General features: G+C 49.9%; 3 protein-coding genes and 1 non-coding gene across 9 annotated transcripts; 1 reads left to right on the forward strand and 3 right to left on the reverse strand.

The window, feature by feature from the left end:
* Positions 1-14,536: 14,536 nt before the first annotated feature.
* Positions 14,537-34,942, reverse strand: NDUFV3 (NADH:ubiquinone oxidoreductase subunit V3). 3 transcript variants are annotated; one of them, XM_053565665.1, is made up of 4 exons: positions 34,807-34,942; positions 32,617-32,737; positions 19,027-20,085; positions 14,537-16,400 (listed from the first exon to the last, which is right to left on the reverse strand). In XM_053565665.1, exons 1-4 carry the CDS (start codon positions 34,903-34,905, stop codon positions 16,243-16,245), a joined length of 1,437 nt encoding a protein of 478 aa, XP_053421640.1. In that variant the 5' UTR covers positions 34,906-34,942; the 3' UTR covers positions 14,537-16,242. The 3 variants fall into 3 exon arrangements, with proteins under 3 accessions (XP_053421640.1, XP_053421639.1, XP_053421641.1); XM_053565664.1 differs by having other exon boundaries at positions 34,798-34,942; XM_053565666.1 differs by lacking the exon at positions 19,027-20,085 and having other exon boundaries at positions 34,807-34,941.
* Positions 34,943-39,630: 4,688 nt separating this feature from the next.
* Positions 39,631-66,766, forward strand: WDR4 (WD repeat domain 4). Of its 4 annotated transcripts, none has more exons than XM_053565674.1 (10): positions 39,631-39,768; positions 43,037-43,102; positions 44,855-44,998; positions 56,269-56,425; positions 57,288-57,400; positions 61,670-61,730; positions 63,436-63,534; positions 64,374-64,622; positions 65,330-65,399; positions 65,912-66,766. In XM_053565674.1, exons 1-10 carry the CDS (start codon positions 39,680-39,682, stop codon positions 66,097-66,099), a joined length of 1,236 nt encoding a protein of 411 aa, XP_053421649.1. In that variant the 5' UTR covers positions 39,631-39,679; the 3' UTR covers positions 66,100-66,766. The 4 variants fall into 4 exon arrangements, with proteins under 4 accessions (XP_053421649.1, XP_053421650.1, XP_053421651.1 ...); XM_053565675.1 differs by having other exon boundaries at positions 39,641-39,768; positions 64,464-64,622; XM_053565676.1 differs by lacking the exon at positions 44,855-44,998 and having other exon boundaries at positions 39,670-39,768.
* Positions 42,332-42,438, reverse strand: LOC128568213 (U6 spliceosomal RNA). The gene has a single exon (XR_008375035.1). It is a non-coding gene; the product is annotated as a U6 spliceosomal RNA (small nuclear RNA).
* A 7,249-nt stretch (positions 66,767-74,015) lies between the features above and the next one.
* On the reverse strand, positions 74,016-97,911 carry LOC128568012 (integrin beta-2-like). Its single transcript, XM_053565678.1, has 16 exons — positions 97,818-97,911; positions 96,915-96,975; positions 96,572-96,660; positions 94,347-94,527; positions 92,848-93,018; positions 91,745-91,902; positions 90,019-90,174; positions 88,632-88,727; positions 85,715-85,804; positions 84,301-84,441; positions 80,575-80,762; positions 78,698-78,942; positions 78,048-78,267; positions 77,617-77,819; positions 75,227-75,385; positions 74,016-74,940 (listed from the first exon to the last, which is right to left on the reverse strand). Coding segments are annotated over exons 1-16 (2,223 nt in total). The 5' UTR covers positions 97,881-97,911; the 3' UTR covers positions 74,016-74,938.
* Positions 97,912-140,834: the final 42,923 nt, after the last annotated feature.

The following is a 140,834-nucleotide window of genomic DNA, read 5'->3' on the forward strand; positions in this document are numbered from 1 at the left end:
AATCATCAGCCACTCTCCCCTCACTTGCTGGATAATTATCTCTGTTCCCTCTGTTTGCTGCTTTACCCTGGAGTCACACCTAGTCGTCCACATAGAATGTCACCTGTTTGGAGCCTGGGGAGACTTTGAGATGCCTTACAGGTCCTGCATTTGAGTGACAGACCCACCCAGACAGAGAAACTGGCTCCTCTGGCCTGGGACCCCCACCCAGGGTCCTGCACTGTGGTACCTGACCCGCTGTGCAGCCGCCCCCGCCCTGAGACCAGCCATTCTGCAGACCCTGGTTATCTTACCTTCGGCCTGCCAGACTGTCCTTAGAAACCCTGTCTCCCCAGTTCTCAGGGAGGCCGATTTGAGAAATTGCTCCCATGTCCCCACTGGGGCTCTTCGGAATAAACTTTCTCTGTGGTGAACTTCCTATATCTGGACACTGGTGTCCTCTGGGCAGCAGGCTGATGAATCTGGCTGGGCAGCAACACTAGGACGGAGCCTCTATATCAGTGTTTTTCAATCTTTTTTTTTTTTTTTTGAGGCAGAGCCTCAAGCTGTGGCCCTGGGTAGAGTGCCATGGTATCACAGCTCATAGCAACCTACAACTCCTGGGCTCAAGTGATTCTCATGTCTCTGCCTCCCAAGTAGCTGGGACTATAGGCACCTCCCACAATGCCTGGCTATTTTTTGGTTGCAGCCGTCACTGATGTTTGGTGGGCTCTGGCTGGATTCAAACCTGCCAGCTCAGGTGTATGTGGCTGGCGCCTTAGCTGCTTGAGCCACAGACGCTGAGCCTCAATCTTCTTTTTTTTTTTGGCCGGGGCTGGGTTTGAACCCACCACCTCCGGCATATGGGACCGGCGCCCTACTCCTTGAGCCACAGGCGCCGCCCAATCTTCTTTTTTTTTTTTTTAGACAGAGTCTCACTTTGTCACCCTTGGTAGAGTGTCATGGCGTCAGCACTCACAGCAACCTCAAACTCTTGGGCTCAAGTGATTCTCTTGCCTCAGCCTTCCAAGCAGCTGGGACTATAGGGACCTGCCACAATGCCCAGCTATTTTTGGGGGTACATTTGTCATTGTTGTTTAGCAGGCCCAGACCAGGCTCTGGCTCAGGCTGGTCTTGAACTCGTGAGCTCAGGCAATCCACCTGCCTTGGGCTCCTAGAGTATTAGGATTACGAGTGCGAGCCTGGCTCCACATGTGTTTTAGGTGACAGTTCAGTGTGCACATGGAAATGTCTAGGGTGAATTTAAAATATGTAAGGAGGCAGCTTTAGGCTTCTTTTAACAAAGAAAATAAAGAAAAATATAGATAAACCAATAAATGAAACACCCTCGGCATCTTCTGAGGCAAACAGCCCCCCGATGGTTTCCTCGTGAAGAGGCCCCTGGAGAGGGTTCCTGCCATGTTGAGGGGCAAGGGGCAGGGCAAGCTTGGCCCCCACTGGAAACCAACGTGGGGGACCTCAGTGTCTTCCGTGTCCCCCTGCTCAGGAGCCACCTGCATGGGCTGTTCTCTGGACTCCTCCCCTTCTGGTGCCCACTTGGGATGGGCCAATGGGAGGCACCTGCCAGAAGTCAGAGGCCTGGAGGAGAGTGAGGGCAGGGACTTGTGCTGGGCTCACACAGGCACAGCGGCCCTCTGCCCATGCCATGCACCACCCTAGCAACCTGGGTTCTGGGTGTTCCGTGGGCCAGGAGTTATTGCCAGACCCAGGGACACTGCAACACCCCGTAGCCACAGCTTGGGCCCAGTGCATGACTGAAGTGTCCTCAGATGGCCAGGGTTGTGTGTGCATTCAGAATCCTACTGGACCCCAGGGGACCCATGGGAATGAGGGGAGGTAATGGTCTGGAGCAGGGGTCCTCAAACTACGGCCCGCAGGCCACATGAGGCGATGTGATTATATTTGTTCCCGTGTTATTTTTTTACTTCAAAATAAGATATGTGCAGTGTGCATAGGAATTTGTTCATAGTTTTTTTTGTTTGTTTGTTTGTTTTTTAACTATAGTCTGGCCCTCCAACGGTCTGAGGGACAGTGAATTGGCCCCCTGTTTAAAAAGTTTGAGGACGCCTGATCTGGATTGCCAGCTGCGGTCACCTGCCCAGCACTGACGGTTGTCATAGAGATGCCCCATGAAAAGGGCCACGCCAGTGAAGGTTGCCTAGGCAGAGGCCACAGAGCCACCAAGCGGGCCACCCATGCTGGGGACATCAATCATGAGGAATGAGTAGGCCTGAGTCTACAAAGTCTACAAATCTCCTGGTGAACAGGAGTAACAGCAGCGCTGGAGAGAAGCTAGGTGTCTCCCCGTGTCCTGGCCTCACTCAGGCCCCACCTCACCACTGAGGTTATCACATGACAAGCCAGCATTGACCCAAGATGCCGATGGTGCTCCCAGGTACCAGGGTAGTGCCGGCATCACTCCGCTGCACTGAGCAGAGTTTCTTGCCACAGCAGGTCTGCCTGTCCTGAGCTGCCAAAAGAGCACGTTCTCAGCACTGCCCACGAGGAGCGTCACCCAGCCTGGGCTCCCGGAAACAGTTGCCTGAAGAAATTCCACATGTATTTTAGGTGACAGTTCAATGTGCACATGGAAATCTTTAGGCTGAATTTAAAACATGTAAGGAGGCAGTTTTAGACCTATTTTAACAAACAAAATAAAGAAAAATATAAACAAATCAATAAATGAAAATACCCTCAGTGTCTTCTGAGGCAAACAGCCCCCACGGGGGCTTAGGCAAGTCTCACCTGTCAGGGGGCTGTGAAGACCCCCGCCCTCATTCACGCTTTCTCTGGGTTCTACTAGCAAGGGGCCCCCAGAGTCTGAAAGCATTTTGACTTGGCCGGCAAGAAGGAGTAAACCAAGCAGTGGAGGCGGAGCCTGCTGGAGAAGAGGAAGTCAGGCAGCAGCGGGGTTTAACAGAGAAGTTCAGTTCTTTAAAGCAGACAGAATGCGCCCAAGAGGAAGGTGTGGTCTCCTCCTCGCCAATGAGGAAGGGCGCCTTACAAATGTTTCCCTGGTTATTGCTCCATATTTTGTTGCAGCAATTGTCTGATTTCTTTTCTGAATGTATTTATCTTCATTCGTTTTTTACGAGGTTTTTGTTTCTAGTCCTTGTCTTGAACATTGTTATTGTTATTAAATTTAAAGCCTTTTTAATTTTGTGAAGGCAAAAAGTGGAAACCAAATAAACACATGTAGATGTATAGAGAAAATAAAAAACAAAAAATACTTTCCCTTGTGTTTATTCTCCAATTCCTACCTTCTTCTCCTCTACTTCTAATGTTTATGCATTTCTTTTTCTTTCTTGTTTTTTAATTTTTAAAAAGTTTTGTAGAGACACAGTCTCACTTTATTGCCCTGGGTAGAGTGTTGTAGCATCACAGCTCACAGCAACCTCCAACTCTTGGGCTTAGGTGATTCTCTTGCCTTAGCCTCCCAAGTAGCTGGGACTATAGGCACCTGACACAATGCCAGGCTTTTTTTTTCAGTTTTGGCGAGGGTCGGGCTTGAACCCGCCACCCCTCGTATATGGGGCTGGCACCCTTACTCCTTGAGCCACAGGCGCCGCCTTTGCCCAGCTATTTTTTGTTGCAGTTTGGCCGGGGCTGGGTTCCAACCCACCACCCTCGTTATATGGGGCCGGCACCCTACTGACTGAGCCACAGGCACCACTCTTTTTTTATTTCTATTTCTTTTTTTTTTGTAGAGACAGAGTCTCACTTTATGGCCCTCGGTAGAGTGCCGTGGCCTCACACAGCTCACAGCAACCTCCAACTCCTGGGCTTAAGCGATTCTCTTGCCTCAGCCTCCTGAGTAGCTGAGACTACAGGCGCCCGGCTATTTTTTTGTTGCAGTTTGGCCGGGGCCGGGTTTGAACCCACCACCCTCGGTATGTGGGGCCGGTGCCTTACCGACTGAGCCACAGGCGCCGCCCTTATTTCTATTTTTTATTGAGACAGAGTTTCATCATGTCACTCTTGGTAGAGTGCTGTCACGTCACAGCTCACAGCAACCTCCAACTCTTGGGCTTAAGCGATTCTCTTGTCTCAGCCTCCCAAGTAGCTCAGACTACTGGGGCCCGCCACAACGCCCGGCTATTTTTTATTGCAGTTTGGCCGGGGCTGGATTCGAACCCGCCCTCTGTATATGGGACCAGCGCTCTACCCACTGAGCCACAGGCACCGCCCCCTTTCTCTGCCTGTCCCTGACATCACCATGCGCTCCTTCTCACAGCTCTGGGAGACTCCTGGAAGGTGTCTGTGTTTACGGGTGACAGGGCCACAGCCGGGCCTTCCCCCTTTGTCTTGTGAACAGTCAGGGAGACCATTGAGACATAAATGTGCTCAGCTGAGACCTCCTTGGACTGCAGACACCCCGCACCAGAATCACCCTCTGGAGCCTCATCTGGTCTGCCCTATCTGAGGCCATCACCCGGTCAACACTTGGATTTTCTATTTTGAGGCTTCTCCCAGAATCTTGCAGTGGCCTGAATACAGCCTAGTCTCCTTACTCCTTTGGTTTTGTCTTTGAGAGCCCCGCCCTAGGCCTTCTAAGTCAGGAGCCTCATTTCAGCTGGGCAGTTCCTATGTTCAGCCCAGTTTGAGCTGCACTGCCCTGGGGGCTAGGATTATCAAGGGACATCACAAGGCCACACAGGGAGCCTCAGACACACATGTTCTGTGTGAGCAGGTGGGGGCACCATGGCACGCTGGCTGGCTATCAGCTCTTAGAATTGCAGTTCTGTTCTCACAGGCCACTCTGATGTGCCATAGGAGAAATAGACCTTGTAAATAGAAAGATTTAAATAAACCGATAATAGGAATTTTGAGGCTGATACATTTTAACGTGCTCGGACCCAGCCTTCCCATCCCACCTTTGCTGGGTTGCCAGCATCGCCCTGCTGACAGTGATCTCCTCACTGGGAAATCACAACAACTCTACCAACGGCCAGAATTCTTTGGCACAAAATTCTCTGAGTCAGAGCCTAATGCTGTTAGCAAGGGAGGAGCAGCTGCATAGGCCACACATCTGTGGGTCATTTGAAAATTTTATGATGAATAAAAATTCCCCATGACACAGACTTGTACATCACACATCAACTAATACCCCCACAGCTGCACCGCCAACAGTTCTTTTTGTTATATTTTCTTCTAATGACACTCTAACAATAAATTCAAAATCCAAAACTTTGAATATCCAGTAACACATCATAACATTTTCTATTCTTGTCACATCCTTAATAATAAAAACAATAAATATAAAATACACTGAAAGGAGAAAAGAGAAGTGGAAACCCCCAGAATGTTACAAGTTGGGAAGAGAATTATGTGTTTCAGATTAAATCATCCAAAGATGTACGGAGAACACCCAGAGATGCTGAAAAATAAACCTTAAAGTACTCTAAGCGCCATGGCTTCTCTTAGGACGCGTCCTGCGTGTGGGTCATGTGAGCTCGTAACTAGGTATCTGGCCACACAAGCAGGATCTTTTAAGGACCCAGTGGCACGAGAAAAGGGGAAGAAGGGCGGGAACCAAAAGTCTGAGGAAAGACGAGGGCTGGTTTAGGTTTGCGCTGGCGACAGTGCCCGGGGGGAGGAGCTTTCAGATCCCAGGGCTATGGATGCCTTCTCTCCTTTCTTTCTTTTCTTTTCTTTTTTTTTTTTTTTTTGTGTGTGTGTGTAGAGACAGAGTCTCACTGCACTGCCCTCGGGTAGAGTGCCGTGGCGTCACACGGCTCACAGCAACTTCTAACTCCTGGGCTTACGCGATTCTCTTGCCTCAGCCTCCCGAGCAGCTGGGACTACAGGCGCCCGCCACAACGCCCGGCCATTTTTTGGTTGCAGTTTGGCCGGGGCTGGGTTTGAACCCGCCACCCTCGGCATATGGGGCCGGCACCTTACTCACTGAGCCACAGGCGCCGCCCCTTTCTTTTCTTTTCTTCACAAACCTCAAGGTTTAAAAGTTGTCTTCTGGGCAGCGCCTGTGGCTCAGTCGGTAAGGCGCCGGCCCCATATACCGAGGGTGGCGGGTTCAAACCCGGCCCCATATACCGAGGGTGGCGGGTTCAAACCCGGCCCCAGCTGAACTGCAACCAAAAAATAGCCGGGCGTTGTGGCGGGCACCTGTAGTCCCAGCTACTCGGGAGGCTGAGGCAGGAGAATTGCTTAAGCCCAGGAGTTGGAGGTTGCTGTGAGCTGTGTGAGGCCACGGCACTCTACCGAGGGCTATAAAGTGAGACTCTGTCTCTACAAAAAAAAAAATAAATAAATAAAAGTTGTCTTCTGAGGCCGGGCGCGGTGGCTCACACTTGTAATCCCAGCATTCTGGAAGGCCAAGTTGGAAGGATCACCTGAGATCAGGTGTCTGAGACCAGCCTGAGCAGGAGTGAGACCCTGTCTCTCCAAAAAACAGGAAGACTAGTCAGGCACTGTGGCCAGCACTGCCCCAGCCACTCAGGAGGCTGAGGCAGGAGGACCCCTTGAGCCCAGGGGTTGGAGATTGCTGTGAGCTATGATGCCATGAATGAAACTCTAGCCTGCGCAACAGAGAGAGATTCTGTCTCAAAAAAAAAAAAAAAAGTCTTCAGGAAAGTAGTTTTTGGTGGCACAAAGCTTTGCCTATAGCTTTAGAACATCTTTTCTAGAATTTCTCCCTCATTGTCACAGCAGTGCTTTCCACGTGTTTTGGAGAAGACAATGTTTTATTTGGCCTGTGTCTGGTTGGCGCAGGGCTGAGGATAATATATTTTAAGCTCTATATTTACAAATAAAACCCCAGGCAAGGGTTCTGATGAACTAAAAACATCAAAACACGCTTGTGTCTGAGCCTGAGCAAGACCCCCATCTCTACTAAAAATAGAAAAACTGGCTGAACGTGGTGGTGGGCACCACTCAGGAGGCTGAGGCAAGAGGATCACTCAAGCCCAAGAATTTGAGGTTGCTGTGAGGGTGACAGGGTGACAGAGTGAGACTGTTTAAAAAAAAAAAAAAAGACATGGTTGTGTATCTGCGCTCTCATCTGTTTGGATTTCATAAGGTTTCTTTTTTTTTTTTAAGAGACAGAATCTCACTTTATCACCCTCGGTAGAGTGCCATGGCATCACACAGCTCACAGCAACCTCCAACTCCTGGGCTTAAGCGATTCTCTTGCCTCAGCCTCCCGAGTAGCTGGGACTACAGGTGCCCGCCACAACGCCCAGCTATTTTTTGGTTGCAGTTCAGCCGGGGCCGGGTTTGAACCCACCACCCTCGGTATATGGGGCCAGCGCCTTACCTACTGAGCCACAGGAGCCGCCCGGATTTCATAAGGTTTCAAAGCCAGTGTTTAAAAGAGGGGAAAAAAATAAGACTACTGGGTGCCCATGCAGGGCGGGACCTCGGCCTTGTAGCCTTGGTCTCCCTTTATAGACTGGGCTGGCCCCACAGGGCAGAAAGTGGCCAGCTTCCTGGGCTCTGGGGATCCAGCTGGCCAGGCCTTGGCTAACTAGGAAAATGCAAAGAAGCTGCCCTTTTGTAAGCCACTTTCTTTCCTGAGTTTGTGAGACGCTGGTTGCCTATTTGAGTTCTCAGACTAGGAACAGCTGTCCCTGGCTATGCTCCGTCCCCAGATCTGGTCTGCTTGCTATACTCCCTGTGAGGTCCAGGACTCAGTAGGCAGAGACAGCAGGAGACATTTTCAGCCTCTTCCAGTAGGAAGACTTGCTTGGCAAACAGCCAAGGGCCCCGTTTTCATGGCTGCCTCCTGGTCCAGCGCAGTAGCTGAGGGGATGTTTGGTTTCCCATTTCACCCCCAACACTGTTTAGGTTAATACCTACTTTGTAAGTGGGAAAATCCTGTCTAAATGAAAATTTTTTGCTTTTTTTTTTTTTTTTGAGACAGGGTCTTGCTCTGTTGCCCTGGGTAGAGTGCAGTGGTGTCATCATAACTCAGTATAACCTCCAACTCCTGGGCTCAAGAAATCCTCCTGCCTCAGCCTCCCAAGTGGCTGAGACTACAGATGCCACCATTCCTGGCTAGTTTTTCTAGTTTCTGTAGAGAGGGAGGTATCACTTTGCTCAGGCCAGTCTCGAACTCTTGACTTCAAGTGATCCTCCCACTTGGTTGTTCAGAGTGCTGGGATTACAGATATGAGCCTGCCTAAAAGGTATTTATTTATTTATTTTTTGCAGTTTTTGGCCGGGGCTGGGTTTGAAACCGCCACCTCTAGCATAAGGGGCCGGTGCCTTACTCCATTGAGCCACAGGCGCTGCCCCCCTCCCTTTTTTTTTTTGGTAGAGACAGAGTCTTACTTTATCACCCTCGGTAGAGTGCTGTGGCATCACAGCTCACAGCAACCTCCAACTCCTGGGCTTGGGCAATTCTCTTGCCTTAGCCTCCCAAGTAGCTGGGACTACAGGTGTCCACCACAACACCCGGCTATTTTTTTGTTGCAGTTTTGCCAGGCCCGGGTTTGAACCTGCCACCCTCGGTATATGGGGCCAGCGCCCTATCCACTGAGCCACAGGCACCACCACCTAAAAGGTATTTTAATAGCTGCAGAGCAACAGTCTCCAAAGGGACACAAAGGCCTTGGGGGCCCAGCCCAGGTCCTTTGGAGGGCTGTCTTTGCAGATCTTCAACCTCCCTGCCCGAGTGTGCTCTTTCCAGCTTGTGTTTCCAAGAAGCCCTGGGTCTCTGGCAGAAGCAAGCCGGGTAGAGGTGGATGTGGTTGCAGTGGTTCTCAACCTGTGAGTCCCAATCCACAGGAACTGTATTAAAGGGCTGAGGCATTAGGAAGGGTCATTTGGACTGGCTGGGGCCAGGCTGACTGGGGCTATTGTAGGCCTGGGGCTAATTGCTAATGGAGACCTTGCAGGTGAGTTGTTCTGGTTGTTTGGAGGATTGATTAATGTCCCTGGGACTTTTGATGTACACACATAGATACAAGTTATGGGAACATATTGTGGAAACAGTAGAGTAAAGGGAACCCTTTGTGGGAATGTAAATTAGTGCAGCCATTGAGGAAAACACGAAGAATTCAAAACATTAAAATTAGAACTAGCGAGGCGGCGCCTGTGGCTCAGTGAGTAGGGTGCTGGCCCCATATACCAAGGGTGGCAGGTTCAAACCTGGCCCCTGCCAACTGCAACAAAAAAATAGCCGTGCGTTGTGGTGGACGCCCGTAGTCCCAGCTACTGGAGAGGCTGAGGCTACAGAATCGCTTAAGCCCAAGAGCTGGAGGTTGCTGTGAACTGTGACGCCACAGCATTCTACCCAGGGTGATAAAGTGAGACTCTATCTCTAAAAAAGAGAAAAAAAAAATTAGAATTAGCGTATGAACCAGGAATCCCTGATCGGGTATATATCCAAAGGAATTGAAATTGGTATGTCAGAGGGATACCTGTGTCCCGTTTCATTGCAGCACCACCCCCCACAGCCAAGACGTGGAATCAGCCCGTGTGTCCACCAGTGGTGAATGCACAAAGACAATGGCATCTAGGGTCGCGATGGGACAGCAGGAAGCCTTAAAAAAGAAGGAAATCTTGGGCAGCGCCTGTGGCTCAAAGGAGTAGGGCACTGGCCCCATATGCTGGAGGTGGTGGGTTCAAACCCAGCCCCAGCCAAAAACTGCAAAAAATAAAAAAAACAAAAACTTTAAAAAAAAAAAAAAAGAAGGAAATCTTGTCATTTGTATCAACATGCGTGAGCCTGAAGGATGTTATGGTAAGTGAAATACCCGGGCAGACCCTGCGTGATCTTGCTTGCATATGGAGCCTAAAGAGTTAAACTCACAGGGGTGGGGGTGGGGATCCCAGAGCCCGGGGACGGGGCAGGGGGTGATGTTGGGCAAAGGGTACACAATTTCAGTGAGACAGAGAACTATTGGACAACATGGTGACTATATTAATAACAATGAGCTGTATTCTTGAAAATTGCTGAGGGAAGGCCGGGAGCGGGGACTCACGCCTGTAATCCTAGCCCTCTGGGAGGCCAAGGCAAGTGGATTGCCTGAGCTCAGGAATCGGAGATCAGCTTGAGCAAGAGCAAGAGCAGGATCCTGTCTCTAAAACTAGCCGGGTGCTGTGGCAGGCATCTGTGGTCCCAGCTACTCGGGAGGCTGAAGCAAGAGAATCGCTTAAGCCCAACAGTTTGAGGTTGCTGTGAACTGTGATGCCAACGCACCCTACTGAGGGTGACAAAGTGAGACTCTGTCTTAAAAAAAAAAAAAAAAAGAAAGAAAAAAGAAAATTGCTAAGAGAGTAGATTTTAAGTGTTATCATCCCCCCAAAAATAAGTACATGAGGTAATATTGTTTAATTAGCTCAATTAGCGATCCCACAATGTATATGTATTTTAAAACCACCTGATAAATATAATTGCTATTTGTCAATTTACAATTAACTTTAAAATTTAATGGAGAAGAAGAAATTGAGAAAAATGAAGAAATCGCTCAACTTCAGATAAGTGTTTTTTTTTTTTTTTTTCAGGAGAAACTTGTTCCAAACAAATCCTGCTAAGATTAGGAGATAGACTGTAGGAACCATCAGCACTCAGTCTCCCTTCACGCCGCGTTTCCACTGGACAGTACTGACTGATTCGCTCTGGCAGATGAGCTCGCAGCGTCCTTTCCCTCCTCCAGACTCTTGGTCTGTATTGTTCCTACTTTGTTAGGGTTTATAATGTTTCTTCCTGTCTTAATTCTGCCTTAATTCTTGGCTCCCATCCTTTCACAGCAGGCCTCAATTCTTGAGTTTTTAATGAGTTCACATGTTGATTGGCTGGATTGATTGTCCAGTTTTTCTCTTATGAAGGCCTTGCACAGGCAATGTAGTCTCTGAATAAAGGCGGTTAGGTCGGGTGCAGTGGCTCACACCCGTGACCCCAACACTCTGGGAGGCCAAGGCAAGTGGATCGCTTGAGCTTACAGGTTCAAGATTAGCTTGAGCAAGAGTGAGATCCCATCTCTACTAAAAATAGAAAGACTGAGGCAGGGTGGCGCCTGTGGCTCAGTGAGTAGGGCGCCGGCCCCATATACCGAGGGTGGCGGGTTCAAACCCAGCCCCGGCTGAACTGCAACCAAATTAAAAAAAAAAAAAATAGCCGGGTGTTGTGGTGGGCACCTGTTGTCCCAGCTGCTCTGGAGGCTGAGGCAGGAGAATCGCAGAAGCCCAAGAGCTGGAGGTTGCTGTGAGTCCTGTGACATCATGGCACTCTACCAAGGGCGGTAAAGTGAGACCCTGTCTCTACAAAAAAAAAAAAAAAGAAGAAGAAAGAAAAACTGAGGCAAGAGGATGGCTTGAGCCCAAAGAGTTGGAGATTGCTGTGAGCTATGACGCTGTAGAACTCTACCCAGGTGACAGCTTGAGACTCTGTCCCCCCCCCAAAAAAAAATGAAGAGCGGCGCCTGTGGCTCAGCGGGTAAGGCGCCGGCCCCATATACCAAGAGTAGCGGGTTTGAACCCAGCCCCGGCCAAACTGCAACTAAAAAAATAGCTGGGTGTTGTGGTGGGCGCCTGTGGTCCCAGCGACTCGGGAGGCAGAGACAGGAGAATTGCCTCAGCCCAGGACTTGGAGGTTACTGTGAGCTGTGATGCCAAAGCACTCAACCGAGGGCGACAAAGTGAGCCTCTGTCTCTAAAAAAAAAAAGTGAATAAAGGCTTGTAGAAGGTGTATATAGAGGATAGAAAAGTGATGACAACAAAGGCTAAATGACCACTGAGTAGGAAGGAAATAAAGAAGTGTGTAGACACACTACAGGAACATTTTCTTTTTTTTTTTTGAGACAGAGCCTCAAGCTGTCATTCTGGGTAGAGTGCAGTGGCATCACAGCTCACAGCAACCTCCAACTCCTGGGCTGAAGGGATTCTCCTGCCCTCACCTCCCAGGTAGCTGGGACTACAGGTGTCCACCATAATGCCCAGCTATTTTTTGGTTGCAGCCGTCATTGTTTGGCGGGCCAGGGCTGGATTCGAACCCGCCAGCTCAGGTGTATGTGGCAGGCGCCGAGCCAGAACATTTTCTTAAAATGAAAGATTGTATCAAAGAATTGAAAGAGCAAATGAAATAATATTTAGGGACACACAGCTTTATTAGCAAAGCAACTTGCTTTTTATGCCTCCGAGGCTGGAGAAAACGTACTCATCACACCAATAGTAGGGTAAGTTATCAGATTAACCAACATGAAACTGGATGCAACCTAAGGCGGCAGAGGTGGGAGGGGCGCCGTGTTCATGGACTCTTGGAATGGTGTAAACTGTGCCGTCTTTCACGGGGTGGTTTGGCTGTGATCTCAGAAGCTCTGAGTTACCTGGGCGCCAGCTGAGGTGCCAACCCTGAGCTCAGCAGCCTGACACCCCTTGCTTGGGGGAATTGCTGTGTCCTCTGCCTCAAGCTTTTTCTTTCCCTATTCCATTCTCCGCATCATTAGCCTGATTATTATTTCTTTTCATTATAGATGTTTCCAAACAAAGAGTATTATGAACCCCCATGTGCACATTACCAATGTCAACAATTATCAATATTTTGCATTCTCTCTCCCACTCTGCAGCTGCATCCTCACACTTGTGTGTACATGCGTGTCCATAGTTTTTCAAATTATGGTTTAGTTTTCATTTTATGTTTATTTATTTATTTTATTTATTTTTTTGAGACAGAGTCTCAAGCTGTCTCCCTGGGTAGAGTGATGTGGCGTCGTAGCTCACAGCAACCTGAAACTCTTGGGCTTAAGCGATTCTCTTGCCTCAGCCTCCTCAGGCTTTACAGAAAGCCTGCCCTCCAGCTTTAACAGAACAAAACAATCTGTTGTGGGGACGACAGGTGCCCGCCGCAACCCCTGGTTATTTTGTTGTTGTGGCAGTTGTCAATGTTGTTCAGCAGGCTTGGGCTGGGTTTAACCCGCCAGCCTCGGTGTATGTGGCCGGCACCCTACTCACTGAGCTATGGGTGTGGAGCCACTTTTTCTGGTTTTAGTAGAGATGAGGGCTCACTGTCTCCAGCTGGTCTCAAACTCCTCAATTGAGGCAATCCGCCCACCTCGGCCTCCCAGAGTGCTGGGATTACAGGCGTGAGCCACCGCTCCTGGCCAGAAAACCTTTTCTGATAAATATCCACCTTCATTTCTTCCCCAGCAGCTCTTGGCTCCCACTTTGCTCACCCGGCCACATCACTCGTGAATTCCTTCCCTGTGCCTCCTGCCTTCCTCATCTTTGAAGCTATGACCTACGGCATTTAAGATAACCTTTAACACAGGTTTAGTCGAGTGAGAATTACTGCAGAAGGAACCCTGCTTTAGCTTTTGTTCATTTTCTGTACCCCAGTGTTTCAGATCCCTTCTAGAATAAAGGCAAAGGGGGAGGGGAGGAGAATCAGGGAGAGAAGTCGGGACTGAGGGAGCAAGCTCCTAACATAGCCGCTGGCTTCAGCCTTATTTATCTCTGGCTAGCCCTTTTATTGTTAAAATTCCCCATTGTGGCCTAAGGTGGAAGTTGATAAACTATGGCCCACAGACAAACCATGCTCGATGTCCCCTTTTATGTTACATTTTGAAAGTATTGTTTAAAAAAGACTGTGTCGCAGAGATTTTATGCAGTCTGCAAAGCCACATACTTACTGTCTAGCCCTTTACAGAAAGCCTGCCGGCCAGCTTTGACAGAACAAACCCATCTTGTGTAACTCCGAGCTCAGGCATCTTCCCTGCAGGGTGTAGTAAAGTCTGCGTTGAGTTCATTTTACAAAATTTTGATTGTTTACTATGACGAGGTTTGGGACCACAGTCAGATACCCTTGGGTGGTGAGCTGTTAGCCAATGAGCACATCCCAGGGTTTTGAATGCAAGTTGATACTGGCAGGAAAATATAAGCTCTTAAAACACAAACCAGGCACTGGGAAGCAGAATTAGAGGCGCCCCCATCATCTGCTGCATGTCAGTTACCAGCCAGCTGCCGGGACGTTTGGGCAAGAGTCTGTGATTAGCAAGGGCTGGATCTGACTTACAGCCAGCTCCTCCAGTGCAAGGGCAATTGTACCAGGTGCAAGAGAGCTAGTGTCCAGAAAGGCACCAAGGTTCAGGCGACAGGAAAAATATATAAGGAGGTAAAATAATTATTTAACTCAGATTAAACTGGTTTAAAACTCTAGGAGAAATAAAAGCAGGAGCAGTGTTCACATTCTGTGATTCAGCCAGTCCATGTGTGGAAATGCATCTAACAGTCACATACCATTGGGGGTCAGGGACAGTCCGAGGTGGGCGTCTGTAAGGAAACAGCACAAAACACACAGTGAGTCACGTCCACACTGCTGTAACAGAGGCCCCAAGAATCGACTCTGTGGTAAGCCCATGCTGCCACCAGATGGAGCATCAGGAAGTCATCAGCCTTGGTCAGAAAACAGACGCCCTGGGGCTGGGGCTGGGGCTGAGGTTGGGTCCGGCCACACCCTCCCAGTGAGTGAAGGCGAGTCAAGCCCCCAGGCTGAAAGACCAGCCCAACAGGACCAGCTCTAATGGAGAACTTTGAGTCTCGTGCTTCATCTTACAAACATACACAGATTAAAATATATTCATTCTCATCATACTCATTTTAATACCAGAAGACTTTCAGCTTGACAGCATCAATAACCCAGGATACTCAGCTTCACATCCCCCAGCCAATCACCACACAAAACTGGGTTCCAGACCCCACTGTGGGAAGGAATTTAAAGATAAAACAAAAAATGTGAATAGCAGGATGAAAACTACACATACATCAACCCCCACGCTGGGGAGACGTGAGGAACAGTTAACAGTAGCTGAGTTAGCATATATTACCATGTTACCACTATTTTCTACTTTTTATTTTTGATAATGTGATTTTATTACTTTTATAATAAAAAAAGTGTGTTTAGGATAATCTTGCTGAGTTGCTAAGTCTCTTAGGTGGTAACAAAATCTGAGGCAGATGATTATGTTTTTAATTTTGGTTTTCCTTTTTGGACTAATTTTAAGAAATGTAGGATTATAAAAATATGAATCATAAGTTACAAGTACACTGTGTTGAGTTTGTTGTAAGTTGACTGGAGGCCAAGGACCAGAATTTAAATGAAATAAAACCCGCAAGTTTGGGCCCATGAACAAGTCCGTGAAAGGGAGTGTGAGGACAATACTGCAAAACAGGAAGCAGTGCCACGCGTGTGCAGAGTGGCCTTTCCACGTCAGGCCCTGACATGTCGCCTCTGCTGAACTGAGCATCTGCTCCGCACTCAAGACGGCAGCATCCTCACCCTCATCTCAGTCCCAGGAAGACAGGGGCCTTCCGCTGTGTGCTTCTCACCCCCACCTGCAGGTGAGTAAAGCTACCAAAGTCATCACTGTCAGGGAAGATTGCTCGGCCATCCCAGAAAACCTAAATAGCTAAATTAGTTCAGTCTCCGGAAGCCATGGGGGGGGAGGGGGGCAAAGCCGGGGCTGGACTGTACAAATCTTCCACCTCTTCCTAATCTCACTTCTGAAAAATTCCCCAGGTACATCAAATATCTAATAGAGGCAAACAAAATAATTCTGTTCTTTTCTGACAATAAAACACTGTAATTTAGTACCATTTCTTTGTGATCCAGTAATTAATAAAACTGCTGTTTCTTATCTATCAAAAAGTAGGCCTACAGGCTCAGCGCCCACAGCTCAGTGGTTAGGGCGCCGGCCACGTGTACCGGGACTGGCAGGTTGGAACCCGGCACGGGCCAGCTAAATAGCAATAACAACAACAAAAAATAGCCAGGCGTTGTGGAGGGTGCTTATAGTCCCAGGTGCTTGGGAGGCTGAGGCAAGAGAATTGCTTAAGCCCAAGAGTTTGAGGTTGCTGTGAGCTGTGATGTCACAGCATTCTATGCAGGGTGACATAGTGAGACCATGTCTCAAAAAAACAAAACAAAACAAAAAACTAGGCCTATAAAGTTAGAAGTCCCTACTACACGTATTGATACTTAGCTATTAATTAGTTCAATGCTAAATTGGGCTCTGCACAGAATTACACTGGTCAAAAGCATTTGAATTTCTTGGTTTTATAGATTTGCCTAGTTAGTCATAACCTTATAAAGCAAAATTCCTTATACATAGTAGCTCTTGCTAAATACATGAAAACCAGCAATGGGATTCCTGATTCACCATTCACTACAAAAAGTGTAAAGGGAAACCAATTACAGAAACTGGGCTTTGTGACTCTTGAGTGGATTTTATTTTTGTAGGCAAGAGTGCAAAAATGACGTAAATTCATCTTTAAACTGAGGGTTCTCAGTGCCGGGGTGATGTTCGTCCTGATGAGGGCTGAGGCATCCTGAATTTGGAGAGGTCCAGGTTGAGGTCCAAGAAAGTGTACGTGGTATAGTCATGATGCTGTAGGTTCTTGTAGGTGGTGGAGTCCGATGGCTCAGGAGGCTCCCAGGCAGGCTCTGCAGAGGAAACAGGAACACGTGAGCAGGCCTGGGAGGACGATTCTGCCTGAATGACTGGGCTCCCACACCCATCTACCATTCATCCATCCGAGTGTGCCGGAACAAACTGTCTAACTAGGAAAGAAAAGCTCACGAAAGCCACAGTGTAGTTATCTTAAATAGCAAAATAAAGGTATTAGTTGAAAATTTATCCTAAAACATACAGCCTTAATAACAATTGTTACAATGAGTTGTGCAAGAAACGGAACAGTTGTAATTATGTGTCTTCATGTCTGACTTGGTACACTTCTAGGAGTCAGATTTCTCAGAAGTTTTAAAATGCCAAGAACAGGGTGGCGCCTGTGGCTCAGTGAGCAGGGCGCCAGCCCCATATACTGAGGGTGGCAGGTTCAAACTCGGCCCGGGCCAAACTGCAACAAAAAAATAGCCGGGCGTTGTGGCAGGCGCCTGTAGTCCCAGCTACTCGGGAGGCTGAGGCAGGAGAATCGCCTAGGCCCAGGAGTTGGAGGTTGCTGTGAGCTGTGTGAGGCCACGGCACTCTACTGAGGGCGATAAAGTGAGACTCTGTCTCTACAAAAAAAAAAATGCCAAGAACAATTATGGAGGGGCTTTCGGGTCACTTAAAGATGCATGAAAAAACGTAACTTTTACGAGAAATCTGTCTATAATAGAAACAAACTGTGTATGAAAACGTCTGAAATGCAGAAACAAGGAGAGCACCCAATTCTCTGAATACAATTAGATAATTTCTCTTATAACAACAGAGTTAAGGGAGCTGGAAATGAAATGTATCGGTTTTGTTGTCTTAGCTTTTTTTGACAAAACTGTTGGAATATTTTAGATTCATAGACTAAAAATACTCACTTAGCTTTGTATCTTTAAATGGAAAAATTGAAAAGAATCCACCTGAACCTTTGCTTAACACCGTCAGTGTGGAGCTGAAGAAAAGCAGCACTCTGGGGTCCTGCAGACGATAGGCTGACATGTGGGTTAAGATTCTTACCAACGAGACTTCTGGAAATCATGGCATTAGGACTTACATTGCACACAAAATATATTTTTTTCACTATTTCAATTATTACCCAAAGCCCGGGGTTTTTTTAGTTGTATTAAACAAAAATGATGTTTTAATTAAAGAGCTGGGGGCGGCACCTGTGGCTGAGGGAGTAGGGCTCAGGGAGTAGGGCACCGGTCCCATATGCCAGAGGTGGCGGGTTCAAACCCAGCCCTGACCAAAAAAACCACACACACACACAAAAAAAATTAAAGAGCTGGCATCTTTTCGGTCTCACCTTCCATGTTATGACAGTGAGCACAGAGAAGGGAGGCGTGGGTCATGACACTCTCCTCCCAAACCATCCACCTGGAATGTGATGGGGCGTGGGGCATGGAGACTCAGTGAGTCCAGTCTGCCCTGCACAGACATGGCCCTGCAAAGTGGGCTTTGCTCTTGGGTGTCTCTGAAGGGCAAAGGGAATACATGAAAAATGACTCGGCTCTGAAACACCAGAAACAAGTTTCTTTTCAAAAAGCTTAGCCAGCTTAAAATCCCCCGTGTTCAGGGTCTGGGTCCTGCCAGTTTGGGCATTCCCACTCTCCACTGCAGAGCTGGAGACCACAAAGGGCAGCCCCAGAGAGTGCAGGCCCGAGGCGCAGCGGGACTCTGCACAGAGATGGCAGAGGGAGGAAAACAGACACGTCCTGTTGACATAATGCAGCCAACAGTCCTGGACCAGGTGATGCAAATGAGGCAACAGGTGGCATTAAACAGAACGAACAGCAGTCGCAGGAAGGAGCAGGATTTGTTAGCAATAGTGCGTTTTCAAGAAGTCTTGAAGAGGCAGATTCTAAAATGGAAGTCCTGCTTTTCATGTTTCCCTTGACCCACCTAAAGCAAATTTTATCAAGTTTAGGGCCTAAGAAAATAACATAATAGGAATAACACTCTTTTCCTTTAATAGCCCTTCATAAAATTCATTATAGAAGAATAAAGCAGCCCACATGTGTTTTTCAGGTAAATCATACAGTGCATCCATGGCTGCCCTGGTAAGATACTCACTGCTTTAATGCACTAGAATGCAATCACCAGCTCAGCTTACCTGAAGACTACCATATGGGGCGTAACCACTCTCACTGCGCAAGTTACATAGGAGACTCCCTTTTCTTCAAGTTCATGAAATGAACGCTCACACACCCTCAAAAGTTGAGGGTGAGGACGTTAAACTGCTAGTTTTCAAGATTACATTAGTTAATAGTCAAGAGTGCCACGGGCATACTCTTTCATTTTCATTTTTTGTTTTGAGATGGGGTCTTGCTATGTTGCCCTGGCTGGGCTCAATCAATCCTTCTGCCTCAGCCTCCCAAGTAGCTGGGACTATAGGCACAAGCTACCATGCCCAGTTCATTTTCAAATAAGTTTAAAATATCTTGGGAATTCTGTATATGATTTGTGTTATCCATAATTAAGACACACTTCTCTGCTTAGCTGAGCCAGTATTATAAGCCATATTTTTTTTATGAAATCTCATTAACACTTTCTAATTACAGAGAAAGGTAGCTAGTTCTTTAGAGTCTAACCACCCCTCAGGAACAGGAGAGCTCATAAGCACAAGTCAAAGTATACCCTGGGTGCCGTCCTGGTCTTCCACTGGCGGGGCGGAGTCTTCTACCGCCTCACTCTGAGGCTTTAACACTGCAGCTTGTTCACTGAAAACATCTGTATTCTCAGCAGGAACTGTCTTCAAATCCGTTATTGGTGCCTGATCCTCCAAGATGTCTTCTGCAGCCTCGGCGGGTCCTCCTATTCCCTGATTCCTCGGGTGCTCGTTTCTGAGCAGGGAGGAGGTTGCCTTTCCATTAAGCTCTGGCACTGGTTTTTCCAGATGACTCTGTCTAGCCCCAGGAGTGGCTTGGAGCTGCCCCTCCACTCTGGCTTCCTCTGTCAACAGGGTGGGCGCTGGGCCGCTGTCCAGCTGTGAAGACAATGCTGATTCTGTGTGGTCAGTGAGGACTCCTGTAACTCCACGTGGCTTCTGGCTTTCTTCCTCTGTTTCATTTGATCTAAATACTTTGTGCAGTTGCTTCTCCTCTGTATCTTGCTTCAAAAGCTCTTCATTCACTTGTGGCCTGGGAATCAGAGTTTCTGGTTTAGCATCCTTTCTGTCCTCCGAGAGCTGCGGGGTAGCCCCCTTTTTCTTTGGCTGACGGGGCTCTGGATAGGTGGCGTCTGTGTGAGGCTTCTGCGACCGGGGTTTCTCTTTTGCTGATATGTTTTCAAGGGCATGAGAGGCCTCTGTTTTCCGAAACCCTCTTTTGCTTTTGCTTGCCACTCGAGGACCAACTTCTGAGCTGTCACCCTCCTTATCAGACTCTGAATCAGAAGAGCTGGATGAAGACGAATCATCTGTCACTTTCTGGACCTTCTGACGAGCTTTTGAAGCAGAACCCTGTTTTCTGAACGGAGACGGAACTTTCTGAGGAAACTCTACCAAAGTCTTTCTTGACAACACTTCCGGAAGCCCTTCCTGTGTGAGCAGCATGCTGTCATCGGGGTTAGGGCTAGCGCCCATCCCACCTTTATTCACGACTGATGGGTAAGAATTGGATGAAGGTAAGTTTTTAGATAATTCAGCTGCTGCTTGGGTGGCCAGCAGCCTGCCCCTCTCCTTTGGTGCCACTACATCTAGGAAATGGCATAGAGAAGAATATTTTTAATATTCAATAAAACAACTTAAAATCATTAGTCTAAACCACAGACACTTCGTTACGTATCAACTTGTCATTTACGATGTCTTCACTGTACTCGTCCTGGGACGGGTGCCACAGACACTCCTGCTCAAGTGAACTGAGCCCCAGGAGTAAGGCAGCAGAAGGGAACAGAGATGCTTTCCTTGGTAGATGAAAACTTTAAAAACAAGTATTTTTACTAATCAGAGTAACAAACTTGTTCTCATTTTTCATACTGACAGCCTTTATGAAAATTATTTTTAAAACTATTTTCCCAAAATGTGAGATAAACTATGTATCTGTTTTTTTTTTTCTCTTTGAGACAGAGTATCACTTTGTCGCCCTTGGTAGAGTGCTGTGGTGTCACAGATCACAGCAACCTCAAACTCTTGGGCTCAGGCGATTCTCTTGCCTCAGCCTCCCAAGCAGCTGGGACTATAGTGCCTGCCACAACAGCTGGCTTTTTTTTTTTGTAGTTGTCATTGTTGTTTTAGCAGTCTCTGAATGGATTTGAACCTGCCAGCCTCAGCATATGTGGCTGGTACCCTACCCACTGAGCTACGGGCACCGCTCTTGAATAGCTTCTAAATCCAGAGCCTTTATATCTAGTAGTCTATTATATACTAAAAATATCTCATTCCTATTTGTCCCCTTAATTATTGTATCTTAACATATCCAGATGGTTTTTTTTTTTTTTTTTTAAACAGAGTCACCCTCAGTAGAGTGCTGTATGTCACAGCTCATAGCAACCTCTGGCTCTTGCGTTTAGGTGATTCTCTTGCCTTAGCCTCCTGAGTAGCTGGGACTACAGGTGCTCACCACAACGCCTGGCTATTTTTTTGTTGTTGTTGCAGTTTGGGTGGGGCCAGGTTCGAACCCGCCACCTTTGGGTTCACTCACTGAGCACAGGTGCCACCCCAGATGGTTCTTTTCTCTTTGTCTCACTATGTCACCCTCAGTAGAGTGCCATGGCCTCACAGCTCACAGCAACCTCCAACTCTTGGGCTTAAGCGATTCTCTTGCCTCAGCCTCCCAAGTAGCTGGAACTACAGGCGCCCGCTACAACATCCTGCTATTTTTTTGTTGCAGTTGTCTAGCCTGCCTGGGCCAGGTTTGCACCCATCAGCCTCAGTGTATGTGGCTGGTGCTGCAACCAATGTGCTACAGGCGCGGAGCCTTCAGATGGGTTTTCAATTGTTTTCTGAGTTCAGAAACTTACATTTAACAGAATGATCAAAAATGCTATTCAATTCCATGATCCCAGCACTCTGAGAAAGGAAGGTCACTTGAGGTAGGAGTTCTAGACCAGTCTGAGCACCTTGCCAAGACCCCATCTCAACAAAAAAATATTAGCTGGGCATGGTAGCTGGCACACGCCTGTAGTCCCAGCTACTTGGGAGGCTGAGCCAGGAGGATTGCTTAAGCCTAGAAGTGCAAGATCACAATGAACTATGATCACACCATGGCACTATAGCCTGGGCAACACAGTGAGACCCTGTCTTTAATTAAAAAAGAAAAAAAAAGAGGGTGGCGCCTGTGGCTCAGTCGGTAAGGCGCCGGCCCCATATACCGAGGGTGACGGGTTCAAACCCGGCCCCGGCCAAACTGCAACCAAAAAAATAGCCGGGTGTTGTGGCAGGCGCCTGTAGTCCCAGCTACTCGGGAGGCTGAGGCAAGAGAATCGCTTAAGCCCAGGAGTTGGAGGTTGCTGTGAGCTGTGTGAGGCCACGGCACTCTACTGAGGGCCATAAAGTGAGACTCTGTCTACAAAAAAAAAAAAAGAAAGAAAAAAGAGAGAGAAAAAGAAAATGATCAGAGCGGCTCCTGCGGCTCAGTGGGTAGGGCGCCAGCCCCATATACCAAGGGTGGTGGGTTTGAACACAGGCCCAGCCAAACTGCAACCAAAAACAGCTGGGCCTTGTGACTGGCACCTGAAGTCCCAGCTACCCAGGAGGCTGAGGCAAGAGAATCGCCTAAGCCCAGGAGCTGGAGGTCATTGTCAGCTATGACGTCACAGCACTCTACTGAGGGTGACAAAGTACAACTCTGACTCTAAAAAAGAAAAGAAAGAAAGAAAGGAAGAAAATGATCAAAGGAAACTGAGTCTGTGGCTCTGTGCTGTCCTGGACCCTGCCTGCCCTGGGGCTCTGTGGAGATGGCACTGATTCAGGTCACTCTAAGAGCTCACATGGTGCTTCTGGCCATGTTACACATAAAGTAGAGTAAGGGGCAAGGTGCTGACATGATCTTTCTGCATTGCTCAGAAAGGCCCAAGGCTAGCCCTCAGCCCTGACAGCCTGCTCACATGTCACTAATCTGTTGAGCATGAATTATTTTGCGAACGCATTTTCCAAGTATGAAAAATTAACTTAAGGGCGGCGCCTGTGGCTCAAGGAGTAGGGCGTCAGTCCCATATGCCAGAGGTGGCGGGTTCAAACCTAGCCCTGGCCAAAAACCAAAAAAAAAAAAAAAGAAAAAAGAAAATTAACTTAAAATGAGGCTTATCTTAGATCCACTGAATAGAAAGATAGTAACAACTGAGTCTTCCAAAATTTATTGTAGGCTCAGCACCCCTAGCTCAAGCGGCTTAGGCACCAGCCATATACACCAGAGCTGGCAAGTTTGAATTCAGCCAGGTCCTGCCAAACAACTATAACCAAAAAAAAAAAAAAAGTCAGGTGTGGTGGGCACCTGCAGTCCCAGCTACTTGGGAGACTGGGGCAAGAGAATCGCTTAAGCCCAGGAGTTGGAGGTTGCTGTGAGCTGTGATGCCACAGCACTCTACCCAGGGTGACAGCTTGAAGCTCTGTCTCAAAAAAAAAAGAGAGTATTGTAGACATTTTTTTAAATTGTAAAGAATATCAAAATTGCATTACACGATGGTTTATTACCTACTGAAAACAAAAAATTAGAAATGAGATTAACATTGAAATGACTCAGAAATTTTGTTTGAAAAGGAAATGTTTCGGGCGGCGCCTGTGGCTCAAGGAGTAGGGCGCCGGTCCCATATGCCAGAGGTGGTGGGTTCAAACCTAGCCCTGGCCAAAAAAAAAAAAAAAAAAAAAAAAAAAGAAAAGGAAATGTTTCTACTCGGGAGGCTGAGGCAAGAGAATCGCTTAAGCCCAGGAGTTGGAGGTTGCTGTGAGCTGTGTGAGGCCACGGCACTCTACCGAGGGCCATAAAGTGAGACTGTCTCTACAAAAAAAAAAAAAGAAAAAAAGAAAAGGAAATGTTTGTCTATCACATGAAATAAGGATTTCCTCTGTTCAAGCCAGTCACTTGGAGAATTTTCAGGAAAGGCTGAAAAGTGTTGTACAGACAACAGTACCTCACTTTGCTTTTTGTCAAAAGCCAGTAGCCAACACACTCTGACAGTGGCTTTCCTCTAAAGACAAGCACAATTATCCCTCCACATTTGTGGATTCTGCATCTGAGGATTCAACCACCTGCTGACTGAGAATATTCAGAAAAAAACCTGCTTCGGTACTGAACACATACAGACTTTCTTGGGTCATTCTTCCCTAAATAACAACTATTTACATTGTATTGGGAATTACAGGAAATCTAGAGATGATTTAAAGTACACAGAAGGATGTCATAGGTTCTACGCAAATGCTATTGTCATTTTACATTAGGAACTCGCACAACTTTGGTATCTGTGGGAAGTCTTGGAACCCAGGGATAACTGCACAGGACCAGCTGTGCAGACCTATCTCACAGCATAGGAAGGGGACCTCAAGGGACTGTTTCTAACCTCCCAGAGACCACAGCAGCCTCTGTAAGGTACAGGGGCGCAAATGCTTTGGTTTTTTTTTCTGTAGTTTTTGGCCAGGGCTGGCTTTGAAACCGCCACCTCCGGCAGGCATATGGAGCTGGTGCCCTACTCCTTTGAGCCACAGGCGCCGCCCGCAGATGCTTTTTTTTTTTTTTTTTGATGCTTTGTTGATGAACAGCACAGCAAGCATCCCCTGACTGTGCCCCTATCCTTTCAAGACAGAACTTAAATTTTCTGAATCTCTTTTCTGTTTAGCTAAAAAGTGAGAGCACGACCTTCAAGTTTTTAGTGTTTAGTGGTACCTCTACCAAAAGCAAAAATGACTATGGTGTTACAAATGGATTTGTAACCTTAAAATACTTGCTGCATCGTTAACAGGTCACAAAACTAATTTGAGAAACAGCACATTCAAAAACAAAGATGCATTTATTTAAACTAACTCCAAAGGATAAAATTACTCAAATTTATTTGGTAATTAAGACTTTCTTTTATTAACAAGTATTTGACTGTAAAAGTGTTTTATTGTTTTTCTTCTTTTTTTATTTTTATTTTTTATTTTATTTTATTAAATCATAGCTGTGTACATTAGTATGATCATGGGGCACCATACGCTTGGTTCATAGGTCGTTTGACACATTTTCATCACACTAGTTAACATAGCTTTGGTGGAATTTTCTTAGTTATTTTGCTAAGACCTTTACATTCCACATTTACTAGGATTCACACATACCCTTGTAAGATGCACCGCAGGTGTAATCCCATTAATCCCCCTCCCTCCCCTCCCTTTACCCCTTCTCCCTATTCTTAGGTTGTAACTGGGTTATAGCTTTCATGTGGAGGTAGTTGGCATGGATGTGGAGAAAAGGGAACACTTTTGCACTACTGGTGGGAATGCAAATTAATACGTTCCTTTTGGAAAGAGATATGGAGAACACTTAGAGATCTAAAAACAGATCTGCCATTCAATCCTGTAATCCCTCTACTGGGCATATACCCAAAAGACCAAAAATCACATCATAACAAAGATATTTGTATCAGAATATTTATTGAAGCCCTATTCATAATTGCTAAGTCATGGAAAAAGCCCAAGTGCCCATCAATCCACGAATGGATTAATAAATTGTGGTATATATACACCATGGAATATTATGCAGCCGTAAAAAAGATGGAGACTTTACCTCTTTCATGTTTACATGGATGGAGCTGGAACATATTCTTCTTAGTAAAGTGTCTCAAGAATGGAAGAAAAAGTACCCAATGTACTCACCCTTATTATGAAATTAATGTAGGACCTCCACATGAAAGCTATAACCCAGTTCTTTTTTTTTTCTGAGACACAGTTTCACTTTGTCACCCTCAGTAGAGTGCGACAGCATTGTAGCTCATAGCAACCTCCAGCTTTGGGGCTTAGGTGATTCTCTTGCCTCAGCCTCCCAAGTAGCTGGGACTATAGGCGCCTGCCACAACACCTGGCAATTTTTTGTTGCAGTTTGGCTGGGGTTGAGTTCGAACCTGCTACCCTCGGTATATAGGGCCAGTGCCCTACCCACTGAGCCACAGGCGCTGCTCTATTGTTTTGTTTTTTTAAAGTGAACACATGAGGACTGAGAATTTGAAGAGGCAATTACAGCATGAACTGCTGAGCCTGAATGCCTGCGTTCACCGCTGGGCTCCACTGCTCATACTAGTGTGACTATGGGCTGCTCAGGGTGTCTCTGAACCTCAACTTCATCGTCCCTAACACGGGAACAGCAGGAGCCATCTACTCACAGAACTGAGGCCTGGATAATATGCGGAATGTGCTTAGGACAGGGCTCAGCACTTTTACAACTAAATAGCAAGTGTGAACTCCTCGCTTTGAAAACTAAAATAAGGACTGGAAAGGGATAATTAACTTTGGCTTTTTGACATACTCTCTAAATAGCCACAAAGAAATTACTCAATTATTACTGACTGCTGAAGCGTTCTGTCTAGTGACTGCATTCAAGGAAACCACAAAGCTGGAGAGCCAGGTGGTTCCCCAGAGGGTGCCTTTCCGACAACACTCGGCCCCTGACATCTGCGCTAGCAGTGGTCCTGGAGGAGGCATACGCTGCAGCAGCAGGGAACCTCTGATGGAATAAGGCAGGGCACGTCCTGCAGCCCCGGGCCCACCCGGATAGCAGACCCTTTGGCCAAGTGTGACCCCAGCTGTGAGCGCCCTGGGCCCCCCACTCGCGTGCAGGACACTTCTGTCAGAGCTTCCAAAGCCAGTTCTGGCCCAGAGGGCTCTGACCTGCCAGAGCCATGTGTCGTCGCCTGGGAAGACAGAGGTGGCCTGTGTCCATAAAGCATTATTTTTTTCCTTTGTACAGGGAATTTTTTTTTTTATTTTTTTTTAATTTTTTTTTAATTTTTTTATTAAATCATAACTGTATACAATGATATGATTATGGGGCATCATACACTCACTTCATAAACCATTTGACACATTTTTATCACAGTGGTTAACATAGCCTTTCCGGCGTTATCTCAGTTACTGTGCCAAAACATTTACATTCTACATTTATTTTTTTTTAATTATGAGATACCAGTGTATGTGCATTGAAGACAGGTTAGTGCTGGAAACTGTCTTTGCACCTGAAAGCACTCTGTGATTTATGCAGCACACTGCCGTGCTGCATCACAAAGGAACCAAGGGTCAGAGGCCTGAGAGCCGACCACAACCAGATGCAGAGACTCCATGAAAGCCCCAGGCCAACCCCCAGCTCAGCGTTCCCCTCCCATAACCTCACCCCAAATTGTCACAAGATAGAACACCCCATTTCTTTTTTTTTTTTTTTTTTGTAGAGACAGAGTCTCACTGTACCGCCCTCGGTAGAGTGCTGTGGCGTCACACGGCTCACAGCAACCTCTAACTCTTGGGCTTACGCGATTCTCTTGCCTCAGCCTCCCGAGCAGCTGGGACTACAGGCGCCCGCCACAACGCCCGGCTATTTTTTGGTTGCAGTTTGGCCAGGGCTGGGCCTGAACCCGCCACCCTCGGCATATGGGGCCGGCGCCCTACTCACAGAGCCACAGGCGCTGCCCAGAACACCCCATTTCTATTCCATACAGATACATTTCTAAAACTCCCAGGCTCTGCCAAGATACTTGAAGATCCATCTAATGAAAATTCATTAATCTATGAAGTAGGATTGCAGATATAAGACTAAAATTCAGAGGATACGTTAGTAATGAAATGCAACTAATTGTTCATCAATAAACATTTAAACAATGTCAAAAACATGCCAGGTATAAGTTGGTGCAGTGGTATGTGCCTACAGTCCCAGCTCCTCAGGAGGCTGAGGCAGGAGGATCCCTCAAGGCCAAGCCTGGGCAACATAGCAAGACCCCATGTCAAAACAAAATGAAAAATATGCCAGGTATAATACGAAAATTAACTAACATTTCTTGTTGCAAACATTTTAAGGAGTGATAATGGTACTGTGATTATGTTTAAAAATAAAAAGAAGAATCCTTAAATTTAAACTGCATATTAAAACATCAGTGCATTAAAAAAGAGCAATGGGTTTACAGGGCGGCGCCTGTGGCTCAGCGGGTAGGGCGCCGGTCCCATATGCCGGAGGTGGTGGGTTCAAACCCAGCCCCGGCCAAATTAAAAAAAAAAAAAAAAAAAAAAAGAGCAATGGGTTTACAGGACAGAACTAAATAATGTTTCTGTGGAATTCAGGCCTCACATCAACAGGGTATGCAGATGCCACCGAGATGGTAAGTTTCCACAGCCCAGGTTAACACACTGTGAGAGGTAGCCTGGGGCTGGCACTTTCTACAAAGCGTGTGTATTTAAAAACCTACCAACGTTCTCTGCACAGACCAAAGAGGAAAAAGTCAAAGATTCTAAATACTTCCAACCATTCAAACTGAGGTATTTTGATGAAAGAAAGACCAAATGCAACTATCATCCTACAACCCCATATGAAGACTGAGGATTTGTGAAGAGACAGGACCGTATGTTCTTTCAAGAATAAACTAGGGGGGGGCGGCGCCTGTGGCTCAGTTGGTAGGGCACTGGCCCCATATACCAAGGGTGGCGGGTTCAAACTCGGCCCCGGCCTAACTGCAACCAAAAAATAGCCGGGTGTTGTGGCGGGCGCCTGTAGTCCCAGCTACTCGGGAGGCTGAGGCAAGAGAATCAAGCCCAGAAGTTGGAGGTTGCTGTGAGCTGTGTGAGGCCACGGCACTCTACTGAGGGCCATAAAGTGAGACCCTGTCTCTACAAAAAAAAAAGAATAAACTAGGGGGTGGTGCCAGTGGCTCAGTAGGTGGAGTGCTGGCCACACACACTGAGGCTGGTGGGTTTGAGCCCGGCCCCAGCCAGCTGAAATCAACAGTGACAACTGCAACAACAACAACAAAAAATAGCCAGGGGTTGTGGTGGGTGCCTGTGGTCCTAGCTACTTGGGAGGCTGAGGCAAAAGGAGCACTTAAGCCCAGGAATTGGAGGTTGCTGTGAGCTGTGATGCCATGCGGGCACTCTACAGAGGGTGAGACTTTGCAGAGTAAAAAAGAGTAAACTAGGGTTTCGTCAATTAAGGCTACATGCAATGCACCTGCATAATAGATTCCCATAATTATTGTCAATAATCATAATCAATTACCAATAATGAGTCGGAGCAGAAAATAAAATTATTCCCAAAAAAGAAGCATTTAAAATATACTGTTGCATTTCTTATTTTCCTTCAATGAGGATATGCTACATTCCTACATTAAGGGAAGAAAAAAGTTCTAAGGGTGGCGCCTGTGGCTCAGTGAGTAGGGCACCAGCCCCACATGCCAAGGGTGGCGGATTCAAACCCAGCCCCGGCCAAACTGCAACCAAAAAATAGCCGGGGGCGGTGCCTGTGGCTCAAGGAGTGGGGCACTGGTCCCATATGCTGGAGGTGGCGGGTTCAAACCTAGCCCTGGCTAAAAAAACAAAAAACAAAAAACAAAACAAACAAACAAAAAAAAAATAGCTGGGCGTTGTGGTGGGCACCTGTAGTCCCAGCTGCTCGGGAGGCTGAGGCAAGAGAATCGCGTAAGCCCAAGAGTTAGAGATTGCTGTGAGCCGTGTGACGTCATGGCACTCTACCCGAGGGCGGTACAGTGAGACACTGTCTCTACAAAAAAAAAAAAAAAAAAATTAAAAAAAGGGCGGCGCCTGTGGCTCAAAGGAGTAGGGCACTGGCCCCATATATACCCGAGGTGGTGGGTTCAAACCTGGCCCCAGTCAAAAAACCGCAAAAAAGAAAAAAGTTCTAAAAAATGTAAAAAATAAAAATAAAAAATTGGTGCTAGGCAGTGCCTGTGGCTCAAAGGAGTAGGATGCCGGCCCCATATGACAGAGGTGGTGGGTTCAAGCCCAGCCCCAGCCAAAAAAACAAACAAACAAAAAAAAAAACTGGTGATAAAAGTCAAAATGACTTTCAGAAGCTGGCAACAGACCAGACATTATGCAGAGCGAGTCCCAGTGGGAAGCGGCCTGCTCTCCACTCCCTCTCCAGCCATCAAATGACGGCTACAGCCCTGCACTGTGATTCAGCAAAGCTGGGGGACTCAGACACGTGTCAAAGGGACAGAAAACATCAGATGGGGAACCTGTGGCCCTAAGGCCAAATGTGGCCTTGCAGGTTCTTAAGTGTGACCTTTTGACTGAATCCAAATCCAAATTTTACAGAACAAATCCTTTTATTTTACTAATACATTCTTTTTTTTTTGAGACAGACTTTGTCACCCTCTGTAGAGTGCCATGACGTCACAGCTCACAGCAACCTCCAGCTCTTGGGCTTAGGTGATTCTCTTGCCTCAGCCTCAGCTATTTTTAGAGATGAGGTCTTGCTCTGGCTCAGGCTAGTCTCAAACCCGTGAGCTCCGGGAATCCACCTACCTCAGCCTCCCAAGTGCTCAGATTATAGGCATGAGCCATGGCACCCGGTCTCTCTCTCTCTTTTTTTTTTTTGAGACAGAGTCTTTCTTTCTCTGTCGCCCTCAGTAGAGTGCCGTGATGTCACAGCTCATAGCAACCTCAAACTCTTGGGCTTAAGCAATTCTCTTGCCTCAGCCTCCTGAATAGGTGTGACTACAGGCGTCTGCCACACCACCCTGCTATTTTTTGGTTGGAGTTGTTGTTGTTTATCAGGCCTGGGCTGGGCTGGAAACCACCAGCCTTAGTGAATGTGGCTAGAGCCATATTCACTGAGCTATAGGCACTGAGCCTCCTTTTTAGCTTTTGATAAGATTTTAGCTCTGCAAGAACAGATAAATTTTATGAAGAACAGAATCAGCAATGTGAATTATTGAAAGATGATTTCTTTCTTTTTTTTTTTTGTAGAGACAGAGTCTCACTGTACCACCCTCGGTAGAGTGCCATGACGTCACACAGCTCACAGCAACCTCCAGCTCTTGGGCTTACACGATTCTCTTGCCTCAGCCTCCCGAGCAGCTGGGATTACAGGTGCCCGCCATAACGCCCGGCTATTTTTTTGTTGCAGTTTGGCTGGTGCTGGGCTTGAACCCACCACCCTCGGCATATGGGGCCGGCGCCCTACTCACTGAGCCATAGGCGCCACCCTGAAAGATGATTTCTTAGAAATGAAAGTAAAAGGAGTTATTAAAAGATTTCTATAGAAATGCAACATTTCTGTGAGATATCATGTCAAATCAAAATGAATATTTCTTTATAAGGTAAAACCAAGTCTATATATGAAATGTGGCAAAAAAAATCCAAGCATTAAAAAAAAAAATCCAAGCATTTCAGAAAAAGCCTTTTTTTTTTTTTTTTTTGAGACAAAGTCTCACTTTATTGCCCTGGGCACAGTACTGCAGTGTCATAGCTCACAGCAACCTCAAACTCTTACACTCAAGTGATTCTCTTGCCTCAGCTTTCCCAGTAGCTGGGACTACAGGTGTCCGCCACAATGCCCAGCTATTTTTTGAGATGAGGTCTTGCTCTGGCCCAGGCTGGTCTCGAACCTGTGAGCTCAGGCAATCCACTCGCTTGAGCCTCCCAGAGTGCTAGGATTACAGGTGTGAGCCATGGCGCCCGGCCAGAAAAAGCCATTTTTAAAAAATTACTTCTTCAGGGTGGCGCCTGTGGCTCAGTCGGTAAGGTGCCGGCCCCATATACCGAGGGTGGCGGGTTCAAACCCGGCCCCGGCCAAACTGCAACCAAAAAATAGCTGGGCCTTGTGGCGGGTGCCTGTAGTCCCAGCTACTCGGGAGGCTGAGGCAAGAGAATCGCTTAAGCCCAGGAGTTGGAGGTTGCTGTGAGCTGTGTGAGGCCACGGCACTCTACCGAGGGCCATAAAGTGAGACTCTGTCTCTACAAAAAACAAAAAAAAAAAAAAATTACTTCTTCAAAAGGAAATTTCAGACATTTTCCCCACTTAGCAAAGGTCAATGATGACCAGGATGATATATGTAAATCATCTTAAGAACACACAGCTGTTACCGGCCTATTAATAGAGAATACAATGAACGGTTCACTTTGAGAATCATGAAGTCACACTCAAATTAGCATTTTGGCCTCACTTAGATGATGTCATCAAGGCACCTAAAGAACTACAGAAGGAACTAACTGAGCTCTCAGTAGATCACAATGTAAAGTCATTGTTTGATGCTGAGAAAGATCCAATTGAAATGCAGAAAAATGAAGATCACCTATGTTTTCAGGCAACTTGTCTGCAAAATGTTTTCTTACTTTTAAACCACTTACTCCTGTGAAATCTGCATTCTCCTACTTAACCTGAATCAAGTCTCTCTCAAGGTCACAGGTGACTGATACCATCTAGAGCAGCGGTTCTCAACCCCTTTGTTCAATTTGTAACAACATGGCAAGTAGGAAGGTTGAGAACCACTGATTTAGAGGATCAACTGAAACTGGGGACCTCCATGTTGTAATCAGATATTCAAATACTTTCTAACAAAAAGCAGACACAATGAAGTCATTAAAAGGTTAGCTAACTTAAAAATTAACAAATGGTTTTCATTTTTTGAAGTTATTAAGTACACAGTAGTTGATTTTTACAAGCTAACGCACATTTTCAAGTATATCGAATTGAAGTTTCTTGAATGTGGCCTCATTTGTACAGCTAAATTAATGTGGCTTCCAACATGAAAAGGTTCCGCAATCCTGGCCTTTACCCTTGGCACTACTAACCCCATGTGGAAGTGTGGCAATTAGAAAATGCAAAAAGAGGGGCGGCGCCTGTGGCTCAGTCGGTAGGGCGCCAGCCCCATATACCGAGGGTGGCGGGTTCAAACCCGGCCCCGGCTGAACTGCAACCAAAAAAAAAAAAAAAGCTGGGCGTTGTGGCAGGCACCTGTAGTCCCAGCTACTCGGGAGGCTGAGGCAAGAGAATCGCTTAAGCCCAGGAGTTGGAGGTTGCTGTGAGCTGTGTGATGCCACGGCACTCTACCGAGGGCCATAAAGTGAGACTCTGTCTCTACAAAAAAAAAAAGAAAATGTAAAAAGAATCAGTTCAGGTCTCAACACGGAGTCAAACACGATTACGTTTCAGATGTGTTTGGTCTACAGTCTGTTATAGATCTTATGTCCAACCATAATCTGGACATTGACAAAAATGAAGAACCACAAGTTACGCAGCTAGTAAAACTATTCTCATGCTAGAAGGCTGAATGATCAATTGACTTTGTATTCTCTTGCCCTTATGACTACCAATAAAATCTTACTTTTTGGTGGACTTTGCTTCTTAGAATTTGGTGGCAGTCCCTTTTCACTCTTGCCTGATTCCACAGAGAGAGGAACTGTAGAAGCAAATCCTCGAAACACTCTTGCTTCCAGGAGCATAGTCTGACAAAAGAAATAACAAATTTGAATGTGCAGAATAATGCTATTTATAACAGGAATCACTATGTTAACACTACTATATACAAATGCAAAGCATTCATACAGTATGCTTCTAATGGCTATTTAAATTTTTATAATGTATGTGTATTATGGAAATTTTGGAAAATACAAAAAAGTGGCAAGAAGAAAACACCCAGATTTTAGGGCAATCACTATTAAACTCGGGTTAATGAAAGGTCAGCCAGATACTTTCCCGTGCATACTTTTTTGTAGTCTCCAATTATCTGTTAACCTACAAACTACTGTTTCTTTTCAATTTTTTTATTATTTTTTTTTAAGGAGTCTCACCCTGTTACCGGGGCTGCAGTGCAGTGGTGGGATCATAGCTTGCTGTAACTTCCAACAGGGGGGCTCAAGTGATCCTCCTTCCTGTCTCATCAGCCTCTGGACCAGCTGGGACTATAGGTGCAGGCCAGCATGCCCAGCTAATTTTTAAATTTTTTTTTCTTTTTTTGAGACAGTCTCACTTTATTGACCTAGGTAGAATACCTGGCGTCACAGCTCTGAGCAACCTTAAAACTCTTGGACTCAAGCAACTCTCTTGCCTCAGCCTCCCCAGTAGCTGGGACTACAGGCGCATTCCACAATGCCTGGCTATTTTTTAGAGACAGGGTCTTGCTGAGGCTCGTCTCAAACTCCTGAGTTCAAGCAATACACCCACCTTGGTCTCCCAAGTGCTGGAATTACAGGCGTGAGCCACCAAGTACGGCCTTAAATTTTTGTAGGGATGTGATCTCCCTATGTTGCCCATAGTGCAGATCTTCTTACCTCAAGCCACCCCACCTTAGCCTCCTACTGAGATTATAGGCATGAAACACTGGGCCCAGAACAAAATACCAAGATAAAGTTTTTTTCTTTTTTTTTTTGTAGAGACAGAGTCTCACTGTACGGCCCTGGGTAGAGTGCCGTGGCGTCACACGGCTCACAGCAACCTCCAACTCCTGGGCTTAAGCGATTCTCTTGCCTCAGCCTCCCGAGTAGCTGGGACTACAGGCGCCCGCCACAACGCCCGGCTATTTTTTTTTTTTTTTTGTTGCAGTTTGGCTGGGGCTGGGTTTGAACCCGCCACCCTCAGCATATGGGGCCGGCGCCCTACTCACTGAGCCACAGGCGCCGCCCGATAAAGTTTTTTTCATATTTAGAAAGTAAGTATCTTTACTGGAGTAGGGGAAACAAAAAAAAAAAAAAGAGAAATACAATATGGCTATAAAAAGTGATGTAGATGAATAATAACTGCTCGAAAGTGTTTACAATATACATATCATTTTAATTCACTCAGCAGATACCAAGACCTAATAAGTGCTAGACAGCACAATGTTCTTAGAAACTAGACCCAGGACGGAGGTGCCTACTTGTGGACATACGAACTTATATAAACATGTACATATAAAAGCTGAAAACATTTCTTAGAAACTAGGTACTTGAAAGAGTATTCTCCCTTTTTGTACTTTAAATTATCTTGCAGTGAATGGCTACTGATTTTGTAATAACCATTTTTAAATGGTGAAGTGGCCTTAGCTTTTTATATGTAGAGAAAGCAAACACTTCTTTCCCTTTTCACGGGTCCAGTAATGTAAACCGGCTTCTAACGGCTGCCGGGTAAGTAACTGGGTCACCTCGGTCCCTAAAAGTTTCTTCAAGTCCTCTGTCTGCTAGAGAAGCCAGGCGGTTCCGGCAGAAGTCACCGCGGCGCAACAGCATCGCTGGGGAATGTGCGTCGCCGTCTGCTGCCCAGTGAGAAGATCCCCAAGAGAGCCGAGTCCCCCGGGGGACACCCCTACGCAGGGGGCCGGTCTGCTCCGCGCGCCCAGCCTCAGCCCTGCGTCGCGGCAGGGGCTGCGGGACGCCCACGGTGCGACCTTCCAGTCCTGGGCCCAGGCAGTGGGTCAGCAGGCCAGCCAAGACGGCCGGAGGTCCCCCGCAGGCCGCGGCCTAGCCGGCGCTGCCCCCCACCCCCCAGCCCGGTCATAGCTCAAGGTGACGCAGCCGGCTCGGGCACGGACCTCCTTTACCTTCACCGCCCCAACTCGTCCTTGCCGCAGCAAAAGCAGGGAAGCCATAATGGCAACAGCTGGGCGCACCGAGCGCTGAAGCGGCCGCTGCGCGCGCATCCGCACCTCAAACCCCGCCCCTTGTGCCGAATTCACCAATCACAGGATAGCTGAGGGCGGCCCAGAAGTCGTGGGCCCTAGCGCTCATCCCCAGCCGGCGTTCCTGTGCAGCTCGAGGCCACGCCCCTTGGATCGGGGCCACCAATTACAGGCAGGAGGAAGAAGAATCAGCGCTCAGGCAGGTGCGCCCCTGGCTGGGCTGGAGCGGCGGTCCCCGCGCTGTGCGAGGCGCCTGAGCGCGCTAACTGGAGTGCAGTGGAGATTGCAGGCAGTAATCACCAATTGTCCGCTTCCTCCCATTGTCGGTGGAGGGCGGGCCTGACCCGGGCGCACAGTCTTATAAACCAGGCCTTGAGCATTTCTGGTGCTACCTGATAGTCCCCTGTGTTTTGTGTGCGTATTGTTTTTTTTTTTTTTTTTGTAGAGACAGAGTCTCACTTCATCGTCCTCAGTAGAGTGCCATGGGGTCACACAGCTCACCGCAACCTCCAACTCCTGGGCTTAGGCAGTTCTCCTGCCTCAGTCTCCTGAGTAGCTGGGACTACAGGCGCCCGCCATAACGCCCGGCTATTTTTTTGTTGCAGTTTGGCCGGGGCCGGGTTTGAACCCGCCACCCTCAGTATCTGGGGCCTGCGCCCTCCCCACTCAGCCACAGGCACTGCCTTGTTTTGTGGGTTTCTCAGCACATTACCTCTGGGTCCACGCCACGCATCCAGCCTCCTTCCGTGGTTACAGCTGCGGCGTCGAATGAGATCTCAAGTGGTCACCACCATTCACTGCCCTTCCTCCTTGGCACCAGCTTGTTTTTTGGCCTATGCCAACTCTAATACTAGAGTTAGGCAGATTGGAAATGGAAACTTTATTTTACCTGAATATAACTTTCAGAGCAAAGATTTTGCCCCCAAAGTTAGGCATTAATTGTGGAGCAGCTGTAATTAGTTTTCAGCTTCTCTTCCTATTGATGCAAGTTCCCCTGCCCCTACCCCGTGCTCCATATTTCATCCATGATGAACACATAGGGAAACAGGCCCTTTCATAATTTAAATTGACTGACTCAAAGTGGAAGATTCATTGAACTAGCAAGATAAACTGGCAGAAACACATACCTCCCCCTTATCAAAGGGGAATTTGGAATCAAGTAAGTGCAAGAGCATCTGCTGCCATTTACCCTGAAAAGCAAAGAGAACAACTTTAGGTCTTAGGGTACTAATGAGAGAATCCTTTGTCCCCAAAAGAAGAAAAAAAAAAAAGGAAAGAAAAAAGAGAAAGCTCAGAACATAATAACAGAATTTTCCCTTTTTTTGTGTGTGCATTTTTTTGTTTGGCAGGATTGGGCCAGGTTTGAACCCACTAACCCTGGTGCATGTGGCCTGCGCCCTAACTGCTGAGCCATGGGCACCGACCCTAACAGAATTGTCCTTTCCTTAACTCCAGACTCTGTCGTCTCCAAGGGAAAGGTTGCACTAGTCTTTGTGAGGTGTGTTTACTTTACAGGTTAACAACATTGAAGTGATACACCACAGAGCTGTCACTTGGGGAACCTGTTCTGGAATTGGGAAATCCGTATTACTCTTTCATGGGACCTGGAGTCCCTGCCCCACATCACCACCAATGAGGCACATTCAGCCAAAGTTTGGTTTCCTACTGGACTTGCAAAGACTCGGGAACAAAAAGGAAAAGAACATCTCTGGTGAGATGGAGAGTGATTACCAGCCAGGTGGTCTTGTGGTGGGCATATGTTTAGGAGGATGGCCAGGGAGAGACTGGGTGAGCAGTGAGGAGCCGTCTGGATGGTTTTTTGAACTGATTAGGACCTTGAAAATAAAGTATGGCTCTGTGCCCATAGCTCAGTGGCTAGGATGCCAGCCACATACATTGGGGCTGGCAGGTTCCAACCTGGCCCAGGCTTGCTACATTGACAACAACAACAAAAAAATAGCAGGGTGTTGTGGCGGGCACCTGTAGTCCCAGCTACTTGGGAGGCTGAGGCAAAAGGATCGCTTAAGCCCAAGAGTTGGAGGTTGGTGTGAGCTGTGACTCCACAGCACTCTACCAAGGGCAACATAGTGACACTCTGTCTCAAAAAAAATAAAAAAAGAAAAACTATGGTAACGGCATAGATCAATGCCTAAGGCTGCAGGAAGCAGCACCTACTAGGAAATTCATGAAGTATGGTGAGGAGGTTAGTGCGTACATAAACCCAATTTGGCCAAAGAGTATAAAAAAGGACAGGGCCAAGTGCAAGAGGCAAATGTAAGGCACCACAGAAAATTTTAAGAAGCAGTGGCTAGAGAAAGGACAGGTTGATTCAGTTATATTCATGGAGAGGGGACTGTATCACACTTTCCAATCAGCTGGAAAATGGAAGATTTTGTTGATCGCAGAATTTGTTCTTCCAATTGGTTTTTATTTATTTATTTATTTTTTTGAACAGTCTCACTATGTCACCCTAAGTAGAGTGCTGTAGTATCACAGCTCACAGCAACCTCAAACTTTTGGGCTCAAGCGATTCTCTTGCCTCGGCCTCCCAAATAGTTGGGACTACAGGTGCCTGCCACAACGCTCGGCTATTTTTTTTAATTGTAGTTGTCATTGTTGTTTGACAGGCCTGAGCAGGGTTCGAACCTGCCAGCCTCAGTGTATGTGACCAGCGCCCTACCACCGAGCTATAGGTGCTGAGCCAGTGTGCTTGCAATTGTTAATTCTCTGCCCAGAACTTTTCTGCAGGCACTAGTGCCTCTGCTTGGAGCTAGAGCATGTAATGACCTAGCAATTTTAGATGAAACCTCCTGTTTGTACATGTTCTTTCCTTTATGACTTACATTTAATTCTATCTGAACTACTAGAAATCCCCCGTTATGTCTCCTAAGGGAAAATTAAGCTTTCCCCCCGCCTTATTTTTTGAGACAGAGTCTCACTTTGTTACCCTCAGTAGAGTGCTATGGCTCACAGCTCACAGCAACCTCAAACTATTGGGATCAAGTAATCCCCTTGCCTCAGCCTCCCGAGCAGCTGGGACTACAGGCGTCTGCCACAATGTCTGGCTATTTTTAGAGATGGTGGTGGAACAGGTGGGCACATGCAGTCCACCCACTTTGGCCTCCCAGAGTGCTAGGATTACAGGCGTGAGCCACCGTGCCCGGCCCATTCTGTTTGTTTTACTTGACTATGTTAAGACATTATAGAAAAAACTGACCAGTTTTCAAGCAGAATTTAGAGGACACGTTTGGCTGTGGAGGCAGAGGGAGGGATGCTCACCATCAGGCTGTTGTTGGAAAAAAATCCTCAAAATAAAAACTTGGTACAAACATCAAATTCAGGGCGATGCCAGTAAAATATGGCTTCAAGAACTATGTCCAAGCCAAGGAGATTTTGATGATTTCAATGAGGCCTAGTATATTCTTTCCCCAATAATAAGGCCTTCTTAAAAGTCTTATGGAAGAGGCTTCTCTCAGAAGACCAGTGGGAATGGCTTCTGGGGTTGGGGTTCAGCTGAATCAGATTCATGTGAAGCCCACAAAATACTTAAGGAAGTTGTATTTTATAAAGCACTGCCGGGCGGCGCCTGTGGCTCAGTCGGTAAGGCGCCGGCCCCATATACCAAGGGTGGCGGGTTCAAACCCGGCCCGGCTAAACTGCAACCAAAAAATAGCCGGGCGTTGTGGCGGGCACCTGTAGTCCCAGCTACTCAGGAGGCTGAGGCAAGAGAATCACTTAAGCCCAGGAGTTGGAGGTTGCTGTGAGCCATGTGACGCCACGGCACTCTACCGAGGGCCATAAAGTGAGACTCTGTCTCTACAAAAAAAAAAAAAAAAAAAAAAAAAAAGAGGGAGACAACGAAGAGGGCCAAGGTAAGAAGTCAAGCTGAGATATTGCCTGGGCAGATGCTGAAGGCCAGGCATAGTTGAGGAATGTTTCTTCCTCTTGTAGGACATTGAAAATGTCTTCCAATGGATTTTAGAATTGCTATGGACCAGGGATCACTCCGTGTCTCCTGTTCTCCCCCCCCCACGCCCCACGTATTTATTCTGCTTACCCTTACTTGTTTCACCACCATACTCTGGGTGTGTACGGTACACAAGCCATCTTTTTAGTCTGCAGGTCTAAGCTGGAGAGGACCTGGATGGGAGAAGTCACCTCGGACCCTGAACAGACCAGAACATCCTCGATTTTGGCCTGATGCTGAGATTAGATGAGACTTTGGGGGATCTGAAGAACAACACTAGTAAATAACCGTAGCATGGGTGGAAAGTATCACTTCTAGTGGGAGACTCAAAGTGTGAGGTGTTTTTGGCTTGTGTTAAGAGTAGAAGGAGGCTCACTGCCAGCGTCCCCAGCCTTGACGGCAAGACGCCGCCACCCTGACCCCCTCCGGGACCTGATATTCGCTCAAAATCAGTTATTTCTTGAAGGAACATTTACTGGGCACCAAGTAGGCACTTTGTTCTGTCCAAGGCGCGCCAGCTACAGCGGGAAAAGGATCCGGAGGCGGTGATGCCCAGCCTGAGGGAAGAAAGTAACACTAGGTGACCACTTGGAATCGCGTGGGGGTGAGCTCACTGGGATAAACCCACTGAGTCACCGGCCCCGGGCAACCTACGAACGCCTAACTGCTCCGGAGGAGCTGCCGCTAAGCGCACAGCGCCTTTTGCGCACGCGCGGGGGACAGGGCAGTGCGTCACTTCGCGGCGACTGCGCGTGACGCCACTATCCGACGACGACCGGAAGGGGCGCCGGGTGGGTACACGTGCGAGGTGGCGCTGCTGGTGAGCCTATGGCGAGTTCCGCGGGGCTGGCATTGTGCGGGCAGACATTGGTGGTGCGGGGTGGTAGCCGATTCCTGGCCACTTCCACTGCGAGCAGGTGAGGGGGTCTTGGGGCAGGGACCCCGACTCCCCCGGCCGCCGGGGTTGCAGCACTGCGGGGATTTCGGGGGGAGCCCCGCCGCAGCCCCTTCGGCCAGCTGCATCTCCGGGCGTCAAGTGTCCGCTTTCGCCGGCCTGGTGGTGGTTGTGCCGTGCTCTATGCGGGTGGGTGGCTGGACACTTCTTTCCTCTGGGGATCGGGTGGGTTGGGTCACGTGGGGACGAGGCTGCCCAGAAGCGCTTTGGCTCACGGGGAGAGCCGGCGGCCTAAGTCTCCCTGGTGTGGGGGACTCACCCTTGGCGAACTGTCACGGAGCCCCAAGCGCGTTCTCTGTAGCCTACCTCTTCTTGCGGTGGTGCCAGTTTCCCCCAACACCTCCGTGCCCGTGGGGGCACCTCCCTAGTAGCCTGGGCAGCTCTGCTTTTGCTTTCTATGATTTTGATACCGGAGTTTCGGGTTCTTGGTCTCAGTGATTCGAAAAATGAACCCACAGACCACAGATCAGTGGTAAGACAGGATTTATTGACAGAAACAAAGAGTACAAAAACACCAAAGCTCCTGGCGGAGAGGACCCAGGTCGGGAAACAAACTATCTTGCTCCCTCTCTCTGTCTCTGGGCTCTCTGCCCAGGGTTATATATAGTCTCAGGGGGTTATTGAGCCGGAACCCAATTGTTATATTTACCGGGCGTGGGTCGTCTAAAGTGACTTTCAGCCTTACATTTAGCAGCTTGGGGCGGGAACTCAATTTACTGAACGGCTACAATCCCTTTCATTCAGGCCTAGGAAACTTACATGAAATTGAGAATAGGTGGGGTTCCCCCTTTAGCTGGAAGTGCTTGGGGAAGGAGACACCCAGGCGGGTGTCTTCCCCCGTTCTGCTGGAGCCTCCTAGGCCTCCCCTGCCTACTCTCCAGCCCACTGGCTCTTCTGCTGGCTGCCGCACCAACACCGCCAGGACTAAGGCGGCAGGTCTGGCGCCGCCTGTACTGTATCAATTTCATTCCCTGCCTTAGTGTATCTCCAGTGCTGGATGATGCCCCAGACTTTATTTTTTTTGAGACAGAGTCTCACTTTGTCACCCTTGGTAGAGTGCTGTGACGTCACAGCTCACAGCAAACTCTTGGGCTTAAGCGACTCTCTTGCCTCAGCCTCCCAAGTAGCTGGGAAGACAGGCGCCCACTACTACCCCCGGCTATTTTTCTGTTGCAGTTGTTATTGTTGTTTAGCTGGCCCGGGGAGTTCGAACCCGCCAGCCTTGTTGCTTGTGGCCCGCGCTGTAACCATTGTGCTAGGGTGCAGAGCCTGATGGAATACACTTGACCCAGGAGCCTGGGCGGAATTAGTGATCTTTAGTTGTGGCCCCTTGTTTCTTGTCCTAGGGCAGTGTTGATTCTTTCCTATTGGAAGCTTGGCTGTCAAATGAATAGCATTGTCTTTTTTTTCCTTTAATTAAATCACAGCTGTGTACATAAATGCAATGGTGGGGTATAATGTGCTAGTTTTATATACAATTTGAAATATTTTCATCAAACATAGCCTTCATAGCATTTTCTTTGTTACTGTGTTAAGACATTTATATTCTACATTTAGTAAATTTCACATGTACCCTTGTAAGATACACCTTGGATATGGTCCCACCAATCACCCTCCCTCCACCCATCTTTCCTGAACAGCATATTCTTTGAAACATTTAGTTTCAGAAAGCCAATTTGTTGCCAAGTTTAGATCTCACAAAAAATTAACTCAGAACCTATCACGTTTCTTAGATTATTTTGTTTCAGAGATTCACAGCCTAATACACTCCTCAGTGAGCCATTGGTGTATTAAACTCAGTAAGCTTCAGTCTGTGGCTCTTGAAATATGGTGTCTGGCAAAGTTTGGACTTAAAAGACCAATTCTTTTGGGCAGCACCTGTGGCTCAGTGGATAGGGCCCCAGCCCCATATACCGAGGGTGGTGGGTTCAAACCCGGCCCTGGCCAAACTGCAACACCCACCCCCCAGTGTTGTGGCGGGCGCTTGTAGTCCTTGGGAGGCTGAGGCAAGAGAATCGCCTAAGCCCAGAAAGCTGGAGGTTGTTGTGAGCTGTGATGCCACAGGGCAATAAAGTGATACTCTGTCTCTACAAAAAAAAAAGACCAATTCTTTTTCTATAGTTAAGTGTTCCATATGGACAATGTTCTGGTGTAATCACTGTGAAGACTGGATATATATACAAGATAACTTCCTTTCCCTTCCCATCTCTTCCCCTTCCTCCTCCCCTCTCCTCCCCTCCCACCCTTCCCTCCCACCTTTCCCTTTATAGCTCACTACAACCTTGAACTCCTGGGCTCAGAAGTAGTTCCTCCCACCTTAGCCTCCTAAGTAGCTGGGACTACAGGTGTGCACTACTATGCCCAGCTAAGTTTTAATAATTTTAAAGTAATTTTTGGTAGAGATAGGGTCTCACTATGTTTAAGCTGGTCAAAGTCCTAACCTCCAATGGTTCTCCTGCCTTGGTTTCCCAAAGGCCAAAATGTGAGCCTCCATGCCTGGCCCATAATTTCTTTATTTCTTCTTTTTAAATATGGAATGCTTCACGAATTTGCGTGTCATTCTTGTGCAGGGGCCACGCTAATCTTCTCTGTATTGTTCCAATTTTAGTATATGTGCTGCTGAAGCAAGCACCCCCCCCCCTTTTTTTTTTTTTGAGACAGAGTCTTGTCTTAACTATTTTGCCCTTCGGTAGAGTGCTGTGGCATCACAGCAACCTCAAACTCTTGGGCTTAAGTGATTCTCTTGCCTCAGCCTCCTGAGTAACTGGGAATACAGGTACCTGCTACAACGCCTGGCTATTTTTTTTGTTGCAGTTGTCAACTGTTTAACAGACCCGGGCTGGGCTCAAACCTGCCGGCCTCGATGTATGTGGCTGGCACCCTACTCGCTGAGCTACGGGCACCGACCCCATAATTTCTTCTTATAACCATCTTGCATTGATGTTGTGGTTCCTGAAAGAATAGTATATTAGTTACTGTGGAGTGTTTTTCCTCCATTGTTTTACTGAACTAATTTTATTTTGACAGAACCATGCAGGTTGTGTGTGACAGATTCAAACAGGAGATTAAGCAGTAAAGCTCCATAACTGGTCTGTACTGTGCCTAGACAACTTTTTCATTGGGCCTAAGACCTTTAATTTAATGAATAGGCAGATATTTTTTGTTGGGGGGAATCAGCATTTTTGTTAACGAAGTCCTCCTTTTGAAATCATTCTCTTATTCCTCTTTAGTGATGATAACAGCTTCTTTATCTACGACTGCAATAATGAAGAGAAGACGTCACAAGAAGATAAAGGGTGAGATGATGGGGAGGCTTTTCAGGGCCCGATTCATGGCTTGAACAATACTCAGAGCCTAAGAAGTCATTGTTTTACTTGCCTAACTCTGAATTTCTGTTGTTTGCCTGGGTGGATACAAGCTAAGTACCACCTCAGGAAAGAAAAGTGGAAGCAACTCCCAAACTAGGCATTAAGGGTATGTTATTAGGGCCGGGTGCCGTGGCTTACGCCTATAATCCTAGCACTCTGGGAGACCGAGGCTGGTGGATTGCCTCATCTCACAGGTTTGAGATGAGCTTGAGCAAGAGCGAGACCCTGTCTCTGAAAAATAGCCAGGCATGTGGCGGGCGCCTGTAGTCCCTGCTAATTGGGAGACTGAGGCAAGAGAATCACTTGAGCCCAAGGTTTTGAGGTTGCTGTGAACAATGACGCCACGGCACTCAATGGGGCGGGGGGAAGGGGGGTGACAAAGTGAGACTCTGTCTCAAAAAAACAAACAAGTACATCATTAGAACTTTTCTAAATATTTTTAGTTTCTGTCATTAATCAGCTCGCTTATTGGCTCCTTGCAATAAGCATGAATGTTTAAAATGCATTGTAGGCAAGTGTGGGAGATTAATTTCAGTTCACTGAAACAAAAGCAGAGTGTGTGATTTCGTATATGGTGGCTTTCTTTAGTAGAACTGGTCTGGTGGCTCAGTTTGTCTTATTATATTATTGTGGGTTTTTTTGAGACTGTCTCACTCTGTGCCCTGGGTAGAGTGCTGTGGCATCATAGTTCATAGCAACTTCAAACTCTTGGGCTCAAGACATCCTCTTGCCTCAACCTCTGAGTAACTGGGGCCATAGGTGCCTGCCTCAACACCAGGCTAGTTTTTCTAATTTTAGTAGAAATGGGGTCTTGCCCTTGCTCAGGCTGGTTGAAAACTCCTAAGTTCAAGCATTCTACCCACCTTGGCCTTTCAGAGTGCTGAGATTACAGGTGTGAGCCATCTTATTATTATTATTATTATTATTATTTTTTTTTGTAGAGTCAGAGTCTCACTTTATTGCCCTCGGTAGAGTGCTGTGGCAACCTTCAACTTCTGGGCTTAGGCGATTCTCTTGCCTCAGCCTCCCAAGTAGCTGGGATTACAGGCGCCCACCACAATGCCTGGCTATTTTTTTTGTTGCAATTTGGCCAGGGCCGGGTTTGAACCCATCACCCTGGGTATATGGGGCCAGCGCCCTACTCACTGAGCCACAGGCGCTACCTTTTTTTTGAGACAAGAGTCTTACTACATCGCCCTCACTAAAGTGCTCTGGCATCACAGCTCACAGCAACTCTTGGGCTTAAGCGATTCTTTTGCCTCAGCCTCCCAAGTAGCTAGGACTATAGGCGCCCTTCACAACACCTGGCTATTTTTAGTTGTTAAGCAGGTCCGCCGGGTCTGAACCCCCCAGCCCCCATGTCTGTAGCTGGCCCTGCCCACTGAGCTATGGGTGCCGAGCCAACTTTTTAATGTGATTTTATCCCTACTTCTAGCCTTGGATTTGTCCTTGTCCATAGGGGTTGGTTCCTGTGGTCACTGGGTGTCCTTCACTCAGCTCTTTGGGCTGGCATGTGTGCTCAGAGGTTTTCCACTTAGTTAGCTTTGCTTTTGTAAAGCTAGAGCTGTTTGAATCTCCCCATGTTCCCTTAATATGTCTTTATATTCTCAAGCTGGCCACTGTGGTATGCAGACTGTCTTCTAGATTGGATCCTAATCGTTTTCCTGTTCTCTTTCTCAGGGAGGATGGGCCGCCCTTCGCCCCCGAGAGCGGTGCAATTCTGGCATCCACCTTCTCCAAGTCTGGCAGCTATTTTGCTTTAACTGATGACAGTAAGCGTCTGATTCTTTTCCGTACAAAACCATGGCAATGTCTGAGTGTCAGGTATGAAATGCTAACTCTGGGTAACTAAGATGTTGTATGCACTCCATGTATTTGCATGGCTGTAGTGATAGTGCAGAAATAGCAGTGAGAAGCAGTACCAAGAGCACCATTTAGTACTAGACACTGTTTTCAGTAATTTCTGTGTATTAACTGATCTGATCATAGCAGCCCTGGGGGGGAGGTGGCACAGGCTTTGTTCTCTCTCACAGTGGGTGGCATTGTGTAGGTGCCTGATGTCAACTCAGCCAGCTTGGAAAGGCAGAGCAGGGCCCTAGAGCTGGTCACTCTGGCTTCAGGGTCAGGGCCCTGATAGCTGTGCTTTCCTGTATTCCAAAGTGTACCTCCAGCCTCGTGATTAACAGGAAGGGGTTGTCAGCTTGCATCCTGCAGGAGTTGAGGTTTTAGCAGGTTAAAGCTGCTGTACCACAGTTTTAAGCCTGGTGGGTTCAGTGCACTTGTCTCTGAGTGTCTGAGGGTGGTGGGGAGTGGGCGAGCCTGGGTAGGGAGGTCAGCTGCATCCACAGGCACGTCAGCACCACTGGGCCCCCCTTACCCTGTTGCCCAGCAGAGTCCTGCAGGTGTTTGTTTGCCTGCTTTACTCTGCTTCAGGAGTGTTCCCCATCACTTTCTTCTTTTTTTTTTTTTTTTTATTTGATTTTTTTTGAGACACAGTCTCATTCTATGCCCTGGGTACAGTGCTGTGGCATCATAGCTCACAGCAACCTCAAACTCTTGGGCTCAAGCGATCCTCTTGCCTCAGCCTCCTGATGATTGGGACTACAGTCACCTACTACAGTGCCCGGCTAAGTTTTCTATTTTTAGTAGAAACAGGGTCTCATTCTTGCTGAGGCTGGTCTCGAACTCTTGAGCTCAATTGGTCTTCCTGCCTCAGCCTCCCAGAGTGCTGGGATTACAAGCAATTCTCTTGCCTTTCTGAAAGGGAAGGAACCCTGCAGTTGTATGACTCTTTCCTGAGCTGCTGTCTCTTTGCACTGCCACTGTGTCCTGGTAAGAGGAGGTAGGCGATGCTATGGTGCACAGTGTTAGGTAGATTTACATTTTTGTTGGCTCCTAATGTGTGTTCTCAATTTCTGTGATAGGGTGATGGCCACAGTCATACTTATCACTCTGTGACATTGATGTCAACTCACATACATAAGCAGAATTGGCCTTCAGCCCCTCATCCTTGTGTTCCTGAAACTGTGTGGCTTACTGTCCCTTGATAATCAGAGACAAACATTCAAGTTATAATGTTTGAACTACTAAGCTTGTGGAATTTCCCTTTGTAGCTGCCTCACACCTGTATTGGGTTCAGCTAAGCTTTATAGATTATTTTCTTCTTATTTTCTAAATAAAAAGCCAAATTCTAAATGGCATCAAAAATAAGAAATACCTGTCCTCTGTTCCAGTCAAGTTAAAAGTCAAACTCTGAAATATTGTGTAATTTTTTTCCCTCTGTCTCCTAGGCAGGATTATGGTGGCATCATCATAGCTCACTGCAGCCTCCAACTGCTAAGCTTAAGTGACCCTTCGATCTCAGCCTCCTTAGTAGTAGCTGGGACTACAGGCATGTGCCACTGTTCCTGGCTAATTAAAAAAAAATTATTTTTATATTCTTCTTTCCTGAGATGAATAACTTTAAAATTTTTTACAGAGATGGGTCTTACTATATTGCCCAGGCTTATCTTGGACTTTTGGCCTCAAATTATCCTCCCACCTCAGCTTCCCAAAGTGCTAGGATTGTAGGTGTGAGCCTCTGTACCTGACCCACATTGTTCTTACTCTCTATGTTTTTGTATATCAGATAAATAATTGATGCACATGGTTTAAAAAGTTAAAATACAACACTTTTTTTTTTTTTTTTTGAGACAGAGTCTCACTTTGTCACCCTTTCTACAGGTGCTGAGCCATGCCTGACTATTTTTTAGAGAGGAGGTCTCGCTCTTGTTCAGGCTGGTCTCGAACTCCTGAGTTCAGGCAATGCACCCACCTCAGTCTCCCAGAGTGCTAGGATTACAGGTGTGAGCCACTGCACCCGGCAAAACAGAACAAAATTAAAGAGTATGCAGTGATATGACAGTCTCTGTCCATGTGCACCCTCCTGCTCCCCTCCCTGGGGCAGTGATGTCTTGCCAGGTGGAAGATGACTTTTTTTTTTTTTTTTTTTTTAGCAACCCCCAACTCCTGGGCTTAGGTGATTCTCTTGCCTCAGCCTCTCAAGTAGCTGGGACTACAGGCGCCCGCCACAACTCCCAGCTATTTTTTTGTTGCAGTTTGGCTGGGGCCAGGTTCAAACCCGCCACCCTCAGTATATGGGGCCGGCGCCCTACTCACTGAGCCACAGGCGCTACTGCCCAGGAAGATGACTCTTAAATGTGTGTTGTCACGTGTCCAAGTTATAATTGGTATTACGTGCTAATACCAATTAATTCTGGTATTAACTAACTGCTGTGAATTCATATTATCCTTATTTTTTATTTATTTTGTTTTTTGAGAGTCTTACTTTGTCACACTTGGTAGAGTGTTGTGGTATCACAGCTCACAGCAATCTTTAACTCTTGGGCTTAAGGGATCCTCTGGCCTCAGCCTCCTAAGTAGCTGGGACTATAGGCGTCTGCCACAATGCCTGGTTATTATTATTATTATTTTTTATTTATTTTTTTTTTTTTGTAGAGACAGAGTGTCACTGTACCACCCTCGGGTAGAGTGCCGTGGCGTCACACGGCTCACAGCAACCTCCAACTCCTGGGCTTACGTGATTCTCTTGCCTCAGCCTCCCGAGAAGCTGGGACTACAGGCGCCCGCCACAGTGCCTGGCTATTTTTTTTTGTTGTTGTTGCAGTTTGGCCGGGGCTGGGTTCGAACCCACCACCCTTGGCATATGGGGCCGGCGCCCCACTCACTGAGCCACAGGTGCTGCCCTATTATTATTTTTTTAAATCATAGCTGTGTACATTAATGAAATCATGGGGTACTGAGTGCTGGTTTTATATACAATTTGAAATATTTTCATCACACTGGTTAACATAGCCTTTACCGCATTTTCTTAGTTATTGTGTTAGGACATTTATACTCTACACGTAGTAAATTTCACATGTACCCTTGTAAAATGCACTGTAGGTGTGGTCCCACCAATGACCCTCCCTCCACCCGTCCTCCCTCCTCCCTTCTCTTCTCTTCTCCTTCCTCTCCCCTTTCCCCTTCTTCTTGGGCTATAATTGGGTTAAAGCTTTCATGTCTGGCTATTTTTTTGTTGCAGTTGTCATTGTTGTTTAGCAGGCTGGGGCTGGGTTCAAACCCACCTGCCTTGGTGTACGTGGCTGGCACCCTAACCACTGAGCTACAGGCACCACCAACATTATCCTTATTTTGAAAGGCTTGTAAACAGCATCCTCTGGCCAGGATAGCTGAAAGGTTAGAAGGTTGTTTGGGACATAGAAGGTGAAGTGTTTTGCGGTTTGGGTGAAGGCCCCATTGTGGCCTTGAGGTGTCTGTCTCTGAGCCCCTCCCCCTCCCATGGGGACCTCTGGGCACAGGGGCTCTCTAAGGCTACATAGATTAACCCTAACTTTGGGTTTCTTGAGAAATCTGATGGGAAAGAGGGAGGGATGGAGTTTTCTCCTCTTAGTGATTAAAGAAGATGTCACAGACTAGGAATTAACAGATTAATCTTACAGTTCTAGAGGCTGCAAGTACACAGTGAAGGGGTTGGTAGAACGGGGCTGATTTCCTCTGAGCCTCTCTCCTTGGCTTGCAGATGGCTGCCTTCTTGCCGTGCCCTCAGGCGGTCTGCCCTCTGTGTGGCCTCGCTGTGTCCTCATGTGGTCTGCCCTCTGTGTGTCTGTGTCCTCGTTTCCTATTTATTTATTTATTTATTTATTTATTTTTTTATTATTTTTTTTTTTTTATTTGGCCGGGGCTGGGTTTGAACCCACCACCTCCGGCATATGGGACCGGCGCCCTACTCCTTGAGCCACAGGGGCCGCCCTCGTTTCCTATTTATTTATTTTATTTATTTATTTTTTTTGTAGAGACAGAGTTTCACTTTATTGCGCTCGGTAGAGTGCCATGGTGTCATACGGCTCACAGCAACCTCCAACTCCTGGGTTTAGGCGATTCTCCTGCCTCAGCCTCCCGAGTAGCTGGGACTACAGGCGCCCGCCACAACGCCTGGCTATTTTTTTGTTGCAGTTTGGCTGGGGCTGGATTTGAACCCGCCACCCTCGGCATATGGGGCCAGCGCCCTACTCACTGAGCCACAGGCGCCACCCATCCTATTTATTTTTTTGTTGACACAGGTCTTGCTGTGATGTCTAGGCTGGTTTTGACCTCCCGGCTTCAAGAGATCCTCCCGTTGGCTCGGTGCCTGTGGCTCTAGTGGCTAAGGCGCCAGCCACATACACCTCAGCTGGCGGGTTCGAATCCAGCCCCAGGCCACCAAACAACAATGACGGCTACAACCAAAAAATAGCCCGGCGTTGTGGCAGGCGCCTGTAGTTCCAGCTACTTGGGAGGCGGAGGCAGGAGAATCGCTTTAGCCCAGGAGCTGGTGGTTGCTGTAAGCTGTGATGTCACAGCACTCTACCCAGGGTGACAGCTTGAGGCTCTGTCTCAAAAAAAAAAAAAAAAAAGAGATCCTCCTGCCTTGGGCTCCCAGAGTGCTGGGATTTTAGGCATGAGCCACCTAGCCTTATCTTCGTCTTTTTTTTTTTTTCTTATAAGGACACTGGTATGATTGGATTAGGGCCCTTCCATGTAGCCTCTGTATCACCCCTGTTAAAGGTCACATGCTGAGCTACTGGGTAGGTCAAGGCTTCAATGTACAGGTTTTGGGGGAACAGTTCAGTACACAGGAGTTACTGTTTTTCTTACATCAGTTGTTGTAGAGAGCTTCTGTATGGACATCAGATTCTCAAAGGGGACTTTGGTCCCCAGAAGTTCAAGATTGAAAGGGGTCTGTTGGTAATTCTTTTGCTAAAGTAAATGCTGTGGCCAAGCTCTGACACAGACAGGTGCAAAAGTGTCAGGGCCCGGGACTGGCCAGGTCTTGGGACTGGTTTAAGTAGGTTCTGGACGCGGACCGTTAAGCTACCTTGCTCAGGAACAGTTTCTCTTAGGTGCCTGAGGGCTATCTACTTTAGCCGGAGAGTGAGAGGGTGAGAGAGTCTTAGAGTAAAGCAGTCTTAGAATAGATCTTAGTCTTTAGTAGAGCTTGGCAATCTTCAGCAGAGAGACACTGTGCTGGCGGTCCGCAGGCAGGAGAGGAGACAAAGTTAGAGTAAGCCAGTCCATGATAGAATGCGCATGCCCCCGACTGCCTGCTCCTCCAGCCTAATATAAGGCTGATCGTGTGCTTCTCAACACCACAGGTTGCCAATTCACCACTGCTCTCATTTCACGAGCTCTCATGCTTGTTAGGAGAGCTAAATCCCTCTCCATGCCCTTTTCACCAAGGTGTTCCATTATTGCGCTATATAGGTGTTTCTTTTTTTTTTTTTTTTTTATTAAATCATAGCTGTGTACATTAGTGCAGTCAAGGGGTGCAATGTGCTGGTTTCATATACAATCTGAAATATTTTCATCCAACTGTTTAACATAGCCTTCATGGCATTTTCTTAGTTATTGTATAAAGACATTTGAATTCTGCATTTCGTATTTCTTATAACTCTCACTCTTAGCCATAGGCAATACGGGCTGCTACACACAAGAGTCACCTGCGTGTCTTGTGAGAAGGTGGCAGACACTGATTGATTTGGCTTGTGTGGGGCCACATCTTCTGGGATTTTTGTTTTGTTCTTTGTTTTTTTTTTTTTTTTTGAGACAGTCTCACTGTCACCTGGGCTAGAGTGCAGTGGTGTCATAGTTCACAGCAGCCTCATTCTGGTCTCCAGCGATCCTCCCACCTCAGCCTCCTGTTTAGCTGGGACTACAAATATGCCCCACTGCTAGTGGCTAGTTTTTCTGTTTTTTTAGTAACGGAGCTTTGTTCTTGCTCATGCTGGTCTCAAACTCCTGGGCTCAAGTAATCCTGCCTCCCAGAGTGCTGGGGTTACAGGCGTGGTTTTGACAAGCTCCCAGGTGATTCTAGTGCTGCAGGCTGTGACGTGACAGAGCTCAGATTGCCCTCTGACCTGCTCTCTCCTTAGGTCTGCGGCTGATCACCCATGGGAAGGGGATCTGCAATGATGGAACCTTGGGGTATTTTGCCTGGGTGAGAGGAGACCTGGATGTCTCCTGGGAATGAAGGGTTGTGTTGGAGAATTGAACTTAGGCTGTTGAGGCTCCCAACGACACATCTGGAACTGATGGATGAAAAAGAAGGGGGGCAGTCAGGCTACAGGCTCTGTGAAGAGTTAGACTGTAGGGAGAGAGTACGGCTGTATGGAGTTCTGTTGTGTGGGCCTACAGCAAGTTTCTTCACTGTCCATCTGTTGGTGGTGGATATTTTTCTTTTTTTTTTTTTTTTTTTGTAGAGACAGAGTCTCACTTTATGGCCCTCGGTAGAGTGCCGTGGCCTCACACAGCTCACAGCAACCTCCAACTCCTGGGCTTAAGCGATTCTCTTGCCTCAGCCTCCCGAGTAGCTGGGACTACAGGCGCCCGCCACAACGCCCAGCTATTTTTTGGTGGCAGTTTGGCCGTGGCTGGGTTTGAACCCGTCACCCTCGGTATATGGGGCCAGCGCCTTACTGACTGAGCCACAGGCGCCGCCCGGTGATGGATATTTTTCACTTAACGTTTTGCTGTCTTGGCCAGGCGTAGTGGCTCACGCCTGTAATCCCAGCACTCTGCGAGGCTGAGGCAGGTGGATTGCTTGAGTTTAGGAGTTCAAGACCATCCTAAGCAAGAGCAAGACTGTCTTTAAAAAACTACCTGGGCATTGTGGCAGATGCTTGTAGTCCAAGGTACTTGGGAGACTGAGGCAAGAGGATCGCTTGAGCTCAAGAGTTTGAGGTTACTGGGCGGCACCTGTGGCTCAGTGAGTAGGGCGCCAGCCCCATATGCCGAGGGTGGCGGCTTCAAACCCAGGCCCGGCTAAACTGCAACAAAAACAAAAAAATAGCCGGGCGTTGTGGCGGGCGCCTGTAGTCCCAGCTACTTGGGAGCCTGAGGTAAGAGAATCGCGTAAGCCCAAGAGTTAGAGGTTGCTGTGAGCTGTGTGACGCCATGGCACTCTACCGAGGGCGGTACAGTGAGACTCTGTCTCTACAAAAAAAAAAATGAGTTTGAGGTTACTGTGAGCTTTGAAGCCATGGCACTCTTACTTGGGGCAAGAAAGTGAGATTCTGAGCAGCGCCTGTGGCTTAATGGAGTAGGGTGCCGGCTTTTTTTGCTGTTTGATTTTTCAACATGCACTTCAATGAATAATCATACCCAGTAACTGTATTTTACATTTGTGAGTAAATCTGTAGAAGGAATTCCCCAGAAATGCCAACTCAAAAGGTGTGTGCATTTGTAATTTAAGTAGACAATCCCAAATTGCCATCCAAGGGCCTTTTATCTCTCTTCCAGAGTTTAAGAGTGCCCCTTTTCCCCACCTTGGACTAATGTAGTATCATTAATCTGTATAATTTTAGACAGTCTGATAGAAGAAAATGGTATCTTGTATACCATTGTATACTTGTATCTTGTATACTTACTATGAAACAGACCAACTTTTTATATACTTAAGAATCATCTTGGGCGGCGCCTATAGCTCAGTCGGTAGGGCGCCGGCCCCATATACCAAAGGTGGCGGGTTCAAACCCAGCCCCGGCCAAACTGCAACCAAAAAAAAAAAAAAAAATAGCCGGGCGTTGTGGTGGGCGCCTGTAGTCCCAGCTACTTGGGAGGCTGAGGCAAGAGAATCGCTTGGGCCCAGGAGTTGGAGGTTGCTGTGAGCTGGGTGAGGCCACGGCACTCTACGGAGGGCCATAAAGTGAGACTCTGTCTCTACAAAAAAAAAAAAAAAAATCATCTTTATTTTGCAAACTTTTTTATATCCTTTATTTTTCCTTTGGGAGTGGGTCTTTTGTGTTGATTTGTATGCGTTCTTTATACGTTAGGAAACTCACATTTATTAGCTAAGTCCATCCACCAAAGGTATACTTCTGTGTGGCCTTTCAAGGAGTACGGCTGTGGTGTGACTGCTGAGACTCTGGGTTGGCGGTTTCTAGTACATCTGCCTCAGCTGGCATGGGCTGGGGGGGGCCTGGTACTGTTGTGTGTTGACAAGCCCTTTGCAGATGCCTTCGGGTCCTCTCTCAGCTTGGAAGTCAGATCGTGGAAACTGAGAATAAGTTCTTAGTTCTCTCTGCTTTCCCTCAAATGCCACCGGTGTGGCACAGTCCTGCCATGTTAATTTTTACATTTTCCTCCTTTGATTTTGGTTCATACAGAAAATTGGAGACCACAGAGAAGTACAGATGAGATTAAGAACATCTCCCTTAGTCCCTTGTGAGTAACGCTGGGGTGCGTCCCTGCTAGCTTCTCTGGATGGAATCATCGCATTCAGCTGTCAGTGCGTGCTGGCCTGTAGCCTGTTTCTTCTTCATGGAGCAGTCTGCTGTGGCCATTTTGACGGTCCCTGTTGTTGGACAGTTAGGGCATTTCTAGTGTCTACTGTTAAAATGATCCTGTTCCCTGTACCTCTCCTGCCTGTACGTCTCTGGAGATTTGAGTCAGAGGATGTGAGTTTACGGGAGTATTCTGCAAAACCACTCTTGCTTCAGACACTAATGGCAGGTTTTCAAGTTCACTGACTCACAAGAATGCCTTTCACAGCTCACTGAAAGCTGTTCCACTCCAGGTCACTGTTCACTGCAGTGAAAAGACCCAGATACATCAGCCAGGGAAGAAATGTGTCGGGCAGTGTCCCGAAGAGTTCCAAGTGTGGAGTGTCCAGGGGTCATCTCCTCGTGGAGGTGTGACAGCATTACTTTCCTGGCACTGGTCTGTGATAACGCATGTGGGAGCCCTGCCTGAGTCTTGGGGCACAGTCACATATCGTCTGGGTGGCTGAGCTTAGTCTCCAGCCTCTCCGTAGGTACAGTGGGTACCGTGTGGCCCTTTATCCTAAATCGCATTGTAAGGCTGTCTGGTGGGGCCCAAGAGTCCTGCTCTTCCTAGAATTCACCTAAGAGATGCAGGCAAATGCCTGGTTAATTCTTTTTTTTTTTTTTTTTTTTATTGTTGGGGATTCATTGAGGGTACAATAAGCCAGTTACACTGATGCCTGGTTAATTCTTTACCACTCAGCTCTAAGGCTTTTGACTGTGGTGCCAGAAGTGAATCCCACCTTTTTAAGAGTGGCTGCTGTGGGCAGAGGGGTGGGAGTAGGCTGGACCCGGGTGGGCCTCGCTGGTGGTGGTTGTGAGTGGCAGGGAGCTTGCACGTACTCCTTAGGTGTCTTGCAGACATTAACCCTGTCATGTCTGGGTGGCTGTAAAAGTTCTGAGTAAGATGGAGACAGGAGTAGAGGTCGCTAGCCTTAGTATGGGCTCACAGCCCAGGGGACAGCACTTCATCTGGATGGGAGGGTGGGTGCCAGCCAGCCAGCCCGTTGCTCTCCTGATTCCTAACAGTGGGGCCTCTGTACTTGGCAGAGGGGGAATGCCCAGGGCTCTTTTCAGGCTCCGACTGCTCTTGGAGGGATGGGGTCTGTGCTGCTGGCGTTGTGTGTGTGGCCATTTGGATTTCAGATTTTCACTGAAAATCATACGCTGAACCTGTCCTGTGTTAGTGAAACATATAGCTGGTGCCTGGCCATGTTTCACGTTAACCATGTGTTTGCTCTTGGCTTTTGAATTGGCATCAGTGAGAAATCTGCATGGGGCATGTTCGCATTGTGTGGAGTGGAGGATGGATGATGTGATTGCCTGGCTACAGACTTGGGGCCTCTGCAGTGTGGGAGCTGTGTGCCAGACGTTGTGCTGCCACCCATGAACCACGGGGTGAGGCCTGGGCTGCCTTCCTCACGTCCCCTTTCCTCTGTGTGAGGTGCAGCGCCACCTTCTCTTCTCGGGGTGACACCGTTGGGTGGTGGGTGCAGGTGGCAGGTGTGTAGTTATTGTCACCCTCGAAAACTTGACCCATTCCTCAGCACTCTTTTTTCTTAAAATTCTATTAGAATTTTGGACTTGGGAAGTTTTCAGCATCAAGTGGAGTGAAATCTTTGTTCTTTCTCTAGTGGGAAGTCAGAAGAGAGTTTAAGGGGAGTAGATTTGGAGACAAGGGTGGGAAGGGGAGTGCGACGGCTGATCTGCTGTGTGGGAGGGGAATAGCAGAGTGTGCTGGGTGGCATCCTGGTGGCTTTTGGATCTGATGGACCCTCCTGGCCTTTACACATCTGATTGGCAGTTCAGTGTAAGGGATCCTCGTGCTCCGTCGTCTGCGTCTGACTGCCTGAGGCCCTGGGCCCCAGTGGGGCTCATGTGAGTGGCTGCTGGACGTGTGCGTCTGGGGAGCTTGGTTACTGCTTTCACACTTCATGGTGGAAGCGTTTGAGGCACAGCCTTGGTGGAAGTTGTGGGCAACAAATGTTCTTTTCCAGGGAGCAGTTTAGCATGACAAAGGGCTGGAGGACCTGTGACTTGGTCAACTCAGGATACATTTTTCTGGCCCACAGAATTGCAGCCAGGTTTTCTGAACCAATGGTGAGGACACATGGTGGCAGATGATACTTTCAGTTTGACACATGCATTTATACCTGAGAAATCTCACCAGTGCAGGTGCTGGCTTGGGAATTGCCCGTGTGAGAATAGGAGCAGTGCAGGTGAGGGCCGGAGCCCCGGGAAGACAGATCCAGGTCTGTTCCACCCATGGAGGGGGGTCTGCTCCGCCTGCTGTGCCCTTGGGGTCTAACTGTTGGAAGTGTAGGTCTTAGGAGCTTGGGCTGACGCAGGTGTGGGCACTTGGAATCTTCAGTTCCCTGGCAGGACCTGACCGATCGGTGGCTCTCTGGAGGCACGCTGGGGAAGTGCTAGCTCAGAGTGGGGGTTCAGGGCTCAGCTGTGTCTCCTTTGATACATAATGAGGGTTTGGGGGGGGAGAAGAACAAATCCCTCAACATTTCACAATGACAGTGGTGGGGAACAGTTTCCTTAAAGAAAAATATTATAAAAGTAAAATTTGTCCCAGGCCTTCACTCTGTTGGGGCTCCTTGTCTGGCACTGTCCTTGGCAGCTGGAGCATGTGGCTGGGCAGTGGCACATGCCATGGGACGTGCAGCTTGCAGATGAAGGATCCTGTGCCTGTGGAAACTAACTGGGGGCATCTCTCTGGCCTTGTAGGACTGTGGTGAGGAGGTGTACGGCTCTGACCTTCACCGCCTCCGAGGAGAAAGTCTTGGTGGCCGACAAGTCTGGAGACGTCTACTCCTTTTCAGTGTTGGAGCCACGTGGAGATGGCCATCTTGAACTTGGACACCTGTCTATGCTGTTAGATGTGGTGAGTGGAGTGCGCGGAATTCCCAGCTGCTCCAGTCAAGGCTTGGGTGGGCAGAGGTCTGGGTCTGTGTGCCTGAGCCCCACCATGAGCCCTCTGCACATCTGCCAGAAACGGGCATTAGGAAGGCAGAGCAGCCATCAGGGTGAACACAAACGAGTCAGTAGCAGGGTGGTGGTTCTGGCTTCAAGAAACATGCTAGTCGGACACCAGGTGACCCCAGGTCAGGGGCATCTGTAGAGAGAGGTAGGAGGGGCAGGTGCGGCCTTGGCTCGGCCTCCTTGGCTGGCTATGCCATATGCTTTATGGACATCACTTCCCAGCAACGCTGATAACCTACTCTGCCTGTCCACGTGTCAAGGGCCCTGGGGGCCCCAGAGGCTCAGTGAGGCCAGGACCCCCAGCTGGAGGTGGAGCAGGGGTTGACCCATATGGGGACCGTCAGAAACATGGGGTGGGGTATGCAGGGAACCTCATGGGATATGGGGATATGGGGAAATAGGGAGGGGAAGGCATTGAGACAGGAAGGTGCAGTAGGCAAGGGGTGTAGAAACAGGAGTTGGGTTTAAGTTGCCGGGGCGGAGGGGACAGGGTGGCAGAAGTGGCTGTGACCTCTGGGAACCTGGCCCAGCTCTAAAGGAGCAGTGCTGATTCTTCTTTGGCTGAGGCCTGCACACAGAGTAGGAAGGCCCAGTGGCTAGGCTTTAGGGGACGGGAGGAGGAGAAGCCCACGCTGGCCTGTTCTGGGGTCCTTCCTCTTGGGGGTTGGCAGGTCTCCTGCTGGACGTCGCCTGGAGAAAATCCAGGCGTTTGGTGATACTAATTGAGCAGGCAGCAGGCTCTCGCTTCTCTAACCCCAATGCAGGCTGTGAGTCCTGATGACAGCTTTGTCCTCACTGCCGACCGGGACGAGAAGATCCGGGTGAGCTGGGCGGCTGCACCACACAGCATTGAGTCTTTCTGCCTCGGACACACGGAGTGAGTGCAGCCCTGGGCCCCTCCCGCAGAGAGTGGCGGGTTAAACAGAGGTGTCTAGGGCTAGCGCACCCTCTGCAGAGGGGACCTGGCTCTCCCTGGCTCCTGCCGCTGTGTCTCCTGGATGATGTGCCTGGTGGCCGAGCTCTTTCTGAGCCGTCGCCTCAGGTCTGCTGTCCCTCACTAGAGAATTCTGTGTTGGCCTCCTGACCAGGGCTTGAACCTGGAAAACTCTATTGTCAGCACAGACATCTCTGGGTAGGGCTTGGCAGTTAATAGTGTGTGGATGTGCTGAGGGATGAGGAACGTGAGCAGCCTCTGACCCCGGCAGTCGTCTGTACCCCGTGAGTCTCATGGCCTGAGCGCTCCTTCCAGGCAGGTTTTGAGGTGGGGATGTTCTGGAGAGTACCATATTTTCAAGCAGAAGGCTAAGTAGAATTCATGTGGAGCAAAAGTGAAGAGTTAATTGGCTGAAAAACATGTTTTTTTTGCAGTTTTTGGCTGGGGCCAGGTTTAAACCAACCACCTCTGGTATATGGGGCCGGTGCCTTACTCCTTTGAGCCACAGGCCCTGCCCTGGCTGAAATGTTTTAAAGTATGTTATTTGAGGCAGTGGAACAAATTGGAGGTGTTTTTTTCTTTTGAGACAGTCTCAAGCTGTCGCCCTGGGTAGAGTTCGTGGCATCACAGCTCATAGCAAGCTCAAACTCTTGGGCGTAAGCGATTCTCTTGCCTCAGTCTCCCAAGTAGCTGGGACTACAGGCACCTGTCACAACGCCCAGCTATTTTTAATTTGTTGTTGCAGTTGTCATTGTTGGTTTAGCTGGCCCTGGCTAGGGTCGAACCTGCCAGCCTTGGTGTATGTGGCTGGCACCCTACCCACTGAGCTACAGATGCCGCCCCAAATTGGAGGTATTTAATTCAATCTGTGGCGAAGAGGGAGGAGCGTCTTGGCAGCAGAGGCAGCACGTCTCTGGCAGGCCTCAGGGGCTGCAGAGACCCAAATCAGACACAGCATGAGATTGCTTATGTTTTCTTTTTTTGAGACAGTCTCACTTTGTCGCCCTTGGTAGGGTGCCATGGTGGCACAGCTCACAGCAACCTCTAGATCTTGGACTTAGTGATTCTATTGCCTCAGCCTCCCAAGTAGCTGGGATTATAGGCGCCTACGACAACGCCCGGCTATTTTTTTTTTTTTTTAGAGACGGAGTCTCACTTTATCACCCTTGGTAGAGTGTTATGTCATCACAGCTCACAGCAACTTCTAACTCCTGGGTTTAGGCGATTCTCTTGCCTCGGCCTCCCAAGTAGCTGGGACTACAGGTGCCCGCCACAACGCCCGGCTATTTTTTGGTTGCAGTTTGGCCAGGGCTGGGTTTGAACCCACCACCCTCGGTAGATGGGGCTGGCGCCCCACCCACTGAACCACAGGTGCTGCCCACACCCGGCTATTTTTTTGTTGCAGTTTGGCCAAGGTCAGGTTAGAACCCGCCACCCTTGGTATATGGGTCTGGCACCCTATTCACTGAGCCACAGGCACCGCCCATTTTTCTTTTTTCTTTTTTTTAGAGACACAGTCTCACTTTATTGCCCTGGGTAGAGTGGTGTAGAGTCACAGCTCACAACAACCTCCAACACCTGGGCTTAGGCAAATCTCCTTCCTCAGCCTCCTGAGCAGCTGTGACTATAGGCACCCACCACAACACCTGGCTATTTTTTGTTGCTGTTTGGTCGGGCCTGGGTTCAAACCCACCACCCTTGGTATATGGGGCCAGGCTCCCTACCCACTGAGCCACAGGCGTCTCCCTTTTTTTTTGAGACAGAGTTCCACTATGTCACCCTCGGTAGAGTGCTGGGTGTCACAGCTCACAGCAACCTCCAACTCTTGGTCTTAAGTGATTTTCTTGCTTCAGCCTTCTGAGTAGCTGGGACTACAGGCACCTGCCACAACCCCTGGGTGTTTTTTTTTTTTTTTGTGGTTGCTGTAGTTGCATTGTTGGTTTGGCAGGCCTGGGCCAGATTTGAACGTGCCAGCCCCAGTGTAAGTGGCTGGCGCCCTAGCCACTAAGCTACAAGTGCTGAGCCTGCTCATGTTTTCTTGATTTTGAATGAAGCACAGAAATTCTGCCTTTAAGAAGGCCAATGGGGCTGAGCATAGTGGCTCACCCTGGTAATCCCAGCACTCTGGAAGGCCGAGGTGGGTGGATTGCCCTGAGCTCACAGGTTCGAGACCAGCCTGAGCCAGAGTGAAACCTTGTCTCCAAAAATAGCCAGGCATTGTGGCGGGCGCCTGTAGTCCCAGCTTTTCGGGAGGCTGAGGCAAGAGAATCGCTTGAGCCCAAGAGCTGAGGTTGATGTGAGCTTTGCTGCCACGGCACCCTACCAAGGGTGACAAAGTGAGACTTTGTCTCAAAAAACAATGGCCAGTGGTCACCAAGTTTACTCCTCGTGCCAGCTTATGTTGACTTCTGTCTAGTTCTCTAGCTCTCGGGCTCGTGTGACCTATCAGCCCCTGGCCCACTCCCCTCTGCTGTGTCTGATTGGGGTCTCTGCAGCCCCTGACCCTGCTGGGGACGTGCTGCCTCTGCTGACAGGATGCTCCCCCTCCTCCCTGCACCTCCTGCTCCTCACCACGTGGCCCCTTGTCTGTGCCACCTGCTGGGCGCTGCCCCTCCCTCGGGACTCCCCCATCACTTGGGTAACTGAGTTCAGTAAATGTAAATGTTGAAACACTTTCACCTGGTTCTGTTTACTTTGCTAACATGGTGGCTAGCACATGTTAGCGACATCTGTGGACTGCCATTTGTGGCTCGAATTGAATTTCTGCTGGTCGGTGCTGGTCTGAGCCCTTGCTGATACTTAAATATCTGTGTGTGGCCTCTGGCATCCTGGTGGTTTGTCGGTCAGTTTTTTTTTTTTTTTTTTTTTGTAGAGACAGAGTCTCACTTTATGGCCCTCGGTAGAGTGCCGTGGCCTCACACAGCTCACAGCAACCTCCAACTCCTGGGCCCAAGCGATTCTCTTGCCTCAGCCTCCCGAGTAGCTGGGACTACAGGCGCCCGCCACAACGCCCGGCTATTTTTTGGTTGCAGTTTGGCCGGGGCCCGGTTTGAACCTGTCACCCTTGGTATATGGGGCCGGCGCCTTACCGACTGAGGCACAGGCGCCGCCCTTGTCGGTCAGTTTTGATCACTGCTGTATCCTCCCTCAGCAGTGCCTGGTGTGGAGCAGGTGCTCAGTATCCATGATTGAATAATTTATTTATTTATTTATTTTTTGTAGAGACAGAGTTTCACTTTATGGCCCTCGGTAGAGTGCCGTGGCCTCACACAGCTCACAGCAACCTCCAACTCCTGGGCTTAAGCGATTCTCTTGCCTCAGCCTCCCGAGTAGCTGGGACTACAGGCGCCCACCACAACGCCCAGCTAGTTTTTGGTTGCAGTTTGGCCGTGGCCGGGTTTGAACCCGCCACCCTCGGTATATGGGGCCGGCGCCCTACTGACTGAGCCACAGGCGCCGCCCTGAATAACTTATTTTTTGAATTGTGTTTTAAACCCATGGAGTTGTGGGCTCCGTCCTTTCCTGTTGAGAACTGTGAGGCCACACATGCCCTTTGTGGTGACCCTGCTGTGCCATGTCTGTCTGGAACTGTGGGTTGTTACTATTTCTTTTATAAGGCCTGAGGGTAGAACCTCGAGCACCTGTGTGGAAGGTGGGCTGCCCGGGTCAGGATGGTGCTAGTGCAAGGAAGAAAAGGCAGGACGTCCCCTCTGCAGGTGATCGAGGCCACGTTCATGACCAGCACGTCCAAGACGGGTTTCAGGAGAGCCGGGTGGCTTGTGTCACTCTTGAAGGCTGTCTTGGTGGAAAAGTGGCTGGTACTTTGTGTCCCGTGTTGTTGCAGGCCGAGCCCTCCGGTCCTCGTGCCCAGGCTGCACTGTCATTGAGGGGCTGTTGGGGCTCTGGTCCCATGCTGCCTGTCAGCCTGGCTGCCCCCTCCCTGTGCTCAGCTTCTGAGTCTTGCTATAGGTGCCCAGGAGCCTTCAGCATAGGTGCCCTTGCCCAGAGGGTGGTGGTCACCCCAAGGACATGGTGTGTGGTCCTGCCTTGCCTTAGTCCGTCCAGGGGCTGCCACCTGGTTACATGTGTTGCTCTTCCTGGCTGGTTTTGTCAGAGGTCAGGGGTTGGGGACAGAAGGGTTCTCTCTGAGATGAGCAGGTAGAGTCCGCAGGTCCCCCAGGTGGCTGACACCTGCTTCTGCTCTCCCCTCAGGTTTGTGAGCCGCATCTTTGTGTTACCCGGTTATCCTGAGCTGCTCCTGTCCTCCTCCGGGGTGAGTGCCTTGCTCAGCTTCTGCTGGGGGATTGGGGATGGGAAAGGGCCCTGTTGGGGGCATTTGGTTCTCTAGTCCTCACCAGCTAGCCACTAGAGGGTGCTGTGTCTTGGTGCTGCCCAGGCTTGCTGCCCACAGGGGTTGCTCAGAGTGGCCTGTGCACCTATGTCCACACATGTGCGTGTACACATGGGTGTACACGCACATGTGTGGTGAACTAGACCAAGTCTGAAAGGCGTTTGTTCTGAGGGCTGCTGATCCATACACAAGAATGTCAACATCTCAGTTAAAAGATAGCTGACAGGGAGACCTCTGACTCCTGGACGTCTGGCCCCTCATGTGAGCTGCTGGACCCTTCAGCCTACCTGGAGGGCACCTACTGACTAGCTGTCAAGGTACTTGGCCACACACATTTTTTTTTTTGTTTGTTTTTTGAGATAGATTCTCACTTTGTCACCCTTGGTAGTGCCATGGTGTCACAGCTCTCAGAGCAACCTCAAACTCTTAGGCTTAAATGATCCTCCTGCCTCAGCCTCCCAAGTAGCTGGGACTGCAGGCACCTGCTCCAAGGCCCAGCTAGTTTTACTTTTATTTTTTTAATAAGAGAAAGGTTTATTTTCAAATATCATGTACATGGGAGGAACCACAAGAATGATTACCCCCACCCAGCTATTTTTAGAGATTAGGTCTTGCTCTAGCGGCTCAGGCTGGTCTTAAACCTGTGAGCTCTGGGCAATCCACCCGCCTCGGCCTCCCAGAGTGCTAGGATTACAGGCGTGGGAGTGAATGGACACACCCATTGATGCATGAGTTGGTTCCCACATTTATTTGCCAAATTTGTGGCAAGGGGGTATGTGTGCGTGTGCGTGTGTGTGGTGCACAGTGGTCTGTGTGTTGCGCATGTGTGGTGTGTTTGTGGGTGTGTGTGTGTGCATACATTCATTTCCCAGCACCCCGTGGACGCGTGGCTGCCATTAGCAGTTTGGGGTGTTAACTCTTCATCTCTTCCTTCTGGTGATGCGAAAGTGCTCACAAATGCTGCCCTCTCCCTCAGCTTTGGTAAGCTTCAAGCCCTGCAGTGTGTGTGGCTGTGTGCCTGTCTGTCCCCAGTGACCTGGGGCGGCTCCTGGGTGGATGCCTGGACCAGTCTCAGCTTGCCTGTCGCTCCACAGACTCAGGCTGCTTCCCCTGCCCTCCACGTTCCTCAGTGCAGGAGTTCATTCTTTAAAACAGAGACTTTTTCATGTGGTTACTTGAGAGCTCTGGGGCTCCTGGCATACACGTTGCTTCCCTGAAAGATTGTACCAGTAGCCGATGGACCTGTCCTCTCCACCCATTTTAAACAGTGACGTGGCACAGTGGTGACATGCTTATGAGCCTCCGCATGTCCCCTGTGTGAGTGCATGATCCCAGAAGTGTCCGCACCGTTACATGTGTGTCACGCCTGGCATAGCAGACTGGGTCTTGACCTCCTAGTGTGTGATGATCTGGTTGTAGGTGTCTTTGGCCCATTCTGCTTTGGGTCACCTCTTTCTCTTGATGTTTTGCAAGAGCTCTTCATACATTGGGTGAGCAGGGAGCCTTACCTTTGTAAGATGGTGGTGGCTGTCACTGAGTACCCACCTCCAGCTGTCCCTCTGTGTCACCCAGAGCTGGCGGAAGCCCTGTGACCCTGCTTACTAACCTGTCTCTTTCATGTTTATAGGATGGCACTCTGAGGCTCTGGGAGTACAAAACCGGCCACCAGCTGTGTTGCTGTCACCTGGCCAGACTGCAGGAGCCGGCGGAGCCTCAGGACCACAAGGTAGCTGTTTGTGCTCACCCCATGGCCTCTGGGTACTGACGGGGTGCCTCCCAGTCATGGGGGATGTGTGAGCATCGCCTGGTTGCCGTGCTGTCCCTGCCAGCCTCTCAGTGTGGGGCAGCCCCGTACTCCAGGTCCTGATGGTGTCAGTCACTGCCAGCCTCTCAGTGTGGGGCAACCCCGTACTCCACGTTCTGATGGTGTCAGCGTGTGCTATGCCTGGCTGCATCCGCACACAGGTGTACAGAAAGGCCTCTAGTTCCCCTTGGAAGTTGGAGAGAGCCTGAGTGGTACTTCATGGTGGACTTGTGTGCGGGGCAGGCCTGTCTGCCTGCCAGTGACCTATGACACCCAGAGCGTCAGCGTCAGCATCCAGGCGTGTCAGTTCTGCTGCCACTGAGAGCCACGTGGCGGGGCCGCTGCTTAGTACCAGGCCCTCCCTCCACCTTTCAGGGGGCTTGGGTTCCTGTTCAGCATTTCCCCTGCCAGGAAGTGTGGAAGCTCTTGGGCAGTTAGGTCTGTAATCGGTAATGTCCTTCTTTCCCCACATGTCCTCTGTTTCCTCCTTACCTTTGATCCGTTGTGTTGGTTCTGGAGTGTTTCATGGGCTTGGGGAGGGCTAGGGCAGCGGAGCAGCTCATGTTGTCTGTCTTGGCATTTTGGTGCATTAGAGAACCAGGAATCACAGTTGTCCTAGAATGCTAGAATGTTCTAGCATTATGTCCTATTTCTCTTGGATGCTCTGTGGGAGCCGGGAGCATCTTTTGGTTTTGTTTCCGGTCTGTTCTGGATGGCCCTGTATGGGTTCCCAGCATGTCATCAGCTGCTTCTCCTTTCAGAGGTTTGCTGCGTCCAGGATTGCCTTCTGGTGCCGGGAAGGCTGCGTTGCGCTTCTGTGTGACAGCGTCCCTGTGGTCTACTTCTTCCAGCTTGATGCCCTCAGACAGCAGTTGGTGTACACACAGCAACTGTCCTTCCAGCACCGGGTGTGGGATGTGGCTTTTGAGGAGACGCAAGGCCTGTGGGTTCTGCAAGACAGTCGGGAAGCCCCACTTGTGCTCTGCAGGCCTGTGGACGGCCAGTGGCAGGTGAGATTCTGCAGCTTCTCCATGTCCTAGGGCCTGTGGTCCCATAAGCTTGGCAGGGGACAGCGAGGGTTTTGGTTCTGCACATGAGTCTCTTCCCGCTAGGTCACTTCTGGGTCCCAGAGGCTGCGCTTGAGGGGTCTCCATGTGGGTGAGGGAGCTGAGTGCCCAGCCAGCTTGTCCCATTGGTGATTCCCTTTGGGGGGTCGCCATCATTGGTGTGTTTCCCCACCCCACACTTCAGTGGGGAAGGCAGCATTTGATGAAACTTTCGCGCGTGTGGGTCTGGGAGGAGGAAGGCTGTGGACTGTGCACCCTCTCAGTGCTGGTCCCCAGTGACGTGGGGGGTGACGCCCCTGCCTGTCTGGCGTCTCATGGGGCTGTGTGGGGATGAGCTGGATGAAGTGTGGGATGTTCTTTGTGAATCTTTGCTCATCTACCAAAGCTTTAGAAAGGCCCTTGGAACATTCAGGTCTTTCTGAAAAGCAGCCTTCCGCCTAATGTCAGCCACGAGGTTGAGCTGGGGAAGAGCTCACCCCGGGTAGGGCTGGTCGGGACAGGGTGTGGTGCTGCCTCGTGGGGTCTTGGTGGGCGTACAGGGGCCACCAGACTGCTGGTGCCGGCCTCTTCCCAGGCCCCTGCCGTGTCGCATGTGGGGCTGGGTGTCCCACCCTGCCTTCTGACGCACGTGTCCCACTTGTCATTTTCAGTCGGTTCCCGAAAGTGCCGTGCTGAAGAAAGTCTCTGATGTTCTCCGTGAGGACTGGGCCATGCTGGAAGGTGAGAGCATGAGGCTGGCATTAGGGTGGTGCCCAGTGCTGTGCACAGAGAAAGCAGGTCACAGACTGCGACCCACAGTAGGGACTCTTTACTCATGGAGTGAGTAAAGACCAGGCCTTTAGGATGTGGGGGGCATCTGCGTCTCCTCATCCAGAAGGCAGGTGGGAGGAGGCACGCCAGGGGCGGAAGGTCACCCTCCGCATGGTCTCCAGAGGGCAGCTCACAGCAGCGGCTTCTTCAGCATGGGAGCAGGAGCCCACTGACGGGGTACAGGCCCAGCCTGGCTGCCTGGTCTCAGGTGTGCCCTGTTCTCTTGGGAACTGGTCTCTAGTTCAGCCCGTGTAGGTGCTGGGAGGTGGGCGCCATGGGAGCCCTATCAGCAGGTGATTCTGCAGTCCATGTTGGGTGGTGCCCGGTCACTGCCCAGCCACAGGAGTTCTGGGCATGTGGGGTCCCCTGCTGGAGACTGAGTCTCCTCTCACGGCCCCACCTGGCATCCGTTTCTGTCTTAGGCTGTGCCAGAGCAGGGGCCAGCTTCAGCAGTCTCTACAAGGCCACCTTTGACAACATGGCCTCCTACCTGCAGAAGAAAGAGGAGCGACAGCAGCAGCAGCGGGAGAAGCGGCGGCAGAGCCCCCTGCCAGGGCCCAGTGGGCAGGCCAAGAGGGCAAGGCCGGGGCGGGCAGCCTGGACTTGCTGAGTTTCACGCTTGGTGGTGGTGCTCCCAACCTTGGCACAGCCAGGGCAGTTTTCACTTGTTTCCCCTCACCCTGGCATCTCCATTCAAGAAGAAAAAGCTGGGCTCGGCGCCCGTGGCACAGTGGATATGGCACCAGCCACATGCACTGAGCTGGCCCAGTCCAGGCCGGCTAAGCAACAGTGACAACTGCAACAGAAAAATAGCTGAGCGTTGTGGCGGGCACCTGTAGTCCCAGCTACTTGGGAGGCTGAGGCAAGAGAATTGCTTAAGCCCAAGAGTTGGAGGTTGCTGTGAGCTGTGACTCTACAGCACTCTACCCAGGGCAACATAGTGAGACTCAAACAAAAAGAAAAAGAAAGAAAAAGTTGGTGGTTGGTGGTAGTTCAATTCTGACCAGCAGAATCGGGGGACTGGGTGGTCCCTTGAGCTCTAGAACATTCTGTCTTGCTGGGCACAGGCTCCTGTTTGTGTCTGTGCCCCTTTGGTGCGAGTGAGCTGCACAGGATGTGCCGGAAGTGCCTTGGAGCCCTTGATCTTCTTTTTTTTTGTAGTTTTTGGCCAGGGCTGGGTTTGAACCTGCCACCTCTGGCATATGGGGCCGGCGTCTTACCCCTCTGAGCCACAGGCGCCGCCCTTGATCTTCATAGTGGAGGCCATGTGGAACCTGCAGCAGAGGCAGTTGCCAATGTTTTTGCTGTACCCAGAACCTCTTTCATGCATCAGGCCTTTCTCTGTAGGCACATGGTTTCATGGCAACGTGATGGCCATGAAAACATTTACTTAGCCCCACAGGTGCCACTTGCCACATGGGGATGTTAAGACTCAAACAGAATCAACTCCTCCGCTCCTCCTAGCTCCAGCCCCGGATCTTGGGCTCTGTGTGGCGAGGGCTCCCATGTGGGACATGCAGGAACGTGTCTGTCGTGCAGGGGGCTCTGTTGGGCAGTGCTGCCCCACAAGGTGGACTTGTGTCAGGAGGTGTGGGGTCAGGGCGCTGGCTGGAAACTCTTACAGGGACAGGGTTGATGATATGTCCCCTGTATTTACTGCTGTGTGGCTGATGTGGCCTTTGCACGTGCTGCACGGCAGCTGGGGTGTCATTGCATCTACACCGGCCAGTAAGGCTTGGCACCACACCTAGAACCCATGTCAGGAGGCACCGTGTGGGACATTTGGCGCCCACACTCGTGACTGCAGTGTTCACTGCTTGATCTGGACAGAAATGTTCTTTTCACTGCTGGGCCCTGCCAACTCTGGCAGCAACCTTTCAAATATGGGACAACTGTGCGTGTGGGTGACAGTATTGGTGTGGGGTCTCTGTGGAGACTTGGAAACAAAGTCCTTTTGTGCATTTCAAAAGCTAGACCGATTGAGATTTTTTCATAAGTGCCTTTTCTTTTAGCAATGATATGGAAACAGTGCTCTGAGAAACGCCTGTGCTCACACGTGCCACATGGCTGGAGTCCAGAGCAAGGGCCGGGCAGCTGTCTATGTGAGGAACCTTGGCCTGATTTCCACTGCGGGGCCTCTGGGAAGGGCACATGTTCTCATTAGTAACCTGCTGTAAAGTCTTGGTTTTAAGAGAAATGCAGGTTTGGTCACTTACGAGATGGGTGGGCAGATAATGGCCTGGATGCCAGGTGCTGTCCTGCCTGAGAGTATAGGGCCTGTGAACCAAGAATGGCTTTTACGTTTTTAAGATGATGGGAAAAAATAAAAGCAAAAATAATATTTCATAATATGAAAATCATGAAATTCAAATTTCAGCATCTGTGAATAAACTTCTACCAGGACACAGTCCCACCACTGGTGGCTTATGCATGTCTGCCCTGTGCTACAGCGGCACAGTCCGCCAGTGTGACCTGTGAAACCAGAAGTACTGATGTGCCCCTGGCAGGAAAGTTGGACAGCTTCCAACTTAAGGTCCTTTTAAAATCTGTGTGTATTAAAGAATGATCTGGGTAGGGTGGTGCCTATGGCTCATTGGGTAGGTGCCTGCCCCCTATACTGAGAGTGACGGGTTCGAACTTGGCTCTGGCCAGCTAAAACAGCAGTGACAACTGCAACAAAGATAGCTGGGCATTGTGGCGGGCACCTGTAGTCCCAGGTACTTGGGAGGCTGAGGCAAGAGAATCGCCCTAGCCCAAGAGCTGGAGGTTGCTGTGAGTTGTGACATAACGGTACTCTACTGAGGGTGACAAAGTGAGACTCTGTCTCCAAAAAAAAAATCTGGTTAATTTTTCTAGAAAAACCTACCTGTCTGCATGCATTTTGACCTGCCTTGTCTTCAGATGCAGGTGGGTGTTTCCTGTGGGCTGGGCTGAATGGAAGTCTTGGGACACAGTAATCGGTCATTGTGTTCTCAGCTAGTGGTTCAGGTTGGGCTGGAGCCCTTGTGGCTTCAGGTCGCTGGACAGGGCAAGGGTGTTGCTGAGAGGTTGGGAGGCTCAGGCCACACTTGGCAGTGCTAGATCATTTGAGATGAGAGTAAGGAGGGACCGTCTCTGGCCTTTGCGTTTAGTCATGTGTGCATGGCAGTGGGTGTGTAGCGCTGAAGGCGGGGTGGGGTGGGGCTCAGTGGCCTGCACCCCACCCTCTGCCCTGCTCCAGCCCCGCTGCCTTCTGCCCTGCTGCCTCCCCACACCCAGGCCACTGCTTTTTCCTCAATCTCCTGACGTTTGCTGCCCACTGTCCAACCTCCCAGCAACCGTGACACCCTGTCCAACAAAGAGATGCTCACTAGGTGAGTCATTCTCCATTTGCTTTCTCAGACCTGTTTGAGCCACTTTTGTTCCATGACACGTATTGACCTCCGTTCTAGGTGGGTTTGGCCAGACGAAGCCCAGCAGGCAGTGTGGTGGTGCATGGGGGGTGGGAAAGGGGTGTCGGGCCTTGTTCCTTCCTGCTGCAGCACCCTCCCAAGGGCCTGCTAGTTCCCCAGCATCCTGCCTGCCCCAGGGCCCTTCATACATCTACGCTCAGTGTGCAGCCTTGTTCCTGCTGGGACCTTGACTGAGCCTTTGCATTTGCATGCCCCTGGCTGTCCCAGAGATTTCCTTTACAATTGGTTGTACTGAACCTTATCCACGAATTTAACCTTCACCTACAACAGCAACCCCAGTGTCTTCCTGGCCTCCACGATTGCCTTGTGGCCAGGTCTGTTCTGTGGGGTGTCTGTCATCCCACCACCTCCTGATTTGCAAAGTAGGGCTTGGCTTTCTTATCCCTTCGATTTTACTATCTTTGCTGTTTTCTGTTCTTTTAGTTTCTGCCTGTGGTACTTTTTGGAACATTCCTCGGATTTTGTTGTACCTCTTTTTTTTTTTGATTAAAAAAATCTGGTTATGTTTCTTAATTCTAAGCGCTTTCTTGTTCTTTTTTCATTTTGATTATGGTATATATACTATACTATATATAGTATTATAGAATTCAACTATAAGATTATAGTATATATAGGATTATCAATGCAAGGTTCTCCTCCCCCCATGTTTCCTTCTGGTCATTGCTTGTCCCCAGGAGAACAATGGCCGGGCTGACATCAGTTGACCTTTTGCCACTGCTGGCTTTTGCTCAACCCTCTGAGATGCAGCCACCTTATTGCCATGTGTTGGTCTCCTTTCGTGTGCCCTTGAATGTGTAGGTGCCTGTGACCACCGTTGTGGTCAGAACAGGTCTGTCCCAAGGGTCCCTCTGGCTGCCTTGCCATGGCCAGCCCCTCCGTCTCCAGCCCTAACTCCTGCAACCACAAATCTGTTCTCCTTTTCCATGATTTTATCATTTCAAAGGTGCTATGTAAGTGGAATCATACCCTGTGTAACCCTGGGAACTGGCTTTCCTTCTCTGTACAGTGCGGAGGCCCAGTCTCATAAAACTGAGCACATGCTTCATTCAGCCCCTCAACGGCATTCTGGAGGCTTAACCCCAACAAAATGAAAACTTATATTCACGTACTCATTTCTTAAAAAATCCACATGTGCTTGAATATTCACAGTAGCTTTACATAAACATGAATAGCCAGAACCCTGAGGCAGTCCAGATGCCTGCCTGCCAGAGGCCAGCACGCCCCATGCCCCCTGACCCAGGATGAGCACACCTCTGCCATAGGCAGGATGACAGGTTGACATAAACCAACACTTTGGACGTATCTCCAGAGACTTCACATGGGCTGTTAAGTCATGGGCTTTTCTGGTGGCTGTGCACCGTTTACCTCCCTCCCAGCCTCTGCTGCTGCTGTTGCTGTGACTTCACGTGGGCTATTCTGGTGGCTGGCACTGCTATGATGTCATTCCTTGTTTTCCTGCTGGCTCTGTCCTCTTCAGTGACAGGCCTCTTAAAGGGCTTTGTTATTTCTAATTTGATTTTTTTTTTTTTGAGACGGAGTCTCATTCTGTTGACCTGGGGCGAGTTCTATGGCATCATCATAGCTCACAGCAACCTCAAACTCCTGGGCTCAAAGATCGTCCTGCTGGAGGGACTACAGGACAGGCACCCACCACGATGCCTGGCTAGTTTTTCTATTTTCAGTAGAGGTAGGGTCTCGCTCTGGCTCAGGCTGGTCTCGAATTCCTAAGCTCAGGCAATCCACCTGCCTTGGCCTCCCAGAGTGCAGGGATTACAGGCGTGAGCTGCCACGCCTGGCCTGTATTTGGTTGTTTTAACTGTCATGTTTTATGTGTTCTCCATTCAGGTTGTTTGTCAGATGTGGTTTGCAAATATTTTCTCTGAAGTATTTCATTTGTCTTTTCATCATCTTAAAATAGTGCCTTTTGCAAGCAAACATATATATATATATATTTTTGTAGAGACAGAGTTTCACTTTATGGCCCTCGGCAGAGTGCCGTGGCGTCACACAGCTCACAGCAACCTCCAACTCCTGGGTTTAGGCGATTCTCCTGCCTCAGCCTCCCGAGTAGCTGGGACTACAGGCGCCCGCCACAACACCTGGCTATTTTTTTTGTTGTTGTTGCAGTTTGGCCGGGGCTGGGTTTGAACCCGCCACCCTCTGTATATGGGGCTGGTGCCCCGCTCACTGAGCCACAGGCACCGCCCCGCAAGCAAACGTTTTTTTTTTTGTAGAGACAGAGTCTCACTTTATGGCCCTCGGTAGAGTGCCGTGGCCTCACACAGCTCACAGCAACCTCCAACTCCTGGGCTCAAGCGATTCTCTTGCCTCAGCCTCCCGAGTAGCTGGGACCACAGGTGCCTGCCACAACACCCGGCTATTTTTTTTGTTGTTGTTGTTGCAGTTTGGCCGGGCCTGGGTTTGAACCTGCCATCCTCGGTATGTGGGGCTGGCGCCCTACCGACTGAGCCACAGGCGCCGCCCGCAAGCAAACTTTTAAACTTTTACTTGATCTGGTCCATCAGTTCTTTTTCTGGATCACGCTTTGACACATAACGTGTGGTCTAAGGACTGCTTGCCTAGCTCAAGATCCCAAAGGTTTTCTCCTATGATTTCTCTAAAAGTTTCAGAGTTTTGTATTTTACAGTTAAGCGCATTCTGAGTTATTACTCATTTTTGTTCAAGTAGTGAGGTGGATTTCTGTTTTGACTTCAGTTGTCTACCAGCCCCAGCACCATCTGTTGGAAAGGTTGTGTCTCCTCACTGGATTGTTTTTGTGGCTTTCATTCTGGAAACAAACTAGAAACTGGCTGTCGCTCTAGATTGACAGTTAAAAACAATTTCCTTCCTTCAGAGATGTTACTGGCCTACACGGCGTCTCCAGTGGAGTCTTACATCCTGTGCCATTACCAGTGTCTTGCCTGTGAGTTCTATGCACCTTTCTTTGCCCTGCTTTGTGATCCTGGAGCTGGGCCCTCTGTGCTATTTCTCCTTTGCTAGTTGGTGCACTGTTAAGCCTGTCCCTAGAGGGAGCTGGAGGGGTACCATAGGAGGATTCCTGATTCCAGCGTGGCTGCCAGAGCCTGGCTGTACTCAGTGACCTAGTTGGTGGCTTCCCAATGAGTCTCCAGAACACCCTAGTGGGGAGAATTCCTGGCCCGTGTCCAGCCCCCAGTGAGTCTTGTCTCCCTCATGTCCCAGTGGTGGCTTCAACAGAGTCCTGCTTAGCCCCAGCAGGAGGTCTCCTGTTGCCTGGCCTGGCCTCCTGGACCTTGGTCCATGTGCCACTATATGGCACCTCACAGCCACAGTCCGTCATGCCACAGTGGATTGTGAGAGTCATTGCTTCTGTGGGCTTGTTGCCTTAGTCCTGGTGGGGCTGCCCCTGGGCCTCAGCAGCCTCTGTCTCGGAAGCATCTTTGTACTTTACTGGAAACCCTCTGTTGTTTATTGTTCAATCATTCTTTTTTTTTTTCCTTTTTTAGAGACAGAGTCTCACTTTGTCACCCTGGATAGAGTGCCATGGCGTCACAGCTCACAGCAACCTCCAGCTCTTGGGCTTAGGCGATTCTCTTGCCACAGCCTCCTGAGTAGCTGGGACTACAGGTGTCCACCACAACGCCCGGGTATTTTTGCTGTTGTTGCAGTCTGGCAGGGGCCAGGTTCGAACCTGCCATCCTTGATATATGGGGCTGGCGCCCTACTCACTGAGCCATAGGCACCGCCCTGTTCAATCATTCTTTATGTTAAATATTTCCTTTTCAAATTTGTGACTGATAGCACTTATTTTTTCTTACTGTACATAATGTGCCTGTTTTCTCTGGCTACTTTTAAGATTTTTCTCTTTGTAAACTTTTCTGCAGTTTAATGGATATGCTATATATGTAGGGGTGGGGGGTGGTATCCTGCTTGGATTTGTTGGATTTACCATGGTTATGAAATTTGAAAGTGCTCCAGCTGTTCACACACTCAGCCCTTCCCTGCCATCTGCAACTCCAGTTACTCATGTCGACTGTTTCATTCGGATCCTAGGCCATAGATCTTTGCTTGCCTTCATTTTTTTGTGTGTGTGAGTGTTTTTTTTTTTTTTTTCCCGGGGCTGGGTTTGAACCCCCCACCTCTGGCATATGGGACCGGCGCCCTACTCCTTGAGCCACAGGCGCCGCCCTTTGCTTACCTTCTTTAGGCTTTTTTTTTTCTGTTTGTGTTTTTTTGGGCAGATTGTATATCTGCAACTTCCAGTTCATGTCTTTCTTCTAAGCTGTTATTAAGACTGAGAATTTTCCATATAAGCCATTGTAGTTTTCATTTCTACAGGTTTGATATTGGGTTTTTAAAATTTTTTTTTCCATTTCTCTTTTAGTCACCATCATGCTTTTAAAAAATCCTTGAGCATTTTGAGCTATTTAAAATAATTGTTTCTGGGTGGCGCCTGTGGCTCAGACAGTAGGACGCCACCCCCATATACCGAGGGTGGTGGATTCAAGCCTGGCCCCGGCTAAACTGCAACAAAAAAAGCTGGGTGTTGCGGCGGGCACCTGTGGTCCCAGCTACTCAGGAGGCTGAGGCAAGAGAATCGCCTAAGCCCAAGAGCTGGAGGTTGTGGTGAGCTGTGACGCCATAGCACTCTACCGAGGGTGACAAAGTGAGACTCTGTCTCCAAAAAAATAAAAAGATAAAATAAAATAAAATAATTGTTTATTTTTCTGCTACTTCTATCATCTCTGTCATTTGTAGGTCTGTTCTGTTGACCTCAGGTGGTCCCCAACTTAACAGTGGCTCAGTTATGACCTTTTGACTTTCAGTGCATTTGTTGGGACACGGCCTCATCCTAAATCAGCAAGTATCTGTGATTTGTCTTCTGTTTATGGGAGACATATTTCAGCTACTGAATATGTCTGGTAAATTTCTTTTTGTTTTGAGACAGAGTCTCAGTTTGTTGTGCAGGCTGGAGTGCAGTGGTGTGATCACAGGTCTCTGCCTTATGAGGCAGCCTCCTCAGCCTCATAAGTAGTAGCTGAGACCACAGGTGCCACCACTATGTCTGGCTTTTTTTTTTTGTAGCAATGTCTTGCTGTCTAAGCTGATCTCCCTGGGCTCAAGCAATCTTCCTGCCTTGGCCTCCCAAACTCTTAGGAGCACAGGCGTGAACCACTGTGCCCAGCTTGTCTAGTAGGTTTTTGGCTGGGTGCCTGTCACTGTGATGTCTTCACTGTTGAGTGCTGAGTATAACTATATTCCTGTAGTCCACTTGTGGATTAGTTTGATCCTTCTCAGGTTTGTTTTCAGTTTTCAGTTGCATGGGGGTAGGTCTGCAGCAGCCTCTCCCGAGGGTGATTTAGTCCTGTGTCTAAGGCATGGCCCCCCAGAGTCCTGGTGAGTGCCCTCCCAGTGTTCAGTGAAGTCACTCCACACTGGCCAGAGGGAACGAGAGGGATTCCTGGACCTCTGCATGGGCTGGAAATCGTCTGACTTAACCACCTGGAAATTGTTCTTTCCTCAAAAGTTAGTTACTCTTTTTGGCATCATGTGTAGGTTGGTGTTAGCCAACCAGACACAAGAGGACCCCATGCATACTTCCCTTTACCTGTGCAGTACTCCCCCTTCAGGTGTCAAATCTGTGCCCGATAACGTTTAAATATAAAACTTGCGCCGTCTTTAATCAGACTGATCACCTAACTTACAGAAAATCCTGGATCCAGCCTCCCAAGACTTAAGCAATCCCCCCCAACCTGTGGAAAGGTCCGTGCATGTCAGAAGGGGGAGCTGTTCCTCCTGGGGGGGTCCATATAAATACCTGCCCTTATCTGTCAGGTTGAAGACAAAAAAAAAAAAAAGCAGTGGACTTTTGGTTAATTTGTGGCATCGTCTAGAGCTGTGAGCATCTTGGTCGTGTGATTGGGAAATGTGGTGGTGGGGATAGGTCCTGCTGATTGGCTTCTTACTCTCTGCAAACTTATCACGACCATGGTTGTGGTGCTCTTGAAAAGGGGGTTATCCTGGTGAGAAATGAAAACACAGGCTTGTTGGTGGGAGGTTTCAGAGCAGGCTCTTCTCCCCGAGGCCACTGGGTCTAGGTGGAAGCTGTTTCGAGGTAGAGCTGGAGTGGGGCTGCCACCTGCTTCCAGTTGCTGTGGCCAGACTCACCCACGGCAGTGTCACATGGACGAGCTGCTGGGGAGGGCCAGTGTTTGGCCACACACAGATGATCACAGCCCTAGCAGCAAGCGGTCAGAGCATGGGAGGCACCCCCTCCACATAGGACCCCCAAGGACGGCCACTTACATTGTTCCACTGGGACTTGAGTTACTCCTTGAAAGTCCTTAGACTTTTGGAGGTCACTTGGGTGGGTCAGGGCCTTCCAGATGACCAGCAGCAGGACACTGATGAGCACAACCTCCACCATGGTGCCCCCTAGGATAGTGGCAGTGTTGGCCACACACTCTAGGGAGGAAGCACACACACCAGAGAGTCAGTCCCTCCCTGTCTCACCCAGCCCATGTGTGCCGTCAGGTCCGTGGTCAATGCACAGCATTTAGTCTGACAGAGGGTCCCACTGCCCGGGTCATTGTCCATCACCACCCTGTGTTGGTGAGAACCTGGCCCTGTCCCCACTGGAAACAAGGCCAAGCTCTGTGGTTCCATCTGACACAGAGAAGAAAGGACGTGCAGGTCACCAGCCAACCAGGGCAGAGTATTCATACTCAGTTAGGAAACAGTGCCTGAGGGACCCCTGCCTCTGAGGAAGGTGCCCCTTGGTAACCAATGGCAGGAGGCAGAGCTCTGCACTGGGGCAGGTGAGGCTGCCCGCCTGCCTCCCTCAGTTCTGTTTTGGGGAGGGAGTTTTGGAGAGACGCTTCCAGGTCTCAGTCAGCTAGAGTCCTGGTGGGCTGGGTATGGTTTCTTACACCTGTAGCCCTAGCTAAATGGGAGGCTGAAGTAGGAGGATCAGGTGAGGCTGGGAGGTTGAGGCCACAGTGAACGATGAGCACACCTGTGAATAGCTCCTGGCCCCCAGGCTGGGCTACATCTCGAGACCTCTTTAAAAAATGAGTCTTGGGAGCAGTGCCTATGGTTCAACAGAGTACGGCGCTGGCCCCGTATGCCAGAGGTGGTGGGTTCAAACCCAGCCCCAGCCAAAAACTGCAAAAAAAAAAAAAAAAAAAAAAAGTCTTGGCAGGGTGCTGGCCTGCGACTGATGGCTTCCCCTGAGTGACCTCCCCAGCCCTAGCCACCAGCCTCTGAGTGGGATTGAGTGGGGTTGCTCAGCTTCTGGGGACTGTGTCTAAGACTCAAGCTCATTATCATTGCGTGTCTGCTAAGCCCATGTCCCACTGTCCCTGAACCTTTTTTTTTTTTTTTTGTAGAGACAGAGTTTCACCCCATGGCCCTCGGTAGAGTGCCATGCCCTCACACAGCTCACAGCAACCTCCAACTCCTGGGCTTAAGCGATTCTCTTGCCTCAGCCTCTCAAGTAGCTGGGACTACAAGCGCCCGCCACAACGCCCGGCTATTTTTTGGTTGCAGTTTGGCCGGGGTTGGGTTTGAACCCGCCACCCTCAGTATATGGGGCCGGCGCCTTACCGACTGAGCCACAGGCGCCGCCCGTCCCTGAACCTTTTTTATATATTTATTTATTTTTTTAGAGACAGAGTCTCACTTGGTCATCCTCAGTAGAGTGCTGTGGTGTCACAGCTCACAGCAACCTCCAACTCCTGGGCTTAGATGATTCTCTTGCCTCAGCCTTCCAAGTAGCTGGGACTATAGGCGTCCACCATAACACCCGGCTATTTTTCTGCTGCAGTTTGGCTGGGGCTGGGTTTGAACCCGCCACCCTCGGTATATGGGGCTGGCGTCCTGCTCACTGAGCCACAGTCACCGCCCACGTCCCTGAACCTTTAGTCATCACCTAGTGTTCCTCCTAATGTACCTGCCCCACCTCCCACTCCCTTGCTGGCCCTTGTCCCCCCACTACTACTCCTCCCCCAATCTTCCTCCCCAAATGTCCCCCAAGGGTGGTCTCTTGTCTGTGACTCCCCCACCCGTCACTGCTGTGGTTCCTGCCCTGACAGGTCTGTGTCCACCCAGCCACCACTCAGATACATCACTCTGATTCTGAGAACCAGCCAGTGGCTTCCTGGTGGATTCAGGAGCAGTCCTGAACCCCCTTCTGGGACTCAAAGGGCCCCATGGTGACCTGGTGCCTACAGCCTCCACCCACACACCCTCCTGGTCCCCTCTGGATGCTCTCCCCTTCCCCTCCCAGAGACCACCGACCTTGGGACCCCTCCCCACTGTGCCTTGGTGTGGCAGGGTGAGGTTCAGACCAGAGCCAAAGGCAGTGTTTGGGAGGCAGGTGAGGCTACTGCAGGGCTGAGCAGGGCTGAGTGGTACCCAGCCTGCCTGAGACACTCCAGGGCTGGGATCTGAGCGCTGGTGGCAGATGGCACCAGCCCTGGGACTCTGGGACCTGTGCGTAGAGGAATGGCAATGTCTCAGGTGTCTACCCCAGCCCCCACCCTGGGTCAAGTGAGGAAATGAGGGACCATGGGGGCCGCAGCAGGCGGACGCTCCCCACCAGCTGGGCCTGCCTGGGCTCTGGGAGGGAGACCCTCCACCTGTAACATCCTCAAATCTGTCAGGTCTCTGCCCTGGGCCGGAGGTTGCAGCCTCACCTCGGGTTTTCTCCACATGGATGTCATACTGGTCCCACCCGTCCCGCTGACTCATCGTGTAGGTCATCCAGCAGCCCTCCGAGTCCTGCTCCTTGCACGTCCTCCAGCTCAGGGGCTCCTCCCGCAGCTGTAGGCCCCTGCACGCTGCCCTACAGTTCTTCTTGAAGGGGCCCGTGTTGAACTGCAGACACTCTGCACAGAAGCTGCAGGGGGTGGGGGGAATGCCCTGGCGTTGCTCAAGTGGGGGGCTGGGGTGCCCATGGGGTATGAGCGAGGTGGGGACGGTGGTGTGGAGGGCCCTGGACACCTGCTCCCAGCCGCAGGTGCGCAGGTGGAGGAGGAAGAGGGGCCAGGGAAGGCCCCGCCCAGGAGCGTCTGGAGGGACCCTGAGGCGCAGAGGGCTCTGGGGGGTCCGGGCTCTGGGCGCTCACGTGTGGTTGCTGCAGGTGAAGTTGCAGCCCTGGCACTCCTGGCACAGGGGCGGCTGGTAGCCCGGGTCGCACTCGCAAGCGTTGCAGCGACACCGGCCCCGGCCGCTGCACTCCACGCCCCGCTGGTTCAGGCAGCCGTCCGTGCTCTTCTGGCACTGGCAGGCCGAGCCCTCGTAGCCGATCTGGCAGTTGCACGTGCCACAGAAGCAGAGCCCTCTCTCTGGAAGGCAGGGGCGGGAGGCTCACCCCGGCCCCCGCTCCTGCCTGCTCCCCGCCCGCAGGCCCCGCACGCCCAGCGGCCTCCCCGCCCCAGTGGACCAAAGTGCTGAGACACGCCCCCCACCCGCGCCTCCTGGCCCGTCCGCCCTCCACTTGCCCCCCACGCCCGTGGGACCCCGGGTGGGCGAGGACCATCGCCTTCTGGGGCCCTCCCCACCAGTCCCAGGGACATAGACACGGAGGCAGGGCCAGGGGAGGGTCGCCCGAGGCCGGTGCCGTCTGCTCATCTGTCTCCCGCGTCCCCTCTTTCTGTTCCCACTGGCTGCCCCAGTGCACAGCGACAAGCCCCGCCTGCAGCAGGTGCCAGCACGCGAGGACCGCGGCTGCTCCGCCTCCCGCCCCCGCCCCCGCCGGGCGGCCCCCGCGCTCACTTGGGCCTCCGCAGACTTGGCCGTCGTAGCGCTCGCAGTTGACGTTGTCACACTCGCAGTACCGCCCGTAGATCTGCTTGTTGGGGACGTCGCTGGTGTGGCACACGCACTGTCCGCAGATGCAGTCCCCCAGCCCCGAGCAGACGATGGAGTTGTTGTCCTTCCGGCAGCTTCCTTCCAGCTCCTGGCTGCTCCGGCCCTGCGTCTGGCACTCACAGCTTTTCCCGATGTAGCCAGCGTCGCACCTGGGGGTGGCAGGCGTCAGAGCTCTGCCCGCAGCGCTGATGGGGACAGCCACCGCATCCTCGGGGTCCCGCGGCCTTGGAGAGCACTTGCTGTGGCGCGCTGCTCCCGCTCTTTGCTGAGCACATACTATGCTCCCTAAGCGTGTGGGGAGAGTTGCTCCCTCCAAGGACGTCCCCTGAGCACATATTGTGCTCCCTAAGCGTGTGGGGAGAGCTGCTCCCTCCAAGGACGTCCTGAGAGGGAAGCAGACGCGTGACTTTGGCTGTGAGCGGGAGTCTGGGCAGGCTCACCGGGGAGCTGTGTCCTGGGCCCTGAAGGCAGGCCATCCAGGGATGCTGGCACTCCAAGGGCGCCAGTGTCTGCTCTCTTGTGCCCCAGGGTCTATGTGGCCGGTGGGGACTTGGCACTGCCCTCTGCCACCTGCAGTGCTGCCCAGGCAGGTTTCCAGAGGATTCTGGGACAAGGTGTCTAGTCAGACTAGGACAGCAGTCCCCAAACCACTGTTACACAGATGCCAAGTGCACTCCCAGGAAGCCAAAGAGATGACCCTCACAGGCTGTCCTGCGATGGCTGTCCTGCCCCCCAGGGGAGGAAGCCACGGCACACAGTCTCAGTGACCTGTGTCTGAGACCCACTGCCACTGGCTTCAGTTCCAACTAAATCATCCTCATTCTCCCTGAGGAGGCCACCTGAGAGCTGCACAGGGCAGAGTGGCCACTGAAGAGGGCACAGGGACAGCCACAGAGACCATCATGTTCTGAGCTGCAGGAGGCACGGGGGTCGTGGGGACTGAGGGGCGGACAGGGCACCTTGATGAGGGTGTGGGTGGACAGAGCAGCCATGAGCAGAAGGTAACCGGGGCACAGGGTGGGTGCCTGGGTCACCCAGCAACTCTGGCCCAGCAGGCTGTGTCTCTGGGTTCCTGAGCAAATGGGCACAGGGGAATGGGGACTCTGGGAGTGGCAGTCCAGCCCTGGGGCAGGCAGCAGGCAGCAGGCAGGGACTGGAGTGGACAGTGGTGTGAAAGGACGTCCTGGTGGGCCTGTGCCATGGAAAGCTCCCTGCTGGACACACCTGTGCCCACCCTTTGCCCTGAGGCGGGGCACCCACCCTGACTGCACCCTGAGCCTCGGGGTGTGAGCACATCCAGGGTGGACTGTGGGGACCAGGCTGCCATGGCTGTTACCTGTCCCAGAGGCCTTCTGGCTGGGGCGTGCCCCAGGGCTGCTGGCCTGATGGCCCTAGGTCCCTAAGGTCAGAGAGAGGCCCGCAAGTGACAAATGAGGCTGGGTACAGAAAGTCACCTGCCTCAGGTATATACAATGGGGCTCCCTACACCCCTGAGATGGATCTCCCTGCTCTGCCAAGAGGCCCCCAGTCCACCACTACCCCTGCATGGGCCCTCCATGGCTAGAACATGGCTAGTGCAGGTGGGCACTGCTGGTGCCCACCCAGGGGCAAGGGCTCGGGGAGGGCTCTGGGTCGAAAGCCCAGTTCTCCACCTTCTTCTACAGGATGGGGTCCTGAGGCGCCTGTCTTGTGGGGGGGGGTGGGAGGCGTCACCTGCACCTACCTCCCTGCAGATGCTACCCTGTGGGGTGGGGGAGGGGTGTCACCTGCACCCTCCTCACCTGCAGACACCACACTCCAAGGAGCCTTTGTCATGGCAGAGGCTGCGGTCCCGGCTCTGGTCCCGGCACTGACACTCACACTGGGGAAGGACCTGAACAGTCACTGTGTCTGTGAAGCCCAGAGGACGGATGACAAATGACTGCTCCTGGATGCACTCTGTGGCCGTGACCTTCACCTGGAAGGTGATCTGCAGGGGAGGGGCAGGGCTCAGGCAGGGTCCTTGGGTGGCCAGATCATGCCCTGCCCCCATCCCCTCACCCTGGGCCCTGGGAGGGAGCAGGTCAATGTGGGGAATTCCAAGGTCATAGTAAAAATGCAACAAAAGCAAATATTTTGCTTATTAATTCATAGCCAGAAGAGAGAAAAATTCAGGTTTGGCATCCATAGCCAGCCACATACACCAAGGGTGGTTGGTTCGAACCCCGCCTGGGCCAGCTAAACAACTGCAACAAAAAAATAGCCAGGTGTTGTGGAGAATGCCTGTAGTCCCAGGTGGCCTCCTCAGGGAGGATGAGGATGATTTAGTTGGAACTGAAGCCACTGGCAGTGGGGCTCAGACACAGGTCACTGAGGCTGTGTGCCGTGGCTTCCTCCCCTGGGAGGCAGGACAGGTACTAGGGAGGCTGAGGCAAGAGAATCGCTTAAACCCAAGAGTTTTTTTTTTTTGTAGAGACAGAGTCTCACTTTATGGCCCTTGGTAGAGTGCCGTGGCCTCACACAGCTCACAGCAACCTCCAACTCCTGGGCTTAAGCGATTCTCTTGCCTCAGCCTCCCGAGTAGCTGGGACTACAGGCACCCGCCACAACGCCCGGCTATTTTTTTTTTTTGGTTGCAGTTTGGCCGGGGCCGGGTTTGAACCCGCCACCCTCGGTATATGGGGCTGGCGCCTTACCAACTGAGCCACAGGCGCCACTGAAACCCAAGAGTTTTGAGGTTGCTGTGAGCTGTGATGTCACAGCACTCTACCAAGTGCAACATAGTGAGACTGTCTCAAAAAAAAAAAAAAAAAAAAGCCGGGCGATGTGGTGGGCATCTGTAATGCCAGCTACTTGGGAGGCAAAGGGCAAGAGAATCGCTAAAGGAAGAACGGGGGAAAAAAAAAGAAATAAAAAAGAACAACTTCAAACTCTTCAAACTAAGAAGAGTGAAAGCCAGCTGAAATTGAAAGCAAAAATAAAAAAATAAAAAAATAAAGAAGAATTCGATGACTGAACAATAAACTTAAAATATCAGGCAAAGGACTCAATGCCTTTTTTTTCTTTTTTTTTTGAGACAATCTTACTTTGTCACTCTCTGTTGAGTGCTATCGCGTCATAGCTCACAGCAACCTCAAACTCTTGGGCTCAAGCGATTTTCTTGTCTCAGCCTCCTAAGCAGGGAAGCGCCCACCACAACGCCTGGCTGTTTTTAGAGACAGGGTCTCGTTCTTGCTCAGGCTGATCGTGAACCTGTGAGCTCAGGCTATCCACCCGCCTCGGCCTCCCAGAGCGCTCTCAGTGCCCATTTCCAGTGACCTGTGTGGCCTGTGCCTTCCTGCTTTTGTCCCATCCAGCCCTGATCTGTAGTTTGCACCTGCTCTGCCCGTCCAGTGCCTGCCCCCAGGATGCTGTCCTCACTCACTCGCTCAGTCTACACTGGCCAGACCCAGGGATTTGGGGGTTCTTTTGCTGTGTTGATCAGTGTGACTCCATGGTCCAAGGAGTGTGCTGAGCCTCCCTGCACCCTCCCCTGACATTTCTGACTAACTCTGTGGGAGGAACCAGGGTGCCTAGCAGGAAGAGATAGTTCCGATGTGCTGCATGACCAATTAATTTATGTTTTTTAAAACAGTAGTTTAGGCTCCATACCTGTAGCTCAGTGGCTAGGGCATCAGTCACATACACCAGAGCTGGTGGGTTTGAACCTGGCCTGGGCCTGCCAAACAACAGTGACAACTACAAGCAAAAAATAGCCAGGTGTTGTGGCGGGCGCCTATAGTCCCAGCTACTTGGGAGGCCGAGGCATGAGATTCATTTAAGCCCAAGAGTTTGAGGTTGCTGTGAGCTGTGACACCACAGCACTCTTCTGAGAATGACACATTGAGACTCTGTCTCAAAAAATAAATAAATGAATAAAAATTAAAAAAAAAATTGTAGTTTAGAAAATTCGATTAAAAGTTGATTGTGAGTTATCAACAAGGAACAGAGACTGAAGAGGTGGATGTTGAGGAAGGCACACACAGACCACAGAAGCAGCATCGAGGCTCGGCGCCTGTGGCTCAAGCGGCTAAGGCACCAGCCACACACACCAGAGCTGGCGGGTTCAAATCCAGCCCAGGCCTGCCAAACAACAATGACGGCTGCAACCAAAAAACAGCAGGGCATTGTGGCGGGTGCCTGTAGTCCCAGCTACTTGGGAGGCTGAGGCAGGAGAATCGCTTGAGCCCAGGAGTTGGAGGTTGCTGTGAGCTGTGATGCCATGGCACTCTACCCAGGATGAGAGCTTGAGGCTCTGTCTCAAAAAAAAAAAAGCAGCATCGAGGACACCAAAAGTCTGCTGGCAGTTTTAAGACAAAGACCTGTCTCTTGGTGGCTTTGCCTCTCCCCCAGTGGGACTCTGGGTGAAGGTGGTAAAGAGGGGGCCCTACAGAGGTGGGACATGCCTGTCAGTGAGAGGCACGCTGTGAAGGGGATTGGAAGACCTGACCAGCAGGTGCAGGACGTGCTGGGAACAGCGCAAGCACCAGATCTCATTAAGAGAGAAAAACCTCTCTGGGGGAGATAAGAGGAACATGCTTCTTCCCCCCAGTTCTCCGTGTGGTGTGGCATCAGCCCATCTGCCCGCAAGGCTCCGGGAGGCCTCACAACCTCTCTTGGAATTTGTGGTCTGCTTGGGGTCTGCCTTCATCTCCTGCTTCTAAGCTTTGTTCTTTGTTTCATTAACTGCCTCTCAGTTCTTCAGTTTAACGTCAGAGTAGAGTTTAAGTAAAGAATAACTTGGCTGAAGTGGCCAAAGAGCAGCGAGTTAAAGTGGTAACTACAGTAAGGATGAGGCCGAGTGCAGTTTGTTGCTTTCCCTCATGATTATTCATTAGCTGATTTAAATGACAACGTATGTAATAAATACTGCGTTAACCCAGGACACCGGGCCTTCACTGTTCCTGGCATAAAGTGGTGAAGGTCCCCCTGGGCCCACTCTTTTAACTCCTAGGCTGTCTTTATTTCCTTCATTCTCTCATCTCCGCTAAGCACTGGGGATACCCACAAGCTGTGTGGGGGCTACCCAACTTCACCGGAAGCGTCTGGCCTGGGCAGAGCTGATGCTTGAAGGAAAGAAAACTGGGCACCCCCACCTCCCTCCTGCTCACGCCACAGAGCCTCAGTTTGCCCGTGTGTGCCTTCCCTGGATCCCTATGCTTCCAGCTGTCCCCAGGACCCTGCCAACACACCAGGATGGGGACCCTCTGTCCTTTCAGCTGTCCCCAGGACCCTGCCAACACACGGTGATGGGGACCTTTGGTCCTAGCTGTCCTTGGGACCCTGTCAGTGTGCCAGGATGGGGACCCTCTGTCCTTTGAGCTGTCCCAGGACCCTGCCAGCACACTGGGATGGGGACCCTCTGTCCTTCCAGCTGTCTCCAGGACCTTGTCAGCACACCAAGAACATAGACCCTTTGTCCTTCTAACTGTGCCTGGGACCCTGCCAGTGTGCTGGATGGAGACCCTCGGCTGCACAGCCAGGCTCACCGGGACACCGATCTGCACGCCATCACAGTCCCCTCTGGGTTGGCCAGTGTGTGACATTCCATTGCTGCAGAAGGAGTCGTAGGTGACTTTCAGGGTGTCGGGGAGGGTGCTGTGATCCAGGAAGACCCTGGAGGAGAGTTTCTGTGGGCAAAGAGTGGCTGTGCTTAGAGTTGAGTGTCCTGCCCTCCTGGCCCTGCCCTCCCAGTGGTTTGGATCTGGCTCCATCTTCCACCTCCTCCTGGGTCCCAGCATCGACTAAGGACACACACACCCAGGGAGAGCACGGCAGGGTGTCCAGGGTGGCAGTGCTGCCAGCACCCAAGTCCACCCCCCAGACAGGCCAACTGCAGAGACCAACGTGGACACATGAGCCCCGTGAGAACAGGGGCTGGAGCTGCCCTCAGCCCTGCATCCCCAGTGCCTGGCACAGGGGAGGAGCTGGAGAGGTTGGTTAAGTGACGGGAGAGCCAGAGATGGAGAGACAGAGACAGGTAGAGATACAGAGCCAGAGAGACAGAGACGGAGATACAGAGACAGAGAGAGAGACAGAGACACAGACGGAGATGGAGAGAGAGACAGAGACAGAGAGATGGAGAGACAGAGACAGACAAGAAGGAGAGAGGAGGAGAGACGGGTGGAGGGAGAGGACACGGCATTGTCAGGTGAATGGCCACAGCGGGCAGCACCATCCACGGAGATGGACACCGTGGGCAGCAGTGGGGCACTAGTGGGCCTGCTGCGGGGTGTGGGGCTCAAGGAGGCTGCGAGGAGCACAGGCCTCATCAGGGGGGCTATAGTTGGACTCAAGGCCAAGAGGTCTATGGGGCTCCCACGTGCCCTGTCCAGACCCAGGGTGCTGGCTGGGTGGATCTCAGGGCAGACCTTTGGGATCACCTCTCTGGGGCTGCATTTGCTGAGAGACTGGTGCCTGGGGCCCACTTGTGCCCACTGGAACCGTGGGACCCCCAGGGTGTAGCCCTGGGTACAGCTGGCCGGGCCACACACCAGGGAGGAGTTTGGCGGGTCCGGGGTCTGTCCAGGATGGGGTGGGGGAGCCAATACCCAGGAGATGTTTCAACTGAGGCTGCCCTTGTGGGCCCTAAGAACCTGGTGATTTCTGGGACCCCCAGAGGCATTACCTGGCCCACCAGCTGCCACCCCCTCTTCTTCCCAGAGACCAGCAAGAAAGAGCCCAGAATGAAGAGGGCTGGAGCTCATGTTTCAGGAGCACCCAGGTGGGGGTCTGGGTGGCACATGCCCCGTCACCAATAAGACAGCATGTGGGGCCTGGGGAGTGGCCAGGCCAGGTGTCCAGGAGGCCTGCGGGCTGGGTGTTGTGGGGCTGCAGGAGACTGTGGCCGGCCCTGGAGGGCAGGGGGTTTCCTCCCAGAACCCTTCCTGCTGGGGGACTCACATTATAGGCATTCTTGATGAGCTGGACCATGTTGCCAAAGTCCTCGGACAGCTCCCCGACGGCTGACTTGGGGAGGATCTCGGTGAGTTTCTGTTGGGCAAGATCAGGCACAGTCCAGCCAGAACCCGGTGCTGCAGGAGCCTCTTCCCTGGGCTCCCACCAGGGTGAAATGGCCCCAGCTGTCCTCAACACAGCTTCCTATTTTGCTCAGTTACAAGAGTCACCTTCAGGGTGGCACTGGAAGGTGACAACTGGCTCTCAGGACGTAAAAAGCCCCAAGCTGGAGCTCTGCTGGCTCCTGTGCTGTGAGTCCCCCACCCTGGTGAATTTCGGGCTAGTGGCCTCACTGGGCAGGGGAGGGGTGTGTGGCTGCACCAGCTGATGGCCTTCCACCACACAGGCACAGGCACAGGTGAGTGGCCTGAGAGCATGGACCATGGTAAGATGTGGTCAGTCATCAGGAAGCGGTAGGTTCTGGGCCTCTTAATGCATCTATATGAAGTAATTTTAATAATCACCATGTTAACCCTGTGACAAGCGGCCGGGTAGGCCAGGTCCGGCTGGCCCAGGATTGTCCTGGGGTAGATGACCAGAGCCCCTCACTATATGTGGCCCCAGCCAGCCTCTCCCTGCGCCCTCCCCCACCTTCGCTCAGTGCAGGGCCTGTGGCATTTCACGGGAGATGGTTGGGTCACTTCATCTTCCAGGAACACACAATGGCTGCCAGGTCCCCTCCTGGCCTTAATCCCCTCTCAGACTCCCCAGAAGGGATCTGGCCCCTCCATAGGCCATTAAGCACCACCACAGCCTGTCACCACACCTCTTCCGGCCTCCGCTGCCCACTCCCATCTTACCAGCCAGGGGGCCCAGCCTGGCTTGGAGAAGCACTCGGCCCAGAAATGCATTCTGAGGATGGTCTGGCCAGTGCTGTCCAAATGTGCTACCTGTAGCCTGGACCATCACTCAAGATCACTGTGAACGAGGTGTGGGAAACTGAGGCTGGGGCAGGCCTGTGAGCCCTGAGTCACAGCAGGGGTTTTGGGAGATGAGTCTCCCACTCCCAGCTTCCACCCTGTCCCTATGCTGTCTTCTGGACCCTGACTCCTGCCACTAATAGCCAAGGATTGGGACCTGCTACAACCTGTGAGGAGGGGACTGTCAGCTGACTCACAGACAAGGGCATGGGGGCTGTGGGGTCCTGGCCCAGGGTGGCCTCTCAGCTGCCTCCCAGACTGCCCTGTGCTGCACTGAGCCGCTGTCCTTGCTTGGCAAGACCCCACCAGACGGCCCCACAGTGTGACATGGAGTGGGGCCTTGGGCAGCGTCAGATTGACCTCGGGAAGCAGCAGACAGGGGTCATCCAGGCTCCTGTGACTGATCCCCAATAAAAACCCTGGACCCCAAAGCCCGGGTGAGCCTTCCTGGGGGCAGTGCTCCAAGCATGTTGCTGCACATTGTGGCTGGGAGGGTGCAGCGCTGTCCACACCGCCTCTGGAAGGGACACCTGGAAGCCTGGCCTGTCTCTCCTGGACTCCACCTGTGCACCTTTTACCTTTGCGACTTTGTTCTGGACCCGCCACAGCTGTGACTTTAGTGGCTTTTCTGAGTTCTGTAAGTCTTTCAGCAAATCACTGAAGCTGAGAGTCTGGGGAGGTCTGACAAGATCCGAACATCTTGGACACGCTAACTCACACCCTGGAGATGTTGTCCAGCACCCGGCAAGTTCTCATACCACCATGCCCATGTCATTTGCAGCAGAAATGCAGGAAAGGGAACTGGTCGTGCTCTGGACACAGCGTGCCTGCCTGACCAGGCTGACAGGACAGGGCCATGGCCACAGGCAGAGGGAGCAGGGACTGCAGGGTGCACGCTAACCGCGGGCATGTCATCCTTCCCAGTCCTGCAGCCACTCCAGGCTGTGGATGCCAGGTGCTGCTGTCCAGCAGAGATCGGTGGATGGGGAGGCCCTCTGCTCTGTGGGCTGGGGGGCCAGGGCTCCCTGATGATGTGAGTCAGGCTGTCTTCTCCCGGGAGGCCTTGGTTTCCGTGGTGGTTGAGTGGCGATAAGCTCCCTGGCTTGGGGGTTTGGGGAAGTCTGGCCCAATTCCAAACCCAGGCACAGGATGCAGATAGGCCATGTCCTCCCCCAGGTGGGTGCCGAGTCCTGGGGCTTCGTCTGTGTGACTGGCTCCTGTTGCCTGGGGTGCTGATTGAAGGCTTGTCCCAGCCCAGGTCCCTAGTCAGGCCTCCATAGCCACCTGCCTGGGTGCCATCACCTCTCACCTCAACTCTGCTGCCATCTGCTTCGACCCATCTTCCTGGACTGGTCGAAGCTGATGCTCAGAAAGCTCCCAGATTGGCCCGCTGAGGGGGCCCAGAGTCCTGCCTGGAGAGTTCCACGCAGGCCTGCCCGCCTGGACGGAAGCCAGGACCCATGTGGTCCCTCCAGGCTAGGAGGGCGATGGCTGCCCCAAGCTATCCACCTCCCTGGGCAGAGAGGTGTGAAGAGGTTGCTGGTGCTTTGAGCCTCGTGCTGGGGTGCAAATCCTGACCCTGCAGTTTACTGTGGGCACATCCTGGGGCCGGTGGCCCACCCCGTCCAGCCCTGGCCTCCTTGTAGGCAGGGTCAGCCATGCAGGCCACTGTGAGGCACCAGCCTGGCCCCACGGAGGCCCCCTGACACCCGGCACTGCTTCTCCAGCCAGCTTAGAACATCCCCTCTGACACCAAGAGACATGCTGTCAACGTCATTGATTTCAAGGATGGGGGTTCCTTCTCTTGTCCACACACAGGTGCTGTCACCTGCAAGGAAGCCTCAGGCTCCTCCACCAGGGAAACAGGGGCACTCCGGCCTGTGGGATGCTAGAGGGGCGGCCCCACCCTGATGCCCTGATGCTTGGGACCCGGTTCCACTCACCTCGTAGGTCTTCACCATCCTCTTGGTCACGGCAAAGATGGGCTGGATGTTGCTTTCGGCCAGTTTGTGCGCCAGCTGGCCCACTGACGGGTAGTCCTGGAGAGAGGGATGCCCGGTCAGCCCCACTCGAGACCGGGGATGAGGCTTCCAGGCCGCCTGCCGTCCACTCCCACCCTGGAAGTGGATGCCCTGGGAGCAGAGGGCACCGCCAAGGCCCTTCCTGTGGTGTTGGTGGCTTCTTCACTGCAGAAAGTGCACAGGTGACGAAATTACAGGGTGATGGGGAAACCAGTTAGACTGAGATGCACTTAAGAAAATGTTGAAACACCTGTGGTGCATCTTAACAAGGGTACATGTGAAACTTAGTAAATGTAGAATGTAAATGTCTTAACACAATAACTAAGAAAAAGCCAGGAAGGCTATGTTAACCAGTGTGATGAAAATGTGTCAAACTGTTTATAAAACCAGTGTATGGTGCCCCATGATCGCATTAATGTACACAGCTATGATTTAATAATAATAATAAAAAAAGAAAACATTGAAAACTGACGTGCTTCTCCATCAACACCGTTACTTTCGGAGTCATGTGAGCGTGGCAGCACTGTGAGGTCTGCACTGGGGGGCGGTGCTGCAGGATCCCAGACCCGGCCCCCACGGCACCTGTTCTCACCATCTAAGCATCCTCCATTTCAGTAGAGGCCCAGGGACATGAGGAGCCCCTCTCTGCCTGCCCAAGTTCATGGACCCCAAATGCTACCCGCCCCCCAGTCTGCAGGCTCCAGGTGGAGGACCCCGAGTTGTACCATCTCTAAAATCCTTTCAGCCCCCAGATTTATGATTTCCCGACGGGACAGCACCATATCACAGCTGACAAAGACAACCCCCGGGGAAAGATGGTGGCTTTTAGGTCAAACCAGAGAGTTCCTGACCTCTCCGGCCACGTGTCCTCAGTGTCCCCTGTGGCTCCTCTCCCAGCCGGGCACTGGTGGGTGTGGGGGTTCACAGAGGAAGGACGGGACCTGACTGAGGTGACTCTCAGGGAAGTGGGAGCCCTACTGCAGCCTGGTGGTCAGTGCATCTGGTGCTCAGCAGGGTGGGAGACTGACCACAGGGCCTTGGTGCATGAGGGACAGGCATGGCTCAGCCACCGCCCTCCCCTGGCCTGAGGCTGTCCCCAGAGACCCAACTGTGCCACTTGGAACATCCAGAAATTTCTTCATGGATTTGCTATGTAGGTTGAAAGGTGGTGCCCTAGCTCTGGTGAGGTGGTTACCCTGCCCTTGTCCCCTCCATAAGTGGCTGGTGGCCACAGGGCCTTCCTCCCCCTGAGCGTGTTGGCCCCTTGTCCTGCCAGGCAGCGCCGATGACATGGGGGGCGGGTGCTCACAAATTCGTTGCTGCTTTTGTACATGTTGTCCTCCAGGTGACAGCGGCCGTCGTTGGGAGTCAGGATGGCACCAAGCTTCCCATCACCCGCAAAGTGGAAGCCGTCGTCCGTGGCAAACACCAGCAGCTGTGTGACATTGCGCCAGCCGATTTCCTCCTGAGAAGATGATGGGGTGTGTGGTGTGGTTATCTGGCTCTGTTTCCCCGGCTGAACCCTCACAGGCGGGAGGAGAGGAGGCAGAGCCGGCAGCAGCCCCGAGGCAGCGTCAGCTGCAGAGACTGCAGGAGAGAGGACCTGGCCCAGGGCCAGTTTCTCCTTTTGTCCCGTGTCCAGCCAGACACCAGCGCCCAGGAGGAGCCTGAAGAATGTCTGTTAGGATGACAACTTCCAAACGCCTGTGACTATGAGGCGGGAGAGCGAGCTCCATGGAGACAACGCCCAGGAGTTAGAGTGCTCACAGCGTTTACTGTGCCCGCCCAGGAGTTAGAGTGCTCACAGCCTTTACTGTGCCCGCCCGGGAGTTAGAGTGCTCACAGCCTTTACTGTGCCCGCCCGGGAGTTAGAGTGCTCACAGCCTTTACTGTGCCCGCCCGGGAGTTAGAGTGCTCACAGCCTTTACTGTGCCCTCCCGGGAGTTAGAGTGCTCACAGCCTTTACTGTGCCCTCCCGGGAGTTAGAGTGCTCACAGCCTTTACTGTGCCCTCCCGGGAGTTAGAGTGCTCACAGCCTTTACTGTGCCCTCCCGGGAGTTAGAGTGCTCACAGCCTTTACTGTGCCCGCCCGGGAGTTAGAGTGCTCACAGCCTTTACTGTGCCCGCCCGGGAGTTAGAGTGCTCACAGCCTTTACTGTGCCCGCCCGGGAGTTAGAGTGCTCACAGCCTTTACTGTGCCCTCCCGGGAGTTAGAGTGCTCACAGCCTTTACTGTGCCCGCCCGGGAGTTAGAGTGCTCACAGCCTTTACTGTGCCTGAGGACCTTTCCACACAAATGAAGAGGGAGCCTCGGGACCAGGACGGGGAGCTGGTCTGCCACAGATGGCCCCTTGAGGGCATGTGCAGAGACTACTTGCCTCCTGGACTGTGACCTTGCCCCCCTGTGCTCAGCGTGCATCTGTGCTGTGACCCGGCACACCCAGGTGACTGTTCACGAATGTGCTCAGCGTGTGACTGTGCTTTGACCCTGCACGCCCACTGACCTCACGCATGTGTGCTCAGCATGCGTCTGTGCTGGGAGCTGGAGATCAGAGGGGGACCTGGAAGGTGAGGACAGTGCCTGCCCTGGATCATGGGCCCAGGAGACTGTGACTCTTCTGTTGTGAGCACAGTCCATGGGCAGAGCAGGCAGGGACCTGGTGAGGGACATGTGCTTGGGACAGCCATCGCCCTCCCAGCCTGGAGGGACCACCTGGGTCCAGGCTGCCACTTGCACAATGTTAAGCCTTCAAAAGATGTGTCCAAGGTCACAAATGCAACTCACAGCTAACAGTGACCCGTGGGGATGTTCTGGGCTCCATTGCCATCCTCCCTCTGTCACTCTCCTGCTCTCCCACCTGGAGGCACCTGGGGCTGCTCTCCCCAGGCCCAGGCTGGCAGTGCTGCAGGTGGGGCGAAGACCCTCGACCCCTGTCCCTCAGACAACCTGCTGGCCAGTGCAGGTGGCCCTGTAGCACTTGATGGAAGCATCCATGTTGGGGAAACCGCAGACCCATGAAGGGGCAGCAGCCTTACCGGGCAGGCCGCGACCTGCATCATGGCATCCAGCCCACCCTCGGGAGTGTCCAGGTGTCCAGAGATCAGCTGCTTCCCGACCTCCGTCTGGAACTGGTTGGCATTGTCGGTCAGCTTCAGCACATGCCTGAAGGTCTTGTTTACCAAGGACCCGAAGCCTGGGGGGCACATGGGTAAGGCTGGGGGTGGGGCGGGGGTGGCAGGCTGTTCCCTGGACAGGGAGGCTAGCTTGACAACACAAGGGTGGAACCATGAGCACGTTAGTGTGTTTGCACACACCCGGTCTCACACATGGGGCATGACTGTGGGTGTGCTTGCACACAGACATGTGAACATAGTGTGCATTTGCATGTGTGCGGGGGTGCAAGCGTGTGTTCCCGTGTTTCAGCATGCATGTGTGCCTCCCGCATGTGGAGCAGGCAGCAGAGCACTGTCCTGGGAGAGCCGGCTGGACTGAGTGGCTGTGGGTGCCTGGTGTGGGTGCCAGCCTTTGTCCTGGCTCCTGCCTGTGAGGTGCTGAGACACTGGCCCCCACCCCAGAGTTCACTGCCATTGTCTCCTAATGCTGTTGTCACTGTGTGGGTTCTGTGCTTGTGTGTTCTTTTTTTTTTTTTTTAAGACAGAGCCTCAAGCTGTCACCCTGGGTAGCGTGCCATGGCTTCACAGCTCACAGCAACCTCCAACTCCTGGGCTCAAGCGATTGTCTTGCCTCAGCCTCCCAAGTAGCTGGGACAACAGGCACCTGCCACAACACCCGGCTGTTTTTTGGTTGCAGCCGTATTGTTTGGTGAGCCCAGGCTGGATTCGAACCTGCCAGCTCAGGTGTATGTGGCTGGTGCCTTAACTGCTTGAGCCACAGGTACCGAGCCTGCTTGTGTGTTCTTTAATGCTTAATAATTAGCACTGAAAGACTTTTGTCTTTTAAACACCCCAAAAAACAATAAAAGAAGGGGGAGGGGATGAGGGGGCTGGACAATGTCTGCAGGTCTCTGGGATTTGATGACTGGGCCTGACCCTGGCGGGACGCAGGCCCCACTGCAGCCCTGTGTCAAGAGTCCCTCTCCCCACAACCCCCAATGGCCTGCAGCGGCTGTGGCCCTCACCAATGCGGCCGGACTCCGTGATCTCATTGAGGGCCCGGAGCAGGTCACCGCCCAGCTTCTTGACTTTAATGAGGTCATCCAGCATGGGTGAAGAGAGGTCCATCAGGTAGTACAGGTCGATGGGGTAGCCCTTGACCCGCCGAAAGGTCACGTTGAACACAGCCGCCTGACCTGCATGCAGGGCCACAGAGAGAGAGAGGGGTCCCCTCCTGATCTTGCACAGGCCTGCGTGCTGACCATCTCTCCCCCGGCCCCAAATCCTCCAGACTCCCCTTGCCTGCAACCTGGTGGACGCCCAGGTGGACTTGAATTTCAGAGAAAGGACACACACTACAGTCACGTGCATCATGATGTTTTGGTCAAGGAAGGACTGTGTGTTCCATGGTGTCCTTGAGACCATCACGCCATATTTTCACTGACCCTTCCCTGTGTTTGGATGTGGTCAAGGCCATGGATACTTGCCCCTGAGTCAGGGCCCGTGCAATCGGCATCATCATGAGGTGCACAGGGCGGCAGCCCCAGATTGTCACCACACCACACGGCCCCAGTGCCATGCAGGCTTCATGGCTGTACCCCGTGAGGTCTGTGTGGGGAGGCACACAGGGGGTGTGTGAGACTGTCCATCTTCTGTGCTAGAAACGTGTGTCCCCAACACTCCTGTGTTGAAATCCTCACCCCTGAGGGGATGGTATCAGGAGGTGGGGACACCAGGGCAGGGATAGGACCCCTGCCATCCCCAGGACACCTGGATCCTGCATGCTGCTGGCCCCAGGACGCTCTTCTTCCTGCTGGCCATCGCCTGACTGCCCCCACAGCCCCATTTGCCCCAGGCTAACCCACTGGCCCTCTGACCAGGCTACTCCCAAGGGCCATTCTCCTCAGCCAGAGCTGCTGAGTCCTCCAAAGCCACCCCTCCCTGAGTGCTCACAGCCTTCTCCCACAGGCAGTGCTCAGGGATGGCTGTCTGTCCCCCACTGGCCTCACCATGGCCTGGGCACTGGCTAGTCAGGTAGAGCCACGAACGCCAGGCCTTCTCTTCCATCCACTGCTCTGCCAGAGCCCTCTCCTGGGAGTGGACAGGGCTCTGTGGGCAGGCCAGTTTGGATAACGCAGTGTAAATAGCTAGCCAGAGCCTTGAGTCTGCTACGAGGACCATGGCCTTCTCAGCAGGGGATAGAATAGTGTTACCCAAATGGCCTATTCTCCCTCTTAAAAAGACACAGAACATAGGGTGAAAAGGGAGCCCAGCCGTCCAGCCTCGACAGTGGGGGTTGGGGGGAAACACACCTGGGGACAGACAGGAAGGGCCAAGGTGGAGCTCAGACTCTGGCCTGCCATGTCCAGCTGTCCTTGGGTCTCACCAGCCCACCCTGGCATCCAGCCTGGACACATGTCTGACCTGGTCAGCCATGACAGCCTAGAGAAGGGCTGAGCTCCCAGCAGAGCCCTAAACACCCAGCACACGGGTACCCGGCCCACACCCACCGAGGCCGCCCTACCTGGTCGCAGGTAAAGCGTCACTTTTTGTGGAGACAGCTGTTTCTGACCCCGCTCCAGGTCTTCCTGGGCTTTAGCAAGGCTCTTGGGGTCCACAATGTCGTCAGATGCACAGCCCCTCATTAGCAGCTGCTCCCGCGTGTCACAGTGAATAGAGTCAGGGTCTCTCAGCCAAGTGACGTTCTGGGGGAGGGACTTTGGGGGTCAAGATGAGGGCAGAGAAAAGATGGGGGCTGCCCTCCCGGGGCTGCAGGAGGCCAACCAACCCTTGGGGTCCCCCTCTTCCTCCACACCCAGAACTGGGTCCCTGTGGGGCTGGGTGGGGGTCAGAAGCCCCTCTCTGCAGGCTTCTAGGCCACACCCAGAGATGCTAACCCTAATCCCTCCTGCTGCCTCCAGCAGTGATGAGGACTCAAACTTCCCCAAGGCTGACTGAGAGGGGAAGCTGCAGACAGCCCAGAGCTGGGAGAGTGCACATTGTTAGACAGCTGGCCCGGGGCTTTGAGCCTCCATCAGCAGAATCTGTCCCCAAGGACTGCTTGGCCACTCTCAGCCTGTGTCCCAGGGCACCTGGAACCCTGGCCAGGCTCTGGCTGTGCTCCTCAGTCAAAAGAAAGGAGAACAATTGCCACACTGACATCCCCTGTGTGGGAGCCTGTCACAGGGGCCTGGGCTGGAGACTCAGAAAACCCTGTGTGTGCCGCGGAACTGAGAAGAGGAGGAAACGCGTGGAGGGTATAGGGAGCTGGAGTTCCACAAAATAAACAAAGGGCCCTCGGAAACGTGTGGACTCTGGGGCAGGGGAACGGACATACACAGTGCTGGCAGCATCTTGTTATTTCCAAAAGCAAGAAAGTGCTTAAGAAAAAGATGGGGCTGTATGGACAGGACACAGAGGGGAGGGAGCAGAATGGTGTGTTCCAAATGGTTTGCTCTCCTTTTTTATTTCTTTTTTGTAGAGACAGAGTCTCACTTTATGGCCCTCGGGTAGAGTGTGTGGCATCACACAGCTCACAGCAACCTCCAACTCCTGGGCTTAGGCAATTCTCTTGCCTCAGACTCCCGAGTAGCTGCGACTACAGGCGCCCGCCACAACGCCCGGCTATTTTTTTTGTTGCAGTTTTGCCGGGGCCGGGTTTGAACCCACCACCCTCGGTATATGGGGCCAGCGCCCTGCCCACTGAGCCACAGGTGCCGACCCCTTTTTTTTTTTTTTTGAGATGGAGTTTCACTATGTTGCCCTCAGTAGAGTGCTGTAGTGTCACGGCTCACAGCAACCTCCAACTCTTGGGCTTAGGAGATTCTCTTGCCTCAGCCTCCCAAATAGCTGGGACTACAGGCGCCTGCCACAACGCCCAGCTATTTTTTGTTGCAGTTGTCATTGTTGTTTAGCTGGCCCGGGATAGGTTCGAACCTGCCAGCCTCGGTATATGTGGCTGGCGCCTTAACCCGGGTGCTACAGGCACCAAACCAGCCAACATTAAATTTCTAATTTTGATGAATTTATTATCCAAATTCACTTCTGTGGCTTTGTAATTGAATACCTTGCTCTTAAGAAAGCCTCTTGAAGTACTGAAGGACAAGGCTGCATGCCTACAACCTCCTCTCAAATGGGTGAGAAAAAATAGTACTGTGTGATTGTGTGTTTCCAGATACGCCTGTGGCCCCCGGGGAAGGGTGTAGTTGGGGTCAGGGGTCTCTGGAGAAGGGTGTGGTCAGGGTCTGGGGGCTCAGGGTGGAGCCGTCTGCAGGGACTGGGGGAGGTGAGCTTGGGGCCCAGGAAGTCACCCTGAGCCCCGGGTGCCTTGGGGCAGATGGCCCCAAGTAGAACAGGTGACGTCACTGAGCCCCTGAAGTGTTGAGAACCCAGACAGGAAACTTTTCTGCATTTTCCTCAGACCTTAAAACTGGCTTGTCCCTGCTCCCTGGGCGCCTGGCACTGCTGGGAGCACCATTGGGCCACCTGCTGCCCCTCTGGGAAGTATCTCTCCTGGGACATCTGGTAAGGGCCCCCTGCATAGCCCACACTGCCTGGACAGGTGTCTCAGGCCAGAGCTGGTCTGGGGTGACCGGGTCCATCTGTCTTGGCCTCAGACCAGCCTGGCTCTGGGTCACTCCCGCCTCCAACAGAAAAGAGAGCTGGGTCTTCCTGGTGCCACTAGCTTCAGACATAGGAAAGGGGCCCCACCCCAGAGAGGGGACGGTGGGAAGGCCCCCCAGCTCTTACCAGCTTCTGGCACCAGGCGCAGCCTGGCCCCGACTGGATGCAGTCCCGGCAGGTGCTGACCTTGTACTTGGTGCACTCCTCAGCAAGGCCTGGGGGAGGAGGCCTCTGGTGAGTGGACACCCGTCTGCCCTGGGCTGCCCTCAAGGGTGAGTAGAGGAGGAGGGTGGAGAGGTGGCCTCAAGGAGGGGATCCACATTAGCCCCCAGGTGAAGAGCAAACTACCACCACCCCCCAGCACCTGGGGAGACTGAGGCCCACACCTAGGACCTGCTCCCAGCCACCTGGGAATTTCTGTCCAAGGGGACATGAGGGCGGGCCCTGGAGTGGCCCCCATGGGACTCACCAGACCCGAGGCAGAGCAGCCCCACCAAGGTGAGCAGCAGGTGGCTCCAGGCCACCATTTCCTGTGGAGGGAGGGGTCTTAGTGGCGGGCCTCAGGCCCAGACTCTGGGTTGATGCCTCCCAGAGCACTCCCTGGCCTGGGATATGGAGCCAGGGTACCATCCCTGTGCCATGGGGCCTGAGGCTCAAGCCAACACTGTCAGTCACCCCAAGTCCCTGCACTGGGCCCAGCTGCCAGCAGGGAGTGGCACACCTGCTTGGCAGACACACATGTCTGTAAAGGCAAGTGCATACATGTATACACATGCACACAGCACACACATCACTCACATGCACACACCATATACACACACACACATCACACACATGCACACATATACACACCCACCACACAGATACAGACACCCCCCCACCGCCACACACATACCACACTATATACAAACACAGATACACACACAGGCACACACACAGTGTGGTCTGGGAGACAAACTCACTGGACTGACAGAGGAGATGTGCAGAGAAGAGGAGACTGGCTCAGGCAGGACGAGGCAGGCCCTAGGACCCTCCTGTATGACCAGCTGTACCAGGACCCACCCATCAGCCTAGGGGGCCTCGTGAGCCCCCAGCCTCCTCCTGGCCTTGCTGGGCTCCAGCCCCCATGTCCCAAAGCTCAGCCAGTGTCCTCACCCATGAGGGTTCTCCAATGCCCCATAGAGCTGGGTCCCAGTTGAAGGGGACCCTGGAGTGAATGGTGCTGAGACCCCTTCCTGTCAGACACCCCAGGGCCAGGGTCATGGGAGATGCCTCCCTTTGGAAAGGCAAAGGCTGCTTCTGGGGGAAGAGCCAAGAATGGAATGGCCCCCTTTGAAAGCCTGTGTGGACGTGGAGGGCCTTGCGCACTCACCCTCCCATGTCCTGGATGCCCAGCACTGTGTCCCAGTGGGCTGGGGGCTCTGTGACTCTCCATAGGCAGGTTCTGGGCCACAGCTGGAGGCAGAGACTCTGGGCCTGAGGCCTCGGCTTCCTGTTGCCACCAGCTCCTCCTCGGAGGAAGTGGAGTAGCAGATGGTGACACTTGGGGCCCTTTGTCCCAGCCTTTCTCCGCTCCACACCTGTTCCCCATGTGGTGAGGTGTCAGAGAACAGCCATCAGAGACAGGTACTATTCACTATGTGTTTTCACGGACAGAGCCAAAATGAGGATGATTACATAAATTGTTTTAAAATAATAATCCTTGCCTATGAGAATTAATACCATGGGTGGCATTAGCCCAAAGCTGAACAGGCAGTTCATAGAGGTGGCCTTTGGGCAAGGTTGTGGTTCTTTGTGCAAAGTTGCGGGTTGGTGCAATTTCTTGCAATAGTTCCTGTTATCAGGCAAATTGTGTGTAAGGCCCTCACCTGGTGGCCTCTTGGTTCCAGTTAGTTTTGTTTTGACATGGGTGATTCCACTGTGGTGTTCATCACTTTCTCTCTCTTCTGATCTAGATCTTTCCCCCAAAGCATCACTGATCAATCATCCTGTGGTTAGGTTTTGATTGTCACTTAGTGCTGGGATGGACCCACCCAGTTCTTCTGATCCTCCACTGGAGGGAAGTGATTGATAACCAGGAGTCTGTCAAAACCTTTTAGCCACAACTGACCAAGGAGAACGTTTGGAGGGAGTGGCTCTCAGGCGAAGTTTGCCTGAAGCTCACTGTTAAGTTTAATTTTGTCAGTGCCATAGCTGTTGGCTATCATTTTGAAGTGCTGGGACAGTATTATTCTGTTCAGAGTTGTATTTCTATAGAAACTTGACAGGCAAAAAATACAAAGTTTAAAATATGTATAAATAGGAGGGGCGCTGTGGCTCATGGCTCCCACCTATAATCCTAGCACTCTGGGAGGCCGAGGCAGGTGGAGTGCTTGAGCTTAGGAGTTCGAGACCAGCCTGAGCAATAGTGAGACGCTGGTCTCTAAAAACAGCCAGGCATTGTGGTAGGTGCCTGTAGTCCCAGGTACTGGGGAGGCTGAGGCAAGAGAATCACCTGACCCTAGGAGTTTGAGGTTGCTGTGAGCTATGACACCATGGTCCTCTATCAAGGGTGACAAAGCGAGACTGTCTCAAAAAAATGTGCATAACACAAAATTAATATGCTCAACCTGGTTTGCATAATGTAGAACCTGGCTGTAAAGGTAATCAGTTAAACAAATAGAAGAAAATCTTGAGGGAGACAGACGAAGCTTGTTAGAAGCAGATGTTAAAGGGGACTGGAAGAACTCAGAATCCAGTCCAGTCTGCAGGCAGATAATAAGCATTCAAGAACAATACACAGGGCTATGATCTAATAACAGGTATATTATAGGTTTTAGGTATGGTTTTTCTTTAAACATAACTTTTTTTTTTTTAAGGGTGTCTCACTTTGTCACCCTCGGTACAACATAGCTCGCAGCAACCTCAAACCCTTGGGCTCAAGTGATTCTCTTGCCTCAGCCTCCCGGGTAGCTGGGACTACAGGCGCCTACCACACGCCTGGCTATTTTTAGAGGCGGGGTCTCGCTCTTGTTCACGCTGGTCTCAAACCCATGAGTTTAAGCAATCCACCCGTCTCAGCCTCCCAGAGTGCTAGGATTACAGGCATGAGCCACCTCGCCTGGCCAAAACACAATTTTTCTTTAGAAAAAAAAGGTTCCCTATAGTTAGGGTTAGTACCCCTATTTTTATCAAAGATAATAAATACCAGATGAATTTGTTTGTACAAAAAGTTCAGCCTCATCAAACTTGGCCTATTTATTTACATAAGTGCAGCAAGAATATTAATTGACTACTTAGGAATTTCACATTTAAAACCTCTTTTTTTTTTTTTTTTTTTGTAGAGACAGGGTCTCACTTTATGGCCCTCGGTAGAGTGCCGTGGCCTCACACAGCTCACAGCAACCTCCAACTCCTGGGCTTAAGCGATTCTCTTGCCTCAGCCTCCCAAGTAGCTGGGACTACAGGTGCCCGCCACAACACCCGGCTATTTTTTGGTTTCAGTTTGGCCGGGGCCGGGCTTGAACCCGTCACCCTCGGTATATGGGGCCGGCGCCTTACCGACTGAGCCACAGGCGCCGCCCGACATTTAAAACCTCTTAAGGCGGCTCTGTGCCTGTAGCTCAAGCGGCTAAGGTGCCAGCCACATACACCTGAGCTGGCGGGTTCGAATCCAGCCCGGGCCCACCAAACTACAATGACGGCCGCAACAAAAAAATAGCTGGGCATTGTGGTGGGCGCCTATAGTCCCAGCTACTTGGGAGGCAGAGGCAGGAGAATCACTTGAGCCCAGGAGTTGGAGGTTGCTGTGAGCTGTGATGCCACAGCACTCTACCTAGGGTGACAGCTTGAGGCTCTGTCTCAAAAAAGAAAAAAAAAAAACCTCTTAAGGCTACCAGGGTAGACTTCGGATTTTGTCTGCAGTAACATGTATTTCCAATTGTGTCTTTTTATTAAAAATAAAGCTTATTATTAAACATATGTAAACAACTATATTATCATAAAAAATAAGAATACTCATAAATAGTTTCCAAGTTCTGAAAGGATCAGGTAAGGAGAAAAAAGTAAATGTTTCAATTTCTGTTTACAAAAGTATGCTTTACCAGATTGCTATAAAGGATAGATAGCTTTAGAAGAAAGATTTCCTTAAATCTGGAAAACAAAACATTAAAATAAGTGATGAAATGGGCGGTGCCTGTGGCTCAGTGGGTAGGGCACTGGCCCCATATAACGAGGGTGGCGGGTTCAAACCCGGCCCCAGCCAAACTACAACAAAAAAAAATAGCTGGGCGTTGTGGTGGGCGCCTGTAGTCCCAGCTGCTGGGAGGCTGAGACAAGATAATCGCCTAAGCCCAGGAGATGGAGGTTGCTGTGAGCTGTGTGATACCACAACACTCTACCGAGGGCGATAAAGTGAGACTCCCCCCATCTCTACAAAAATAAATAAATAAAATAAAATAAGTGATGAAATTTAAAATAAAAAGTTGTAAACAGGGCAGCGCCTGTGGCTCAAAGGAGTAGGGTGCCGACCTCATATGCTGGAGGTGGCGGGTTCAAACCCAGCCCCTGCCAGAAACTGCAAAAAAAAAAAAAAAGTATAAACACATTATCTTGATCCATTATTCATTCTCATGTAAGTAATTCTTGTTTTGCTTGATCTTGGTTAGCAGTTCCCCAAATTCATCAGTTTCTTTATTAGAGTTCTGGAAATTCTTGTTCAGTTCATTGGTCTTAAAGTTATTGGAAACCCTCATTTGCCAAATGAGAAGTCAAAGACCAAAAATAAAAGATTATTCTGAAACTGATGAGAGGAAACGGAGTCCAGGTTCTGGGTGGGCAGCATCGGTCTTTATTTCCCCCCAGGGGCGAGTGAGCTGAGCTCAAGAAGGAAGTCAGCATGTGGGTTACGGTGGATGCGGGTTTTAAGGGGTGGGAAGTGTGGGGTGGGTATGTTCTCTCCTCTCTGGGTGGGACACCCTATTTGGACATCTCCGCTCTATTTGGGCAGGTCGCTCCATTTGACTCTATCACCAAGGACTTGGCAAAGTCTTTTCTAGATTTTCCATGAAGAAAGAAAGTAATTTTGGAATGGAGCTGATTTCAAATGCTTTTAAAGAATAATCAAATTAATAATTGTGGATAATAAACTTAGAATGACCATAGAAAAATATGATGAGTCCATTATGAACAAAAATTGCCGGGAGCCAAAACATCTCACAAGAATACCCCTTGCTATCTTGATTTTACAGGCAAACTGTTCTCAGGAATTCAACCGTAAACAGCAACGGTACTTTCCCCTTGCGTATCTCTTCAAAAATGCACCCCCCTGCCTTAGGGTCCTTCTCCTAGTAATTTTCCAGAAACTAGTCCCCTCCCCGCCCTGTTAGGAATAGCCCTTAGTTACTTCCTCGTTTGAATGTTTATAAGCCCAGCTGAAAAATAAACTCTTCGGAGCTTGATCAGACTCTTGACTTGCTCTCATTCTTTCGTGTCTCTTGTCCCCTCATTCGACTGACCCCTTTGTTTCCCAGGTCCCCGTTGAATTCCCTGCGGGCTGGGGCAATTGGCGCCCAACGTGGGGCAAGGGTACGGGGGGTGTCATCGAACGTTGCTGCCAGTAAGGGTACCCTTATCATTGGATTGCCGCAACACCAAGGTTGTGAGTGAAAATCCGCACTGTGATCGCCACGCCACAAGAAGGACGTGAGTGAAGATCCGCACTGAGATCGCTGCAGAATTGCCCACCTGCGAGTCTGATCCGTCAAGGTAAGAGAAAGCAACGAGTTTATGGGACAAACGTTAAGTAAACATGACTTGTTTATTCAGGGACTCAAGGAGTCCCTCAAGACATGAGGAATTCGGGTAAAGAAAAAAGATCTCTATAAATTTTTTGTTTTTATTGGTGATATCTGTCCTTGGTTCCCCCAAGGCACTATTGATGTTCTGAGATGGACTAGAGTCGGTGATTGTCTAAAAGATTATTATAGAACATTTGGCCCCGAAAAAATCCCCTTCAGGCATTTTCCTACTGGAACTTGATCTATGATATTTTAAAAACTTACAACCAATGGCCTGATGTCCAAGAGGTTGTTAAAGAAGGGGAGAAGGCGCTTAAAGAACACTCCAGACCACCCTCAGCCTGCCCTGCTGTTTCTGTTCCTATGCCTGAGCCTGAAAAACGGGGGTTCCCTGTCCAGCCCTGAGTGGGAAAATCCTGTATCAATGTTACATCTCATAAATGCCTCTCATTTGTAAAATGTAATAATTTGGTTATTTAAATTGTTCGGGAAACTGAATCTTTGTCTTAGGGTAAGATTCTTACCTTTTAAACCTTCTAGTTATCAGTTTGGCTGAGTGAATGGGTGACTTCATAGTAAACTGGGATCCTGTTTTGTGGAAAGTGAGTTTTTAAGAGTAAGAGAAATTAGACAGGAGAATGGCATTGTGTAAAGAAAGAATCTTGTATGATAAATTTTGTCCTGAAACAGAATGGTTGTGTAAGAAAGTGAAAGGCAGGGCAAAAGTTAAAGAAAGTTTAGAATGTTTGTAGATGGTCTGTGCAGGTTAAATGAAGTTCATAAAAGAGACTTTGTGAAAGAATTTACATGTGATCCAGTTGACTATGTATTTCCTTTAAAATCTTTTGGCTGGTATAGCCGGGCGTTGTGGCGGGTGCCTGTAGTCCCAGCTCCTCGGGAGGCTGAGGCAAGAGAATCGCTTAAGCCCAGGAGTTGGAGGTTGCTGTGAGCTGTGTGATGCCACGGCACTCTACTGAGGGCCATAAAGTGAGACTCTGTCTCTACAAAAAAATAAAAAATAAAAAAAAAGAGTTGGAGCAAGAAAAATCTTTTGGCTGGTAATTTTCTTTAAACAAATGTTTTAGGCCTTTGATATTTAACAAACCTTCCAAAATAAAAACTCTAAATCTGGGGCTATCAGGTTTGTCCCCCAAAACCCACCCCCTCAAGTCCAAGCCTCCTCTCCCTCTCCCGAGCAACTGCCGGCAGCGCAGGACTGGACCTCTGTTCTTCCACCAGCGCAATACTAACACCTGAAATGGGCATCCAAATCCTCTCTACTGGGGTTTATGGCCCCTTGCCCCCCAACACTTTCGGACTTCTTCTTGGCCATGCCAGTACCACCCTGCAAGGCCTCACTATTCCCCCCGCATCATTGATAACGATTACGCCAGAGAAATTAAAATACTTGCTTCCGCCTCCCTCGGCCCTATAACCATTCACCCAGGCCAAAGAATAGCTCAGCTAATATGACTTCCCCTCTTACCCTCCAACCATCCTTATTCTCTAAAAACCCGGGGTACTCATAACCTCGGTTCCTCTGACGCTTATTGGGTCAGACAAATCACACAAGAAAAATCCCTCCTTAAGCTACAATTAAATGGCAAAACTTTTGAAGGATTACTTGACACTGGGGCAGATGCCACAGTAATCGCCAGTAAATACTGGCCCCCTTCCTGGCCCCTCACTACTTCCCTAACCCATCTCCGGGGTATTGGCCAAACCTCCAACCCCCAACAGAGTGCTGAAATCCTCAAATGGACAGACGAGGAAGGCAACACTGGTACTGTCCAACCTTATGTTGTGCCTGGCCTCCCAGTCAATCTCTGGGGCAGAGACATCCTGGCCCAACTAAGACTAATTATGTGCAGTCCAAATATGAAAGAAAATGCAGCCAGATGGCTGCCTGAAAGATTAGTAAAACAAATTGATAACAATTCTAAAATCCAGGGAGAAAAACCTCCCTGAAATTATCTTTCTCCTTTCCCTTCCAGAACCACGGACTTCCATCCATGATGCTGCCTTATCTCCTGATCTTCTGCCTCCCGGCACTGGGCCAACCTGTTCCAGCAGTTACCAAGCCCTTCGCTTGGCGCTTCTATTTAACCGAAAACTCGACTGATGAAAACACAGATTGACAAACTTCATAAGCTTAACTTAGATTTACAAAAACAAAAATTTTCTTCTGAGGCAAACGAGTGGTGGAAATCCTCCATGTACTCCTTACTCATGCCCCTTGCAGGTCCCCTTATTCTTGCTATTAATAATCACCCTTGGACCCATTATTTTTAACAAAATCATGAATTTTATCAAATCACAGATTGATTCCCTGGCATCAAAACCCATTCAAGTCCATTATCATAGACTCGACCTTGCAGACCGGGGCCTTGCCGAACCTAACAACGAAGATATTCCTCTGGGAACCGCGTAAGCACTCAGAGCTATGCACGTTGACTCACCATCATATGTGAGTACAACCTGGGTACCTTTTTACGGGGTGCAATAAAGACACTGCAGAGGGAAGGCATAAACAGCCTCTCTGAGTCCCTTGGAAGCAAACCTGATTTGCATAGAGGTTAGTGTCGTAAAAATTTCTCCTCTCCTCCCCAAAAGACGCTCAAACTTATCATGCGGTCATTATGCCCGCGGGAGGAATCAGGTCAATACTTCCCCCCAAAAGGTTAATGCCCTCTCTTCTACGCTGACAACTGACAGACCCCAACAATTTAAAAAACTAAAAGGGAGGAGATGCCGGGAGCCAAAACATCTCACAAGAATACCCCTTGCTATCTTGATTTTACAGGCAAACTGTTCTCAGGAATTCAACCGTAAACAGCAACGGTACTTTCCCCTTGCGTATCTCCTCAAAAATGCACCCCCCACCTTAGGGTCCTTCTCCTAGTAATTTTCCAGAAACTAGCCCCCTCCCCGCCCTGTTAGGAACAGCCCTTAGTTACTTCCTCGTTTGTGTGCTTATAAGCCCAGCTGAAAAATAAACTCTTCGGAGCTTGATCAGACTCTTGACTTGCTCTCATTCTTTCGTGTCTCTTGTCCCCTCATTCGACTGACCCCTTTGTTTCCCAGGTCCCGTTGAATTCCCCGCGGGCCGGGGCAAAAAATTGACATAGAAATTTCCTATTTTGAGACACAAACATTTTAACATAATCATCAAAATTATGACCGATAATATATTATAATAGATTTTTAGGAATCTCGCACAATTTTTTATTTTTTGAGACAGTCTCACTTTGTCACCCTTGGGAGAGTGCTGGGGCATCACAGCTCACAGCAACCTTAAACACTTGGGCTCAAGTGATTCTCTTGCCTCAGCCTCCCTAGTAGCTGGAACTATAGGCACCCGCCACAACGCCTGGTTATTTTTTAGAGATGAAGTCTTGTTCTTGATCAGACTGGTCTCAAACTCCTGAGTTCAGGCAATCCACCCGCCTCAGCCTTCCAGGGTGCTAGGATTATAGGCTTGAGCCACCTTGCCCAGCCTATCAAGAAAGTTTAGCATCACTTATTATTTGAAAATGCTTCCCATGTAATTTAACTCATCTAATTAGCCTAATTAGCTTAATATCTCTCTTTTACAAGGTGAGAGATGTGCGTTTTAAGGCTTTCCAGAGGCTCAGATGATAAATCTCAAAGTTAAATTGAGGTAAAAAAGACTTAATTTAGAATTTGATTCTGGGGCAGCGACTGTGGCTCAAAGGAGTAGGGTGCTGGCCTCATATGTTGGAGGTGGCAGGTTCAAAACCAGCCCTGGCCACAAACTGCAAAAAAAAAAAAAAAAAGAATTTGATTCTGGGAAGTATCTCAAAAACATCAAAACGATTAAATAATTAACTATAATATTAGGTATCTATTTAATCAGAGTGAATGTAAAAAAAATTAAAGGCAGGGCTGGGTGCAGTGGTTCATGCCTGTAATCCTAGCACTCAGGGAGGCCAAGTGGGTGCATTGTTTGAGCTCAAGAGTTTGAGACCAGCCTGAGCAAGCGACAGACTGAGTCTCTAAAAATACCCAGGTGTTATGCTGGGCGCCTGTAGTCCCAGCTACTGGGGAGGCAGAGGCAGGAGGATCACTTGAGACTAGGAGTTTGAGGTTGCTGTGATCTCTGATGCACTCTACCCAAGGTGGCAGAATTAGATACTATTTCAAAAAGGCGGGGAGGGGAATAAAATATGTTACATAGTTGTGAACAAAAACTCTTTTAATATTGAGAAGACTCGCTTTTCTTGGTAAACAAGGACCTGACAGAAGACAGCAAGAAGCCAAGAAATTCTCTTGAAACAACATAGAATTATTGTTCCCTTGGCCCAATATAGCGTAGGTTTTGATTCGGTCTAATCTGTTGGGGCTTAATGCAGGAGCTCAGGAGACCCCACGATTTCACAGGTCACCAAGAGAAAAGCTCCCACACAGGCTTCAAAACAAAGAAAATGACAGCCTCAGGCCCCTGTGAAGAGTTGACTCCTCAGATCAGTCCTTAAGGAAATGTCTAAGGTCCCATAAGGGAGGGCACAGAAACTATACCTGCCTCTAACACCTAAACTAGACCCTGATGCCTCATTAGTAGTGGGTTACAAATTAATCTCACAGGTCAGGAGACAGAATCACATTCTTCCACTCATCCAAGGACATCCACAGAATCGGTGCCTCCTTCACGCTCTTGTTTTATGTAAAATGCAGATTTGTTCGGTCTTACAAGAATGTAGCCCCTGCCTCACCAGCATGCCCCCCACTTTTATCCTCCTCTGTTGCCTTTAAAATGCTGAGGTTTCAAGGGGGAAAACCAGACACAGCTTGTCTTGTGTTTGTTAGGAGAAGCTGCGCCAAGATTAGGACATGGAAGGATAAACTTCATTTTATTTATTTATTTTTGAGACAGAGTCTCACTACTGAGGAGTAGAGTGCCATGGCATGACAGCTCACAACAACCTCAAACTCTCGGGTTTAAGTGACTCTCTTGCCTCAGCCTCCCTAGTAGCTGGGATCACAGCCGCCCGCCACAACGCCTGGCTGTTTTTTTGTTGCAGTTGTTGTTGTTGCTTAGCTGGCCTGGGCTGGGTTTGAACCCGCCACCCTCAGTGTATGTGGCTGGTGCTGTAACCACTGTGCTACAGGCGCTGAGCCTATTTTATTTTTTTTGAGACAGAGTTTCACTTTGTCGCCCTCAGTAGAGTGCTGTGCCATCACAGCTCACAGCAATCTCAAACTCTTGGGCTAAAGAGATTCTCTTGCCTCAGCCTCCCAAGTAGTTGGGACTGCAGGCACCCGCCACAATGCCCGATATTTTTTATCAGTTGGGAGGAGGTGTGTCACTCTTGCTCAGGCTGGTCTTGAACCCATGAGCTCAGAGGATCCACCCGCCTCAGCCTCCCAGGGCTGGGATCACCAGCCTGAGCCACCCCTCCCCGCCTTATTTTATTTCCTTAGAAGGAGAAAGTTTGTGAGAGTGGGAAAGAGAGAAGAGAGCAGAGAATGTGTGGCACATTCAGAGAGGAAGAATGACGCTCTGAGGTCAAGTGGCTAGCTGAGTTGAAGGGGAAGGAAGGGACAGGTAATCTCAGCCAAGTCCATAGGGTGTTGTAAAACTGGGCCACACACTTTCCGCTGGCAGGATGGTTAGAGCTGTCTCTGTGTGGGAGACAGATATCTCCCTGGTTTCTGATCCTTTTGTTGATTCTATCCTGGGATACCTTTTGGGCAGGACTCACACCCTATTATTTCAGGGACAACTCAGAAACTCTTGAGGACATGAGAACAAATTCTGAAAGAGGGAGAGCTGATGAAATGTAAAGAGAAAGAATTTACATTTCCTTCCTGTTGGCTCTTTTCACTGGTTTGTGAAAACAGAAATCCATAGAAGCCTGCCAGTAAACTTGTAGGCAGAGAAGTTGGGGGATGGGGGTGGAGGGTGGAGGAGGGACAGGGGCAGGGGCCAAGGCCCAGGGAGATTGATTTTAGTCCTTTCTAAAAACTATGAGTTAATTTCTCTATCATTTAACTATAAAGACTGACTATCCTTACAGTTTCTCCTGGGTGTCCCCAAAATCTTGGTTCCGTTGCTTGTAGATTTTTGGCTTTGTTGTCTAGCTGGGTTGACCCAGGCCAGGCCACTCTAAGCTGTGCTGCATCTCTGGGCAGTAGGATCAAGAGGTCCTGGCTTCTTGAACCAGTTTTCTGCATTTTTCAAATTGTCTACAGTAGCTATGTTTTTAAAATCAGAAAAAGATGTTAGTATAAATGAAGTTAATTATACCCAAGAGAGGTGTAGTGACAGTGGTTGAGGCTGAAAAGGTTTGCACTGGATTCGGACAAACTGAAAAAGAACCCGAGGAGCCAAAGGCAGCTGTGATGTCACTGGAGAAAGAGGGTCCCGCCACCTGTCCTTGTCAGCCACTATGCAGAGAGGGGACAGGTCCACCAAGCTGCGTCAGAAGGCGGAGATTCTGGAGTACAGTGAGAGTAGCCTCTCCTAGAATGTTCTGCTTTTCCATTTCCAAAACACAGTTTTATACACATTGTTTATTTTAAATAAACAGCAGAACTCAGTGACAATCTATCACACATTTCCAATTCAAAAGTTAATCCCTAAATTATTAACATCTTCTGGGTGGGAGCTAAATTTACAGAACAATAAGAGTGGGAGACGGGTAATAAAGATCAATAGGACCTAAATCGACCTAGACAAGCCGTGTCCTGTGTGCCCTTGTCTGACTGACTCCATGTTACTCTAGCTACTTGTGCTTTCAGGGACATGCCCTTTATTCGACTTCTGGCTGACAGTGAGCAGGCCCCAGCACCCACCTGCAGTGGGCAGGGGAGCTAGCAGAGGAAGGAAGCTTCCCCTATCTCCAACAGAAAGCCTTGGACGTCTTAATAGCAGCCAGAACCGCAGTGGCTTCAAATTAAACACTAATGGCAATTACTTAAGAATAGTGGCGCTGGGTGGTGCCCATAGCTCAGGGGTTAGGGCGCCTGCCACATACACTGTGGCTGGCTGGCGGGTTCGAACTCGGCCTGCAAAAAAAAAAAAAAAAAATAGCCAGGCTTTGTGGCCGGTGCCTGTAGTCCCAACTACTAGGGAGGCTGAGGCAAGAGAATCTCTTGAGCCCAAAAGTTTGAGGTTGCTGTGAGCTGTGATGCCTCAGGACTCTACCCAGGGCAGCAGCTTGAGACTGTTTAAAATAACAACAACAACAACAACAAAAAACAGTGACACCCCCTGAATTAATCATAGTTATTCAAAGCAATCGGCCACCTCCTGGCCTTAGGTGAGAAAGTCTAATTTAACTCATCTTCCCCACAACAGGGCACAGAGCCCAGATCCTAGAAGCCTGACCTTGTCTACTGGGAGAGGGTTGAAATGAAAAGAAACAGGACTAGCAGAGACAGTGGGGCAGCCTGCTCCCTCAGGGCCCTCCCTTCTTCTCAACAGCCCTGGAGATGGTGGGACCGCAGGAGGATCAGCTCACAGCTTTACACCAAGTTCCTAAAGCAGGGAATGCCACAGGCCCAAATCTTTGCTCCTGAACTTCTTGTAGCCTCCCCACCACCACCACCACCCTCCTTCCGCCATGCCAATGGGACACGGGTGGGGGCTCACAGGTGTGTGTGTGTGGGGGGGCCGCCATGCTACCCCAGTAAGCCAGCCAGGAGCCTGACAGCTCATGCCCGCAAATTTCCTGGTTATGGAGACGCTGGAACAGCACGTAAGGACTCAAACGCAGCCCCAGGCGTCCCTGAGCCAGAACCGAAGGCCGCAGGTCACTGGGGCACAAGCGCCGCCTCTGCCCGGTTGAGACCCCAGGACCCGGGGACCAGGCGGCCTCCGTGTCGCGTGCCACTAGGCGGGCAACCACTCCCCACCTCTGCGCGCCTGGCAGGTGTCCCTCGCGGAACCGGCCTGGGGGAGGCTGGGGCGGGATTCCCCCTGCCTCAGTCTCCCCGTCCGTAACCCCGTAGCCGGGGCTGGGGCAGGTATCGGCGGCGCCCCGGGACGCAGTGTCTCCTTCCCCAGCCGCTTCCGCGGTCGCGGGTGTGTCCGGAAAGTGGAGACGGGGGCGCCTCCCCCCTCCCACTGCCGCGAGCCACTGCCGAAGCGGGAGAGGGGGGGCTGGGGTCCTGGTCAGGACGCCGCGGCCAGCGCGCGCAGCCTCCGCCTGTCCGGTCCCGCGCCGACACTGCCAGGCCACCACCGTCGGCCCGGGTCCCGCGCTTCCGCACGCGCTGCGGGGCCCCTGGCGCCCACTGGGCGCGTCCCTTGGGCCGGTGCTACCCGGGACCTCACTTGCCGGTCCTTAGAGATCTCCCAAGGCGTCCCCATTGTAGAGATGAGGAAACTGAGGCAGGGAAGTTCAGACCCTGGAGCGGGGCAGGGCAGGTGAAAGGAACCGTCCCTCCCCGGGAGAAGCGGGAGCAGGCCAGGCCGGCTGGGGCTGCGGGGAGCGCGGCAGGCGCAGGGCGGCCGCAGCGCCCGGCTTCCCGGTGAGGAGGGCGGGAGGGCTGAGCCGGTGCCGGGTCCACCAGGCTCGCGCTGCACCCAGAGGCCGGCGGCCACCCCCCACGACGCCCTGGCAGCGGGCAGGTGGATGGGGCGTCAGGGCCCGGCGGGGCTGGGGTGGGGTCAGGTGGCGACCACGCGGCTACGGCTACGGCCACGGCCACCTGGCCGGTCAGGAGCACCCGCCGTCTGCAGCAGCGGGCCGTTGCTCTAACGCCAGCCTGGAGGATCAGGACGGAGGGCCCGCGGGGAAAGAGCGTCCTCAGGCGACGCGAATCAGACATGGAGGAGGACCCCGCAGCCACCCTGGGACGCCTGGGGGGCAGCCTCTGCCACGGACGATGAGGAGGCAGGACTTGACCCAGCTGGGGGTTGGGATGGGCCGGGCCAGTGGGGGAAGGGTCTCCAGGAGGCCAGTGCGGGCCATCGGGGAGGTAGCGGCCTGGAGCCCCCTGGGGAGGTGGGCAGAGGGTCCATTCTGCTGCCTGAGGAGAAGGAGCAGTGGGTCACGGATGATGGTGAGAAGGGAAGGCCGGTCAGGAGCAGGGGTGGTGGGTAGGGAGCGTTGCCGCGGAAGGGGACCGGCTGAGGTTGGGTTTCAGGTAACAGGATTGGCCCAGGGAAGCTTTTAGCTTGGGCAGGAGCCGTTTATCTGAAGCCGAATATGGTACCTGGTGGACGGAGAATTCCATTTGGAGATTTCCAGGAAGGTTTCAGGTGGGGACAGAGTGTGGTGTGCAGAGTCCCAGAGAGGAGGCCACAGGCGCCACAGCTGGACAGAAGGTTCCAGGGCTTTGCAAAGCCGGTTGGATTAGGGTGGACAGCAGTCACCGTTGTTTTCCTGTTACTGAGATAGCATACAACCCAGGAGAGGCCACCAGCAAACCCTAAAGTCAGGGATGCCCCGCAGGCCACACTGAGCTGGCCAAGGAGAAGTGACTGGCTGGGGCAGGCAGGGGAGCATGTCCTTGGCCAGGGTCAGAGCCAGGTCTCCCTGTCCAGAAGAAAGGCTCCCTGAAGATCTCAGAAGTGTGGCTGAGGCAGAGGGTAAAGCAGAGTGGGGTTGCTGAGCCCAGAAGCTGGCCGCTGGGGTTCTCTCCCAGGCCCTTTGAAGTCCCCCCCTCCCCCAGATATTCTGACCTAATATCCCTGAGGCGACTATGCAAATGGCATCTTCTACTGTTGGAGACTGGGGAACTGGAAAGATGAGCTCTGTGCAGTTTCCAATTTCAACAGAGACCACCCAGAACAGGCCTGGGGTCACCCAAGTAGGGCTTATTAACTTTCTGTAATGCTGGAGCCCAGACACTGGGGGCACTGTGGAGCTGCTATCAGCAACCTCAGGATGAGGGGGTGCTCACTGGCAGGTATGGAGAAGTGGGGTTGCCCTCTCCCAGGCTGCAAAGCTGAGACGATTTATGAGCAGGTGTCTCAATAACTACCTGTCTCTAGAAGCAGGGAGATGAAGTAGAGTTGGCCCTAGCTGGTCAGGAATCTGTGGACGAGCCTGTCCACTGGGAGGGGGACTCTGCTGGGGGAGCACCATGCCACATAGCACACCGGACAACTTCCCAGACCCAGAGGCCCTGCACGGCTCCCTGTGGTTTTTTACTTCTAGAAAGATTCTGTGAGGAGGTGTGGGCAAGTTCATGAGCTTTCTGTTCGCAGCAAGAAAATAACCTAGTATATGTCCAAGGAGGGCATTTTTCCCCGCAGGACACCCAAAGGGAAGTTTGTGGCTGGGGTTCCTGGCAGGGCATTGGAAGCCCAGGGCACTGAAGCCTGGCTCACCCCATCCCTGGGTGTCTGGGTCACTCCCCCTTCCCCAGGCAGGCCCAGGCTGGCATCTCTGCTCTAGTCCTTGAGGGAGAAGTTCCGATGGGAGGGCAGCCGGGAATAAACCCCCTCCCCTGCTATGGGCTGGAGGCAGCTCCAGGAGTGGGAGAAGCTGCCTTCATCCCATGGTCTTTCTTGCCTCTAATTTCTTCTGTTTGTGTGCAGTTTGGGGTGAGCACCCCCTGCCCCAATTCAGGCATTAGTGGTTGAGCAGAGGTGTGAGAAAACCTGGCGGCCTGGGCCCCTCCCTGGGGTGGGAGCCATCCAAGAAGGAAGGGTGCAGACCACCCAGGAGCTGCCCCCTGCAGTGGGAACTGATGCCTCTGTGGGGAGTTTGAGGCAGAAGCCTGACAGCCCGGTCAACTGACTGGCACTGAGTGCTGAGACGATTCAAGCACCATTGACCAGATCTTCACATGGTGTCTGGCCACACCGTAGCCTGTCCTGTCCATAGCAGGACCCTGTCTCTGTCCTGCTAGCAGGATTCATAGAATTCCTGACAGCTGGCTGAGACAGTGAGAATCCATGTCTGACCCGGGGTTCAACTGGCTCCCCCTGTCCAGTGTGACTGGACATCTTGAATCTCTGTCCTGCCCCTCACCTGGGTCCTCCCTTGGTTCTGCCACCTCCTCGCCTTCCCCACCGCCCAGTGGAGAGACCCAGGCCCTCTGGTGCAGGAAGGATGGACCTGAGGACAGCCAGGGGCTCAGACCGTGGCCCCAGACACTGGTCAGAGTCAGAAGAGAGCCCTGGGTGACCACATGTGGTACCAGATCCAGGTGCTCCCGCCTGCTGTTGGGGCTGGGCCTAGGGACTCAGAGGTGTACTGAGCATGAGGTGGGGTCCAAAGGGGTCAGTGACCCAGCCCGGAACTGGAGAAGCTGCCACCCTCCCGGGCTTCCTGCCCCGGAGAAGTACATGCCTGTGTGACTCTCAGACCCCACAGGGGTCTTGCTTGGGCCAGCACCCATGGCTCTACCACACAGCAGTGTCCGTATGATTAGCTGAGTGGCCTGACTCTGTCTTCACAGACAATGACTGGGTTGTTAACAGATGCCACTGGGACCCTCTGCCTGCCTCCCTGTGCTCTGCAGGTGCTGTCCTCTGCCCTGGGGTTGCCAGGAAATGACGTCTGTGTGCACAGCCTGGCTCAGCATTCTGCTCACTAGCACATGCACTAGTCTGCTCTACCTGCTCTTGGGGTGGGGAAGAGGCTGTGATGCCTGCGGGGGTGGTGTGGTGATTTGGGTTTAATCAGATTCTCCCACTGGGCAGAAGGGGGCTGCAGAAGAACCCTCTGGGAAGCAGCTGTGAGAACTCCAGCTTTCCTGGTGACTGGGAGTATTGGCCCTATTTGATTTTTTTTTTTTTTTTAGAGATAGTTTCATTTTATTGCCCTCAGTAGAGTGCTTTGGCGTCACAGCTCACAGCAACCTCCAACTCCTGGGCTTGGGTGATTCTCTTGCCTCAGCCTCTCAAGAAGCTGGGACTACAGGCGCCGCCTGCCATAACGCCTGACTTTTTTTTTTTTTTTTTTTATTATTCCCAATATTCTACAAAGCACAAAATCCTCAGAGATGAACAGACTAATGAAGGGGTTATTTGGCGAAACTTGCCCTTTTCCCTTAGGTTGGTTCCCTGAAAAGACCAACTCACAGTTATGGTAGATTAATAAGAGAAAGATTTATTTCCAAATGCCATGGGCATGGGGGGGAACCATAAGAATGATTTCCCAAAGTCTCAGTGATGGTTAGTGGCTTTTAAACATGCCTTTTAGAAGGCAGGGGGAAGAGGTGGGGAAAAGAATACTGCAGCATTTGGTTGCTAAGGGGAATGTGTGTTGATGGGTGGAAACGGATTGATTTGCAGATTAACCTGAGAGTCAGGGCTCCTGCTTCCAACGATCTTAGGGCCAGGTCTATGTGATAAGGAGTCCAGCAGCCCCTTTTCTGATTCTAAATCAGGTTACTGAGGTTTTACAGAAGAGAGGCCAGTGCTTTCTGATCAAAAATGGCCTATTCACTGAAAATATTCTTTATACCAAGGAATCATGTTTCGGGATGAAATTTTCTTAGCTCCTTGACTACCAAGGAAGCAAATGGGATGATGTTGACCCTGAATTCCAAGAATGTTTAGCAGAATTGCAGGAGGCCGATCACGCCCACATGATCAGATTGCAGCTGTCTGATTTGAGTCAAGATCTGGGGCCAGACAGACAGGACAGGCTATGGTGTGGCCAGACGCCATCCCCCGTGCCCACTGCAGAGCAAGTTCCCAGAGACACACTTGTCCGATGGATAGTCTGGCAGCTGGTCGTGCTGAGTCCCAGGGATGCCAGCTCAGGCTGTCGATGGCAGAGGTGGCTTGGATTCAGGCCCAGGATTAGCTTCATGTGTCACTCTGGTCTGGACCAGGGCCTGCGTGGGCCTTTCCTTGAGTTCCGAGCCTGGTCTATATAAGGAAGCCACGTTTCTTGGAATCTATCCTGAAGATACAGATCCAATATATGAAAACACACACAGGGTTATTTATTGTGTATTGTCTGTAATTGCAATGCGTTGGGATCAATGCAGACGTCCATATGTAGGAGATGGTTACATTGACACGTCGGAGCACCATGTGGCTGTGACAGATTAAGGAGGAAGACCCTGGAGATGCAGCGATCTGATCCCCAGGATGCCCAGCTGAGCGCCAGTGTCAAGTGCAGATGCCTTGGGTATGGTGCCTTCGTGTAAGAGATGGGAGAGAGTGTTATGCAGGAGGCTGCTCATCTGTGCAAAAGAAGAGGGATAAATCAGAAGCTAAAGAGAGTGGTGGCCTGCAGGGTGGGTGGGTGAGCTGGAAAGAGGGGAACAGACATGGGGTTGCAGGGGTAGGGGCAACATCTTTCTACGTCTAAGATGAACAGTGAAGGAGAATGAACGTGAGTGGGAATGGCGAGGATGAGGAAGTGAAACAGAGAAGATGGGATCTGCTAAGGCTGCAGCCAGCACCAAAATACAAAGCCAGCTTTATCTTATAGCATCTCAGCAGGGCTGTTTACAAGGAAGTAGCGTAGACAAAGAACATGTTTTTGGTCTTACAATATGATTGGAAAATGTAAATAACTTTATCAAGAACAATTCATTCTGTCGCTAGTTTCTACTGATAACATTGTCAACGCATGTTAAAGATAAGAAATAAAATGGAGAGGTCGCATAGTTTTCTGTACAGTTTCTAAAGATTAACTAGGTAAAGACAGTTTACTTCTGAAGGAGAAAGGAGAAAACGTTTTAGGAGGAGGAAAAACGTGTTGACTCAGCAGGAGGGAAGCAACTGGAGGTCTAACGTCTCCCAGGCTGTGGGGGCCCTGCCACCACACGGCCGCTCTCCACAGAAAACAGTATTTTGACTGTAAGTCTAATGGCAAAAAGAACTGGATAAAATACTATACTTTGGATAGTGAATTTGCATCACACAGGCCTCCAGACTAGCAATTATGAAATTTACATCTACATTAGCATCGAATAAATAGGTAAATACAGTGGACAGTGAGGGCCATGGTTTTATAGGTGTATGTAAAGTAGATGCGGAAATTGAAACAGATGCGTGCAGATGTTTGGGCTACATATACACAGATTTTCAACCTCTTCAAGCTCAAACAGGGACACTGCAGCCACAGGGAGCTCCCACACTCCCTAATCTTGATTGTACAGCACCGTTCTCCTACACAAGAAATCAGAAACCAGGACTCAGTTTGGTTTTGTGTGAAGTTATCAAACAGTGGAGCTGTAGGCTCAGAAGATGATGAGTGCTGGAGGCACAGCCGTTGCAGGGCCTAAAAGAGGTGGTAACCAGGAGCAGCACAGCCACCCACACACAGAGTTGAAAGTCATACCAATTAAATCCCCTGCAATTACCTTGCTAGTAAAGAGCATTGGCTCTTTTTCTTTTCTTTTTTTTTTTAAGAGACAGAGTCTCACTTTATGACCCTCAGTAGAGTGCCGTGGCATCACACAGCTCACAGTAACCTCCAACTCCTGGGCTTAGGTGATTCTCTTGCCTCAGCCTCCCAAGTAGCTGGGACTACAGGTGCCCACCACAACGCCCGGCTATTTTTTGTTGCAGTTTGTGTGGGGCCAGGTTCGAACCCGCCAACCTTGGTATATGACACAGGCACCCTACCCACTGAGCCACAGGCGCCGCCCTAAATGATTTTTTAATGTTCACATTGTTTTTAGAAGTGGCTGCTCCAGCTAACCTTTAATGATATCACAGCCAGCCAGTTTTCTCTCAATAGCAGTAACTTAGCAACTAGCTTTCAAAGAAGGAAGAAAAGCAAACAATAGAGGGCTTTCCAGACTCCACATTCTAAGTCTGCCGTGGCAGGTTGACTGCCTGGGTTCTGAACTTTTCTGGAGGTGATCTGTCACCAGGGTGTACGAGTGGCAGTTTTATAACCTCAGGCATCTAAACTTTAATAACAATTTTAAGACTAGTTTTATTTACCGAAGGTTATCAAAATCATGTCAGCAAAAAAGGATTTGAGTTCTTTTTTGTGTTCTTGATATGTAAGAGCTTTAGCTTTTTCTTTAAGTTAATTAGGGCTCTTTTTACACACTTGGTAGTGAAATATCACATGCACATGATGTTGTGTATAGACGCTCACACTTACAGATAGGAGCAGACACTTTAGATGAAACAAAGTGGAAAGTCTGTATTTTGAGAGCACAGGCTAGGACTTTAGGCCTAAACACTGTACATCTTACCAAGCAGAAACAGTTGTGTGTAAAGTCCCAGCTGAGCATGTTCTGGAGCCGGATACGGGAAGGCTGTGGTGTGGAAGGAGGCAGGTGTCCCACTCGACCACAGGGTCTTCCCTGTAGTGGCTGGGGGCAATCAGGAATATTGATGGGAAGGTGAAGCCCTGATCTGTCAGGGAGCAGAGGGGCTGTGGGGGCACATGGGAGTTTGCATTTTACCTTTAACTCTGACAGTGGAGACAGAGGAGGAAAACAGAGGGCTTGAAAACTTAGGAAGAGCAGAGCAGTGGCTTTGGTATAGATCAGGACATCAAACTCCTTGCCCGTGACAGAGAGTGTTGCCCCAGGCTCAGCCCTTTCGATGCTGTGAGTGGGACTGGTTTTGAAGCCAGGACCTGTCTGTCAGAATGAAGCAGTCCCAGAGAGTCCGAGAGCATGGGGGATGTCGGCTTGGGGGGCGGGTGTGGCCCCCTGCATCTAAGAGAGGGCTCCCCACTTCCAGTGCGCCTCTGTCTTGCACAGAGGGCAGGGTCCGGTGGGGGCCTCCTGGGGCACGTCCCACTCTAGTGACCCAGCTAGTGGCAGTGGAAACAGGGCTTGGTTTTCAGAGAAGAGAACAGTCCTGGTATCTTCTTGTCCAGGCTTCCAGGGTAACTCTGTCTTTGAAAAGCTCTTTCTATAGCTGTGACCACCATCCGGAAAACTTTCTGCTCTCAGCCTGTGGCAGGTCCTGTCTCCTCTTTTCCTCTTGTGTCTGCTCATCTTGGTTATCAAAGACCTTGAAGGCCTTGTTTAAAGTTCTGCTGTGATTCTTCTCAGCCATGAGCATGGTATGTTTTTCCATTTGTTAACATTTTCAGCTATTTCTTTTCTTAGAGTTTCATAGTTTTCTTTATAGAGATCTTTCACGTCCTTTGTTAGATGAACTCCCAAATATTTCATCTTCTTTGGCACTACTGTGAATGGAACAGAGTCCTTAACTGTTTTTTCAGCTTGACTATTGTTGGTATGTATAAAGGCTACCGATTTATGAATGTTGATTTTGTAACATGAGACGCTGCTGTATTCCTTGATCACTTCTAAGAGTTTTGTAGTAGAATCCCTGGTGTTTTCCAGATATACAATCATGTCATCTGTGAAGAGTGAAAGTTTGATCTCTTCTGACCCTATATGGATACCCTTGATCACCTTTTCTTCCCTAATTGCGATGGCTAAAACTTCCATTACAATGTTAAAGAGCAGTGGAGACAATGGGCAGCCTTGTCTGGTTCCTGATCTGAGTGGAAATGATTTCAATTTAACTCCATTCAATGAGATATCATCTAACTCCAGTAAGATTAGCCCATATCACAAAATCCCAAGACCAGAGATGTTGGCGTGGATGTGGAGAAAAGGGAACACTTCTACACTGCTGGTGGGAATGCAAATTAATACATTCCTTTTGGAAAGATGTTTGGAGAACACTTAGAGATCTAAAAATAGATCTGCCATTCGATCCCATAATTCCTCTAATAGGTATGTACCCAGAAGACCAAAAATCACATTATAACAAAGATATTTGTACCAGAAGTTTATTGCAGCCCAATTCATAATTGCTAAGTCATGGAAAAAGCCCAAGTGACCATCGATCCACAAATGGATTAATAAATTGTGGTATATGTACACCATGGAATATTATGCAGCCTTAAAGAAAGATGGAGACTTTACCTCTTTCATGTTTACATGGATGGAGCTGGAACATATTCTTCTTAGTAAAGTATCTCAAGAATGGAAGAATGAAGCCAATGTACTCAGCCCTACTATGAAACTAATTTATGGCTTTCACATGAAAGCTATAACCCAGTTATAACCTAAGAATAGGGGGAAGGGGGAGAGGGAGGGGAGGGAGGGGAGAGGACGGGCGGAGGGAGGGTGATTGGTAGGATTACACCTGCGGTGCATCTTACAAGGGTCCATGTGAAACTTAGTAAATGTAGAATATAAATGTCTTAACACAATAACTAAGAAAATGCCAGGAAGGCTGTGTTAACCAGTGTGATGAAAATGTGTCAAACGGTCTATCAAACCAGTGTATGGTGCCCCATGATCACACTAATGTACACAGCTATGATTTAATAATAAAAAAAAAATAAAGTTCCGCTTGTGGAGTTTGAGGCCCTTTTTCAAGTTTGGAGTTTATGCTGAACATGAGGGGCTGACTGGGAGGTGGGATGTATTGTTAAGTTAGTGAGTCTCCCCTTGGTGCCGGGGTCTAAATTAGGAAAGAGGCAAATGGCTTTAGACAGTTGTGAGGGCGAAAGGGCTGGCATTTAGCCTGATCTGAGTAATTTATGTTTCTTGACCCAGTAACATCCAAAAGAGGGAGCTGGAGTGCAGGGGAGAGAGACTTGGGAATGGAGTGAGCGCAGCCAGGAGAGAGAGGTGGGGAGGGACGGGGGAGCAGACTGAGAAACGTCACATCACCTGGAAAGTGAAGACAGTGGGAGAGGCGCAGGGGGAGGAGTAGCAGGTGGTAGGGGCGAAGATCACCAAGTTGGGAAGCTCAGGGGAAGCCTGGGCATAGGGAGCTTCAGACCACGCCGAGACAGCAGACCGGAGCTAGGATTCAGAGAGCCATTCTCTGGCCGAATTGCCTGGTTATCTAATTTGTGTCATGAAAGGATGCGAGGGTCAGTTATACATTTATACATCGACCAGAGAGTCTGCGTGGGGCATCCCTCACTAGAAGACCTTGGGGGTGCTGTTCAGGCATCTGAGTCAGACCAACACACAGTTTAGGGCGCTGCCCAGAAGGTGGGTGTCCCTAGTTTTGAGACCAAATGAAACTAAGAGGAGCTTCCCCGAAGCCAGACATCCTGGGTCATCAGGTCCTGTCTGAGAGGCAAAGCCTACCCCTCCTGTTGAGTCTTCCAGCCTCAGCTTCCCTGTTGCCATCTGAGTTCCAGCCCCTGGGGTGTGCTTCACTGCCTGGCCTCACCCCATCCCAGAGACACATGAGGTCAGCTGAAAACACCAGCCAAATGTGTGGCTGTGAATTTTCTCAGAGCCACATTAAGAAAACAATAAAACCTGTGTGAAGGCTTGGCACCTGTGGCTCAAGCAGCTAAGGCGCTAGCCACATACACCTGAGCTGGCGGGGTTCGCATCAGGTGGGGTTCGAATCCAGCCCAGGCCTGCCAAACAACAATGATGGCTGCAACCAAAAAATATCTGGGTATCGTGGCAGGTGCCTGTAGTCCCAGCTACTTGGGAGGCTAAGGCAGGAGAATCGCTTGAGCACAGGAGTTGGAGGTTGCTGTGAGCTGTGATGCCTCAGCACTCTACCCAGGGCAACAGCTTGAGGTTCTGTCTCAAAAAAAAAAAAACCCAAAAAACAAAAAAACCCCCCAAACCTGTGAAAGTAATTTTAACAACATATTTAATTAAACCAATATGTCCCAAATGTTATCATTTCAACATGTAATTGATAAAAAACATTAATGCACTATCTACACTCCCTCTGTCATCCTGCATCCTCAGGGTCTAAGACAGTTGCACCTCCAGCAGGAGTCAGATGAGGTCAGCCGGTTCCCATAGTCAGCAGCCAGACGTGGCCGGACTAGCTGGAGCCCACAAAGGAATCAGATTACTGCGACATGGCAGGTGCTGGCTCAGTGCCCATTTACAGGAATCGGGACTTTGATACTTTTACCAAAATGCATGAGAGAAGATCTGGTCGGCCTGGGGCCAGCCCCAGGGAGGGAAGGTTTGGATGGCAGAGGGGTGCTCTGGGGGCCTTGTGGGAGGTCAAGTCCTATCACAGGGCCCTTTGCTCCACCTGCAAGTGTATGGTCAGTCTTGCTCTGCCCACGGTGATGGTGACACTGGAGTATCTGGGGCCACCTCCTTCCGCAGTGGTGCCTTTGAGATATGAATTCTGGGGACTGGAAGGCCTCGGGGAGCCTCAGATGGCCTTGCTCCAGACGGAGAGCTCAGGGCTGGACACAGAGGCTCTTGTGCCCAAATGCTCTGAGATGCCCCTACAGATATTTGCACGCTCACATTTGTAGCAGCGTTAGTTCCACTATCCGAAAGGCAGAACAGCTGAGTGTCCATCGGAGGTGAAGGGGTAAATAAGATGGAGAGTATCCGAGGCTGGGAATCTGGCAGCCCTGTGCTGAGCCGGACGACCCCGAGGACACTCTGAGTCAACCAGCCAGACCCAGGGGCAAGGGCGGTATGATTGATTGCACTTGTATGAGGTCCCTGGAGCTGTCAGGGTCACGGAGACAGAAGGTAGGATGGGGCAGCACCAGGGGTGGGGCGAGGGAGAGTCAGTGTTTAACATCAGAGTTTCCGTTCTGGAGATGGACAGTGGTGCTGGCTGCACGGCAGTGTGAATGTACTTAATCCTGCTGAACCACCCACAAAAAATAGTTCAGATGGTAAAACTTGTGTTGTACAGTCTCTTCTCCACATCGAGACCTTTTCTTGTCGGCCGCTGTGGGAAATGATCAGAGGAGCCAAGGCCTGCTAAACCGTCAGTGATCGTCTTCTCTTTGCTGCTGGGTTTTTGTTTTATTAACCATTAAACAGCTTTCAACCCAGTAATTCTCTATGCTTTCTTTTAAATTTCTTGCTTCCCACTATTGAAGCAAAGAAGGCCAGGCCCATCCTTTCCTTCCCTGGCGTCCCGGGGAAGGACGTCTTCAGGACAGAGTCTCTCTCCTGGATGCAGGGATTTCCAGCTGCTGTCTCATTTCACCATGTCCAGAGGGTGTTGATTATGGATTTAAAGGGAGTCGACACAACACTCCAGTCCTTGGGACTAACCCTAAGCTTGGTTGCCACTGCCCCCTGGAAAGCCCTCTGCAGTCTTCCAGGGCAGGCCCCCCATTCCATAGTTTTTTTTTTTTTTTAATTAATTAATTAAAATTTTGCCATAGGGTTTTTGCTTTAACTCACTCCTTTGCTTTAGGGTGACTGCTGAAAGCCTGTCCTCAGAAGAGCTGATTTGCCAAACGACCGATTCCCCAATTTATTATTTCTTTGAACTAATTTGTTTTAGTTGAGCGGGTGTCAATTTGTGCTCATGTCAGCTTTCTCAGACTGTTCATCCTGTCTCTGCTTCAGTGCCCTGCAGATGGGGAGGGTGCGTGACGGGACCAACATGGGGGTTGGTGGGTTGAAAAGGTGTCAGAAGAGGATGTTTCAGCATATAACCTCGACCACGAAGAATTCTGATCTGCCAATTCTTCATTAAAGTGACGGTCAGAATATTGAAGAGTATATACAAGACCACATCTAGTGATGGGGTCTTCACAAATACGTTTCTTTCATGGATATATTTTTCAACTTGCAGGTGTGCAGGGGGTTGCTTGTTGTCTGTGCAACACCTGGTATCCCTTTTTCCTTCATAGCAGCTTCTGTTTGGGGGCATCCCTGTGCCCGGGGAACAAGTCACATTTCCCTGCCTCCTCGATGGAAGAGCCGTCTGGCGAGATGGAAGCAAATGTATTCAGTGGAGCTCAGTACGTACGCAGAGTCCTGTAAGGGGCCCTTCTGCCTGTCTGCCTTCCGCTTACCATCTCCATCCTTTCGGGAACATGGTCCCAATGGCTGCATCTGCAGTGGCCAAATTAGTGATCTTTGTGAAGGGCTGTATATGTGAAGTGACCCCAAATGCAGAAGGAGCTGGGACACCAAAGAATGAGGTGGACAAGTCCAGTTCGCCAGCAATGGGTGATTTATTGGGGACTTACACGCCGCGGAGTGTGGTCTTGGGCGCCCCTAAGACAGAAAGGTCTCTGCATCATAACCCCCCAGATGCAGGGCTTACATCTTAGGGCAAAAGTCTATGCTTTGGAAGGAACATGTAGGTGGCTGGGAGGATACTGCAGACATCCCTGCCTATGAGGTCTGCAACAACAGCGGCATTTGGGAAGGAAAACGAAGCTTACAGTGAATAGATGTTTCTACATAAAGAGCAATACATCAGCTGGACTCTTGGAGGCTTCCCCAGACTTGGGGTGAGTTAGGAGTCACTTGACAGATTAGCATCTAAAGTGGAGTCGCTCTCGTGCCCATACTTGATGATATACAAATGGACAATGATCGGACCACATGGAAAAATAGAACTCTGACCTCCCCTATTCTGTAGCAGCTAGGTCAGTAAACTGTCCATCACTCACAGTGACCAGCCTGGGAGGCCAGCCCGCAGTCCCATAATTCAGACCACTGTCTCTAGTAACTGGTTGAGGAACATCCCCAGGACCTGATTAATAACTGCAGCTGCTCTAGGGAAGGCCAACCCCACAGGACACCCTCTGTCTTACGACTATGACCTCCTCAGCGCCCGCCTGGAGCCTTTTGTTTGCTACAGAACTTCCCCCTCCCCTGGCTTTGAGTCCCCCGCCCCCAATGTGGATGATACAGGACCTCTGTGGCCTCCAGCTCTGGACACAGCCTCTGCGCTGCTCTTCTGGGTGGTCTCCTTCATGTCCACAATCCCCTTAAAGATGGTGATGGAGAAACACAGAAGGACCTGGAACCCTGGCAAGTGGGAGCTGCTCCACTAGCCCAGGACTGTGCTAGGGAGGTAGGATTAAACCCAGATCTCCTCCCAACCCAGAAAACCTCTCCACAAAGGCAGAGGAGAAAGAAAAGGATTTTATTATCAAATAATCATTTATCTAGAATGTGATGAGCATCCCAGGAACCCACTTGCAGGACTGCAGGCAGCAGGAATCTTACTCTGTATATAGCTACATAGGTAGGACCCACTGCTTCCCTCTCAGGGAACAGCGAATTGGAGCCAGTTGACTGGAGGACTGGAGATTCAGAGATGGCTCGAGCCCTGGCAGAGCTGTGAGACTGGCCAGGAGCTTATTGGGCATTTGACCTCATGACTGTCCATCTTCAGACTCCTTAATAAAGGAAGATATAAGCCTCTGTCATGTTTATCATATTGTCAAAATAAGACACTCTTATTTTGGTTTTTCTTTTTTAGCCAGCAGCCAAACTTAATACCCAATAAATGCAGTGTTTTCTCCCAGGTCTGGAAAGTTCTCCTATCTTTCAATATGGTCTCCTTCATTTTCTCTGTTTTTTTCTTTTGTATACAACATGTGTTAGAGTTTCTTACTTTCTTAAATTTGTCAAAAGTTTTCTTTAATGTTTTCAGCTGTCAACAGAAAAGAATCCATACTCTGTAATGTAATTCCATCAAGGGAAAAGGAGCCACACTCTGTAAAGTAATTTAAAGAGGTTTATTCTGAGTTAAATTTGAGGACCATGGCCCAGAGCCACGCCCATGAAGCCTTGAGCAAGTGGACTCAAAGTGTGTGTGGGGGGTTGCAGCTTGGTTTTATTTCTACCTTTCAGGGAGACAGAAATTATAGGTAAAGTCATAAATCAATATACGGAAGGCGTATATTGGTTTGACTTGAAAATCTCAAGGAGGGGGATTACAAATTATAAACAGGTTTAAAGATTCTTTTTTTCTTTTGAGATAGAGTCTTACTCTGTTGCCTTGGGTAGAGTGCTGTGGCGTCATATCTCACAGCAACCTCAAACTCCTGGGCTCAAGCGATCCTTTTGCCTCAGCCTCTCAAGTAGCTGGGACTACAGGTGCCTGCCACCACTCCCAGCTTATTTTTCTATTTTTTGTAGAGATGGGTCTCAGTCTTGCTCAGGCTGGTCTTGAACTTCTGAGCTCAAGCAATTTGTTGACAATTGGCTGATAGAGTTAGGCTTTGTGTAAAAGACCAAGGGTCAGTGGAAAGGAAAGCTTGAGTTAAGATAAGCATCTGTTATTCAGAGACAAACTGCTAGCCTGCGTTTGTTGTGTAAATTGAGGACCTGTAGGTTTGTCCTGCAAGGCCTTCAGCTGCTTAATGAGTCGGTAGGGACATCTCTAAGAAGGCAGGGGGCATGATGAGGCTTGTCTGACTGGCAGCTCAGTTTTAGGAGATCCCCTTGGCCAAGAGGGGGTCCATTCAGTCAGCTGGTGGGGGAGCCTTAGGATTTTTTTTTTTTTTTTTGTAGAGACAGAGTCTCACTGTACCGCCCTCAGGTAGAGTGCCGTGGCGTCACACAGCTCACAGCAACCTCTAACTCTTGGGCTTATGCGATTCTCTTGCCTCAGCCTCCTGAGCAGCTGGGACTACAGGCGCCCACCACAACGCCCGGCTATTTTTTTGTTGCAGTTTGGCCGGGGCTGGGTTTGAACCCGCCACCCTCGGTATATGGGGCCGGCGCCCTACTCCCTGAGCCACAGGCGCCGCCCAGGATTTTGTTTTACTTCACGCAACTTTGATCTTCCTGTGTCATCCAGCATTACCTCCCATTCCACTCATTCTTTTTTACTGCATAATCCTTTTTTTTTTTTTTTTTTGAGACAGAGTCTTACTATGTCACCCTCAGTAGAGTGCTGTTGCGTCACAGCTCACAGCAACCTCCAACTCTTGGACTTAAGCGATTCTCTTGCCTCAGCCTCCCAAGTAGCTGGGACGACAGGCACCTACCACAACGCCCGGCTATTCTTTTGTTGCACTTACCATTGTTGTTTAGCAAGCCCGAGCTGGGTTCAAACCGGCCACCCTGGGTGTATGTGGCTGGCACCCTACCCACTGAGCTACGGACACAGCCTGTATAATCCTTGTATTAAGTATTTTATGTTTATGAATCACAAGGAATATATCTAACATTTTTATTTGCTTTGAAAAAGAATTCTCTTCTTAAAAAATGAAAATGTGTTTCATGGATGCTGCTTTTTATTTATATGATATCTAAAAAAAACTCACTTTAAATATCAATACATAATAAATAGAAAATAAAGGGCTGGGGAAAGACACACTGTGCATTCTAAAAACAGCTGGAGTGCAATACAACATTAATGTTACGGGACACCGATTTCAATACAATGAATGTTACCAGCGTGGAAGGGTCTGAATCAAAATAGGGTCATTTGTGTTAAAAAAAGAAAAATAATAACTCCTGGAAAATAGAGCAGGAGAAGCCCACAAAGAGAGGGTTCTCATGCTTTTACACCTAATAACAAAACAATCACAAAAGACTCTGCAAAACCACAGCCTTGCACAAGGGCCTTTGTAACCTTACCCAGAAAATATTTCCCCAAGGATGTCTGCCCGGCCCAAGCCTGGCCATCTTTGTGCCATCTTTGTTATTGACCCTGTAGCCAAGGATAATTATCTCAAAACAATTATGTCCTCTCCATCTTTCCTTTAAAAACCTTTGTCTTTCTTTATCTCCTTGAATATGCACATTTTTTGTTTTTTTTTTTTTGGCCAGGGCTGGGTTTGAGAATATGCACATTTTTTACCATGATACTATATTCCACACAGTGTCATGGTAAAAAATTCCCCACACATATGTATGTACCTGACAACAGAGCTTTAAAACATACCAAAAAAAAAGAAGGAAAGAACTAAACACTGAGGTAAACAAATGCACCATTACGACTGGAAACTTCTACTCTGCTCTGTTGGTAGTCACTGGAACAAGTAGACAGGCTTCTGGAAATCTGCCTGTCTCATTTTCTTTCTTTTTTATTTTTTATTAAATCATAGCTGTGTACATTAATGCGATCATGGGGCACCATACACTGGTTTTATAGACCACTTGACATATTTTCATCACACTGGTTAACATAGCCTTCCTGGCATTTTCTTAGTTATTGTGTTAAGACATTTATATTCTACATTTACTAAGTTTCACATGTACCCTTGTAAGATGCACCGCAGGTGTAATCCCACCAATCACCCTCCCTCCGCCCATCCTCCCCCCTCCTCTCCTCTCCTTTTCTCCCTTCCCCCTATTCTTAGGTTGTAACTGGGTTATAGCTTTCATGTGAAAGCCATAAATTAGTTTCATAGTAGGGCTGAGTACATTGGGTACTTTTTCTTCCATTCTTGAGATACTTTACTAAGAAGAATATGTTCCAGTTCTATCCATGTAAACATGAAAGAGGTGAAGTCTCCATCCTTCTTTAAGGCTGCATAATATTCCATGGTGTACATATACCACAGTTTATCACTGTCTCATTGTCTTTGGCCCTCGGTGTGGGGGATTGAGACCACTGTAGTCAGGAGCTGGCTGGGGGTGTGTGTGTGTGGTTGTTATATAACCTGTTGTTGTTATATAACCGTAATAAAGAAAGAACTATTAGGTGATATTTATTGAAGCATGGTTGAGGCAGATTCCAAATACCTCCAGGTGTGGGGCGCCGCACCTCATGCTTAGAGGGGGTGGGGTGTGGGAGGGGTCTTCTCAGAGTTCCTGTTCCTCTCCCAGCTCTTAGCTGTCCCTGTGAGACAGCCCAGGAACTGGACTCGGGCCTCACTTCTGACCCAGGGAGGCAACACGGGGTTGTGTGACCCAACCTGATTAACCCAATGACCTCCCTTGGAATTCGCCCATGCCCACATAAGGAGGGGGTCAGGAGTCAGACTATTGTAGGTAGAAGCCTTGAGCAAGTGGACTTGCTACGAAAATAGCAAGACAAGGAAAATAAGATGCTGGCTCCAGCTGATAAGGAACCTGGCCGCACAAAAACCAGACCTACCCAGTGGTGAGACCCACTGCCTAGCCACCTTTCTAATCTAATGTAAGCTCCCCTTAAGTAAAGGATCCCATCTCTTCTACCGATTTGTCATGCAAATCAGCCTTTAAGAATTTCCCTGGGCCGGGTTTGAACCTGCCACCCTCGGTATATGGGGCCGGCGCCTTACCGACTGAGCCACAGGCGCGACCAAAAAATAGCCGGGCGTTGTGGTGGGCGCCTGTAGTCCCAGCTACTTGGGAGGCTGAGGCAAGAGAATCGCTTGGGCCCAGGAGTTGGAGGTTGCTGTGAGCTGTGTGAGGCCACGGCACTCTACCGAGGGCCATAAAGTGAGACTCTGTCTCTACAAAAAAAAAAAAAAAAGAATTTCCCTGGGCAGTGGCTCAGACCTTCGATCCTAGCCCTCTGGGAGGCTCTGGATCACTTGAGCTCAGGAGTTGGAGGTGAGTCTGAGCAAGAGAAGAGACCCTGTCTCTACTAAAACTAGCTGGGTGTTATGGTGGGCCCCTGTAGTCCCATCTACTCAGGAGGCTGAGGCAAGAGGATTACTTAAGCCCAGGAGTTTGAGATTGCTGTGAGCTATGACGCCATGGCACCCTACCAAGGGTGACAGAGTAAGATTCTGTCTCACACACACAAAAAACCCCACAAAAAACAAAAAACAACAGAATTTCCCTGAACCTTTCTTGTCCACCCGTGTGGTGCCCACCTCTTCCTTCTGTGTCCTGTGATAGGACTGTCTGATCAGCTTTTCCTCTTAGTAATTTTCCATCCGCCGGCCCCGCCCTGCTCCTTGGCGATCACTTCTCCTTGCCCACACTGCTTCCCCTCACTATAGACTCAGTGATGTTGTCCCTACACCTACCTCAATGGTCCTTAATAAAGTTGGCCTCACCATGCTTTAATAAATATTATTGAATAATTTTTTCTTGAATGCCTGTCGAAATGAAACAGTTCACACCCCTCTCGCTCCCCTTGAAGAGGCTCGTTCCATTTTGGAGCTGACTTCCCTTTATTCCCTGTGACTGCTCTCTGATGGCTCTGAGCATTCTCCAGCCTTTTCTATCATCAGTGTGGGAACAGTGTTCTTTGCAGCTTTCTACATTCTAAGAGGAAATGAAAGTCTCTGTTAAACATTTTACTGCAGCCAGAACTTAACTGATTGACTCTGTGAGCTCATCTGCTGTGAGAATTTCCTCTGTAGGAGTCCTAGGTAATGGCAGTGGCCCCCTGGGATATATATATATATATAATAAGATAAGGCCACAGCAGGAAACAGGTGGCACAGAGAACTGGGTCACTGAGGAAAGTGTAATGAGGAGACTATTCACGGAGCTGTGGAGAGGGGTTAGAGAACCTCGTATTTCAGGGCCAGGGGGAGCAGGCAGCTGTTGTTTCCCTTAGGTCTGTAAGGGCAAAGGTAGAAATTGTCACTGGGATTCAGACCGGGTGGTTGTGGGGAGAGGGGTGTCCGGCAGGAACTGTGGCCCTTAGTAAAAGATTGCAGGCTGCATGGCTAGACATAAAATAAGCCAGGATGTAGAAGAACGTAACACGTGATCATCCTACATGGTGTAGTCCACATTCATAGAACATGGCATCAACAACAGCACAACACACATTCATTTCAGTTGTGCGTGGGATATAATGCACATTTCTGTGCACACACACACACAAGCTTCACAACTGATCACGTCATGAACCATAAAACAAACCCCAACAAGTCTAAAGGAATTGACATTCGACAGAGTCACACTAGCTATTAATAACGGAAAGATAACAGGAAAATCTCCAATTTAGGACTACACAACACACTTTTAAATGATCTGTGAGCCAAAGTGGAAGTCTCAAGGGAAATTAAAAACAGACTTTTAACTTGCTCAGAATGAAAATGCAACACATGGATTTAGCTGTGAGGTACAGCTAAAGCAGAGTTGAGAGGAAAACTTATAGCATTAAATGTTTACATTAGAAGAGAGGGAAAACTCTCAAATTCATAATCTAGGTCCCAACCTCAACAAAAAAGAGCAAAGTGAACCCCAAAACAAGCTGAAGGAAGAAATAATAAGGGTAAGAGGAGGAGTCAATGCAACGAATGAAAATGCAATGAAAAACAATACATAAAATCAATTAAACAAAGAACCGGTTCTTTGAAAGGATCAATAAAACTCTAGAAAGACTGAGAAAGAAACAGAGAGATGATACAAATGAGCAATATCAGGAATGAAAGAGGTGACATCACTACAGACCCTGCAGACATCAAGAGGATGATAAGGGGACACCGCAAACATCTCTACACAGAAATTTGACAACTTACGTGAAATGGACCATTCTCTGAAAAGCACAAACTGGGTGGCTCCTGTGGCTCAGTGAGTAGGGTGCCAGCCCCATATACTGAGGGTGGTGGGTTCAAATCTGGCCCCGGCCAAACCGCAACACAAAAAAACAGCTGGGCATTGTAGCGGGCGCCTGTAGTCCCAGCTACTCTGGAGGCTGAGAGCTGTGTCCAAGAGCTGGAGGTTGCTGTAAGCTGTGACACCACAGCACTCTACAGAGGGCAAGGGAGTGAGACTTTGTCTCTAAAACAATAAATAAAAAATAAAAAGCACAAACTGAAAAACTCATCCATTATTAAATAGATATTTGAGCAGCTCTATGAACTATTAAGAAAATAGCATTAGCAATTAAAATGCTCACACCAAGAAGAAATTCTTGGGCCTAGATGATTTCATTGGAGAATTCTTCCAGGCATTTAAAGAAAAATTGACACTAATTCTACATAATGCTTTGTAGGAAATAGAAGAGGACGAATCACTTCTCAATTAATTTTACAAAGCCAATATTACCCTAATATTAAAACCAGAGAAAGATAATACAAAAAGGAGTTTATTCCAGGAGTGCACAATTGGCTCATTATGCAAAAAAAAAAAAAAAAATGCAATGGGCCAGGTGGGGTGGCTCACATCTGTAATCCTAGCACTCTGCGAGGCTGAGGCAGGTGGATTGCCTGAGCTCACAGGTTCAAGAGTGGCAAAAAAATAAACTTGAAACTGAACTTTAGACTTTATACACAAGTTATCGGCAACTAGTTCATGGATTAAAATGTATAACTCTAAAACAGAAGAACATATTCAGGGTCTAAGGCTAGGCAGAGAATATTTATTTATTTATTTGTTTATTTTTGAGACAGAGTCTTGCTCTGCTGCCCAGGCTGGAGTACAGTGGTGCTCTCCTAGCTCACTGCAACCTCAAACTCCTGGGTTCAAGCAATCCTCCTACTTCAGCCCCCTGAGTAGCTGGGACTATAGGCAGGTGCCAAAATGCCTGGCTAATTTTTCTATTTTTTATAGAGACAGAGTCTTGCTATGTTGCTCAGGCTGGTCTCCGGGTACAAGCATCAAGTGATCCTCCCTCCTCAGCTCCCAAAGTGCTGGATAATAGGTGTGAGCCTTAAGCAGAGAAATTTTAGACTTGACTTCAAAAGTAAGATTGATAAAAGGGGGTGGCGCCTATGGCTCAAAGGGGTAGGGCGCTGGCCCCATATGCCGGAGGTGGCGGGTTCAAACCCAGCCCTGGCCAAAAACTGCAAAAAAAAAAAAAAAAAAAAAAAAAAGATTGATAAAAGGAAAGTCAATAAAATTTGGCTTCATCAAAAATAAAACTGCTTGAAACATGCCATTGAGAGGATGAAAAGATAAGCTACAGAGTTGGAGAAGGAATTTGAAACTTCTTATCCAACCGGGCCTAGTACATAGAATATACAAAGAACTTTTACAAAAACTATGTAGTTAAAGCAATAGTAACAAACCCTTAAATAATCAGATTAGAAAGTGGGCCAAAGACACGAATACATATTTTACCGAAGAAGATATAGAGAGCACACCTTCTCAGGTGTTCAGCATCTTAGCCATTGTGGAGATGCAAATTATGGGCACAATGTGCTGTCACTACACCCCCATCAGAATGGCTAACACAGAATAGTGACAACACCAAACACTACTGAAGGCGTGGAACTGGACCACCCGCACACTGTTAGTGAGAATGTAAAAGGTACGGCCAGTCTAGAAAACAACTTCACAATTTCTTACGAAGCCAAACACGCAATTACCATACAGCCTAGTGATTACTGTTCCTCATGAAGACTCACATTCCTGAAAAAAACCTGTTGATGAAGATTTATAGCAGTTTATTTTAATAGCCAAATGCTGGAATCAGCCTGGATAAATGGTTAAACAGACTGTGGTCCATTTGCGTCATGGACTGCTGCTCAGCAGTCAAAAGAATAAATTTGTGATATAAACAACTTGGATGAATCTTCAGAGGCTGAGGGCGAGTGGAATTGCCAGTCCCCAAATGTCACAGACCTATGATTGTAACCAGTTCTGTTAACAAACTTCAATGACCCCTACATACTTTAATAATCCTTTCCTTTAACTATTGATAACTATTTGACCTTTTGTTTCTCAGAAATGGTAGATTTTCTATAAGACAAAGGAGATGAGGTTCTGAAGGCTCTTGGACAGACTTCTTGCTGCCGAGAGTCACCGGCCCTCTGCACTAGACCCTTGTAAGTTACACCATGATTTGCTCCAAGGTACACAGCCCATGATACCTGCTACTTGGAGAGACAGATATGAGGAAGTTTCTCCTGTCCTCCTGACAAGAGGCCTGATCTATTACAAATCCCTCTCCTCCTCAGCAATCTTCATTGTCCCAGTAATTGGATTTTTGCACATTGAACAATCAGACCTAGGCTGAAACCCCATATGGTTGTGACAATAATTCCATTCATTTGACACTTGCGACATGATAAAATTATAGAGATGGAGAACAGATTACTGGTTGCCAGGGGCTACAGAGGTGACAGGAGTGTGGCCATGAAGGGACTCCAGAAGGAGCCTGTGGGGACAGAATGTTCTAGAACTCGTCTGCATCAGTATCAATGCCTGGCTGTGACTTTGTGCTATCTTGTAAACTAAACTAAAACTCTAAGTTCTCCTGCTGACTGAACAGACTCTTTCTTGGCCAAGGGCCCCCTTCCAAAAAAATCCCTTAAAACTGAGTTCCCAGCCACAAAGCGAAGGGAGGTCAGACACATCTCATTATAACTTTGAAGTTTACATATAACAACTGATCAGCAATAATGTTAAAACAAGATCATGAGACTGACTATTCTATTCTTTGTTACAATAAGATACTAAATTATTAACATAATTGAAGGACCTGCAGAACAAAGGTTAAATTATCTGGTGATCATCAATTCATCAATTTGCTTATCTGATGAGTGGAGATCTGGTAAATGTCCTGTAGTTTATCTCAGATTAACAAACTTTCTTATTTTAAAACATTCCAAAACTTTAGACCAGGTGTCCTCAAACTATGCCTGCGGGCCACATGCGGCCCACCGAGGACATTTATCTGCCCCGTGGGGGTGTTTTTGCCACAGCTGCCTGTCCTGCTGAGCAGCCTGCTCATCCCAGGCGGCAGTGCGCATGTGTGGAATGTGCGCGGCACTCTCTGACTCCCCTCCTCTCTGTCTCCTCTCAGTCTTGGGTGTGATGGAACTAGTCACCAGCTTGCCTGTGCAGAGCCTGCTGCTGCCTGAGGACCACGGTAAGAACAAGTTAGGATTTATTTTTTTTGAAGTTAGGAGGTCTATTTTTTTTTTTTTTTATGTAGTTAGTAGGGCCTTTTCTTTGCGGTTAAGGGGGGGGCCGTTTTTTCCCTGAAGTTAGGAGGTCTTTTTTTTTTAACTTTGCAGTTAGTAGGGCCTTTTTTTTTTTGCAGTTAGGAGGGGCCTTTTTTCCTGATGTTAGGAGATCTTTTTTTTTTTTGCAGATAGGGGCCTTTTTTTTTTTGAAGTTGGGAGAGCCTTTTTTTTTGGTAGAGACAGAGTCTCACTTCATCACCCTTGGTAGAGTGCTGTGGGGTTACAGCTCACAGCAACCTCCAACTTCTGGGCTTAGGCGATTCTCTTGCCTCAGCTTAATGAGCAGCTGGGACTACAGGTGCCAACCACAACGCATGGCTATTTTTTTGTTGCAGTTTGGCCGGGGCTGGGTTCAAACCTGCCACCCTCAGTATATGCAGCTGGAGCCCTATCAACTGAGCCACAGGTGCTGCCCGGAGAGCCCTTTTTTTCAAAGTCGGTTAGTTGGTTGGGGGTGGATTTTAGGGGGGTTGCATCACAGTGATAATGCAAATAGCACTCAGGTCTAATGCAAATTGTCAATGCTCAGTGGTAATGCAAATGGTCAGCGCTCAGAGGTAATGTGAATAGTCAGGTTCAGTGGTAATGATAATTGTAAGTGCTCAGTGTTAATGCAAATGGTCAGTGGTCAGTGTTTTTTTTTTAATTATTATTAAATCATAGCTGTGTACATTAATGCGATCATGGGGCACCATACACTGGTTTTATAGACCGTTTGACACATTTTCATCACACAGGTTAACATGGCCTTCCTGGCATTTTCTTAGTTATTGTGTTAAGACATTTACATTTTACATTTACTAAGTTTCACATATACCCTTGTAAGATGCACCGCAGGTATAATCCCACCAATCACCCTCCCTCTGCCCACCTCCCCCCTCCCTCCCCTCCCTTTCCCCCTTCCCCCTATTCTTGGGTTATAACTGGGTTATAGCTTTCATGTGAAAGCCATAAATTAGTTTCATAGTTAGGCTGAGTACATTGGATACCTTTTCTTCCATTCTTGAGATACTTTACTAAGAAGAATATGTTCCAGCTCCATCCATGTAAACATGAAAGAGGTAAAGTCTCCATCTTTCTTTAAGGCTGCATAATATTCCATGGTGTACATATACCACAATTTATTAATCCATTTGTGGATCGATGGGCACTTGGGCTTTTTCCATGACTTAGCAATTATGAATTGGGCTGCAATAAACATTCTGGTACAAATATCTTTGTTATGATGTGATTTTTGGTCTTCTGGGTATATACCTAGTAGAGGAATTATAGGATTGAATGGCAGGTCTATTTTTAGATCTCTAAGTGTTCTCCAAACATCTTTCCAAAAGGAATGTACTAATTTGCATTCCCACCAGCAGTGTAGAAGTGTTAAAAACAAAGGCCATATGATTCTCTCAATTGATGCAGAAAAAGCTTTTGATAATATACAGCATCCCTTCATGATCAGAACACTTAAGAAAATTGGTATAGAAGGGATATTTCTTAAACTGATAGAGGCCATCTACAGCAAACCCACAGCCAATATCGTATTGAATGGAGTTAAATCGAAATCATTCCCCTCTGAGACATATCCTGATCTCAGGAACCATGCCCTCAAAATGGCAACCATCTTTGGCAGCACTTATGTCTATGAACAGACTTTTTCCAGAAAGAAACATCTGAAATCTCCAACCAGATCTAGACTAACTGATGCACACTTGCATCACTTGTTACGACTAGCAGTGACAAATATGGAACCGGACATTGACCATCTCATTAGCCAAAAGCAGGCCCATAGTTCTCATTGAAATACTGGTAAGTTTGTTGATTTAACTTTACTTGTTCCTCATTTAAATATTGTATTTGTTCCCGTTTTGTTTTTTTATTTCAAAATGAGAAATGTGCAGTGTGCACAGGAGTTTGTTCATAGTTTTTTTTTTAAACTATAGTCTAGCCCTCCAACGGTCTGAGGGACAGTGAGGAGGACCCCTGCTTTAGACAAAGATGTATTTCCTTAATTAATACAAACCCATGTATAATCTGTAAGTTACTCCTTTTCTTCCCTACAAGATGTCCAGCCTTTCTGGGCCAAATCAATATACCCCTTCCATGTACTGACTTATGATTTTTCTTCCAATTCCTGTTTCTTTAAAATAAATGAAACCAAACTGACTGAATAGCCTTGGGACTACTTATTCAAGGCTTCTGGGGTGTGGCTCTTTGGGCACGGTCACACACACTGGCTCAGAGTGAACCTTTTCAATTACTTCACAGAGTTTGGGTATTTTTCCCATTAACATTGTGCAAGATGTTATCACTAGGGGAAACTAGATCAAGGGCACACAGGATTTCCATCCATTATCCCTCACAACTGCACAGGAATCTATAATGATTTCAAAATAACAAGTTTAACTAAAAAGATCATCAGTTTCTTGCAGGTAACATGAGACACATCCAAGACAAGTGAATTTCATTCCTTCACACACTCCTGTAAAATTTGTCTGCCTGTAAAATCCCAGTCAGGAAATACTGCTGAGCCCTGTGCCTTCCCGGCGCCCAGGTCCAGTCTGGTCCCAGCAGTTCTGGCTGGGATCAGGCTGAGATGCAAGTCTGACCAGGACCACAGAGAGAAACAACCAGCCCGCTTGTTAACTTTCAACTGTGATTTTAGATTGGTGGGGACAGACTGTGAGGGGGGAGGGGTCCTGGGATGGTGGGGACAGACTGTGAGGGGGGAGGTGTCCTGGGGTGGTGGGGACAGACTGTGAGGGGGGAGGTGTCCTGGGGTGGTGGGGATAGACTGTGAAGTGGGAGGTGTCCTGGGGTGGTGGGGACAGACTGTGAGGGGGGAGGTGTCCTGGGGTGGTGGGGACAGACTCTGAGGTGGAAGTTGCCCAGGGGTGTTGGGGAGAGATTGTGAGTTGGGTGGTGCCCTGGGGTGGTGGGGACAGGCTGTGTGGTTGACTGATGGCGGCAGTTTGTCTGCCTGTCCCACAGGTGGTCACTGAGTCTCCCAGCTGTGAGCACCTTGGTCTTCTGCTGTAGAGTCAGTACCAGCTCCCCTGTGGGAATTTGAGAAGCACCTTCCAAGATCTTGCGTGGTAGGGACAGCTGTGGTCCTGCCCACACACGTGAAGGATGTGATCAGTCCCAGCAGCAAGTCTCCCAGGAGGGCCGGGCCCTGGCTTCCCTGCTTTTAAGTTTCTGGCTCTTTGTCCTTCCTAAGGAGTCAGTGCTCATTAGAAGTGATAGACTGCAGTGGGCTGGGAGGCATAGCTCATAATAAATACTGACTGACAGGGACCAGCCAGTCAGTGAATACACACACTGCGGGTTGATAAAGGCACAGGCCCCTGGCTGAGTTCCTGGGACCACAGTCCTCCCCCAGGCCCTTGTCGTCCATCTGCAGCAGTCTGGAGGTCAGCTACTGGGTCAGGCCGTGTTCCCCCAGGGTGGCAGGGGTGCTCCATGGCTGGGATCCAGGCGCTGAGGTTCCCTTTGAGCCCTTTGCCCTGCCTGGCCACGTCTTCTCCATTGCCGAGAGAACTGCGCCTGGCTGTGGACTGGCTTAGCTCTGACCCTGACCCAGACCTTTACCATGAGAAGGGAGTCCCCATCCCCTTCTGCAGCAGTCCCTCTGTCACCCTCTGTGTGGTCCTTCATTTCTGAACAAAAGTAGGTGCAGTTTCCCCAAGATAAGGTCACCAAGACTCTGTCTAGCTGACATAGAGGACAGTGGCCTGTCATAGCAGATAGACACATGCTGTCCCCAAGGCATTTGTGAAACCCTGTTGGAAATGAACAGTCTACACCCAGCTGGGCACAGCTCCATCATTTTATTTCGTGCTCCTCTCTCCCACCTTCCTCTGAGTCAGTTTTAATGCAATGTTGTAAACCTTCCCTCCAAGTAGGAGCAGTGGGCCCAGTAAGTTTACCAGGCTTGCTACTAAACCACTTTCCCAGTGTCTGCCGTTTCATTCATTCATAATTCATTCATTGCTTCATTCATGCGTTCATCAAACATCTCACTCCCGGCAGTGCCCACGGACAGAGAAGGTGGCTTCCCTGTCGTCACTGGAGCCATCACACACATAAGCAGCTTCCTCAGGATTTTCCTGAGGTTCCCAAGGAGGTGAGTCTGCTTGTCAGAGATTAACTGTCTGAAATAACAGGATTTTTTTTTTAAGCTTCATAGTCCTTATTGGTTTTTTTTTGTGATTCTAACTGATATGCTGACATGACCCTCTGTGGGGCCCCTAGTAGAGTGAGAGTGTTTGCTGTTCAGTAGAGGCTCGTGTTTATGTACAAGTCAGAACTTAACAGCTCCCAGTAGGAATGAGGAAATAGGGTGGTTATTTAACAAACAAGTTTAATCACTCGATCACAAGGTCATCCTTACAAGCTTCACAACTTGCCGCACTGTTCAAGTTGCACGATCCATTCTGCGTAATTAAGCATGTAAGCATGAACCATCAATTGAGGTCTGTCTAAGGCTCCATGCCCCTGTGCGGCCACTGCCTAGTCATGGTCACAGTCAGGCAGGACCCAGGAGCATTAGTCAGTTCTGGGGACTCGAAAGGGCCCTAGGTCCTCAAGACAGAGCTGGGCAGAGACCCCCAGGCTGGGGCTTCCAGGTGACCCACAAGTGTGGCTGCCTTTACCTTATGAGGTGGACTTTCTCTGGCAATAAATATAAGAAAAGGAAGACAAGGTTTGGATATGCGTCTTGTTCTCCTGCTCAGGCAGGGTGCACAGCCATTGTTGCAACTACGTATCTGAAACAGGTCTAACACATGTCACTGGAGGCTCTTGGAAAGAAAACCAGGCTTATTCAGGAATGGGATACTGCAATGGGAACACTGTGTCACAGCAAAGTATGTGCACATTCAGGGAGGTAAAGGAAGGCAGAGATTTATCAAGGAAAAATGAGGAGAATTGTATCATTGTTTTGAGATAGTTATCATTGGCTACAAGGATTCATAACAAGGTGATGTTAAAAACAAAAGATGGTGCCAGTTCGAGGTTGAAGAAGCATTTTGCCGGGCATATGTCCTCACAGAAGTACTTTGCAGAGTCTTTGGTGATAGTTTTGCTCAGCATTCATGTAGGAGATGCAACTTTCACACCTATGAGTCTTGGGCCATGGGGGCTGCGTTGTTGCTATCCCAGTGACACAGACTACAGTGTTCATGGCCACCTTCTCATCAAAGTCAGACATTTTCATTGCAGACGGTGAGGAAAATATGGTGGAAAAAAATCACTTGTGATTGCACCCAGAGATAATTGTGGGGACAAAGGCCCTTGGCTTTCTGAAGGTTTCCTGAAAAATCACTGATGTAAGGCAGACTGATTAATAGGAGACAGGCAGGCACATTTATTTAAGGTATATACAAAGATATAGGAGAAATTGTCCACTTTATGTTTAGGTTTAATAAAGTATGGACAACCTTGCAGAAATATGATTGGACAAAAAAGGTGTGATCTAATGCTAACAGGTGGGAGGAAACCCAGCAAGGCCTGTCTGCCTAGGGCAGTGGTTCTCAACCTTCCTAATGCCACGAACCTTTAATAGAGTTAAAAGGGGGTGGGGGAGGCGGTGCCTGTGGCTCATAGGGGTAGGGCACCCGCCCCATATGCCGGAGGTGGAGGGTTCAAACCTAGCCCCAGCCAAAAACCACACACACACACACACACAAAATAAATAAATAAATAAAAAAATACAGTTAAAAGGGGTCGCAACCCACAGGTTGAGAACTGCTGGCCTAGGGTCTTCTCAGCCCCTCTGAGCACATCCTTCCTCCTGGGTGTGGGGCAGGAACAGGGAAACGGGGGTCTTGTGACCTGTAATCAAACAGGTTAGTTCAGATAATTTCTTTATGGCCAGTTTTTACACAGAATAATTGCAGGCTTTATGGCTGGCTTTCAGAAAAAGGGCTCCTGGCTTTTTTTTTTTTTTTTTTTTGAGACAGAGTCTCACTATGTCACCCTCAGTAGAGTGCTGTAGCATCACAGCTCACGGCAACCTCCAACTCTTAGGCTTAAGCGATTCTCCTGCCTCAGCCTCCCAAGTAGCTGGGACTACAGGTGCCTACCAGAATGCCCAGCTATTTTTTTGTTGTAGTTGTCATTGTTTAGCAGGCCCGGGTTGGGTTTGAACTTGCCGGCCCTAGCCACTGAACTATGGGCACCTCCTAGGCTCCTGGCTTTTATGACCCATCTTGGGGAAGAGGGATTCTAGTTTCTATGTCCAGCTTCAGGGGAGAGTGGGACTGAGAGATAGGAGGGCAGGAGGTGGCCAGAGAGAAACTTCTGCTCCCAGACCTTCATGTTGGAGTGCTGTTTATAAGCACTGTGAAATCCTATTGTTAACATTTTTCTTTAACAAAATTAGGATCAGACTGCATGAACCATTTTGTATCACTTTTCCTTTTCTCAGATTATTTAATGTACATTTTTCAGCACAATTAAGCGTCCCTGAAACCCAAGACTGCTATGTCTGCGGCGTCCTGTGGAGGTGCTCCATGGCATCCGAAGCTCTCCCTGCCCCTGAGACACTGACATACACCTTCTTGGCATTGCCTGGAAGCCTCAAATCTCCCTTGTGCCTCTCAGGAATTGAGTGACTCTGCGCTTCCCCCATGTGGGAGGCCAAGTGTGACAATTTCAGTTAGCATTGAAGGGCTCAAAATTAAAACCTTATGTGCATTTCTAAGACTCCCTGAATTAAGTGCTTTTGCTGCAAAGCTAATATGTGAGAATTCTTCACATTTTATTAGGTACCTCTAATGACTTGCAACAATAAATATAAAACCTGGCAGGGACAAAATGCTACCAGATGCAAGATAGTCAACAGTTGTTGGCTCATAAGTCTTAGTGATTTAAATGCAGACTCCTTCCCTGTTCCCATGGAGTGGGGTGGAGTGGGGGGACCAGCAGAGCCCTTGGCAGTGCTGGGGACAGCTGACCTGTAGTGGGGGCAGATCTCTGGTGGAGACAGCTGACCTAGAATGGGGGCAGGTCTCGGGTAGGGACGGCTGACCTGTAGTGGGGGCAGGTATCGGGTGGGGACAGCTGACCTGGAGTGGGGGCAGGTCTCAGGTGTTCTCCCTAAGGACCGCATGGGAGATTTCTAGGGTCTTAGTAGTTGAAATCCTTCTGTGGGAGTCCCATGACTACAGCATCAGAAAGTCACGTTAGTTTTTCAGCTGTTGTTCATAATGTCTGTGGTGTGTCCTGACATCTATGTTGGTAACTCTTGGAAGTGTTACA

Source organism: Nycticebus coucang, chromosome 16 (genome assembly GCF_027406575.1).
Source record: "Nycticebus coucang isolate mNycCou1 chromosome 16, mNycCou1.pri, whole genome shotgun sequence".
Classification (NCBI taxonomy): domain Eukaryota; kingdom Metazoa; phylum Chordata; class Mammalia; order Primates; family Lorisidae; genus Nycticebus; species Nycticebus coucang.

Coding starts and splice junctions, on each gene's coding strand:
- LOC128568012 (XM_053565678.1), bottom strand. CDS start 97,880: ATGGAGAGTCACAGAGCCCCCAGCCCACTGGGACACAGTGCTGGGCAT. Junction 91,903..92,847: donor CACGGAGTCCGGCCGCATTG/GTGAGGGCCACA, acceptor TGTGCCCCCCAG/GCTTCGGGTCCTTGGTAAAC. Junction 78,268..78,697: donor CCAAGTCTGCGGAGGCCCAA/GTGAGCGCGGGG, acceptor CCTGCCTTCCAG/AGAGAGGGCTCTGCTTCTGT.
- WDR4 (XM_053565674.1), top strand. CDS start 39,680: ATGGCGAGTTCCGCGGGGCTGGCATTGTGCGGGCAGACATTGGTGGTG. Junction 44,999..56,268: donor TGGCAATGTCTGAGTGTCAG/GTATGAAATGCT, acceptor CTGGCCTTGTAG/GACTGTGGTGAGGAGGTGTA. Junction 63,535..64,373: donor CGGAGCCTCAGGACCACAAG/GTAGCTGTTTGT, acceptor TTCTCCTTTCAG/AGGTTTGCTGCGTCCAGGAT.
- NDUFV3 (XM_053565664.1), bottom strand. CDS start 34,905: ATGCGCGCGCAGCGGCCGCTTCAGCGCTCGGTGCGCCCAGCTGTTGCC. Junction 20,086..32,616: donor GAAGCAAAGTCCACCAAAAA/GTAAGATTTTAT, acceptor GCCATTTCCTAG/ATGTAGTGGCACCAAAGGAG. Junction 16,401..19,026: donor AGACCAGGACGGCACCCAGG/GTATACTTTGAC, acceptor TTTCCTCTGCAG/AGCCTGCCTGGGAGCCTCCT.